The sequence below is a fragment of the Podarcis gaigeae genome, assembly GCF_964106915.1.
Source record: "Podarcis gaigeae genome assembly, chromosome: 11".
NCBI lineage: Eukaryota > Metazoa > Chordata > Lepidosauria > Squamata > Lacertidae > Podarcis > Podarcis gaigeae.
The window spans coordinates 14289016-14413338 of record NC_139687.1 but is presented as its reverse complement, the minus strand read 5'-3'; the positions used below and the strand labels follow the sequence as shown (position 1 = coordinate 14413338).

The 124323-nt window shown below is 43.6% G+C and overlaps 1 protein-coding gene and 1 long non-coding RNA gene across 9 annotated transcripts; one reads left to right on the top strand and one right to left on the bottom strand.

Moving 5' to 3' along the window:
* The first annotated feature begins 3827 nt into the window (after positions 1-3827).
* CDC42SE2 (CDC42 small effector 2) lies at positions 3828-118943 on the top strand. Of its 8 annotated transcripts, none has more exons than XM_083702507.1 (6): positions 3828-3846; positions 51178-51287; positions 82465-82768; positions 110308-110409; positions 115170-115286; positions 116559-118943. In XM_083702507.1, exons 3-5 carry the CDS (start codon positions 82715-82717, stop codon positions 115266-115268), a joined length of 255 nt encoding a protein of 84 aa, XP_083558633.1. In that variant the 5' UTR covers positions 3828-3846; positions 51178-51287; positions 82465-82714; the 3' UTR covers positions 115269-115286; positions 116559-118943. The 8 variants fall into 8 exon arrangements, with proteins under 8 accessions (XP_083558633.1, XP_083558634.1, XP_083558636.1 ...); XM_083702504.1 differs by lacking the exon at positions 3828-3846 and adding an exon at positions 25256-25737; XM_083702506.1 differs by lacking the exon at positions 3828-3846 and adding an exon at positions 25827-25848.
* LOC310827010 lies at positions 35968-38789 on the bottom strand. Its single transcript, XR_014556130.1, has 2 exons — positions 37699-38789; positions 35968-37039 (listed from the first exon to the last, which is right to left on the bottom strand). It is a non-coding gene; the product is annotated as an uncharacterized lncRNA (long non-coding RNA).
* Positions 118944-124323: the final 5380 nt, after the last annotated feature.

The window sequence follows — 124323 nt, the reverse complement described above, 5'->3', positions numbered from 1 at the left end:
CAAGAAACCCACAGCCAATGGCAACAGCTGAGGAGGCATCATCTTCATTGCTTTGAGCCTCACAATGGCGGGTGGACCTATCAGTGATTGTGTGCTTGTTTATTTGGGACATGAGTGGAGCTGTGGTCTAAACCACTGAGTTTCTTGGGCTTGCCGATCAGAAGCTCAGCAGTTTGAATCCCCGCAATGGGGTGAGCTCCTGTTGCTCTGTCCCAGCTCCTGCCAACCTAGCGGTTTGAAAGCACGCCAGTGCAAGTAGATAAATAGGTAGCACTCCGGCGGAAAGGTAAATGGCATTTCCGTGTGCTGCTGTGGTTCTTAGCTGTTCAGTGGCAAGCTACTTTTGAAGTTGTAGCCCTTAACTGTCATGAATAGTTCTGTCCTCAGAAATTGAGAAATCTACATTGCTCAAGTTAAGAGAGAGATTTTGTTGGAGTTGAGCAAGAGGGGAAGTAAAAAAGGTAAAAAGGTAAAGGACCACTAGATGCTTAAGTCCAGTCAAAGGCGACCATGGGGGTGAGGTGGTCATCTTTCTTTCAGGCTGAGGGAGTGGGTGTTTGTCCACAGACAGCTTTCTGGGTCATGTGGCCAGCATGACTAAGCCACTTCTGGTGCAACAGGACACCATGACAGAAGCCAGAGAGTACAGAAATGCCGTTTATCTTCCTGCCGCAGCGGTACCTATTTATCTACTTGCACTGGCATGCTTTCAAACTGCTAGGTTGCCAGGAGCTGGGACAGAGCAACGAGAGCTCACCCCGTCGTGGGGATTCGAACTGCCAACCTTCCGATCGGCAGGCCCCAGGGGCTCAGTAGTTTATACCACAGCGCCACCAATGTGCAAGAGGCAAAGTAATGTGTCTTCAGAATAAACATTCAGGCTGGCACTTCTCTTCTGCTGCTTAATGTTCTGAATTTCAATAGGTGTTTACCATGCTCTGTTTAACTTATATGAACAAATTTAAAGGTGTCTGTATTTTATGTGGCAGCAGGAGATTGTTGCCAGACCTTTTTGCAAACAGCTTCAAGGGCAGCAAACAATTTACTGCAAAATCAAATCCATCTATGACCACTGAAGCCAAAACAAAAAAAGCAAGAGAACTCATTGATTAATTCCAATTTGTAAGACTTTGCCCCCAAATTGAAAGTACTGTTCCTCTGTGTATCTGAGCCTTGCAAAAGCGAAGGAGATTGTTATTGTTGCCCTGTTAAATCTTAGCAATTTTTTTTGCATTGCATTTCTTAACATCTATTTGATCCTTGGGTGGGAGGGTGGATAAATTCAAATTTCCCTGATACAATTTATTTGGCTATAAAACATTCCTTTGTCTTCACTATTAATGGCAAGTCTTTGTTCTCACAGACTGCTGAGGGAGGGAAGCGTTGAATGAACTCAGTTCATCTTGAGGTAAAAATCCCACCCAATGCTATCTCACAAAAATTGCTTAATAATAGGGCGGGGGGGGGCTCAATCCCTTATTTAGTTTTATTTGCATCAAGTGGCTATTATTTCCCTTATTTTTGTTGTTGCTCCTTCCTGTGTCAGCACCACTCTTTCACAAAAAGGCCTGACTGCTGGACAGAAACATTTAGAAATAGATGCTTTGTGGGGGTGCTCCTCTTGTCACACTTTAACAAGAGCTGCCACGGTCATTTCACAAAGCCCTCCGTAGACACGCAGCAGCATGTTTAATGCTTAGACATATTGCTGGGGAGGAATTTGCCCATGGGGACAGCACACTGCTCTAATCTTTTTGCGGTCCACAGCAGGAACTTCAGATCTATAAATTGCTTGCTAAAAGCTGCTGCAATCAGATGCACAGCAAAAGCATTCATAAACACACACACACACAGAGTGAATTGTATAGAGATGCTATCAGTCTTGTGTTAGGAGTATACATGTATTTTAATTTATGATAAATATTTGATTGTATCTTTTTCCAGTGTGTGTTGTTGTTGTTGTTGTTGTTGTTGTTGTTGTTAAATCAAATACCTTTATTGGCATCACAGTATAAAACGTTTCAAGTAATTGGAATAATTAAAAAGACAAGGGTGAAGCTACCAAGGGTTATAAGGTCACGCTATAGTTGTGTGCATTTGGATGTTCTGCTACGCCCTATCTATTTCCCGAAGGGATAGTTCGTTGGGAGCCGTTTCGGGTAAAATTGTAACTAAAAAGGAAGCTACTAAAGCAGTAATAGCTCTGTCCCAATCTGCCAGGAGAAACATATTTGACTTCTTCTCGAAGTTATGAGCCGGAGATCCAACATTTTGCTCAGCATCAGTTGGCGAGGTCTGCTGTGTAAAGAGCACTCTAAGAGAATGTGATCCATTGTTATTATTTATTAAATCTGCCTATCGCCCTATATCCATAGAGCTCAGGGCAGTTCACAACCTAAAATCACAATATTAAAAAAACAGAAAAGACATAATAAAACAACTCAATAATCTTGGGTAGAATAGTGCATCAGGTATAATTTTAAGGGTAGTTCCAAGGTATGCACAGATGGTTTTGACTCCGGACTGATTAACGTAGATCACAGTGGTACAACAATCAACTTAAAAACAAAAATAAAATAGTATTGCCATTAGTTCTTTATCATTCGCTGTGCTATTGCTACCTTGCTCAGCATACATTAACAGATTCTGGAGGAGGTCAGTTTTAATCCACTGATGGATGACAACAAGAAAAGCCTTGGCTTGGACCTGTTTCTCACATTGGCTTTCAGATCGCTTGCCAGTGGCGTAGCGTGGGTTGTCAGCACCGGGGGCAAGGCAAGTAATTTGTGCCCCCTAACCCTGAGTGAGCCAGGTAGGGGCAGAGAGCTGTGAGTGCGAGCGCCAGTGGCATAGCGTGGGGGGTGCAGGGGGGGCTGGCTGCACCGGGCACAACATCTGGGGGTTAGGGTTAGGGGGCGCAAATCCACGGGTTAGGGGGCACAAATTACTTGCCTTGCCCCGGGTGCTGACAACCCACGCTACGCCACTGCCGAGCGCGCCCCCCAGGTGTTGCGCCCGGTGCGGCCGCCCCCCTGCACCCCCCACGCTACGCCACTGTCCCTTGCTCAGTGTGGCATGTCAGAAATTAAAATGAGCCAAGCTCTGGGTGTGCTGCTAATCTCGTGGCTTCCTCAATGTGAGCTACCATCTCAGGCTAACTGTGACTTTGAGAATCAGCAAGGCATCCTGGCTGTCCCCAACCCCCAATGCTCACCAGGCAAACATCACATCTCATACATCTTTGTGTGCATCTAGCCAACGTGCTGCATCTGTAGCTGGTTGAGACTGATGGAAGTCGAAATCCAGAAACACCTGGAAGAAACCATGTTGGTTATCCCTTCTAGCAACACCCTGCAAAATTCCTCAGATAACTCTGTTTGCTGCTGTGGTCAATACTTCTTCATTTCCACAGCAAAGTCACCTTGAGATCTGAAACCATCGTTCTTGTTTTGTTTTCCTCTAAGATGGGTTTTTCTGAGATCCTCCAGACCATCTCCCATCATCCCTGACTGAGGAAGATGGAAGTTGAAGTCCAACAACATCTGGAGAGATGCAAGTCCCCCATATCTGCTCTCAGTTCACAGCAGTAAATACAGATATCTAAGCGGCGCCATGCCGAAGCATGTCTATTGGCATTATGAAAAAATATTGCTTGGTAGCACCTCTATGTGGGCATCATTGCTTCATTTTTTTTAACATGCTCATTAAAGTTGCACCCACACGTTCTACAGTACTTGCATCGAGGGATTTTTCTGTGCAGTATTGATTATGACTCATTTTTGCACAGATGACAGCTCTGAATACAGCTTTCATGTACCCATGAAAGGCTCCTCATCGGGTGTGTGGGTGAGTATTTCATGTAAAGTTGTAATTTTTTAAGTGTGTGTTTTCACAGACTTTGTTATTAAGAGATTAAAGGGCTTTGTTACAGTACAGCCGCTGATGTAGGCAGAGTCAGCAGGCTGATTCCTGTAGGATGCTATGAAGACAAAGGCAGTTGGGGGTAGTACCAGGCAGGTTTGGTAGTGCAGGATCCACAGGTCTTTGCCCCATGTAAGCAGGGGCTACCAAACACATTGCTCCAGAAAAGGAGAAGAAGAAGATGCAGCTTAGGATCAGATTTGCTTATTATGTTGAATATCTGCAAATAACAATAGTTAAATGGAAATGCAATGCAGCCTATGAAGGGCTGGCTGAACAAAATCTGGGAATGTCTCTTTGAGAATGTTATCTTATCAAAATCAGGTGATAAGAGCAATTTCTTAAAAGTTTAACCCAATTAGGCCAGTGGCGTAGCATGGGTTGTCAGCACCCGGGGCAAGGCCAGTAATTTGCGCCCCCTAACCCGTAGATTTTGTGCCCCCTAACCCGGGGAGCGCACCCCCCCAGAAGTTGCGCCCAGTGCGGCCGGCCCTCCCTGCACCCCCCACGCTACGCCAATCTCCTTTCCCAATCTCCTTTTCCAAGTTATTTTGAACATCCTTTTCAATTCATTGTATATCATTTCCCAGTAAGCTTTAACCTTACTACAAGACCACCACGCATGATAAAAAGAACCTTCTTTCGCTTTACATTTCCAATACTTGTTAGATGTATATATTTTTGCCAGTTTACTCAGTATTAGATACCAACGATATATCATTTTCATATAATTTCCTCTTAAACCAGCCGTGGCCAACTCTGGACCACGCTCATCTTGCTTTATTGGCCGAGAGAGCCAGCGTACAACTTCCGGGTCATGTGGCCAGCATGACTAAGCTGCTTCTGGCAAACCAGAGCAGTGCACGGAAACGCCGTTTACCTTCCCGCCACAGCAGTACCTATTTATCTACTTGCACTTTGATGTGCTTTTGAACTGCTAGGTTGGCAGGAGCAGGGGAAAAGCAACAGGAGCTCACCCCATCACGGGGATTCAAACCACCGATCTTCTGATCGGCAAGTCCTAGGCTCTGTGGTTTAACCCACAGCGCCACCCGTGTCCCTTTATCACTACCTTAAGGAGTCTCAAAGCGGCTAACATTCTCCTTTCCCTTCCTCCCCCACAAAAAAACACTCTGTGAAGTGAGTGAGGCTGAGAGACTTCAGAGAAGTGTGACTGGCCCAAGGTCACCCAGCAGCTGCATGTGGAGGAGTGGGGAATCGAATCCGGTTCACCAGATTCCGAGACTCTTAACCACTACACCACACTGGCTCATGCCAAGAGCCTATGCCAAGACCCAACATTAAGAATGGATTTTCATGTTACGGCAACAAAGGATTTCCCCAGAGGAATGCTACAATTAATATTCACTCTTCAGCGTAATGATATAGAATAGTGAATATACTTTAGTCCTATGATACAAATGTTGGAGTGCTTTAGGCATGTATGTGATTAGCTGATTAGCTCCGACTCCTCCAAGCCAAGTTTGCTCAGTCAGCAACTGGCACAAATGATTAGCCACCGTGTTTCCGGATATGGGTTTATTTCCCCTAAGGCAGCCCTGAATGCATTCATATGATCAAACCTTACGACTGCAACATTAAAATTTGCTTTGTTAGCCTTTTATTGAACTATTTCAGATTATATGTGGTGGAGAAGGTATTTTTACATAATAAACGTTTCTGGCAAATGGCGAGATGTGAAGCATAGCTTATTCTTTTGACTCTCTACCCGTCTGACTTGCTCAACAGAGGCTCTGACATGGATTTATTTATTTGCTTCTTACTTTCTTCCTCAGGAAGCATCAGTCCTAAGACCAAACTTAGACATTATATGGGGAACATTCCACTGCTATTTCCATCTCGCACAGGGTTGGGTGGCATCTGTAGGGGAGAATCAGTGGGACAGGGTGTATAAACCTTCTCTTCGTAGTTTGACATTTCCTTTCCATTGAAATGAAAGTGAGTTATGTAAATAGCTATGTAAGTTGAGTGAGTTGCAAAACCTATGTTGAATAGCGGACAGTGAAATGAATAATATAGTACTTAGGGGAAACCAAACTGCAGCAGAATGGAAACAGGGCTGGTTGTGATGAATACAGGTCAGAACAGAAATCAATGCTGCCTTACACCCCTAGTTGTAAGCTGCTGCCTCCTTCACCTGCATTCCCTATTATCTCAGCAAATGTTGTCTTAGGGCTACATTTGTCAAGTTAACATCCAAGTACAGTGGTACCTCGGGTTACAGATGCTTCAGGTTACAGACGCTTCAGGTTACAGACATTTCAGGTTACGAACTCCGCTAACCCAGAAATAGTACCTTGGGTTAAGAACTTTGCTTCAGGATGAGAACAGAAAATCGTGCTCTGGTGGCGCAGCGGCAGCGGGAGGCCCCATTAGCTAAAGTGGTACCTCAGGTTAAGAACAGTTTCAGGTTAAGAACGGACCTCCAGAATGAATTAAGTTCTTAATCCGAGGTACCACTGTAGTGGCCTCCTTCAGTGTCAGACTACAGTGGTACCTTGAGTTACAAACACCTCGGGTTACAAACACTTCAGGTTACAGACTCCGCTAAACCAGAAATAGTACTTCGGGTTAAGAACTTTACCTCAGGATGAGAACAGAAATTGCACAGTGGTGGCATGGTGACAGCAGGAAGCCCCATTAGCTAAAGTGGTACCTCAGGTTAAGAGCAATTTCAGGTTAAGAATGGACCTCCGGAACAAATTAAGTTCGTAACCAAAGGTACCACTGTACTTCTCTGCCTCTGTCTGTCTATCTGTCTCTATCTATCTATCTAAACCAGCCTATCTATCTATCTATCTATCTATCTATCTATCTATCATCTTTCACAGTTCTACAGCAACAGCAATATTGTTGTTTATGGTCAGAGGCACCAATATCCACACAACATTGGGCAAGAGCTTGTCGTGTGCACATGATGTCACATGTGTTTTTCCTTTCAGATGTGTGACGAAATCAAAAGTGAGAAAAATAGATTTGACGTTAAATTTGTGGTCCACCAGGCATATGAAACCTTTGGCCCTCCATATATTGCTGAACTACAGCTCCCATCATCCCTACCCATTGGCCCTGTTTGCTGAGGTTGATGGGAGTTGTAGTACGGCGGCCCTTGAAGAGCCTAAGGTTTCCCACACCTGCTGAATGGAAATGTGTAAGCTGGTGTAAGGTTGATAGTAGAAGAAATAGTCTTTCTTACTAGCTGTGTCCACCCAGTATAAACGTATGTTTTGAAATAATAATAATAGCCTTGGCAATTTTCTGCACAATCTCCTACTAAAAATTGCATTGAACAGGAGGTGCAATCCACATCCATCCCATGACATAATGTCACTTATTGTTCCTATTTAGTGCTCTGAGTCCTTAACTCCTTAAAGTACAGCATAATTTCCTGTGATTGTTCTGGGCCAAAGTCCTGCGCTTTCATCCATTATCCTAGCTCTCCCTGCTTTGCTGCCTTTTCATTTATTTCTTGAGCTGTATTGCAAAAGTGGCCCATTCACCAAGACACCCGTTAGTTTCGTCAGCTAATTTTTGTTCCTTTTTTCAAGCCAGGAGTGGGGAACTTGTGGTTGCCCAGATGCAGACTTCTATCAGGCCCAGTGAGCATGGTCAATGGTTGGAGATAATGGCAGTCATAGCCTCCATTCATGCTCCAGCCATATTTGGAGGGTCTCAGTCTCCATTCATTCTTTAAGCGGAAGCCAAACAAGGCTACATCACCATCCTGCGAACTATCTACTTCACAGACCCCTTTCGGCCCCACCCCATTTGGGAGACACTTTTTGTTGTTGTTGCCATATTAGATTTCGTTTGTTGGGACAGATCTGTAATTGCATAAATTCCATTTTCAATAAAGGAAGCATTTTTTAATAGGAAACACAAGAAGCTTACTACTGGACCAATGAGAGACAAAATGGCTGGACACAACCAGATGGGACCTGGGAGACCCATGATCAAAATTTTCAAATATATATATCAATATATAATCCAAAACTGCTTTGAAGTCCGTATCGTGATATCGTTTTCATAATTTTGGACCTGGAAATATATTGTGAGTCATGATACGTGTGTGTGTTATGCAAAAATCCCAATGTGTGGGAAACCGTGAAGCCAGTCAATACCTCTACATAGCTCCATCCTTATTTCAGACATTGTGATCTATTGGTATATTGTGATGTTTAGCTGGTGATATATTGTGATGCTGAAAACCAGATATCGCCAAGCCTTAGTTACAAAGAGACCTAAAGTAGGTTAGGATTTTATTTATTGGTGGCAGGGAGACTTATTTATTTATTTATTGGTGGCAGGGAGGCTTCACCATTTTTTCTGATTTGAATCACTCCCCTTACCCTCAGGTTGCTCTTTCTCGCTTGGAAGGAGATATACAGGTTGGTGTCGTGTACGTTCAAGTATATGCAGTATAAAAAAATTGTTACACACCACCCCCAAGCGGTGCAAAATTCGCAGGGTTCCAGGTGCTTACCCAGGGTTCAGTTTCCTTGGAATGAGGGATAGTGGAGACACTGGATTCTTTATGATATATGGTTTATTTACACATATATGGCCCGAGTTTACAACAGAGGGGCTCACAGCATTAACACCCCATGAGGGTCTTGTTTTTCCCATAACCACAGCCTTGGATTCCAGCAGAAATCAGGCATGGCCCTGTCTCACAGGCTTCAGCCTGCAACCTTGCTTCCAACTTCTAATTTATACAGACCTCAGCTTTCAACGAGGGACGCGGGTGGCGCTGTGGGCTAAACCACAGAGCTAGGACTTGCCGATCAGAAGGTCGGCGGTTTGAATCCCCGTGACGGGGTGAGCGCCAGTTGCTCAGTCCCTGCTCCTGCCCACCTAGCAGTTCAAAAGCACGTCAAAGTGCAAGTAGATAAATAGGTACCGCTCTGGCGGGGAGGTAAACGGTGTTTCTGTGCACTGCTCTGGTTCGCCAGAAGCGGCTTAGTCATGCTGGCCACATGACCCGGAAGCTGTACGCCAGCTCCCTCAGCCAATAAAGCGAAATGAGTGCCGCAACTCCCAAGTCGGCCACGGCTGGACCTAATGGTCAGGGGTCCCTTTACCTTTACAGCTTTCAAATCTGACCTTAGTCTTCTAACTACTAGCAAGTTGAAGGAGGGGAGCCTGTCCATTTGTTGTCTGTCACAGAGCCACTTCCTTTCCTACCTTAATGGCCCATACCTAGAGGGACATTACAGTGGTGCCCCGCAAGACGAACGCCTCGCAAGACGGAAAACCCGCTAGATGAAAGGGTTTTCCGTTTTGGAGGCGCTTCGCAAAACGAATTTCCCTATGGGCTTGCTTCGCAAGACGAAAATGTCTTGCGAGTTCCTGCGGGGTTTTTTTCCTCCCCCCCTTTTTCTAAGCCGCTAAGCCGCTTATCAGCTGATCCGCTAAGCCACTAAGCCGCTAAAAGCCGCTAAGCCGCTAATAGCGCTAATCCGCTAAGGCGTCAATGGGCTTGCTTCGCAAGACGAAAAAACCGCTAGACGAAGAGAATCGCGGAACGGATTCTTTTCGTCTTGTGAGGCACCACTGTACTGCTCCAGGAAGCTAGCCTGGCTATTCCAGGAACTAAATCCATGAAATTAGAATCCAGGAATTAGAAAGGGGCTCAGGCATACAGCCTACCCCACCCCAAACTCCTAACAGTATGCTTAAGTGCTTTCTTTCATTAAAACAGGTTTGCGTGTTCTTTGGCAAACTCGCCGTCCGAAATCCTTGTTGCGATAAAACTCACCCACGAAAATAGCAGGCAAACAAACTTTGTGCTGGTCATATGCTTCTGTTGCAACGAAGAGGAAATGTGCCTCAGTTGTTGATCAATTGCACATGATAGCCGAAAGCAGTCCATGTTTATTCCAAGTGGATGCTTAATTTCCTTTCAAAGCCCTCTCTTCCACGGTTTGGGAAGTGGGAGAGCCCTGGGGTCATTGGACAAGAAGGATGAAACAATTGACTTGTTGCCATTGCTTCGGGGAAACTTGGAGACACAAACTATTCTCGGTCATTGCATAAGCAAGCAAGACTCTCTATTGGGGTAGCTAATGTGGTGTTCAGGACCATAGCTAGGGGGTGGTGAGGTGGGCCCCCGCCAGGGGCGCAGGTGTTCTTTTTTTGGGGGGGGACACAAAATTGGCTAAAAATATGTCCATAAATATAAATATTGATTATTGTCTCATAATAAATGGTTTTTAAGGGAGGGGGTTAGAGGAGAGGCAGAAAGAAGAGCTAATTTGTCCATAGCTAAGGGGTGCAATCTGAACACTTCTGCCAGGAGCGCAAGATCACCTAGCTACGGCTCTGGTGGTGTTCTCCAGATTGATTTTTTTTTTTAATGTCATAACATTTTTATTGTAATGAGAGATTAGTTTTCATTCACATTAACAGTCTGTAGGCTTTTGAAAGTGGTAACTGGCACATATGGGACCAGTGTATACACAGTTTATTAGGCGAATCCTCATCTTCGTTGCGTTTTCTGGATAAACACATATGGATATGGTAAGGAACATTTCTTATTCCTTTTGGCCAGACAGCCTTGTTCAAGCTGGTGTCAGTGTGTATATCAGGAGTCCCCCATCTCCTTCATTGCAAATTTACAGATCTCCTTGAAAGCACGAAGAGCCCACTTCTTGAAGCCCACGCCATGAATCCGTTTGTGAGGGCTTGTAGTATATTCTAGAGTAACCACCTCATTGATGGCTGATCATACAGATGTTGATGAATCTGCTCCCATTTGGCCTGCAATTGCTCAATACCACCACCCCACAAAAGGTGGGGTTCTCCGTTTTGTATTGTCCTCCTCAATTAAGGCCAAGGGTTGCTTCACATGACTACTCCAGAATACAGCATTTATGGGGAAAGTCTTGCCTGCCCTTGCTTCTAACTGCATCAGACTGGCAAGACTCTTTGCTTGGAAACCAGCCCTCTCTAATCTGATGCCCTCCAGATGCCTTGGTCTCTTCCTCCTCCCATTACCTGGTCCAAAAAATCTAGAAGCCAGCAGACTGGGGAGGGTATGCGCAGGGCCGGATTTAGGTTTTATGAGGCCCTAAGCTACTGAAGGTAATGGGGCCCTTTATATGTCCAGCTGTCCTTTGTCAACAACAAATTGTCGCTGTTTTTTGTGTACAAGCACTCTTTAATAACAGGCACAACAGCTTGGCCTACATTCAACTGTGCTGCACTGCAGTCTGCAGCTCCATGCTACGTGTTGCCCTGCAGCCAGTCCATGCAGAATGTAGGCACCCGATATATAGAAATGAGCAAACCAGTGATATTTTAGGGAGCAGGTGGGGCCCATTACTTACATCATAGGAGCCTACACAACACAAAACACGGTTGGTGTTTATATCTGAAGGAGCGTCTCCACCCCCATCGTTCTACCTGGACGCTGAGGTCCAGCACCAAGGGCCTTCTGGCGGTTCCAGCACTGAGAGAAGCCAAGTTACAGAGAACCAGGCAGAGGGCCTTCTCGGTAGTGGTGCGCTCCCTGTGGAACGCCCTCCCACCAGATGTCAAAGAGAACAACAACTACCAGACTTTTAGAAGACATCTGAAGGCAGCCCCATTTCGGGAAGCTTTTAATGTTTGATGTATTACGGTATTTTAATTTTTTTTGGAAGCCGCCCAGAGTGGCTGGGGAAGCCCAGCCAGATGGGCGGCGTATAAATAAATTATTATTATTATTATTATTATTATTATTATTATTATTATTATTATTATATCATCATTGGCTTTCATCATTTGTATGTAGGTTTTATTTTATTTGTTTTTTATCTTATATTTTGGAAGTATCCATCCAGTTTTTTTCCCTTTAAATTTTTTTGGGGCCCCCAAGAGAATAGGGCCCTAAGCTATAGTTTGTTTAGCTTATATGTAAGTCCGGCACTGAGTATGGGTAACTTGCATTTGCGAGTTTCGGTTTGGTGTTTGCAGCCAGAGCAAATCCCAATATTAGCAGATGGGGGAAGGAAGGCAAATATTCCATTTGTTCCAATGCCAGAGAGGTGGGCGTTGAATCTGAAATGGCACTCCCAAAGGGTGCATGAAATATGGGCCAGTTAGAGGGAGGAATCTCTAATAAGACACCTGATATGGATTTCCCATCTGTCTATGCAGTCCTGTTCAATTCAAGCATTCTATTGAAAGAACAATCCCGTTTTCACTCCATACTCATTACCTTTGATGTCTATGACATTTTTGGACATCTTTTATGCTGTGTGAGCATGACTGTACCTTTAAAACAGGCACCACTTTTGTTGGTAAAAAAGAAAACTATTTGTCAGCTGTCTCCTAGCACACCTGACTGCCAGCTGCAGGTAAACACTAGCAAGAAACAGGAAGGATATAGCACAGTTGCTTCTTCCTCCTTGTCAGTCTCCTTGTCAAGATAAGGGTGCCTAGGATTCTGCAATTTATTTTTTCCGTGGGCAAAAGAGGTCTGAAATGAAAGCAGGCTTTTGGAATGCACGGCCTTAAACCACCAGCAGCTTGTGGCCTTATAAAGACGGCGATCTCGCTAACACCCTCTTAGTTATGTCTCTCTCGATAGCAATGTTGGCTGTAAATCAAGTCTATACCAGGATTTGCAGCTTGCTCGCTGATACAATAAAGGGAGTGCAGTAAAAACAAAAGTGAATTTTCAAAATTAAATTTGCAGCCATGCTCACATAACCTGGAAGCTGTGGGAATCACAGTCATTTATTTCATATTCTAGATATAGCTAATTCAAAACTCTTCCTCCCCCCCCTTATTTTTTACTATATGCACCCCAAACCCAGTCATATGAAAGGCTTCAGTCCTAAACCCACTTGTTGTTGTTGTTTAGTGATTTAGTCGTGTCCGACTCTTCGTGACCCCATGGACCAGAGCACGCCAGGCATTTCTGTCTTCCACTGCCTCCCACAGTTTGGCAGACTCATGTTTGTAGCTTCGAGAACACTGTCCAGCCATCTCGTCCTTTGTCGTCACCTTCTCCTTGTGCCCTCCATCTTTCCCAACATCACGGTCTTTTCCAGGGAGTCTTCTCTTCTCATGAGCTGGCCAAAGTATTGGAGTCTCAGCTTCAGGATCTGTCCTTCCAGTGAGCACTCCGGGCTGATTTCCTTAAGAATGGATAGGTTTGATCTTCTTGCAATCCCTTATATTGCAACTGCAGTTTGAATGACTTCCATTCGTATCGACACATTAAATGATTTATACATCGACAGGTAAAGTATTCAAACTATATCCTTGTTCTGCCTGTGTGCGGCAATTATTCTGTCCATAATACACCTACTTCTGGTGCACCTAGGGTTGAATCTCTCAATCAGAATATAGCATCCAATTCATAGACATGCTTACTCAAAACATGGAAGCAAAGATCTTGCTTTCAACAGAACTTTTTTTTAAGGGCAGAACTGCACTCATTCTCAAAGTCAACTTTGCATAGCAATGGTTGGGAAGCATTTGCATGTAGGAAGCAGTGGGCAGAAGGGGATGTTTTAACTTCCTCCCTGCATGCTATTTTCCCTTCCATCTCCCACAAACTTTCCCCTGGCTACATTTCTTTGCTTGACCAGAAAATAAATGCTGGCATTTGCTGGTTGAAAAGGAAGAGTTACAGAAGAAAAGCAACTAATGCAAAAAATCACACTTTCTCTCACTTCCCTCCTACAAATTCAAGGGAAGCTCTGTGGTAAAGCGTCACCGTTGCATGCAGATGTTTCAAGGTGCAATCCGAAGCATCTCAAGGTAGACTAGGAATGCCCCCCATCTAAAACACTTGAGAGACACAGCCAGCCAGTGTAGATAATATCAAAACATGGTGGACCAATGGGCTGACTCAATATAAGGCAGCCTCCTAGCCCTCTCTACCTTGCAACAAGTTGGTTGGCAATACCATGAAGCTCAACATCAAAAAAACCAAGATCATGGCCACTGGGCCCATCACCTCCTGGCAAACAGAAGGAGAAGAAATGGAGGCAGCGAGAGATTTCACTTTCTTGGGCTCCATGATCACTGCAGATGGTGACAGCAGCCACGAAATTAAAAGACGCTTGCTTCTTGGGAGAAAAGCAATGACAAACCTAGACAGCATCTTAAAAAGCAGAGACATCACCTTGCCAACAAAGGTCCGTATAGTTAAAGCTATGGTTTACTCAGTAGTGATGTATGGAAGTGAGAGCTGGACCATAAAGAAGGCTGATCGCCAAATAATTTAAGGTTTTTGAATTATGGTGCTGAAGGAGACTCTTGAGAGTCCCATGGACTGCAAAAAGATCAAACCTATCCATTCTTAAGGAAATCAGCCCTGAGTGCTCACTGGAAGGACAGATTCTGAAGCTGAGGCTTCAGTACTTTGGCCACTTCATGAGAAGAGAAGTCTCCCTGGAAAAGACCCTGATGTTGGGAAAGATGGAGGGCACAAGGAGAAGGGGACCACAGAGGACGAGATGGCTAGACAGTGTTCTCAAAGCTACCAGCATGAGTTTGACCAAATTGCGGGAGGCAGTGGAAGACAAGAGTGCCTGGTGTGCTCTGGTCCATGGGGTCATGAAGAGTCGGGCATGACTAAACGACTAAACAACAAACCATGATTTCTACCAAACTTGTTGTTCCACCAAAAGGAAGCATGTTGTTTGAGACATGGTCTTTGTAGAGTGTTTAGCAACTCTCCATACCAGGCTACCAAACATGTTGTTCAGTTGCAAGCAATTGTGGTTTGACGCACAAGTCTTTCCAAAGTATATGGCAACTTTTTGCATAGGGCTGAATGTAGTTGTTTCGTTCTATCTGACTTAACTGGAAATGTGTGTGTGTGATTATTACATAACTGGAAAGGTTTGCTTATCTTCCTCTGTCCTTCTCCCATTTTCCATTTGAATAATGTCTTAACAGATAATAAGACAGAAGAAAGCCCAGGGCCTGTTATTTGTTTATTTATTTTAATAAAAATGTCATTGACCGCACCTAGACAATGAAAGGCACTTTATAAATAAAGCATCACTGAAGCACAGAGCATATATGTGATTACAAGATTATTTTCAGGTATTGAGAAAAATATTATTTAAAAGTGAAATTTGTACATTGTTCCAATCAATCCAAAGGTGATTTTCATTTCAGATTGTACTCTTCTTGCTTGAATGTTCAAAACATTTAATAAACTTTAAAGCTGTATTTCCATAGATTCAAACTTGTATGAGAGGCTTCACCTGTGTTGCAGTGACTGGGCTGCGGACACCTGAGGTCTGAGCATCACTGGTAAGCATTGCTTGGGGAAAAGAATATAGAAATTTCATCCAGACACATTTTCAGGTAATAAGACTGCGCTTCCAAAGGCTATACCCTTTTCAGAACAGACAGCTGCATTGAAGCTGCATTTCTATACAGTGATATATTATTTTAGGGGAGGGGCTTCTACTGACTTGCGAATATTGCCGCAAGTTATCAAGTTACACCCTAGAAGGAACTTTGCCCCGTGTCAAAGCAGCTGCCGTATAAAATGTGTTTATCGCTTGTTGGCTGAAATGGTTCACCGGGTTCTCAACCCCGTGTTCCTGTAAACGAAAGCAATGTATAGTTCAAGCTCTGGACTTGTTAGTTCCCTAAGCAGAAAGAGAGTTTGCAAAGGATGCAGGGTCTGCTACAGTATTTTGGAGCAGCTGTAAAAAACAAAAACAAAACAAATAGGAGTTCAATTAATCTGGCCTAGAAAAGTGATAGCTGATAGAGAGCCCTGCCCCACCCCATTGGCTGGGTTGTAATAGGGAGCTGTTGCCTGGGAGGCACTATTAAAGGGGGCGGGGAGAGAGGCAAGCTCTTCCACCTGGGCCCCATATAAAGAAGAGCTGTTCCCTATATATTTACTCTTGCTTTCTCTTGCATTTTTGCAGGGGCTGCCCTTTGCCTTTCTTGGCAGGAACATCAATGCGTTTGTTTGTTTGGTTGTTTGTTGTTGTTTTAAGTTAAGATTTTGCTATCTTTCCTAAGTCGTATGGGTGCATTTGAATTTTGTATTTGTGCATTATTCTGCAGGAAGCACCTTGGTGCCCTTTTTTTTGGCTGAAAGGCACAGATAAACAATAAATTAAATATATTCTAAATTCTAGAATATGTTATTTGTTTTGGAAAGGGCTAATATATCGCCCTCTCATAAAATATCAAACTGGCCTGCAGCAATATATATATATAAGCACTCCAGTACAAAACAATCATTAAAATGACTGGCAACTCAAGGACATTTCAAACAACTGCAAAGGCCTGTGGGTATTTTTAAAAAACTCTTCAAGATACACCTGAAAGTCAAAAGTAAGGTACGCCCATGCCATTCACACATGTGAATCTGCCACTTCAGTCTCTGGTATTGTCACTGAATTTTCTGATACCATCTCTCTCTGAGCCTTTGCACCAATGTAACACCCCTGCTGCTAAAAATAAGGAAAGGTGTTTCCCAAGACCGCTGCATGCCACCTGTTGAACATCCAGAATATATTGTTTCAACTGATAGCCAAAGCATTGTGGGTAGATATGGCAGCCTTGGGTGATATTGATCTTGCTCATAAAGCATATCAATAGTTATTTTCCCATATATGTAGGGCCAGATTTAAGTTTGTTGAGGCCCTAAGCTACTGAAGGTAATGGGGCCCTTTATATGTCCAGCTGTCCTTTGTCAACAACAAACTGTTGCTGTTTTTTGTGTTGAATATATGCTATATGGTAATTTATGGACCTAATAGATATCTAAAGCCATTTGCACATGCAGAATGTAGGCACCCTATATATAGAAATGAGCAAACTAATGATGTTTCAGGGAGCAGGCTAGCAGGCAGGGCCCATTACTTACATCCTAAGAGCCTACTCAACACAAAACACTGTTGCTTTATGTAGGTTTTATTTCATTTGCTCTTTATCTTATATTTTGTAAATGTACATCCAGGTTTTTTTCCTTTAAATTTTTTTGGGGCCTCCAAGAGAGAGTGGGGCCCTAAGCTATAGCTTGTTTAGCTTATACGTAAATCTGGCACTGCATATATGTCTCTGTCTCCTTTTTAAAAAAATTGTTTGTTCATAAGGGAAGCCATCACGTTTGGTAGCTGGGGGGGGGGGAGTATCAAAATTAGCCAGAAAATTGGCTGCAAGTCAAAAATGTCAACAATGCCTGAGTCACCATAAATTGTCAACGCAACTGGCAGTCCAATAATTAAGGAATGGGGTAACAGATTGCCTTCGCCAGGGCCAAAATATATTTCCCAGCCGGCTTGCAGTGCCACATATCCATTAGGTAAATTTAGTTTTGTTTGCGGGTCTATAAATTGAATATCTAGTTGAATCAGGTGGATAAAGTACAGCTCCAAGGGTGAATGGAAGAATGGAGAAAGCCAGTCCTGTGTAAGGGTTGGAGTGTAGGGCTGGAGAGGGGCTCACATTTTGCTGGCCATAAAGCCCCTGGGTGAACTTGGGCCAATCTCTCACCTTCCTCCTTACCTGCTTACCCGGGGGTAAGCCCCACTGAAGCCAACGGGATTTAGTTTTAAGTAGATGTGCTGCCAGATGCACTTTTTTAAGCATCCCCTGTGAAAACTATCTACGTATCAGAAAGTGCTGGTCTCTGGATCAAACAGGTGGTTAGCTTTACAGCTGTACCATGGGTCTCAAACTTAATCCATTCCAGAAGTCCGTTCCAAAACCAAAGCCTTCCAAAACCAAGGCACGCTTTCCCATAGAAAGTAATGCAAAACGGATGAATCCATTCCAGGCTTTAAAAACACACACCCTAAAACAGCAATTTAACATGAATTTTACCATCTAACGAGACCATTGATCCATACAATGAAAGTAATAATCAATGTGCTGTACTATAAAATAAATAAGACAGTATTGTAGAAGATAAAAATTAAAATTATTATTATTTTTCTTAACTGCACTGATGGTAGTCATTGTTTGGATGGGGGGCTTTTATCCATTTCCACAGTCACACAATCCATCAATCATAAAACGAAAAACAAGCCACAGACACAAAAATGAAAAATCCACACAAACAAAAACAAAAAAATAGCAAAAACAAAAGCACCAAATATCACCTCAGAACACTACAATTAGAAATAGAAGGCTTTAATTACTATGGGGGGCCTTTAATTTGCTGCTTAAGGGTAAAACAGGAGCAAATAAGCCTTAATTAGGATGAAGGGGACTTTAATTTGCTGCTTAAGGGTAAAAACGGGAGCAAATAAACCTTAATTACTATGCGGGGGACTCAAAATTGTTGCACAACTGTAAAAAACGGAAGCTCAGGATCACATTCAGCTTCCGGGGCAAAGTTCGAAAACCGGAACACCTACTTCCAGGTTTGCAGCGTTCGGGTTCCGAGTTGTTCGGGAACTAAGCTGCTCAAAAACCGAAGTACCACTGTAATAAGGCAAATTTATACAAGTAGTAAAATCAGATGAAAGACTGGTTAAACATTTACCATGCTTTAATAAAGCGGATGGGCATGGGACGCAGGTGGCGCTGTGGGTTAAAGCCTCAGCGCCTAGGACTTGCCGATCGAAAGGTCGGCGGTTCGAATCCCTGCGGCGGGGTGCGCTCCCGCTGCTCGGTCCCAGCGCCTGCCAACCTAGCAGTTCGAAAGCACCTCCGGGTGCAAGTAGATAAATAGGGACCGCTTACCAGCGGGAAGGTAAACGGCGTTTCCGTGTGCGGCTCTGGCTCACCAGAGCAGCGATGTCATGCTGGCCACGTGACCTGGAAGTGTCTCCGGACAGCGCTGGCCCCTGGCCTCTTGAGTGAGATGGGCGCACAACCCCAGAGTCTGTCAAGACTGGCCCGTACGGGCAGGGGTACCTTTACCTTTACCTTAATAAAGCGGATGGACCATTTTGTTTGTATATAATGAGTGTTAACAGGTAATCCCCCCAAATATTCCCAAAATATTAATCACTGTTGATTCTAGTGGAACTAGAAGAGCTCAAGAAACAGACTGCAGTGATTTTTAAAAATCTGTTAGTAATAGTCGATGACACCTAAGAAGTGGATGCAAAGATCTTAGTTTATTCCCACCAGGGATGTGAGAATGTCTTGGGCTACAAAGGCTCAAAAAGTTGTGAAAATATACCCAGAAACACTGCATTATAAAACTAGGATTGGGTTTTCATTTGAGTAGATGCCGGAAGTATTATAAATATGTTAAACATCAACCAACTTGATGGCTGTTTCTTATCTTTGAGGGTTAATTCTGCTTTGGAGGTCAAGAATATCAAACAAATATATATTTTTATATTAATTTACCCAGAATAAGAAGTAATATTTCTAGACCATATCCCTGAGGAGGAAGGTTTGGGGAAGTTGCATAGGTAAAATACAGATTTCTGTGGAGTCACTAATTTGGCCCCGATTCAAAATAACTTACTGTACTATACACTACATGTCTCTTCAGAAGCAAGTCCCATTATGATCAGCAAGGTTTACTTAGAGATAAATGTGGCAGTTCCATTGAACTTCAATAGTATGTACTTCTGAGAAGACATAGATAGAATTGCTTTATTATTTATAGTTTTTCTACCCACTTTAAACTACCATTTTCTCATTATTTATTTTATTCTAATAGTTTATGTTTGCAGCAGGGAGAGCATAATGCATCACTGATGGTTAGCACAGAACTAGATGGTTCTGCTATATTATTCATTTTCTCACATTTATATCCCGCGTTTTCCTTCTCCCGTGGAATCCGGCATTCATTCATGCGGTTCCCAAGAGGTCTCTTACCCAGACACTTACCAGATGCAAACTTGCTTTATTAATGTAAGGTGGCATGCTTTCATGTGCCTTTAAACCACAATTTGCTGTTTTGGGTGGTAGATGGGAATCCCATTCATAAACGAGTGCTTTTCTGTCTCTGGTGCCTGCTCACTGAAATTCTCTGAAACCACTCAAATGATTTGCAACACCAACAAAGTGTCAAGTTTAAAACCTGTGGCAATATTTATTCCGTTGAACTTAATGAAGGTTGCTGGTGGAGATTAACTTTTCAAGGTCTCAAGTCCATCTCTACATTATTAGTAGTTTCCTAACTATTACTGGTACTTACTCTACACCAGGGGTAGGCAACCTAAGGCCTGGGGGTTCGATGCGGCCCAATGGCCTTCTCAATCCGGCCCACGCATGGTCCGGGAATCAGCATGTTTTTACATGAGTAGAATGTGCCCTTTTATTTAAAATGCACCTCTGGTTTATTTGTGGGGCATAGAAATTCGTTCATCCCCCCCCCAAAAAAAAAAAAATATAGTCCAGCCCACCACATGGTCTGAGGGATGGTGGACTGGCCCACATCTGAAAAAGGTTGCTGACCCCTGCTCTACACCTCTATGATGTTAGAGAACCTAAGACTCAACAGGCCAGGGCCAGCTCTGCCATTAGGCAGAGTGAGGAAATTATCCACCCCAGCCACTCTTCCCAAGCTATTTCCTTGGGTTGGAGCACAGAGCTATGTGTGCTTCAGACCTCTCAGACACCTCATAAAGCAGCCTGCTTCTTTCAGATGCACTTGATTGGATGTACAGTGGTACCTCTGGTTAAGTACTTAATTCGTTCTGGAGGTCCGTACTTAACCTGAAACTGTTCTTAACCTGAAGCACCACTTTAGCTAATGGGGCCTCCTGCTGCTGCTGTGCCGCCAGAGCTCAATTTCTGTTCTCATCCTGAAGCAAAGTTCTTAACCTGAAGCACTATTTCTGGGTTAGCGGAGTCTGTAACCTGAAGCGTATGTAACCTGAAGTGTATGTAACCTGAGGTACCACTGTAATGTATTTTTATACTGCTTTCCATTCAAAAGGAAACCCAAAGCGGCTTACAACCAGAGGAAGAGGCCAATAATGGGAGGAGGCATACATCAAATCATAATGGCTATGACTGGGTCTGCACAACACAATCTTCTGCTCAATGTCATTATTTGTAGCACAGGAAGGGGGCTTTGGAGGATTCTGATAAAATAATGGAGTCTCTTTGATAGAACAATGAGAACACAGCCATTGCAAAAAACCACCACTTTCTCGAGCATCGGCAAGCCATTCTAAATATTGCTGAAATGACCCTTCCACACAAAACTCAAAAACACACTCAGGAAAATGAAACACAAGCCTTTTGGGCTGCTAAATAGTGAGTCTGAGAGCCATAAGCCTGGCCAGAAACAGCATGGAAGAGGAACGTCCCATCACCTCACCATGCCCTTGCGGAAGAACCCCAGGCTGCCAAGGTACGTAACAGACTCCCTATGGGTTGGCTGAACGAAACACCTCTTCAGACCCCTGAGCCTATGCCCAGCTCTGTGCAAAAGAAAAAGTGCAGTTTAAACCATTTGAGAAAAGGTGGAGAGAGGACCGCCCACTCTGGGAAGTTTGCACTTCAATGTGCCACAGGGGGGCACTTGGAGGCAGTACCAGCGTCAGATTATTTTGCGCTATAGACAAGACTAACAACTTGCACCCCACCCCAAATGGCTAACTTCAATTGTCCACACCACAACTGTCATTTCATTTAAAAAAATAATGAAATGCCGCGAACTTACACCTCTTGCTAGATTACAAACTTACAACTTGCTAGATTTATATTAAATTGCAAGAATAAGTAACACAAGAATCTTTGATTATCTTTCTCAAATACAAAAGAACATGTTTTCGCACACAAATCATTTCGAATAATATTGTGAATTGTGGTGTTAAAATTTAAGTCTCTTAAGTTTCAACTTCAGGCACATCAAAATCTCACTTTGCATGCCTTTTGCTTTGCAAATGTTGTTACCAACTCCTGCTGTTCAAGTGCAGATGCTTGGGACATGTTCAGTTGATATATCTGCCAAGCAAACTAGTCTCTTTTGCAACACTGTTGACCGTATGTAAGTTTTTATAAGTTTGAGCTTTGACAAACTGAGTTTACCACTTGCCACTGAAACAGTCTCTTCTTCTCTGGACTTAGTAGTTCTCTCACTTTTCTTGACATCCTCTTCTTTTCCTCTGTGTGTTTTCCAGAAATATCTCCAATTTGTGAAACTTCTGCCTAAGAGTTTACATCGTCTGTAGTAGGAGCACCACATTCAGAGCCAAGAGGTTAGGATGAAGAAAGGAAGTCCACCACAGGTTCATCTAGGGGCCGTCCCTGAAAGGCTTCCAATAATTTGTCTCTCTGTGGTTCTTATGCACAGTGTCACCCATTGCTGTGTTTTCAAAGTGGGCATGTGAATATTATAGTCAAATGCATTGATTGGTTTGATCTGCAGTCAATTTTCAGGTGCTTCTTCCTTTCTAGCCTTTGCTTTGCTCAATCCACCAACTCCCAGGAAAACTCTCCTTTGACATATTTCTATTTGACCTCCATGTAGCACCTATTTTGGGATGCAGGTGGCACTGTGGTCTAAACCACGGAGCCTAGGGCTTGCCAATCAGAAGGTCGGCGGTTCGAATCCCCGCGACGGGGTGAGTTCCCGTTGCTCAGTCCCTGCTTCTGCCAACCTAGCAGTTCGAAGCTCCGGCGGGAAGGTAAACGGTGTTTCCGTAAGCTGCTCTGGTTTGCCAGAAGCGGGTTAGTCATGCTGGCCACATGACCCGGAAGCTGTCTGCGGACAAACGCCGGCTCCCTCGGCCAGTAAAGCGAGATGAGCGTTGCAACCCGAGAGTCATCCATGACTGGACCTAATGGTCAGGGGTACCTTTACCTTTACCTAGCACCTATTTTAACTTACACAACTATATTGGATAACTATATAGCATTAGTTACAGGTAGTGAGCCGTGTTGGTCTGCTGTAGTTGAAACAAAATAAAATAAATAAAATAAAATAATAAAAAAAATTCCTTCCAGTAGCCCCTTAGAGACCAACAAAGTTAGGTATTGCCATGAGCTTTCGTGTGCATGCATACTTCTTCAGATACCTTATAAATATAGCACTGTATTTGTGGAAGTGAAGTCTCAAACACCTTCTTTTTTTTCTTCTTTGGTGATCACTCGTAGCCGAGTAAGATTGTCTCCCATGAACACGGTCTTAACAGTGAGTCTGTAAGTGACTGTGGAGGCCAATTCTGGATCGACACGCCCTTCCACAGTGGGGACATAGGTTTCTGGGTGGGAGTTTTCACAGTCCTGCCCCATTACCATTTGCCAATTGGCACACGACTTTTTTGGGGGTTGGGTTTGGGAGGGGTTTTTGGAAGACGCCTGTGCGTGAATTTGTTTTATGTGTGTAGATCAGTGCACACTGACCAACGCACAGTCTTTGTAATAAGACACCAACTGGCTGGTCTGTGTGGTGGGACAGAATGTTCATAGAATCATAGAATCTTAGAGTTGGAAAGGATCATCTAGTCCAACCCTCTCAATGCGGCAATCTCAGCTAAAGCCTCCATGACAGATGGCCATCCAACCTCCAAGGAAGGAGAATCCTTAAAATGTCTTCAGCTCAACTTCTGTGTGAAAAGGAAAAGCTGACTGGTTGGTATCCGAATCTCAAATGGGGGCAGGCAGACGGAGGACTAGGGAGATATCCTAGCATGGCTGAGTGGGGAGCCAGGTTTAAAAAAAAGAAATCTGAAGGAAGGGTAAGTTGCTTGAGGAAAAGGGGAGATGGGACAGGGATGCAAACAGAGAGAGAATTGTGGGGTGGGATGCGAGGGGGAACTATTCTAGCTATCATGGGTCAATGTATGGTATGGAGTATAGGGCTGGGCAATATATCAATACAGTGGACCCTCCGGATACGAACTTAATTCATTCTGGGGGTCTGTCCACAACCTGAAAAGTCTGTAGCCAGAGGCGCCACTTCTATGCACACACGCGGCACAATAGAACCCTTCTACACATGCTCGTGGTGCACAGAGTGCTTCTGCGCATAGGTGCAGGGCCAAACCCAGAAATATATACTTCTGGGTTTGCCGCGTTCGCAACCCAAATCCGGAGGGATACATAAGTAGAGGTACAATTGTATATCATCCACAACCACTTTGAAGTCCATATAATGATACCGATTTCATCGTTTTTTACCTGGCAATATATCATGCGTCACGATGTGCATGTGTGATGCAAAAAACAGAATGTGGGAAAAACCATGAAGCCACTCAATGCCTCTGCATATGTCCATCCTTTTTCCTCCAGACATCATGATATACAGTGGTACCTCGGGTTAAGAACTTAATTAGTTCTGGAGGTCCATTCTTAACCTGAAACTGTTCTTAACCTGAAGCACCACTTTAGCTAATGGGGCCTCCCGCTGCTGCCATGCCGCTGTTGTGCGATTTCTGTTCTCATCCTGAAGCAAAGTTCTTAACCCGAGGTACTATTTCTGGGTTAGTGGAGTCTGTAACCTGAAGCATCTGTAACCTGAGGTACAACTGTATTGGTATATTGAGATGTTGAGGTGGTGATATATCACAATGTCAAAACCAGATATCACCCAGCCCTAATGGAGGGTATAGCTGAAAGACATGCCAGGGAGGCTGGTCAACAGTTAGGATGGCTTAAGGAAGGGGTTGCCCAGTGTGTAGACCTGATGGCAGAAATATTGCCGGTTGCGGCTTCTGCTATCACTGGCATCTTTACCTGACAACCCAGAAAGCACTAAGTAAAGGGAGGACCAGGGCCATACAGGCTGAATTTCATCTACTGATTTAAAGTGATGCAGGTGGCGCTGTGGTCTAAACCACTGAGCCTCTTGGGCTTGCCAATCAGAAGGTTGGCAGTTCGAATCTCCATGACGGGGTGAGCTCCCATTGCTCTGTCCCAGCTCCTGCATGGAAACTTAGCAGTTTGAAAGCACACCAGTGCAAGTAGATAAATAGGTACAGCAGTGGCAGGAAACGGCATTTCTGTGCGCTCTGGTTTCCGTCAGTGTGTTCTGTGTGTTCTTATGCTGGCCACATGACCCAGAAAAGACGAGATGAGCGCCACAACCCCATAGTCGCCTTTGACTGGACCTAACCATCTGGGGATCCTTTACCTTCACCTATTGATTTAAACTAAAGCACCAGCTCGAGTGATATATCTGAAACGGCAGCGGGTAGGTTGTGACTGGCACCACAAGAAACTGGTTTGCCCCTATCCGAAAGCGCACCCACCCACACCATCTGCTACATTGCGTTTCCTGAGAGAACCCTTTCCCCCCAAACTACAATTCCCAGAGTCCTTTGGTGTGCGTGTGTGTCTGTGTGTGAGAGGGGGAAAGGCGAGGTTACAACAAGCATAAAACCGTTTCAGTTCGTGGTGCAGACGCCTCTTGCTGGTAGTTGGACAGCAGCCGCCTCCCCTCGTAGCCAGCCGGCCGGTCTTCCCCCTGCTTTGGCGCGCCTCCTCCCCGCCTCGGATCCCCCCAGGCCGCTCATGCGCGGTTCTCCTCGCAGTCCGCCGAAGCGCCTTCGCAGCCCCTCCGAGGCGCGTCTCTCGACCGGCACTCGCTCCGTGTCAGCGGGCTGGGTAGGAGGAGGAAGAAGAGGAGGAGGTCCTACCCATCTACCCTCCCGCTTGCCGGGGCTTGGGGAGAGTGAGCAGGAGCCGCCGCCTCATCCCTCCGCCACCCGGGCTGCGCGGGCTTCTCCCCTCAAGGCAGACCGAGGCCGAGCCGAGGGCGCAAAGCGAAAGGAAGCGAGCGGGGACGGCGACGCCTCCTTCCCCCCCGGCCGCCTGCCTCTTCGCCCGCGTCGGCTTCAGCGCAGCTTCCTCTCCGCCATCCCCGGAGCTGCGGGGAGGGGAGCCGAGACCAAACGCGACAGGACGCCGGTGCAGAAAGGGAGCTAGACAAAGGAGGCGGCCGGAGAGGGAGAGGTGAGTGGCAGGCGGAGAGAGCGAGGCGCCTTGTTAGGGACGCTTCCCCCCTTCCCTCCCCCGCATAGCCGGGCGTTCCATTGCTTAGGAGGGTGGTGTCGGAGAGACCAGGTAAGCCCCCCCCCGCCTTCCCCTCCCCTCCCCTCCCCTCCCCCGCAATCGCATCCCGCCTATCAAGCCTGCAGCGAGAAGGCACTGATGGAGCGGCGCGCTCGGGCTGCTGCGTAAAGGTGGCGGTGGCGCAGGGCAAGGATCGTGGCTGCAAGAATGCTCAGCCCTTGGCGATATAAGGTGCTCTTCTTGGGAAGCTGGGAGAGGGACGGGGGTGGGTGGGGTTTTTTTTCCCTTCCACCTTTGCATCTCTCCAGCGATGTGGAGTCCGAGGCCTCCCCAAACCCTGGCACCCTTGGCTGCAGCCCTATGATCCATACTGGGGGCTGGGTGGGGGTGAAAGTCTGGGTGTTTTGTTTTTTCCCCTAATCCCTCCTCGGCTCCACGGCGCTGCCCTTCCCTTCCCAGGGAAAGGAGGGGTGCCGAATGGGAAATAACATGGCAAGAAGGTGAAGTCTCAAATACCAAACACACGCACGCCCCGACAAGAATTCAGAGGCAATAGGGGGAAGCGTCAGAAAAAAAGGAAAGCGTTGGCTGATTTTTGTGTGCTTTCTGGTAATGGAGCTAGCCAGCCATGCTGCCAGGAGCTGGGTAGGTCTCGCGGTGCCATACCAATCGGCACCTCTGCCATTTTCAGGAAATGATACCCTATCGAGTCTTCTTCGTATATGCAGAGCTTGGAAAGAAAATGATGGTTTTCTGTTTTCTCTGAATTCTGCCATTGATTGGCTCAGTAAGCAAAGGGGCGAAAGAGTCTTCGCTCATTCCTCTCCCACTCAAATAGCTGAGAAGAATATGGACAGCATTTATGTGTTGCGTTTTCCTTATGGGGTTAAAGCGATAGAAGGTGCACCCACCCTCCCATTTATTTACAATGTCTCAAGATGCCAGGTTCGTTCTTGCAATAATTGCTGCCTGGGAAATCGGGAGCGTGTGATCTTTTAGTAGCCAGCGTGCACTTGACGGAAGTGGACAACATCAACAGTTGCAAATTTTTTAATTGCTGGTTCTGGGTGAAGGTAGTAGTCACGAGGGAGAAGGTGGTTTTGTACAGGTTGTTCAGTAGCAGTATTTCCTGGACTCAAGGACGAATGGAGGCTTCTTTACTTCTGTAGTTTGTTTGGTGTGTGTTTTTCCTTGGGAGAGAGGGTGTGGTGGCGATGCCTCTGTAATGCAGCACTGCTAAGCATTGCGTGGAAGCAGGAGGCTGCTGCTTGTGCCTGTGTAGTAGAAACAGATCTTGCAGGGCGGAGGGAAGAGATGTTACCTTAGGCTTAATTTCCAAAGCTCCCACTGTCAAAACAATATACTAAAATAAATGCGTAGAAGAGAGGAAGCTAGCTAACAGTATGTTCTAAACCTCCCCATAAAAATAGATTTGATTATATTATAATATTTTACCCACTGAAATTAATTAACCTAAGTTAGCCATTTTCATTAATTTCTATGAGCATTTTTACCAGTTGGCTTAAAACTCTCGACATTCAGCAACAGCTCAGTCCCATTCGTATTTACTCTGAAGATATCACTGTCTGAGATTCATGAGGCTTCATTCCACATAAGGCTGTAAGTCATATATCCATTTACCTGGAAGTAATCTCCACTAACTCACTGGGGCTTGCTTTTCAGTAGACACAGAGGTGTCTTTAGGATTTTGGCCTGAATTTATTGAGACTCCTTTTGTGTGATGAGTTTCCCCATCCACAGATGATTTCTCCAAGCTGCTGCAAAATGCATGGATCCTGGCTCCAGAGTGGCCAATCTGATGTAAATTAAAGGGAGATGCATGCTTTGAAGTGAATATGCTTTCAAATCAAATCCTGCCTTTCCTTAAAGAGACGCAGTTTAAATACAATGGCATAGGCATATCTACAGATAACTGAAATGTACCTGTTACTCTGAACTGAAACCTAGAAGCGGTAACTGTGATATAATGCTTAAGCTAGATATTTCTAAATGATGAGTTCATGTTTTAAGGATACTTTTTTTAAGAAATAATAATAATTAAGGAAACTGGAATATTTTGATTATACTCATTTTCAAGATTCATTCCTAGATCATGTTTATATATGGATTCATATTGTTTATGACACAGGTGTATTTGGAATGAACATGACTGTACAAGTGTGTGTTCTTCTTTCTCTCATTGTCCAGTATACTCATTATTTATTATTTATTGTACTTAAGCCCCATTCTTGCCCTCCGCCAAGGAATTCAAGGCAGCAGACAGGATTCTCTCCTTACTCATTCAATCCCCAGGTGCAACAACGCTACTGTATTAGATTAGTTAGGATGAGCAGCAGTTAATGGCCCAAGTTTAGTGAGCGACATGTCTGAGTGAGGATTTGAACCCACATCTCCTAGTCTGACACGCTAACCATTATACCACATTGGTTCCCATTGGGTAGACATTTCCAGCACTTGTATCAGGCACAATGAAGGGAATGCACTGGTGTGGCCATTCTCATGTTATAAATGCACATATTTGGCCTGGGCAAAAAGAAAACCTGGGAATCACTTCGGTTTGTGGTAACTCACTGGCTGGCAACAGTGTTATGTTGGAGCTGTAACAGGGCGCTTTAAAGTTTCTTATAGTTACAATGTGATGGCTGTTAAAGTTTACTCTTGCCTTCGGTGAGACGGATCCTTGGGGCAGAGAAAGGAAGAAAAACAAGAGAGGCAGAAAGACCTTCCCTGTCTAATGTAATTTTTTTTAAAAAAACTTGATTTTAACTATTATGTATTTGTTGTTGTTCTTATGCAAGTGACTCTGTCAGGTCTTCAGCTTGCCATTTTTGGTGAGTCATTTCCAGTTGTGTCCTCTTTTCACCTCTCTGGCCCCATGCTTTGTATAAAACTGCTACTCTGCATCTATTGCTGACATGGAAATATAAACCTGCGTTTTTTTCTGGTGGTGTTACATCCTGGTTTCCCTCATGAAAGGGCAAATCTGTCCCCCACCCTAGCTATAATGCTGCGTTGATTTAGGAGTCACGCCACCATCCTAAATGTCTGTTTTGTCAACGTGCTCCCTTTCAGTAACTGAGCTGATATAGTGTAGAATGTTAATCACTAACCGTAGGCTCTGGTTTGATTTCAGCTCAGAAGACGAGATGTTTTATCCTCCTGTTTTCGCACAGCCCTCTCACCTCTAGCCAGAGCTTTCCCAACAAAATAGAATCATAGAACTGGAGAGTTAGAAGGGACCCTGACAGTCATCTAGGCCGTAGCTGTCAACGTTTCCCTTTTTTAAAGGAAAATTCCCTTATTCCGAATAGGATTCCTCGCAAGAAAAGGGAAAAGTTGACAGCTATGATCTAGGCCAACCCCCTGCAATGCAGGAAACGTTTTCCCAATGTGGGGCTCAAACCCACAATCCTGAGTTTAGGAGCACCATACTCTACTGATTATGGGACACGGTTGGTGCTGTGAGTTAAACCACAGAGCCTAGGGCTTGCCGATCAGAAGGTTGGCGGTTCGAATCCCCACGACGGGGTGAGCTCCCATTGCTCGGTCCCTGCTCCTGCCAACCTAGCAGTTCAAAAGCATGTCAAAGTGCAAGTAGATAAATAGGTACTGCTCTGGCGGGAAGGTAAACGGCATTTCTGTGCGCTGCCCTGGTTCACCAGAAGCGGCTTAGTCATGCTGGCCACATGACCCGAAAGCTGTATGCCGGCTCCCTTGGCCGTAAAGCGAGATGGGCGCCGCAACCCCAGAGTCGGCCACGACTGGACCTAATGGTCAGGGGTCCCTTTACCTTTTACTCTACTGATTGAGCTATCCCACCTCCTAATAATTCACCTCTCTTGTCATTCAGGCCACAATAAAATCCCAGGCTCTCCTTAAATCCCTACACTGGTTTGCTATCTATGGGCATCCATAGCCCCCCCTCAATGAACCATAACCCCCAGATTGCCAGCTATCACCTTTTAAAAAAGGGTATGTTTTTAAGGATTTGCGGAATCTGTAGATTTGAAGATCCTGAGATATAGGGCCCAATGTACAGGTACTGTTTTTCTCACTTTTGTGCATGAGAAACTGCATTGTCAAAAAATCCTAGGAATCCCCTTGTTTCTATTTGTCTGGATGCAGCATAAAGTTTATGCCATAAACTCTTCCTCCTAGCCCTTAAACCCTTCTCTTGCCTTGCGCCTCTTAGCAATCTGCTCATATCCCAAAATATTCCTGCTCTGTGGCTTTCACTTTTCCAGATCCACCACCCTCGCCTGCCCAAAGATCTCCAGCTCCCTTAAATATTTTTTGCCCTTTCCTCACCAATTCCCAATTAAATGTGGACCCATCTTGCAGAGCACTTATGGTACCACCTCTCCTTAAAGCTACCTTTTCTGTGAAACCTTTGGCACGACCTCTTAGTCATCCCCTAGTGAAAGTAAACATAAATACATGTACTAGAAATGGGGAAATGTGGCGATTTCATTTCTTGTTTCGTTTTTCCAATCTTAAATCAGTTCTCCAAGTTTCTATATCTGTTTATAGTTCTTTTTTAAAAAAAACCTCATAAAAATCAACCAGCATCTTACTGCGAATTTCTTCTAATACACATGTTTTTGTGTGCAGTCTCCCTAATGTGCATGTTTTTGCAAAGGCAGTGTCCCTTAGCACAATGCATTTTGTATATTGTTTTCACTCATATATTCCTTCTATGCCCACCTTGCCCTAATATGTGCATGTTTTTTGTACACATAACATGGCTGGATAACTACACTGCAAAATTGAAAGTGTGCATTTCAAGGAATGGTTGTGTATTGCTTTGAAAGTGCACATTTTATGCTGTGAACTGCCCTGCAAATTAAACAAACAAATTAATTATTCAGATTCTCCTCCCCCCAACCCATTTCTACACATGTAACTAAAAATACATTTTTCATTTCCATTCATTGCTTACTTTCGCTTCCCTCCATTACTCACCTGTAGCAAATCTTAGATTGGCAGCTCCTTGGGTCAGGGACCTTTCTTTTGGCTCTTGTTCTGCAAAGTGCTGTGCACATTGTTGGCATGGTATACTAATACTATTAACAGGATGAGGCCATAAAGTTTCTTCTTGGACAATTTTGCCCATTCAATTTCCATTCACTTAATGGAGTTATGTAGGCCGATCAATATTTGATAACTGCCCATATATCCATAATGTCTCGTTTAATTTTTTATTATATAAACCCTTTTTGTTTGTTTGAGTCACCTTATTTTCAGTTGTTCTCTTCAGTGCAGTCCTAAAGTAAGCCTCATTGACTTCATTAGAACTGACTCCAAAGTAAATGGGTTTAGGATCGTGGCCTTAGCTATTATTGAAAGCCCTTCTCATACTGTATTTTCCCCATGTCTCAATTATTTTAAAGCCTTGCGTTTTGCTCTGTGTCTTCTTATTTCTTGGGTTTACACTGACATTTCCTTCTTTGCCTATGCATGCTGTGTTAGAGATAAGTATTGGGAGGGTGATAAGGCCTTAAGTCATTAAATGCTTCCAAAACTGAGTAGTCTTATCAATTTTCCTAGTCAGTTCAGTCATTTTATGTGGTCCTTGGATGAAGAGTGGTATATAAATTTAATTAATAATAATAATAATATTTTTTCAGTACAAGTTAAAGTATGTAAATAAATACTTTTGGGACTGGGTCCTTATATATATATCAGTAGGTTGTCTCCTTGATTGACAAGCATTAGATTCTCTGCTGGCAGCAATTATCTGTGTTGACTTCACTGCCAGAGCAGGGAGACCATAGTCCTCCAGATACTGCTAAACTAAAACTCCAGTTATCTCTGACCATTGCCCATGCGAACTTGGACTGATGGGAGTTAGATTTCAGTAGCACTGGGCTCCCCACTTTTGAGGGCCATGGATCCCCTACTCTTTCTTTGCCCTCATAAAACTTTCTTATAACATAATCATATGCATGTTTGCTCAGAGGTGGGCCCGGCTGGGTTCAGTGAGGCTCACTTCCGAGTGGATATGCTTAGGACTGCAGCCTTTAAGCCCTTTTGCAGTTAGACAACTCTGCCCACTTCATAACTGGCTTGCAGCTTGAACCGCTACTAATTCTGCTTCAGAAATTCCCAATAGTAGTTCCGTGATGGTAATTTGCATTGCCTTTACAGAATGCAGCAACTTCCATCTTGTTGTTGAAAGGAAGTAGAGAACAGCCAATTCTTAGCATAGAAAGAGAGAAATCGGAGTAAACAGATAATAATTTCATCTGGGAAAGTATAGAAGATACTAGTTACCTGTGGGAAGAGAATCTGTCTTCTATCAAAATAATACTAAATGTGAATGCGCCTTCTGAAATCCTGGCCCTCTACTAAGGAATAACTTTGTCAACTTCACAAGGTTTTTGTTACAACCAGTGCTGGCAATCCCTTATGCCCAGTGTTCGTTTTCTAAAAAAATGTTTAGGGGTACTCTCATTTTGACTCAAGAAAACCACCATTTTATAGTTCAAATTGGGAAAAATAAATACAGTAAATGGACAAAAGTACAAAGATTCACAAAACGTTTAGGGCAGGCATAGTCAAACTCGGCCCTCCAGATGTTTTGGGACTACAAATCCCATGATCCCTAGCTAACAGGACCAGTGGTCAGGGTTGATGGGAATTGTAGTCCCAAAACATCTGGTGGGCTGAGTTTGCCTATGCCTGATTTAGGGGTATGTGTACCTCTGTGTCCCCCCCAGAAAAGAAACACTGCTTATTCCAAACGTGTGTGTGTGAGGAATTCTATTTGTGTGGCAAGAAAACCCAAATGCAAAATTCATTTTGCATAGCTTCTTAGTTTGCCTGAGCTGTTTGCAGCACAATACCATTATTGAATTCTGTCGCAAGGACTTGTGGGGACAGAAATATGTGCTTGTCCAGGAAATCTAGCTCCCTTCCCCCCCCCTCCTTAAAAACTTAGGTCAAACTTTATTTTTGCTTTTTGAGGCTTCTGTTGTTATTGTCTACATACCCTCAAACTTCTCTTCACAGCCAAGGTGGTCTAGAAACTTTGGGTATGGCAACAGTTGTCTATTTTGGTAGATTTAATAAGCTTGAGTAGCTTGGCACAGGATTTCTGCCTTTAAAAGGAGAACAAAGAGAACGGGGGTTCTTGGGTCACTGCACATCTGTATCAGATGTCTGAAATCCAGTGCAAGCAACTTTGCTCTGGTACAAAGACTTATGAGCAGTTCCATACCAAATCCCTGCAGCAAGATAAAGCAATCTGCCTAGTGGCCTTTCAGTATCGCTGACCCCCATATTGCTCTCCTGCAGCCTGCTTCACTTGAACTGCCATTATATGAGCAAAGGCTCCTCATGTCTTGTCAGGACAGAAGGACAGCAGGAGTTTTTTCAACATCTTGTCATGGTATTCCTTGCCTGTGACAAGGGGGAGAAAATTTGACTGAATTCAGCAGAGAGGGAAGGGCAGTCTAAGTAACCAAAAGGCAGCAACAGCGTTCAGACTCAGAGGCCTGCTCAGAGTAGCACTAATTCAGATTCATTCATTTCAGTGGGTCTGCTTTGAGTTGGGCTTAGCCAAATGCAACCCAGTGTTGCAATCAGAGTAGACCTGTTAAAATCAGTGCTGTCTATTTTCCTGTTGTATCTCTTCAGGATGGCATGCATTCTTTCTTACTGCACATTTTTTTTAAAAGACAAATGATTTTGCGGTAAAGTGTAAGAAAAATAACATGTTGACGTGGTACAAATCGGTATAATTAGCATTTTCATGAGTGAATGCCATATTGTCCCCTAGAAGCATGTAATGGAAAATGGATTGCGGACATAAAATCAATTAACCTCTGCCTTGTAAATAAACCACTAATTGTGACCGAGGCTACTGGTTGTCACTCTTGTTGATAGTGTTTGGCTTTATTTTTAAAAAAATATATGATTTCCACCTGCTTCATCCTTCCCTTCCTTGGTTTGCTGTTGTTTGAATCCCAAATCAAGGATGACTTTATTTAATTGTTTGGAAGCTGGATCAATAATGTGGCGTCTTTACTACTCTATTAAGCTTATTTGTATTAGAATTTTAAATGAGGTTTGCATTGACATTTTAAGCGGTTATGGTCTCATTTCTTTAGAGGTGATTAACACATCAGGGTTAGAAATGAAGTATGGGGTTGATGAATTACTGATACACCTTAAATAAAACAATCTCTTGGATGTTGGTGTGCCCTAGAATTAGTTTTGGTTGTTTAATGGTAGCTTACTACTTCAATTTGTGCCATATTTATTTTGAGATGGATTTGGGACCACCATGGTGGCTAATAATAATAATAATAAAATTGTTTGCCACCCATCTGACTGTGTTGCCCCCAGCCACTCAACCAAAGTGGCTTGCGATAGAGAGAATATATACAAATTGAATATTGGCTGCTTGCCCGATATAAAAACTTACAACGTCTGGACCACTTCTGAAGTCGGCACCCAATTTCATGCTGAATCTTTGTATCAGTAGGAAAACTTTCCTTACAGGGCTTGTTCAGGGCTGTGAATAAGTGGCCACATCCCCACATCTGATTTCTTTCCGCAGGGCCTTTAAGACAGAGTTGTTCCGCCTGGCCTTTGGCTTGGAGCCAATTTGATTCCCTCCCCCTCTTTCTTTTTCCTTTTTCCTTTCTCCTCCTGTGATGAGGCTGCATTTTAATATTTTAATGTTTCAATATTTTAATGTATTTTAATCTTGTGTTTAAGTTGTATTCATTCAACTTGTTTTTATTATTGCTTGTTAGGCACCCTGAGCCCGGCCTTGGCTGGGGAGGGCGGGGTATAAATAATAAATAATAATAATAATAATAATAATAATAATAATAATAATAATTACTGCTTCTGCTGTTCACTGGAAAATGTTCTGCCTGCCACCAAGTAATTGTGACTGTGCTAGGGCCAGTCTGTGTTTCTTCCATTTAGCTGCATCCTCAGGCTGCTCCATGCTTTTTAATGTGTGTCATGCTAGTTAAATGTGTGTCATGCTAGTTAAATGAAAACTTAGAAGGGTAGTTGATGATATAGGGGGATTTAGAATCTGAATTAATTCATTAATTGCATCATTCTGGTCAGCTTTACAGTGTGTGTACGTAGCTATTGCATCCATGTGACACTCTGTGCTCTGGCAAGTGGGTTATAGTGGTTAAGAGTGATAGACTTGTAATCTGGAGAACCGGGTTTGCATCTCCGCTCCTCCACATGCAGCTGCTGAGTGACCTTGGGCTAGTCACACTTTTCTGAAGTCTCTCAGCCCCACTCACCTCACAGAGTGTTTGTTGTGGGGGAGGAAGGGAAAGGAGATGGTTAGCCGCTTTGAGACTCCTTCAGGTAGTGATAAAGCGGGATCTCAAATCCAAACTCTTCTTAAACTTCCACTTTTAAAACTTGATTTGTCAAAAGCTGCCCAGGTTGACATGGGTGGCGCTGTGGTCTAAACCTCTGAGCTTCTTGGGCAGGGGTCAGCAAACATTTCCAGCAGGGGGCCGGTCCACTGTCCCTCAGACCTTGTGGGGGGCCCGACTATATTTTTTTGGGGGAAATGAATTCCTCTGCCCCACAAATAACCCAGAGATGCATTTTAAATAAAAGGACATATTCTACTCATGTAAAAACACACTGATTCCCAGACCGTCTGCGGGCCGGCTTTAGAAGCCGATTGGGTCAGATCAGGCCCCCGGGCCTTAGTTTGCCTACCCATGCTCTTGGGCTTGCCAGTCAGAAGTTCGGCGGTTTGAATCCCCACGACGGAGTGAGCTCCCGTTGCTCTGTCCCAGCGCCTGCCAACCTAGCAGTTCAAAAGCATACCAGTGCAAGTAGATAAATAGGTACCACTGTAGTGGGAAGGTAAACAGCATTTCCATGCGCTCTGGTTTCCATCACGGTGTCCCGTTGCGCCAGAAGTGGTTTAGTCCTGCTGCCCACATGGTCTGTCGGTGGACAAAGCTGTCTGTGGACAAACGCTGGCTCCCTCGACCTGAAAGAAGGATGAGCGCCACAACCCCGTGGTCACCTTTGACTGGACTTAACCACCCAGGGATCCTTTACCTTTTACCTTTATGCCTATGATCTTGTCTGTCTGCTTAATGCATCTGATGAAGTAAGCTATTGACCAGCAAAAACTCAGCCCGCATATAAACCAGTTAGCCTCAAAGGTGCCACAACATTTTAATTATATATTTGTCATCTTGGTGCTACAGACTTAATGTGGCTCTTTTTCTTGAACATTTAGCTTAAGTGGTTCCTTAGATGTCAAGATGATTGATTTTTGCTTGCTCCAAATCTTATCTAATGTATCTTCACAGTAGAGTACTTGTACAATAGTAGTACTTTATGACACAAGTAGGGATAAAATATTTAATTCTCTGCAACTATTTTCGGGTTGAACAATGAGCCATTTGTTCTCTCTCTGTATAAAACAGGATCCAGAGACAGCAAGCCATTTGTTTGCAGAATAACTAGAGGTCACACGTGGCTTCTAAACATACTAATGTATTATAAGGTTATAATTAATTGTGTAATTCTTGCTTGCAGATGAATTTCTCTCTTCCACTCTTCCTCTCAGGTTCAGTTTTCATAGCAACCCAAATATGTGAAGTACACAATTCTTCAGATAGGGAAATTGTGGTGCTAGGCAGGTAGTATTTCATATTCCTGCACCCATTTTAATATAGGTATATGCCATGGCATATGTATATATTGAATGAAATAAGAAAATATTTAGCAAAACCCTTCCACCGATGTTTAGAAAACTGTTGTATAAAACAAACTATTGCGTGTGTGTTTTGGTTTTTTTCTTTCTTTCATTCGAGCACAATAATCTTTTGTACTTGTTTAGACAGCTTTGAAAACTAGCTTGTTCATAAGAATGTTGATGTTGTCGATCTTCATTAGTTGTAGAACGTTTTACTTTTTGTTTTACGGAAGGGGAGACATTATCTGACCCATAAGCCTTTGTCTCCTGTATTACCCAGCACCTTACAAAATCATGATTGATTGATTTATATATAGCCTTTACATTAGTGACAACCAGGAATGGTCAGGTAGATTGAGATCTGTTGCTAGATCTCTGGGTTAGTTGCAATAGATCTGCAAAGGCTTCTGTCCTCTGATACTTAACCAGTGCTAAGTGAACTTTAAAAGAAAATAAACCTCTGGGTAGACTTACCTTCTGCTAATCACTTCTGTCAGCTTTCACGTTCCTCACCTAAAATAGTATTAGTCTGATGCCTTTTACTTAGATAAGGAAAACTGTTGACTAAATAAACACTTTGCTACTTTCCCTCTGAAATATATTTACAGTACTGTAGACTTGAAGCTAAAATGACCAAATCTTAAGAGTGCTTTATGCTGTCTCATTTTTAAAAGTTTATTCCATCACTGAATTCGGATTCCCAGAAGTTAGAATGCAGTTACTAACTCTCTGAAAGGAACTTGATATTAAGTTGTTTACAAGGTACGTTCGTGAGAATTGTATAGTTCACATTCCCCTTTCCGTGTCTAAGGAGATTTCATGATCCCTGATGATCCCTGATGCCAGAAGGAATTTTGGTACAACAGTGGCAATTTGTCTAACCACTGTGATTGTAGATTCTTATGCAAAACACAGTGGTCAGAGACTTTCATTTGCTTCCATGCCTTATGCTTGGCAATGCAATAAGTACTGTGCATTAATCATATTAAGTGATGATTTCCCCCTAATTCCTTTGCAATCTTTTGTGTGCCCGTCTTCATCCTCATGCAATTGCATGAAGCCACTGTGGCTCAAATGATGATTCTTTGCTTTTACAAATTGTTTTTCAGAACCAGTTTACCATGTGGCCATTCAAAAATACAGTAAGGCAACTTTGTAAAGATACAACTAACCTTCAAAAACCACCTGCAGATTTCTTTTTCTCTGGTGAATAAGAGATTTGTCCCAGTAGGGTGCAGACTCAGGTGTTACGCTTAGTAGATCCTGTGGGAATGCTCGAGGACAGAACAGTAGAGACATTGACATTTAAGACTAGAATGGAAAGTTTAAACATAATTATTTGTTTAGGTTGCCTAATGTAAGTTATGTAATTGCATGTAGGTATAATGTTTGGAAAACTACTAGTTGCGTTACTCAAAGCATTCATTATTCTCTCTGCCCAGTACAGTACTTTGAAATTAAAGATCTCTATAGAGAAGACATTAAGTCTCCTACACCCAAAATATAATGTTGCTGGGCAAAGGACCTTTTTAACCGCATATACTGGAATGTTGTAACTTCTAGGGAAACATCTCCATTAGTATCAAAAATAATTATGTGTTAGTGCAAAAGTTCAGGGGATGCACACCTGATCTGACTTTGTGTCTGGTCTGGAATACTTTGTTGTGTCTGTTGTATATTATTTTAGCAAGCTGTGGGTTTTTAAAATAAAAAAATATGCCTCTTGTCCTGTCTGAAATAACGGACCTTTTCCCCAACCCCCTTGTATGCCTTTTCCTCACCATAATTCAAGGTAAGGGTGGTATTGTGGGCAGTGCCTTCTGGGGGAGGGCACTAAAACTTATTTTTCTAGCATTTCCTCCCCCTTGCTCCTGCTCTCAAGTTAGGGAGTGTGTGCTAGGGAGAGGGGTCCATTGGAAAAGAGAGTTTTTAGAAGGACTGGATTCAAGTTCTACTTGCGTTATTAATTCACTGTGTGGGCAAGTCGCTCTCTCTGAGTTTCAGTTCTCCACAAACAAAATCATGTCCTCATTGTGATGTTTCGAGGGCGAAGTACAATAAAGGCTGTGAGGTTCTTTGCAAAAATAAAATTTCCATGTATATGTTAAAAAAGAAACGAAAGAGGTAAAGGACCCCGGAACGGTTAAGTTATTTAAAAGCAACGCCCTAGCTCAGTACTTTCTGCAGTACTTACACTGACAGCGACATCACAATGTCTTCAGAAAAGGCCTTTCTCAGCTCGCCTCCTTCAGATTATTTGAACCAGGGACAAATAGACATTATTGCTAAGCTGCTTCTGCTTCTCCTGCTGTTTGTGCTTTGGCCAAAGATAAAGGTAAAGTACCGCTGGACAGTTAAGTGCAGTTGAAATTGACTATGGGGCGTGGCACTCATCTCTGCATTCAGGCCAAGAAAGCCAGTGTTTGTTCACCCAGTGTTTCCGGGTCATGTGGGACTAAACTGCTTCTGGCACGACGGGACACCATGACGGAAACCAGGGCACACGGAAACGCCGTTTACCTTCCTGCCACAGCGGTACCTATTTATCTACTTGCACTGGTGTGCTTTTGAACTGCTAGGTTGGCAGGAGCTGGGAGAGAGCAATGGGAGCTCACCTTCTCATGGAGATTCAAACTGCTGACCTTCTGATTGGCAAGCCCAAGAGGCTCAGTGGTTTAGACCACAGCACCACCCATGTCCCAAATAAACAAGCACACAATCACTGATAGGTCCACCCACCACTGTGAGGCTCAAAGCAATGAAGATGATGCCTCCACAGCTGTTGCCATTGGCTGTGGGTTTCTTGTGATGTCACAAAAGCACTTGGCAACTGAGTGGATATAAAGGCAGGCCAAGGGGAAAGCCGTTTTCTGTTTCCAGCAGGACACACCTGGCAATGGATGTGACATTCAGCACTGCCCAGGTTTCACTTGGAGGAGGCAAAGCGGTGACTGGAAGGAGGCAATCCTCTGGCAGTGGGATGCTAGAGAGCGATAATAAGGCAAGTTTGCTTGCTTGAGGGCTGCTGGTATCTCTGATTAGAAGCTGGCAGACATCTCATGATGGACCTAACAGTAGCTTCTGGCACAATGGAACACCATGACGGAAACCAGAGCACATGGAAACACAGTTTCCCTTCCCATTGCAGAGGTATTTATTTATCTACTTGCACTGGCGTGCTTTCGAACTGCTGGGTTTCCAGGAGCTGGGACAGAGTGACGGGAGCTCACCCCGTCGCACAGATTTGAACTGCCAACCTTCCAATTGGCAATCCCAAGAGGCTCAGTGGTTTAGACCGCAGCGCCATCTGCATCCCTTTACCTTTGCCATGTATATGATAAATTCCATGGAGGTGATGGCAATAAGTAGCTTGCAGCTTTGCTAGACCCATTGCTCAGGTTCTATGGCTCCCAGTAAGTCCATGTAGGTAAGTGTGAGAGGGTGTTTTGGGGGTTTGTTTGTTTTTTGGAACATTACTAGCTTATTTTTCAAATTTCAAATTTTCATTTATTGTGCCCATGGGTCTAGAGCAGGGATGGCTAACTTTTTTTTTTGGGCCCAGCCACATTGAGGGTTGGTCACCCCTATGAGGACTGCATGCCATCGTTTGTGCATGCATGTCATACATGTGCAAACTGACACAGCACATGCACACAGTGGAGGGAACATCGAGACTCGGTAGCATGCATAAACACTCACTCTCAGCAAGCACGCTATCTCTCCCTACCCCAACAGCACCAAGCAGAGGAAAAGCACAGCAGATTTGCTCTCCAGGGTACTGCTGGGGTCATCATCATCATTATTAATTTAATTTATTTACTGTCCTATACCCCCAGGTCTCAGGGTGGTTTACAGAATAAAATCAAAATATAATACCACAAAATCCATAATCAAAACAACAACAACAACCCAATAACCCTCTCCCCCCAAACCCCCACATTTTAAAAGGGCATAGGATGTCAATCAGATCAACCAAAGACCTGGTTAAAAAGGAATGATTTTGCTCGGCACCAAAAGGTGTATAATGAAGGTGCCAGGCGAAGTTCCTTGGGGACAGAATTCCACAGACGGGGAGCCACTGCAGAGAAGGCCCTGTTCTCATGTTGCCACCCTCTGGACCTCTCGAGGAGGAGGCACGCAAAGAAGGGCCTCAGAAAATGATCTCAGCTGCCGTGTGGAGGAAAAAAAACTGCTCCAGTTGGCAGTCATTGAAGGCTGCCAAAAAGATACGGTGGCTTGCAATTGTCTTTGAGAGCAGGTGTTTTGGCTGCTCTCAGTAATAATTGTGACAGATCATCTCTCTTTAGAAGTCAACCACAGAAATTCACGTGGAAGCAAAGACACAGCCTTCTTGTGAACATGGGTCACAATAAGCAGTTTTGGAGTGCAGTTTGGACAGTAAAATATCCCAGAACCAGAGCAGACACAGCAGACAGCTCTGAAACTATATGGTCAATGCAAAAATGAATCAAGTCTCTCTAGCAGGAAGCTCCAAGCATTTTACACCTGTTGCTCAAGATTTGGAACATGGCCTATCTCATAATAGCCAAATTTGCAGTGCTCAGCAAGCATGCGGTCATTTCTATTCCTGAACCAGCTTCTGGGGAGAAGAAGTGAGACCTACAGTGACAGTCACGAAGTTATCTATGCATGCAAAATGCAGCTGTGTTTACAACTGTCTGATTACCTAGGTAGAGGGCTAAATTGCAAGCCAATTACAATAATAAGTACAAAGTGTTATAAATTGCATTTGGATAGCATAGCTCTTCAGTGTCTCAGATATGGACTAGGTTTGTGGGTGTGTTTTAAAAATCTCATTTTATACAATAAGGCACTTAATTTTGTGATTGAAAAGCAGCCGCAGCTTTTCTCATTGATAAGAAAAGTGTTCGTTTGTGAATGCCACTTCATATTTACTTCAGCAATGTATCTGATACCGGATGTAACTGAATTTTGTGTGTAGGTGTGAAACTTAAACATAGCACCTGGAAGATATTGGTTGTACTCTTTTAGCTGCAATGTGAATTAACTGAGTTTCATTCATGCCATGGGGAGAGGCATGGCTTTTAAGGGACTTCTATAATTCTCACTCCTGCCTGTTTTCATAACGCTCATAGCTAGTTAGAATAGTTATCTCAGCCCGTGGAATTTGTGGAAGTCACTTTCATTTAGATAATGTGCTGTTCGGTTTTTTATTTAATTTGGCACTTCTTGTCAAAGCACTTCTGAGCCCGAGTCCATGTGGGACACTCAAGTTTAATAGCACTTCTCATAATAGAGGTTCTGGCAAAGCTTTGTTTAAAACCTGCAATTCATCACTTGCAAAATTATGCTTACACTGACTTTGGAAAGCAAAGGTCAGCTTCGTGAATTTTTGTATCCACAAGCACAGTTCTGCAATATGAGGACTCCTTGGGGGACATTACTGTGTTTGTCTTTAGGTGCCACAGGCCTCGCATACGCTCACCTCAATTGACCTCTCATCTATTCCCCCTACTCCATAAATTTTTTAAAAAATTGAACAAGGTAACAGATTAGATATGCCCAGCCAATACTTGTGTATGGCAAGCAATGTAAGTTTTATCGAGGCTTCTCTTTGAGATTGGAAAGTGTCTTCGAGAAAAACAAGCATCTTTCCCTATGAGGCAGGGCTTCCCAAACTTGGGTCTCCAGCTGCTTCTGGACTACAATTCCCATCATTCCTAGCCACTGGTCTTGCTAGCTAGGAATGATGGGAGTCGTAGTCCAAAAACAACTGGAGACCCAGGTTTGGGAAACACTGTTTCTGAGGCAATCCACAGGGTGAATTGGGGGAGCCAGCTGTGGAGATAGCTACTGCTTGTGTGGGCTTTGCTGAAATTGTTGACATCTCTTGGTAGTGGTGGCGCTGTGGTCTAAACCACTTAGCCTCTTGGGCTTGCCAATCAGAAGGTCGGCGGTTTGAATACCCGTGACAGAGTGAGCTCCCCTTGCTCTGTTCCAGGTCCTGCCAATCTAGCACTTTGAAAGCACACCAGTGTATGTAGATAAATAGATACCACTGTAGCAGGAAGTTAAACAGTGTTTCTATGTGCTCTGGTTTCCATCACAGTGTGCAGTTTTGCCTGAAGCGGTTTAGTCCTGCTGGCCACATGACCCGGAAAGCTGTCTGTGGGCAAATGCTGGCTCCCTCAACCTGAAAGCGAGATGAGCGTTGCAACCCCATAGTTGCCTTTGACTGGACTTAACTGTCCAGGGGTCCTTTACCTTTACATTTTTACCAGTGTTGAAGGAAGAGTTGTCTTAGTAATAGCTATGTAGTGGCTTAGAAAATGCATATTATGCTGTTTGGAAGTATGTGTCATTGCTGTTGAACAATTCTGTTTGCAAAACAGGTTCTGTTTACCTTCCTTAAGCCCTCCAGGTGACTTAGCCTACAACTCCCATCAGCTTCAGCTAGCATGGCCAATGGCCAAAGATGATGAGAGTTATAGTCCAACAGTGACTGGTGGGTACCATGCCTAATAAAGGTAAAGGGACCCCTGACCATTAGGTCCAGTCGTGACCGAATCTGGGGTTGCGGTGCTCATCTTGCTTTATTGGCCGAGGGAGCTGGCATACAGCTTCCAGGTCATGTGGCCAGCATGACTAAGCCGCTTCTGGCAAACCAGAGCAGCACATGGGAACGCCGTTTAGCTTCCCTCTGAAGTGGTACCTATTTATCTACTTGCACTTTGACATGCTTTCGAACTGCTAGGTTGGCAGGAGCAGGGACTCAGCAACGGGAGCTCACCCCGTCGCGGGGATTCGAACTGTCAACCTTCTGATCAGCAAGCCCTAGGCTCTGTGGTTTAGACCACAGCGCCACCTGCGTCCCACTATGCCTAATACTCCTGCTTTATTTGTGAGTAGGTGAATCTGCAAAGAATTGCAGTTCTTTCTTTCTTTCTTTCTTTCTTTCATTTCAAGGAGAGGAAAATATGAAGAGAATCACTCATTCGGTCCAACCAAACATAGGGATGCCTTTATCAATGTGGAGTTCTTGGAAGGAGTACGTGATAAAGTATAAATGCAGTTTAAACACTTCAAACAGCGAAATAAAAGTCGGCTGAAGTGCAGAGATTGCCTGAGAATTGCTATTAAAAAATTGTATACCTTCAGTCAGAAACCGGTTAACTGGAGTGTTAATAAAAGAGATGAGCTAAATCGCTCGTTACAGATGAAGCAGAGTTCATGGATTACAGCAAATGTAGGTTAGGTAGGTGTTTAGTTTAATTAGAGAAAAAATGTTTTAAGGCAGAGGAATCAGAAGTTAATGGGGGGGGGGGAGTCCTAGGTATTGCAAGGTATGAGGGAGTTCTCCCTAGAAATGTTTTGGGGGTTGTTAGAGTATGTGTGAGATAACAGAATCCTGACATAGTGTGAATGATAAAAACAAATGCATACTTTGTGTTCAATGGCTGTAAAAGAGAGTGGTGGATTTACCAAGGATCAGTTATCTCTCTTGTTAATTAACTGCCATCTTCTGAAACAAAACAAAACAAAAAAATCACCTCCCTTCCCTTCACAACATTTACACACCATTTGACTGGAATAAAGCACCAAAGCAGTTCACCAAAAGAGCAAAACAATCAAATTATTGGTAAAGAACAATTGAAACAACTATTATGAAACATTAAATGATAATACAATTATTTATAATTGAAGAATTACCATACATCATCGGAGAAGACTTGCTTCTGTGTCTGAAAGAAAGCTTCATTTTTGCAGAACCACAAGCCTTATTCTACCATTGTTAGTATCCATCCAAGTTTGTCTTTAATTCTGACATTTTCAGAATTACTCATACCACTGTTTGAAAAACTTCCTGAATCACACATACTTGGATGAAAACACCCATTTGTCCTTGCATACAGTTCATCTCCTTTAACAAACAGACCCCTTTGTTAAAAGATACAGCCCATTTATCTAAGCTCTAGCTGAGCTAATATAGCTGTTATTTCTTCCCGGAGAATAAATTTGATAGGAAACAGCTATGGGTGGGCTTATCTCATGCAACCAGGTTGTTGTCCCTAGAAAGGTGGCGACAGTGGGAACTTTGTAAGGTCCTGATTCATTAAACACTCTGCAGTCGATTTGTTGAGGTATGAGACTGCTTTGCTAGCATTTGAAATGTTTGCCAAGACTTTTTAAAGGACATGTAAAATTTCAAAGCTTTTGTGGTGTCAGCTTTGAATAATAGGACACTCTGCTAAGTCAAGGCTCTCACTTGCCCCAAATATGTGGGGAATGCTTGCCCCAACTACGCAACTCCAGTTTGAACATGTACAGAATCTGTGATAGGAATTGAGCAGAGAGCCTTGTTTTGAGACGAAGTGCTCAGTTTTTCGGAGAAGTGCTCCTACTCATGAATGATAGGATATGGCAGCACCTAACACTAAAGCTTTTCCCCACAAGCCTTGATAAACTGTCTTTTATGAATTGCTGCTTGTGGAAAGGATCCGGCCGAGAGTATCTACGAGCTGTGAGTTGCTGCACTGCATAAACCAAGAGGGTCACTCAGGATTTCTTTTAGTGTTGTAGGGGATGCTGAGATGAAAATCTCTCATCATGCTCACTTACCCACAATGCAGCATTTCTGATTCAGCATCCTTTGTGACATTAAACAGGACCTGTAGGTGGACCTCTCTGACTGTGCGCTCCTTCACTCATGTCCTAAAAGTTGCTGTTTTAAATCAACTAGGTTCCATCCACAGTTGGGCCAGTACTGGATAAGGAAGAAGGATCCACTCTATGTTCAGTGGTGCTGGGTTGGGTCCTGGCTAAGTTAGTTGTGCTTAGCTCCTATCAAAATCACCAGGCCGTAAATTAAGCCTGTTGAAGGAAAGTGATAAATTGGTTAATTCTCCATGAGTCAGCAGAGACGACTCATTCCCCACAAGGCAGCTGCAGACATCTTGTAACTGCCTTATCGGTATTGCTGGGCAGAATTGGCGCATGAGGCTAGGTAGATAAGGCACTCAGGCTACAGCATTTATTGTGGTAGGACATTGGGAGACTCTGTGTGAGACTGTGGGGAACAGAAAAAGGAAGAGGAAGAATTGGGATTCTGGACAAGACTGAAGAGTTGCAGGACTTTGAAAGCAGCTGAATTTAGGACTTGGCAGCAAGGACTTTGAAGCAAGGAACCCTCTCTGGGCTCAGAGAGAGAAGACTGCTTGTAGCATCTGTAAATAGTGTGTGTATGCATAGTGGTGTTTGTTGGTGTCTGCCTAGTAAAGACAACTCTGCTAAATGGCTGTTTTATGCAGTGAGCTTGACTGAACTCCCATGGTAAAGGTAAAGGGACCCCTGACCATTAGGTCCAGTCGTGGCTGACTCTGGGGTTGCGGTGCTCATCTCGCTTTATTAGCCGAGGGAGCCGGCGTACAGCTTCTGGGTCATGTGGCCAGCATGACTAAGCCACTTCTGACGAAACCAGAGCAGTGCACAGAAATGCTGTTTACCTTCCCGCCGGTGTGGTACCTATTTATCTACTTGCACTTTGACGTGCTTTCGGACTGCTAGGTTGGCAGCAACGGGAGCTCACCCTGTCATAGGGATTCGAACCGCCAACCTTCTGATCAACAAGTCCTAGGCTCTGTGGTTTAACTCACAGCACCACCCGCATCCCCAACTCCCATGGTACATACACCCAAACCCAAACTCTCTGCTATCTAGATTATTTTGGCAAAATATTTCGTAAGTCACAACCTGCTTCTTTTCAGTCTCATCAGATGCCCGAGATGTGTAAGATGACAGGGAAGGTATCTTCTGATTCTGTACATACACACTATAGCATTGGTTGTAGAGCGGTGAGTCAAGACCCTCTTGGTCACAGCCTAATTCAGGCTTCCTCAACCTTGGCCCTCCAGATGTTTTGAGACTACAGTTCTCATCATCCCTGACCACTGGTCCTGCTCGCTAGGGATCATGGGAGTTGTAGGCCAAAAACATCTGGAGGGCCAAGTTTGAGGAAGCTTGGCCTAATCCAAGGTGGGTCACAACAGGAGCACTAAAAGGTAAAGGTAAAGGGACCCCTGACCATTAAGTCCAGTCGTGACCGAATCTGGGGTTGTGGCGCTCATCTCGCTTTATTGGCCGAGGGAGCCAGCGTACAGCTTCCAGGTCATGTGGCCAGCATGACTAAGCCACTTCTGGTGAACTAGAGCAGCGCACGGAAACGCCGTTTACCTTCCCGCTGGAGTGGTATCTATTTATCTACTTGCACTGGTGTGCTTTCGAACTGTTAGGTTGGCAGGAGCTAGGATGGAGCAACGGGAGCTCACCCCATAGTGGGGATTCAAACCACTGACCTTCTGATTGGCAAGCCCTAGGCTCTGTGGTTTACACCACAGCGCCACCCGTGTCCCTATGAGCCCATGTAAAAGGTAAATGTAAAGGGACCCCTGACCATTAGGTCCAGTCGTGGCCAACTCTGGGGTTGTGGTGCTCATCTCGCTTTATTGGCCGGGGAGCCGGCATACAGCTTCCGGGTCATGTGGCCAGCATGACTAAGCTGTTTCTGGCGAACCAGAGCAGCGCACAGAAACACCGTTTACCTTCTCGCTGGAGCGGTACCTATTTATCTACTTGCACTTCGTCCTTTCGAACTGCTAGGTTGGCAGGAGCAGGGACCGAGCAATGGGGGGGGATTCGAACCGCCGGCCTTCTGATCTGTTTAACCCACAGTGACACCCGCATCCCTATGAGCCCATCTAGAAGGCCTTATATTCCATCCCATTTGGGGAAGAGATTCCTGCCTGTTGCAGATGTAGCACAGTACTTAGCAACATAAAACATAAAGGGTCTTCTGGGAAGCCTGAGGCTGGATGGTAGCAAACATCCCTCCATCGCAGCAGGAAGGAGCCATTTGGCAGCACCCTTGGAGTGCATATTTGAGACCACTCAAAGTGGATTATGTTAATCAGATGCCTACTTTCCTGACAGCCCTGTTTCAGTTTCATTCCCACCATTCCATTCCAGAAAGCTTTGGTACTCACAGTAGTGAAAATACTGGTATCTGCACCTTGTGTACACAGAGACCATGATTCCACTCACATCTTGCATGATAAACTGAAGGTCACAGGAGTAGATACCTTCCTGCCTCTCATCCCCTGGCTGCAGTTCTCAGTCTACCCCTTTGTCACTCTAACCACCCTGAAAGAGATTAAGATAAAGTGGCTAAGCTTTTCTCAGTCTAGATTAATTTAACTACCTTCTTTTAATCCAATCACAGTTCTTTAAAGGAGTGGTAAAGGGATGGGTTTTCACATTGTCTATTATTGACAAAAGTGACTCTCCGTGAGAGAATATGAGTAGGAGACCTAGGAATTGTTGTCAAACTAAAGAAGAATGGCAACTTCAACTGATGGAATATTTGCAGCTTCAGACTTAACGTATAGAATAAGAGAACAAGAAGAACAAAGGTTTAAAGAAGAGTGGAAAATGCTTATTGAAAATATTGGGGGGGGGATTGTGTACATTCGGAAATGTTGGCAGCATTAAAATAAATTCAACAGTGTAAGTAAGTTTTGATGGATGTGATAATGGAATGCTGAATGTTTTAGTTTCTGTAAAATATGCAGGGATTTATGTTATGCAAAATGAACCATGGAAAGAGAAGAAGGGAAGTCATTGATATTTTAAGGTTGTTTAAATTAATATTCTACAAAGTAAAACAGAAAAACATAATAAAAATGCTACCAAAAACAGGAAGGAATTGTTGTCATAAAGTTGCCATCTTCACTGAAACAGCATTACTCAGAAGTAAAGTTCCTCTATGTTACTTTACAGCAAGTCTAAGTACTTATATCTGACATATCAGCAAAATATACTCAAGTCAGCTGTCCAGCTCAGTCTTGGAGCCAGCATGACATAGTGGATTGTGAATGGTCTTAAGAGACCAAGGAGAAACCCCGCTTGGCTACGAAACTCTGTGGGTAACTTTCAATCTAATTTGCCGCACAGGAATGTGAGGATTAAAGCTGGGGAGGGGGAGAGGGGGAACCTTGAACTGCTGGCAGCTTTCTTCTGAGCACAAACAGTGCTTTCAGGAAATGGGAATACTGATCAGGAAGACAGTGTAGGAGGGGAGGAGTTCAGGATGCCTCATCCGCCAATCATAGCACTCCCAATCACAGGAATATATAGGAAAGTGGCCTACTCTTGCCTAAGTCATAGAATTGTAGAGTTGGAAGGGACTCTGAGGGTCATCTAGTCCAACCATAGTCATACCATTGGTCCATCTAGGACATGGGAGGCAGGTGGCACTGTGGACTACACCACTGAGCCTCTTGGGCTTGCCAATCAGAAGGTCAGCAGTTCAAATCCCCGTGACGGGGTGAGCTCCCGTTGCTGAGTCCCAGCTCCTGCCAACCTAGCAGTTCAAAAGCACACCAGTGCAAGTAGATAAATAGGTACCGCTGCGGCGGGAAGGTAAACGGCATTTCCGTGCGCTCTGATTTCCATCACGGTGTTCTGTTGCACCAGAAGCGGTTTAGTCATGCTGGCCACATGAACTGGAAAGCTGTCTGCGGACAAACGCCAGCTCCCTCGGCCTGAAAGCAAGATGAGCACTGTAACCCCACAGTCACCTTTGGCTGGACTTTACCACCCAGGGGTCCATTACCTTTACCATCTATCTCAGTGGTAGGCAAACTAAGGCCCGGGGGCCAGATCCGGCCCAATTGCCTTCTAAATCCCTCACGCGGATGGTCTGGGAATCAGCATGCTTTCACATGAGTAGAATGTGTGCTTTTATTTAAAATGCATCTCTGGGTTATTTGTGGGGCATAGGAATTTGTTCTTTTGGTTTATCCCAAAATATAGCCCCCCCCCAGCTCTGAGGGACAGTGGACTGGCCCCCTGCTGAAAAAGTTTGCTGACCCCTGATCTAGCTCATTTTTGTTTACACAGACAGGCATCAGCTCTCCAGGGTTGCAGGCAGGAATCTTTTACCAGACTTACTTGAAGATGCTAGAGATTGAACCAGGCATTTTATTTTTGCATACAAAACATATGCTCTACCACTGAGTGACTCCAGGAGTCCCCTGTGATGCTTTTCAAACACACACGTGCAAATGCACAACACATTAAAAATGGCATGTAGCTTGAGCTTTGTTCTTTCTGCAGTTAAACAACCTGCTTAATCCTGTGGTTACTCTTGAACTTCCAGCTCTTGTGCCCTTGCCACAAAAAGGACTCTTTGGATAATGGTCCTTCCTTATCTTCCTAACTGCAGTATTTCCTTGTTCCTTCAAAAGTGAAAGCAACTTAAGCTTCCAGAAGCAACATAGTTCCTAATCTCAGTGGAGTTGTATCTGTATTGGCAATGACAACTGTTTACAACATTTCACTCAAGTCACACCTAAGCCCCACCCCCAAAAATGTTGGTGTGTATAATGGAGGATAAACACTAAGATCCAGATTATAAACACGTAAAATAAACACTACTTTATAAATATGCAATAAATGCACCATTTAATATGCCAGCAAGGGTGTTATGCTCCAGAAGTGGTACAAACTATGTGGGAAGTCACAGATTCCCTTAGGGTTGCAACAATTTGCCAGTTTGTGGTATGCTGCAGCAGCAGAAAACAATTTAGAGAACTGGAAATAGGAACTTTGCACTGACACACTGTAATCTCTACAAAACTACCCATATGAGCAGCTCTGTCAGTGATTTCAGTATTTAAGTTCAGGAAAAAACAGTTTGCTACTTGAAGAGAACATCCTAAAAGACAGGCTGACAGGTTCTAAGCAGGCTTCCCTTTTTACCTAAATCATTTATATCAAAGTATTGCTCCTGTTGGACGTGGGTGGCACTGTGGATTAAACCACAGAGCCTAGGACTTGCCGATCAGAAGGTCAGTGGTTTGAATCCCGGCGATGGGGTGAGCTCCCGTTGCTCCATCCCAGCTCCTGCCAACCTAGCAGTTCGAAAGCACACCAGTGCAAGTAGATAAATAGGTACCACTCTGGCGGGAAGGTAAACGGCGTTTCCGTGCGCTGCTCTAGTTCGCCAGAAGCGGCTTAGTCATGCTGGCCGCATGACCCGGAAGCTGTTCACCAGTAAAGCGAGATGAGCGCTGCAACCCCAGAGTCATCCGCGACTGGACCTAATGGTCAGGGGTCCCTTTACCTTTACATGGGCTCATGCAGACCTGGCAATTGGAAAGAGCAGTCTGTGCTGCTTATTTTGGTTATTGTTTTTAATTTCCATTTGCAAGAGGGTTTTTTTCTCCTTCAAATTACACACCCACCCACACAAATAAGTGACAGGTGTCATTTGCGGATATTGTTGTGTATTCAGTACCTTTGACTTTATTTGTTAGGTAATATCCTTCACCAGAGGATCCCAAAGTGGATTATGCAATAGTAAAACAAGGCCATGCATAAAGTCAAAATGGCTATAAAATTGCCATTTGTCACAAGCAATGTGAAATCCCTAACATGCAGGGTGAACAACTAACTAATCAAACATTGTCCATGATTTGCGTAAGAAGGTACTCAAGGTGCCAATCCATTAGCCACTGACAGATGATTACCACCTCTGCTCAGAAATTGCTCATATTGCACTAAATCGTTAGCAATAACATAGTGTTCTCTGTCTCTGGGTGTTCTACAAACAGTGTTTTCATGAATAGAACTGACACAAAGAGGGTGCTCCACAAGAGGTTTATACAAGATTTTGTGGCCTGGTTACTCTGATGCTGGACACATCCTAGAATATCTTCAGCCTGTGAGTAAGAGATTCCCTCCCCCTCTTCTTTTTACCTTTCTCCTCCTGTGATGGAACTCCTATTTGGGGACTTCCCTGGCTTTTTCCTGTCCCATGTGGGACCAGTCTGGAAAGTTAGCCTTGGTGAAGACTTGACGCTTTCATCCCCCAAAAAAGTTTTTGATTTGAGTTTCCATTTAAATGAGGCTGTATTTTAATGTTTTAATGCTGTATTTTAATCTTGTTTTTAAGTTGTATTTCAACCAATTTGTTTTTATATCGGGTGTTAGCCACCCTGAGCCCGGTCTTGGCTGGGGAGGGCGGGGTATAAACAGAATATTATTATTATTATTATTATTATTATTAGCTGTAGGCAAGGTTTATTCTTCACCATGAGTCCCAGTTTAGCCAAACCTTTGCGTAGCTCAGGGTAGAAACAAAAAGGACTGGGGAGGGTCAAAGTGCACCTTTCCAGCAATCCACATGTACATGTGACCCCCCCCTTAAGCCATAGTTTCTATTGTTTGTGTGATTCCAGGAAGCCACAAAACCAAGCCATTTGTGTTTCATGCATGTTGTATCAGAACTGGCTAAGGATCCGTGTTTCAAACACTTTCAGACTAAACTGCTTGGCACAGGGGTTTTTCTTCCTTTTGAATATTTCTGGTTGTAATGGCCAAACAACTGCAAGAACCAAATAACCAAAGACTGTGTTTTTAACAATGTGCTGCTTAATAATTGTGTGTGTGTGTGTTGATTTTCTTGGGCCCGTTGAGTAACTGCTCTCTTTGAACAACTGTAGAGTGATTCTAATTAGGGATGAAAACTAGATGTTCATATGCATCTGTGTAGTCTGTTTTGATTTCCCCCTTGTATGTGCTCACAAAGAGTCAAAGCAGCTATGAATACATTACGTCTCCTTATTTCTGCATGCTACAGATGTCAACCTAAAGGGCAATGTTTCTGAAATGAGCACATTTTCTCCTGCGCCAGCTGTAGCCTTGGAGACTCTGGACAACCTTTATTTGCCATCAAGCTCAGTAATGCACTGCTATTTTAATTTTAAAAAAAAAAATCAAATCATTGTGCATGTTACATATATGCACGGTTGTCTTTTGAGTGTAACTGGTGCAAATTCTGCCTTCCATTTCAGATTCAGAAGGTTTGTATGCATGCAATTTCTCTTTCCGGATTTGCTTTTTGCCTGAGATCTTACCCCTTCAGGGGTTTACCAGTACTATGCTATACAGCTGGCTCGGATTCAGTTTACAGCACTGTAATCCAACTGTGAGTATAGCAATGCACGCACAATTCCAGCTGTTAAGCTACCCAATGCAGGAATGGCTCATAGTCTTACCAACCGAAAATGGTAAAAGGCACGCCTAGCGACTGAGGGGTTCACAAATTAAGAGAGGCAGGTAGCCTTGGAGGTGTTTGCTGACGTTGACAATTTGCCAGAATTATGTTTAAACACTTAACTCATATCTAATTCTTGTTTTGATACTGCATGATCTTGCTGACCCCCATCCTGCTGATATAGAAAGGTAAAATAAAGCCATACTGACAGTCCATAATTTAACTGTGTGTACAACACAGCATGATTTAAAATAAAAAAATACTGTACTTGTTTTGCGGTGAATGTAGTTGTGAGCTACCAGAATTCAGCCTTCATTTCTATTTACGGCATCTCATTTGCATGCCCCTCCCCCTTTTTCTTTCTGCTGTCCCTGCCATTAAAGACCTTCAGGCATATCTCCATAAATCAATTTAGTGCTGAGACGATTTAGTGCTGAGACAAACATGCATTAGAGTTGGAAAGGATCTAGCAATGTGCAATTTAGCCCAACTCTCTGCATGGAAGATGATACATTCTGTACCTAAAGGCACTCTCAGCAAATGCCAGTTCAGCCATGAAAACTTCTGTGGCAGAAACAGAGAGCATCGTAATGTGAAAATTAGGATTTAAGTTTTCGCTTTTAGTATTTTGCCCACCAGAAAAAGCTCTGTATAAAAAGCAATCTACGTATATGTCATCTGAGCTGGTGACTTCATGTCTAAAAAACTTAAGATTTGCTCACATTTTCTCTGTACAATTGATAGCTATCGTCACTTGAATATTATGTTTTTTCTTTTTTTATAATTTTTTATTGGTTTTACATAATTTTTTACACAATAACTGTAACCATTCCAAAACATAAAAAATAAAAAGGTTCTTTCAAATCTACAGACCTCCTCCCCTCCCTCCATGGGTTCCATTTACAAAGATTTTTTCTTTTTTTCTGCATCTTTTACCGTTATCCATCTGTTACATAATCATAGTAACCAAAATTCATTTCTCATTACAAGTGTCATTGTCTCCCTGCCAATGATTTTAACTGTCTACAGTGGCCCTTTAAGTACTGTATGTTAAAAAATTATTCCAATATTTTAGGAATACTTGATCTTCCTGGTTTCTGATCTTTCCCATCAGCCTCATCATATTCCATCAGCTTGGTCTGCCATTCCTCTCTGGTCCTCACTTCTCCTTCCTTCCATCTCTGGGCTAGAAGCATTCTCGTTGCCGTCGTTGCATACATAGTATTTATTTTCTGTTGGTAGTACCTCAGAATGTTATGTTTTTTCAAACCTAGCCCTGGTGTTTGTTGATTTTGTCCAATTGTCTGTGGATATAGGAGTATAGGCATCCAATATCCTTGCTTCTATTACCCTTTTTAAGTATTTGAAAAACATTGGAAATACATATAGTTAATGAGTGTGAACTGGGAGCCATATGGTTTGAGGCTGGAACTTAACCTAGTGAACATCTTGGCTTTGAGCATGCTCAGGATTTGGTGCCCTCTTAGGGACAGGTCAGAATAGAGATGTGAAAGATGTTTGGCATGGGTGGCACTGTGGTTGCATACTGAGCCTCTTGGGCTCCCTTATCGCTCCCTAGCATCCCACTGACAGAGGATTGCCTCCTTCCAATCACCACTTTGCCTCCTCCAAGTGGAAGAAACCTGGGCAGTGCTGAATGTCACATCCACTGCCAGGTGTGTCCTGCTGGAATCAGAAAAGGGCTTTCCCCTTGGCCTGCCTTTATATCCACTCAGTTGCCAAGTGCTTTTGTGACATCACAAGAAACCCACAGCCAATAGCAACAGCTGGGGAGGCATCATCTTCATTGCTTTGAGCCTCACAATGACGAGTGGACCTATCAGTGATTGTGTGCTTGTTTATTTGGGACACGGGTGGAGCTGTGGTCTAAAGCCCTGAGCCTCTTGGACTTGCTGATCAGAAGGTCAGTGGTTCAAATCCCTGCAACGGGGTGAGCTCATGTTGCTCTGTCCCAGCTCCTGCCAACCTGGCACTTCAAAAGCACGCTAGTGCAAGTAGATAAATAGATACCACTGCAGTGGGAAGGTAAATGGTGTTTCCGTGGGCTCTGGCACTCGTCGAGGTCATCCGTGCGCTAGTAGCGGTTTAGTCATGCTGGTCACATGACCTGGAAAACTGTCTGTGGACAAATGCTGGCTCCCTTGGCCTGAAAGCGAGATGAGCGCTGCAACCTAGAGTCACCTTTGACTGAACTTAACCATCCAGGGGTCCTTTACCTTTACCTTTTACGTTATGTTTGGCAGACCTGGTATGAATAGGAATGCCCTCCTAATCTTGCCTGGTCAACAAAGTAGTGCTTTCTGTATACCATTCTGCATCTCTTTAACTTGCAACTGAGCATGACACAATCTCAGCCCTGTATTTGGGTAAAGCCATTGGGACTTCAATCCTGTGCTGAAGTTTCCAGCCACACTTCCCACCATCTCTCTCCTCTTGTAACTCTACAGTTGTGGTCTTGCAAGTGCTGTTTCATTATGCTAGCTTGTTGTTTTTCTGCAGCACTTCTTCAGAGTAGCCTCTGCAATGAAGAAGAAGATGAAGAAGCATCATTTCCATTTACTAAACATTGCTGCCTGTGCTGGGTGTTTGGAGGTGCAAGAGAGCCTGATTATGAAACCAGGCAGTCAGAAATCTATCTGTTTGCTTTTAACCCTCCAAATGGTTAGGCTAAATAGCAAGAACAGATGGGGAAGCAAATTCATCATGGTACTGTGCTCAGCAAAGCATGACAGGGCATTTAACCTCAAATAGATTTGATCTGGTTTCATAGCGTTCTTTCATGAATTTCTAAACAGCATTTGAAGTACCTCTCTGGTAATGAGCCTCTGAAGAGCAGTACGTTGGAATGATGATATGCAAATATCTTTTGTTTCCACAATAGAAACAGACTTATTAATATTCATATATAATACAAACTAACTTTGACCAAAGGTGCCGGTGCTTTATGACCCTCAGTTAATTGAGTGAATTATTTTTGACAGTAATTATTTCTCCTGTTACCCCTACTGGAATTAGTAGTGTTTATGGCATCCAGTCTACCTTTAATTTAGAAGTAGACTAATTTTCTGCTTCTTTCTTTTCTGGCATGGTTGGAACAATTCACTAGTCAATATGAGGATGAAGGCCATTGTTCTCATCAAAATTCAAAGGGGAATTGTTCCATTGGAAAAATACTTATATGTTGAAACAAGTTAGATGTTTGCAATGGACAAAATGTCTAGGTTATTCTAGATTAGAGCTTTTATTGTATCGTAGAACATGATCTTCCATCTAGAATATTTTTTTTTATTCCTGCAATACGCTACATTTCTGTCATTTTTGAGTACCATCTTGGGGGCGGGGACTGCAACCCTTTTTGTAAGCTTCTTTGTAACAACAGGCACCTGTGATTGGCAATTATGTTTGAGTCTTCTTTTATGAATACTGCTTGAGCATTGATTTCCCCTAGCTTTTAATGTGGCACACTCAGATTAAATTGAATGTGTATAGTTTGTTTGAACTTCAAGGAGGTGGTGGCTGAGGAATTATGCCCATGTTTTAAATTCAATTAAGACCACTACAGTGGTACCTCGGGTTACATACGCTTCAGGTTACATATGCCTCAGGTTACAGACTCCGCTAACCCAGAAATAGTGCTTCGGGTTAAGAACTTTGCTTCAGGATGAGAACAGAAATCACGCTCTGGCGGCGTGGCAGCAGCAGGAGGCCCCATTAGCTAAAGTGGTGCTTCAGGTTAAGAACAGTTTCAGGTTAAGTACGGACCTCCGGAATGAATTAAGTACTTAACCCAAGGTACCACTGTATTTTCATTCAATCCAGAATCCCCCCCCCCAAAAAAAAACATGACTTCATATATAAGGCTATAGATTTTGGTGAGATTTTCCCTACAGCCCAAATAGCCAGATGTGCCTCCATTCACCTGCTGAAGTTCTTATCTTTTCCTTAAAGTCTCTAGCCCTCATTGTTAGGCAATATGAGAGGCATAGCTGTCAACGTTTCCCATTTTTTAAGGGAAATTCCCTTATTCCGAATAGGATTCCTCGCAAGAAAAGGGAAAAGTTGACAGCTATGATGAGAGGAAATATGTGAGCACATTTCCTAAAATGAATGTGTGAAGTAGACCCTTATTCCACCTAAGAGTTGAAATAAAATTTGCATGTAAATGCATCTTTCATTATCTTTGTTCATGTGTCTAAGTCCAAGATGCAAATACAATAGTGTTTACAAAGACCATTGGGTTTTAGTTGCATACCTCTATACACTGCTGTAATGCTGAATGCGGGTGGCGCTGTGGTCTAAACCACAGAGCCTAGGGCTTGCCGATCAGAAGGTTGGCGGTTCGAATCCCCGCGATGGGGTGAACTTCCATTGCTCAGTCCCTGCTCCTGCCCACCTAGCAGTTTGAAAGCATGTCAAAGTGCAAGTAGATAAATAGGTACCACTCTGACGGGAAGGTAAATGGCGTTTCCGTGCACTGCTCTGGTTCGCCAGAAGCGGCTTAGTCATGCTGGCCACATGTACGCTGGCTCCCTCAGCCAATAAAGCGAGATGAGCGTGAAACCCCAGAGTCGTCTGTGACTGGACCTAATCGTCAGGGGTCCCTTTACCTTTATCTTTAAGGCTTTGTACTTAACCACATAGTTTGACACACAGTGGGACTTAACTTTCACATAAATTGGTTCAGTGTAAGGACACACAGTTGTCCAAGGGGCCAGGAAAAATAACTAACACTATTAAGGGGTAAGGTTTAAAGCAAAACAAATTAAGTTTTCAGGGAGTTTCAGAGGTGTAAATGCAATTAGATTTGTTAATGTAGAAAGTCCATTTATTTCAGCTCTGTTTAATGGTAGTTGTTTGGACGGCTAATTGATTTTTTTTAAGGCCCATTAGATTGCTAATAACTTGCAACATCTGCAACACAATCCACGGGGGTGTTTATTTACAACCATCTTTGCACATGTTTTTAGCAGGACTGTTGCACCTACTAATCAATCAATCATTCATTATTTATAGGGTTCAATATTTTACCTTTCTTGCCAAAAGAAAGTGATAAAATAAATTGCCTGCACAGTTACCTACATTTAGTACCCTATGCATATATAACAAGGTGGCTTTTATTTTATTTTTAAACTGTAATTCTGTTAAAACATATTGTAGCACATTCTTTTTATAATTATTGGAAGCATGTCAAACTTCGCTGTTAGGTTTCTTCCTACTCTACTTGCAAGTAGGTAGAAAAACTTTGTCATAGTATCTTGATTCCCTTGGGTGTGTCGTAAATGGTGCTCATAATGAAACAGAAATTTCTCAGAGGTTTTCTGGTTTTGGTGTACTGCTAAATAATATTCATTGGTCCTTCAGGCACATCTCTGTGTCACTCTTCTTCCAACCAAAGTTTGTTTTTGTTATTGACACAGCCAAATATTAAATACTTATGTATGGTAGAAGCACAGATAATCTTTATGCAGATAGCTGTTCTGAAAACCAATGATGATGATGATATAATAATAATAATAATAATAATAATAATAATAATAATAATAATGTACCCTGCCCATCTAGCAGGGCTTCCCCAGCCACTCTGGGCAGCTTCCAACAAAATATTAAAATACAGTAATCCATCAAACAATAAAAGCTTCCCTAAACAGGACTGCCTTCAGATGTCTTCCAAAAGTCTGGTAGTTGTTGTTCTCTTTGACATCTGGTGGGATTGCTGCTACAGGTCACCTTTGAAAGAAGGCACTGTGGACTGTGGCCTGTCATTTGTTGCTGCAGCATTTAAGTTCATCTTGTTAGTGCTTCTACAATGCCAAATTGCAACATATTTAAAAACTAGTAGCCTAGATCGAACACAATTGTTTAAGTGAGCTGAATTTTAACGGTAGACGTGGTCTTCTTGAACTTTGCCAAAAATGCTCAACAACTTTGGTTTCTGGAATTTCACTTTTTGAAATATGGCAACCCTATTCTTCAAGAAGTTCTTTGTTGAAGTTCTCAATTTATCCTGGTTTAAAATGACAGAGAAACTTCCATCATCAGTGTTTTTCTCTAATTATGAGGTGAGGAAATTGTCTTCTAATCTTCTAAGGGTCATTTCCTTAGTTTCAGTTAGCTTTTATAATGACACTTCAGATAATAATATTTGAAAAGTTTAGAAGCTGTCACACCTAACTGGATACTTGCTTTGAACCAACTATAGCCAAAGGTGACCCTCTTATTGTCCGTAACGGTTCTGGGTTAATACAGCTACAAGATGCAGTCATTTGTTCCAGTAAAAAAAGATAGTCCCGTCAAGCATTTAAGATTATATCAGCAAGACAATGAACCATTGTTACGCGGTACTAAATGAATTAATATGAGATCTATGTTTTCACAGCTGAGTATTCTACCAATCTGTGCGGCTTTGCCATCACCCTGTTTTTCCTACTCTTCTTCTGCCCGCTTTCTCAAAATTTGCCCCGTGCAGTTGCCTCTGATACTTGTTACTACATTTGAAAGTTTGCTGGTGCTACTGCAGACTAGTTAAAATGTTCAGTTCATGGTAGAAAACATGATTCTACTTCCTTTTGATTGTGTTTTGACACAAAGCAAAAATTTGCAGGGAATTCAATTAAACCAACCAGTATTCTTGTGAAAGTGCGTGATTTTGTTACCCAGGACTGAATTCCCAGATCATTCCATTTCATTGTCTCCTGTTACATTCCACAAATGACTTTTTTTGACGCAGTGTTTTCGCACGTATACCATTTTGACAACTATTTTGCCTTGTTGGGTGAAGAGCACTGCAGTCTTCAGGCCTCCAAATCCCAAGATGTGGTTTGAAAAGTTAGTATGTGTGTGTGTTTTTAAAATAAAAATAATAATCATCTACCTAATTTGATTATTTAGAGTAAAGCCATTTTAAAAAAGTTACTGGATTCCAAATAAATGGTCTTGAAGAGCGTTTTGCTTCTTGGAACAACTTCTGGCAGACACATGTGACTTGTGAAACTTGGGCCGTATTCCCCGCATGACTCTTCATATGAAAATAGTCATGATTGAGTGGCTGGGATTGTTCAAGTGGGAGGGGACAGCAAGGGCTCTATTCTCTCTGTGTTTGTGCACTGAAAAAAAGATAATGAAGGCCTTTGTACCCCCTCCAAAGACCTGCATTTCAGCAGGAATTGGCTGTGCAGCTGCAACCCTGGCAACAAGACCTGGCAGAAAAGAATTAGGGCAGTCTTCCAAAATGCAAGGCAGAGAGAGAGAGAGAGATTTGGAGATGCATGAAATGCCAAGCTTCTGCGATAAGCAAGAGAAGCACCTTCCTGAGGCATAAGGGTACATTTTTGTTTTCTTTGTTTGTTTTGAAACAGCTAAATAGCAGCTTCCAGACTGTTGCTGCTACGTGTGTAATCTATTTATTATGTATGGTGAGCTGGAGCCTCAGAACCTGTATGACTGCATGAAAAGGATTTGCATGCATGCGAAAGTTTTAAAAACCTAAGCCAGTTTCAGATTCCCCCTTTCTCACCCTCCATTTCACTAGGTAGCCTAAAACATCCATGTATTATTTTGTGTGTGTGTGTCAGGGCCGGATTTAGGTTTGATGAGGCCCTAAGCTATTGAAGGTAATGGGGCCCTTTATATGTCCAGCTGTACTTTGTCAACAACAAATTGTTGCTGTTTTTTGTGTTGAATATATGCTATATGGTAATTTATGGACCTAATAGGTATCTAAAGCCATTTGCACATGCAGAATGTAGGCATCCTATATATAGAAATGAGCAAACCAGTGATATTTTAGGGACCAGGCTAGCAGGTAGGGCCCATTACTTACATCATAAACGTAAAGGGACCCCTGACCATTAGGTCCAGTTGTGGCTGACTCTGGGGTTGCGGCGCTCATCTCGCTTTATTGGCCGAGGGAGCCGGCGTACAGCTTCTGGGTCATGTGGCCAGCACGACTAAGCCGCTTCTGGCGAACCAGAGCAGTGCACGGAAACGCCGTTTACCTTCCCGCCGGAGCAGTACCTATTTATCTACCTGCACTTTGACATGCTTTTGAACTGCTAGGTGGGCAGGAGCTGGGACCGAGCAACGGGAGCTCATCCCGTCCCAGGGATTTGAACCACCAACCACTGATCAGCAAGTCCTAGGCTCTGTGGTTTAACCCACAGCGCCACCCTTACCTCATAGGAGCCTACAAAACACGGTTGCTGTATGTAGGCTTTATTTTATTTGTTTTTTATCTTATATTTTGGAAGTGTTACATCCAGGTTTTTTTCCTTTAATTTTTTTGGGGGCCCAAAGCTATAGCTTGTTCAGCTTATACGTAATTCCAGCACTGGTGTGTGTGTGTGTGTGTGTGTGTGAGAGAGAGAGAGAGAGAGAGAGAGATGCAATGATTAAAAAACACAACGACCCTCATTCTTGATACTTTAAAACCTCAATGTAATACTTTTAATTTCTCATTCTATCCATCTGTCTGTTGATGCAACTTTTAGAAGGTTAGGGGTAGATGGTGTAAACTCTTGCTGATGAGCAGTACCTATTGTTGCATAATCCTTTTGACGGCATTAACTCAAAATCTTTCATTGGGAATAAGATATGTGTGTCTTCAGCCGTGTGATTTGCTGTTTGCGTAAGCGCGGGTTTAATAAGGATAACAGTGCTGATGTGAATACAATAGGCTTCATTAATTACCCAGCTGTTTAATGTGATTCCATGAGCAGAACTGGCTTGGCAGGAGATGGGAGTGCGACTTCCCTCCAAAAGCAAGTCAAATAGTGATACTTTGTGCCAATGATCTGAGTCTGAGCAACACAAATAAGAGTTTTGGTGAACTAGCCCCTGATTGTTCATGAAAGGGTAGAATGAATCTCTAGAGCACAAGAAAATGACATTACCCATCCTAGTTACAAACAGGGAGTTATGAATCTGGCTATGCATTGCAAAGCAAGGTTGAAAGCATACTTCACCTCTGTATATTAAACTGTGAAAAACTTTCAGAAATTTGGGTTAATGCAAATTACCTTTTTGGTTTCTCTTGTCGTCGTTCCCAGCAAAACCAATAGTAAACATCAGTGGAGGTCTGTCTTTTTCTGAATAGTAAAAATAAAATAAAAATCCAGTGCAAAGTAGGTTAAGTGCTGGGGGTTTTGTCTGTTGGCCATAATAAGTTGGTGGCAATGATAAATACTGTCAGTCCTCTGTACAGATAGGTAGCCGTGTTGGTCTGCCGTAGTTAAAATAAAATAAAATCCTTCCAGTAGCACCTTAGAGACCAACTAAGTTAGTTATTGGTATGAGCTTTCATGTGCATGAAGAAGTGTGCATGCACATGAGAGCTCATACCAATAACTAACTTAGTTGGTCTCTAAGGTGCTACTGGAAGGAATTTTTATTATTATTATTTGTTTTGTTTTGTCAGTCCTCTTGTTCTTCTCCATACTTTTAATAGGAATGCTTTCATGCACATCCACACAAAAAGCAGCAAGGCTGTGGGGAAGGGACAGAGGGCCTGGCTTAGAGGCAGAGGACACGCTGCAAAGGTCCAAAACTCAATTCCTGGCATCTGTCCATTCCTGGACTGGGAAGACAGGCCCTTGCCCGAAAGCTTGTAGGGCTGCTGCCAGTCTGGGTCAACAGTACTAGGGTGGATGGACCAATGATCAGACTCAGTGCAAGGTATCTATCTTCCTGTGTACTGTGCAATCAGAGCATTTTTGCAAGACCTCGTGGAACTCATAGGATTGGGACAGATCTAGAAATGGATTTTAATGCAAAACTAGGGAGTGCAAAAGCAATTTAATGCTCCAAGATGCAACTGCCAGGCTTAAATGATCATCATGATACTGTCTAGAGCTGTCGTTCCCAACATGGGGCACACAGGGGGGGCAATTTGATTTTTAAGGGGGGCAATTTGAGAATGAGTTATAAACAGTGAATGGCCTTTTAGGCCTCCTCCATGTGAGTGGGAGTTCACTTTTTGAATAATAAGAATTATATGCCAAGAATTGATGCTTTTGAATTATGGTGCTGGAGGAGACTCTTGAGAGTTCCATGGACTGCAAGAAGATCAAACCTATCCATTCTGAAGGAAATCAGCCCTGAGTGCTCACTGGAAGGACAGATCCTGAAGCTGAGGCTCCAATACTTTGGCCACCTCATGAGAAGAGAAGACTCCCTGGAAAAGACCCTGATGTTGGGAAAGATGGAGGGCACAAGGAGAAGGGAATGACAGAGGATGAGATGGTTGGACAGTGTTCTCGAAGCTACCAGCATGAGTTTGACCAAGCTGTGGGAGGCAGTGGAAGACAGGAGTGCCTGGCGTGCTCAGGTCCATGGGGTCACGAAGAGTCAGACACGACTAAACAGCAACAACAAGGTGGGGCATGGCCAAAAAATGGTTGGGAACCACCGAGCTAGATGGTTATTATATAAGGCCATGATCCATAGGGCGTCCATGAGAAGCAAAAATGCCACTCATGCAGATATAAACATAGCCTTGTGCAACCTATGTGTATGATTGACTGAGGCTTCGGTCAGCAAAGGAACTTGTCGAGATGCAGCTTAATTTCCCCCCTGCAAGCAACAGAGTTTGGAACCTGCTTTTGCTTATAGAAAGACTCCTGCCTAAAACCTTGTTCAGTTATTCTTGGTCAGTTTCAACAGCCCTGTGCTTGATGGACCGTTGATCTGATCTTGTACAGTGGTACCTCCGGTTAAGTTCTTAATTCGTTCCGGAGGTCCGTACTTAACCTGAAACTGTTCTTAACCTGAAGCACCACTTTAGCTAATGGGGCCTCCCGCTGCTGCCATGCCGCCAGAGCACAATTTCTGTTCTCATCCTGAAGCAAAGTGCTTAACCTGAAGCACTATTTCTGGGTTAGCAGAGTCTGTAACCTGAAGCGTATGTAACCCGAGGTACCACTGTATAAGACAGCATTTCTCTTTCCTTTAGCTTAGTTGGTGTACCTGTGTGCAGTGCTGATAAATAGCAGCCCATGTCCTTTACACGTCAGTTGCAGATGTACTAAGTCTGATTCTTGGAGTTTTTGATGGGGGCCCTTCAGCCAATGTCTGCCTACAGCGTCATCCTGTTTCCCTTTTATCTCTTGTCAACCCACACCAGGCCGGGGCTCTCGCAGAAGCCCACTTGAACTGTACTGTCTGCAAAAGGGAATGTGTGCTTTGAGTCCACGATAAGAGACCTGCCTTTGAATGGCATCTATTCAGCTTCCTTTATAGATCTCTTTATCTTAAAGAAGCTGTTATCTGAACACGCTCCTGCAGCCTTCCATATGCATAGCATTCTAACTAGTACAACTCCCCTTTCAGCAGCTGTAATGTGATTTCACATGTAATGGAGGCAAGGCAAGACACAGCCTTCCCACAAGGCTACAGTTGTGCTACTGTTGCTGTTCACACTATTTAAAACCTGATTAAAATGTGTGCTTTCATGCAGATTGGACAGAGCTGCTATAAGTGAGCCAACAGTAGTAGCAGTTATTTATTGAATTTATATACCACCCTCTATGGGACGCAAGTGGCGCTGTGGTCTAAACCACTGAACCTAGGGCTTGCCGATTGGAAGGTCGGTGGTTTGAATCCCCACGACGGGGCTCCATTGCTTGGTCCCAGCTCCTGCCAACCTAGCAGTTCAAAAGCACGTCAAAGTGCAAGTAGATAAATAAGTACTGCTCTGGCAGGAAGGTAAATGGTGTTTCCGTGTGCTGCTCTGGTTTCGCCAGAAGCGGCTTAGTCATGCTGGCCACATGACCCGGAAAAACTTCTCTTCGGACAAACGCCGGCTCCCTCGGCCGGTAAAGTGAGATGAACGCCGCAACCCCAGAGTCAGGGGTCCTTTACCTTTTTTACTGCCCTATACCCTGAGGTCTCAGGGCAGTTCACAGAATAAAATCAAAACATAAAACCAAAAAATACATAATAAAAATAAAACCAACAACCCAATAACTCCCTGCCACAACCCCCCCCCCACATTTTTAAGGGGCATAGAATGTCAATCAAATCAACCTGGTTGAGTTCGCCTGCTTAAAAAGGAACGTTTTTGCCTGGCAGCTAAAGGTGTATCATGAAGGTGCCAGGCGAACTTCTCTGGGGAGAGTATTCCACAGATGGGGAGCCACTGCAGAGAAGGCCCTTTTTTTGTGTTGTCACCCTCCTGACCTCTCGAGGAGGAGGCACATGAAGAAGGGCCTCAGAAGATGATCTCAGGGACTGGGTAGGTTCATATGGAAAGAGGTGGTCCTTGAGGTATTGCGGTCCTGAGAACAGTTCTCCCTAGAAAAAGTGTAATGCCATAGAATCATAGAATTGTACAGTTGGAAGGGACACTAAGGGTCCAACCCTCTGCAATAGGAAGAATATGCAGCTGTCCTATACAGGGATCGAACCTGCAAACTTGGCACTATCATCACCATCCTCTAACCAACTGAGCTATCTAGATACATATTTAAAAGTTGCATGCAGTGTCATTGAGTCAAATACTTATCCGTGGTTTGATGCTTTAGCCTTGAAATCATATACATTTAACATCCCGTTATTATGGATCTCGTTTAGCTGCTGTTGTTTGCTTCGCTATAGCAGCAAATCCCTGAACAGTTCTGCTATGGTAACTCTGAAACCATATATAGGCGAGAGCAGGGATTTCCCCCCAGCTGGAATTCACTGGAACTCTGTTTCGGCACCTCTCAGGTGGGCGCCGTTGCCATTATAAGAGAACACAGGAGGCATTCATGGTGAGTTTTGGCACTTCTTTTTCTATCAAAAAAAAAGCACTGGGTTGAGAGCAGATTGAGATTTTAGCCACTGGGATTCCACACTGTAGACACCCACTGTCCTTTGTTTTCTTTATGACCTGGAATAATAATAATAATAATAATAATAATAATAATAATAATAATAATAATAATAATATTTATAATTATTTATTTAGACCCCCCTCCCTGGGCAGGGCTGGGCTCAGGGCAGCTAACACCAAATATAAAACGTAATAGGGAACCCCCCCAAAAAAAAACCACAACAGTTACCGGTAATTAAAATGCGGCTTAAAATACAGCTTAAAATATAGCCTCATTTTAGTAGTAGCCCATAGATCAAGACCATAAAGGGAGGAAACATCAGATATTCACCTGGGCCAGCTATCCATGCTGGTCCTACATGGGCCAGCAAAAAAAGTCAAGGGAAAATTTACCAAATCTCATATAAGGGGTCAGAGTGATTCTAAGCCAAAGACCAGGCAGAACAGCTCCATCTTGCAGGCCCTGTGGAAAGATGTCAAATTCCGCAGGGCCCTGGTCTCTTGTGACAGAGCATTCCACCAAATTGGGGCCAGTGCTGAAAAGGCCCTGGCCCTAGTTGAGACCAATCTAACCTCCTCGAGGTTCGGGACCTCCAAAGTGTTGTTATTTATGGACCTCTTCAGAGTGATGCTGCCCATATATCTGAATACATATTATAGACAGCTCAAACTGAAACTTCAGCTGTCCACTCTTGTTGAAGGTTGTCTGTGTGCCTGTCTAAGAGGATTTCTCTCTCTCCTTTTATTTATTAGATTGTTGACATCATCGTAGCATTTTACTAAAACACCTGCATGCTGCTGGTGGTGCTTCATGTAGGCCAGGAATAATTTTGCCGGAAGCCATGCTAACAGGTCTGATCTCACTGAGATCAGATTACTTTATATCTGTTCAGCTATAATCAGGGGCATTATAGCCCTAATGGATGTATTGAGTGATTGGTACCCAGATATATATATGCTGACTAAGCACCAGGACCTATACTTGGAATGTTATATTTAATATATTAACTCAACTTGAGGCACAGGATGAAAGTTATAATACGAGCTGCTTGGTTAACAAGCAAATTGTGGAGTTACAGTAGAGGCAATAAAAATGTCATGTTTAAATCTTCTTTACTGCCCTCATACATGCACACACAGCAGATTTACAATCGTACTCTGCCCTTCCCCGCCGGAGAATGGTTTGTGGTGTATGGTGCTGAATTCTTATATGTAATGTCAGCCAATTCTCAAAGCAATACTTATCTCATGTCCTCCAGAACTGGGAAACAGTAGGCACGTTGTTGGGTCCTCTATCTAGGTCCACAGCATGGTGAGATACTACCTTTGTTTTCAACATGAGGTAAGCGAATGAAGTGTTATTCTCCTTAGATGTAGATCTAGTTGTAAACACGCCCCCCCCCCATTAGACAAGAATCAAAAGCTTAAGCCTGCCAGTTATTGTTTGTTTTGAAGCATATTGCAGTCTGGATTTAGTTGTGCTATTGTCCAGCTTTGATATGCATTCTGAACTTCCTGTGCTATTTCTGCAGTTTACTAAGACTGTTATTTTGGTTACAAATAACACACAAGCCTTAAAAACAAATTTGCAGAAGACACGAAGCTTGGAGGGATAGCTAACACTATGGAAGACTCAAGATTCAATTGATCTAGACCAGAGTTTCCCAAACTTGAGTCTCCAACTGTTTTTGGACTACAACTTCCATCAACTCTAGCTGGCAGGAGCAGTGGTCAGGGATGATGGGAGTTGTAGTTCAAAAACTACAAGAGACCCAAGTTTGGGAAACCCTGATCTAGACAGATTTGGAACACTGGGCCAAAACCAATAGGATGATATTCAAGAGAGATAAATGATAAAACCCTGCATAGGTGCCAAAAAAAAAAAAAAGCTAACACATGTACAGAATGAGGATTATTCGCAGGGCCGTCTTACCCATAGGCACTAGGGGTGTGGGGCACCCGGGCGCTGGGCTCTCAGGGGTGCCAGGCCAAGAGTCTGGGGCCTGAGATTTGAGTCCGGGGAAGAGCCCACCCATCAGTCGGAGCATAGCAGCAGGCTCTTCTGCCGTGGGCGGCTTTGCGCCGCGAGATCAGGGGCGACCGAGCCAGTGAGACGCTGAGGTGGCTGGCTGGCTCCACCCTCCTGCACGCCTGGGACTGGGCAACCGGGGGGGGGGCTGGGGCTGGGTGGATCTTTGTACCCCGGCGCCGCATATGCTTAAGACAGCCCTGGTTATTTTTGAAACTTTACTTGTGCAAGCTAGGCGGTATGCATTTAAAAGATAAATATTTCATTATGATACTTGGTGCCTGTCATCGCTGGATAAATACTTTACAATAGATGGAAATGTGGCTTGATTGTATTACTCATAGGCAAACCAGCGCTCAGTTTAGGTCTACCACTCTCAGCTGCTGAAAAGTTTTCTTGTTTTGTAAATCAGATTATGTTTCTTGGGAACTGAATTTCTGTGTCCATGATGAGGTCAAATGACTGCGTTTTGTCAACAGTGCTGTGCTTGAAAATGGGAGTTGTGCGTGCACTTCTTCACTAGATTTCAGCAATTTTGTATGTTAGAATTTTGCCTATTGTTCCCTTAGCAGACTGTCTGTTGTGATAAGAGAAGTGGAGCAAAAATCTTTGCAAAATGGGGGGAGATATTGCTGGTGTGTTCTGCTCTCTTTCTCTCAGCTTTTCTTTGGAGCAGTGCTTAACTGAGAGGGGCTGTGTTTCATCCCTACCTGGAATTCATGCTGACTGACTTAGATGCTCTTCATCTGATGAGTGGCTGATGGATGAGATTAGAGACCATGAGAATAGGAGGAGGCCAAGTCCTGCACATTTTATTTATGGTGATCAGAGCATATGGGGAGGAACATAAAATTGGCTTTCCTGATCTCTTAAATACTTTTCCTACTCCTCAAACAATACAAATTTGATCATATAGTTGACTTATTGCCTCTCACCTAAGTGTTAACCTCATTTTAAAATGAATATTGTGGTTATTATTTGGCAAGCCAGGTGTAGGTGTGTCATGTGTTGGACTACTTGGGTAAACAAAGTTCATGAGGCGGCACTGACGTGTGTTATCTTTAATCCAAGTAAGCTATGCATAATAACCAGTAAGGGGAACTTATTTTTGGAAAATTATAGGGTAGAGATGAAAAATTCAGAGTTATAAATTCAGCTCAGAGGCTGTATTAACGAATGTCTGTTTCCAAAGCATTCACATTTTCTTTAATTACTTCACTGATGCTATCTGTTGTGTTGAGATAAATGGTTTGCATCATTTTAAAGCAGGCCAAGAGGATGGAGAAGACTTAAAATCTTTTTCAGGTTCTGCAGATCTGGCAAAAATCTCCTTCTAGTCGAGCTTTGTCTAGTACTGTACTGTAATGCTCACAAAGCAGCGAAAATCCAAAAATAACCACATTACTTACAAGACCTTAAATAGTCATAGGCCCCATTAGCTGCAAGAGGAAGTGGTGTGGGAGTAACTGCAACATGATGTACTGTGTGAAAGAGAATGGTAATGGGTAACTTTAAAATACACAAACTTTTAGATTATGATTAATGTGGGGAAGACATGCATTCATTTTGCTTTCGAGTGCAGGGGCCAATCTAATTCAGGCATTAGTTTTAATATCTAATTCAGTGCAATATAGTTTTAATAACTGACTGTGCACAGAACTATTTATAACCTGTTTTATACTAAAGAATGGTGTGGGTGGAGAGACCTGTCAGGAGAAAGCATGGACCAATGGTACCAAATAGTATGGGAAACAGCCCTACTAGAAAAAATAACCAATAAACTGAAACTAACATGGAGACAAATAGAAGAAGATACCACAGAATAGAAGATACCACAGAGCCTAGGACTTGCTGATCAGAAGGTTGGCAGTTCGAATCCCCGTGACGGGGTGAGCTCCCGTTGCTCGGTCCCTGCTCCTGCCACAATGGGACACCGTGATGGAAACCAGAGCAAACGGAAACAACGTTTACCTTCCTGCTGCAGTGGTACCTATTTGTCTACTTGCACTGGTGTGTTTTCGAACTGCTAGGCTGGCAGGAGCTGGGACAGAGCAACGAGAGTTCACCCCGTCGCAGGGATTCGAACCACCGACCTTCCGATCAGCAAGCCCAAGAGGCACAGTGGTTTAGACCACAGCGCCACCCATGTCCCGAATAAACAAGCACAAAAACACTGATAGGTCCACCCACCATTGTGAGGCTCAAACCAATGAAAACAATGCCTCCCCAGCTGTTGCCATTGGCTGTGGGTTTCTTGTGATGTCACAAAAGCACTTGGCAACTGAGTGGATATAAAGGCAGGCCAAGGGGAAAGCCCCTTTTAATTTCCAACAGGACACACCTGGCAGTGGATGTGACATTCAGCTTCTGGCACAATGGGACACCGTGATGGAAACCAGAGCAAACAGAAACACCGTTTACCTTCCCGCCGCAGCGGTACCTATTTATCTACTTTCACTGGCGTGCTTTCGAACTGCTAGGTTGGCAGGAGCTGGGACAGAGCAATGGGAGCTCACTCCGTTGCAGGGATTCGAACCACCGACCACCTGATCGGCAAGCCCAAGAGGCTCAGTGAAGCATCACCTGCTTTATTTCAGCTGGAAATGGCTGGAGTGAATTACATGACTCCCACACTAGCATCTTTTGGCCCCTTGGGAAAATAATAGTTGTAGAAGAGACTTTTTGACGTTAAGAGTTTTCTGATGGAGCTGTCAGGCCCCATGAGGTCCAAAAGCAAGGGTCCAGTACAAAAGCTATATCCATCCATTCTTACTATTCCTGCACAACTGTGTAATGTCTGTACGTGATCTTGGAACTCAGTCTAGGCTACAACTGTGCCATGGTCAGAAAGCAAAACAAAAACAAAAAAACTAACTTCCTTGCAAAGCAGGTAGCTAAAGGAAGTCCACCGAGTTGCAGACCTCTCAGTAAGGGGGCACACATGCCCCATATGATCAGAAGAGTTAAGCACGTAGGAAACATTTGAAGTCCCATTTCCCTGTTTTTGACATCAGACACACCTGTCCATTCAAATACAAGAAGTAGAAATAGTCATGCATTCACTGGCAGACAAGAAACAAAAATAGTCCATTGTACGCACAACTCAAGACAATGGTGGCCCTGGACTGTGACTTGTTATTTCCATTACTACCAGAGTATGGCATCAAGGCAGGCGCTAGCTAACAGACCCTGAACTACTAAATGTGCCCCAGCAGCTCTGCCTCCACCCTAGTGGGGTAGGAAAACTGAAAAAGAATCGGATCTGGCAACCAATGCACCCCTTGGGTTACAGATAGTAGATGTGTAGACGAGTCTAAGAAGCCAGGGACACAAATTTTCAAGGCTCTCTAATGGCTATGGTGGCTCATTTGCTGGAAGTAACATATTTAGCGTAACTCTGGGAGTGTATACTTGATGTTGACCAAAGGAAGCCTCTTTGAGCAAAGGCCTAGGAAGAACTCAGTACAGTGGTATTTCAGGTTAAGAACTTATTTCGTTCTGGAGGTCCGTTCTTAACCTGAAGTACCACTTTAGCTAATGGGGCCTCCTGTTGCTGCCACAGTGCGATTTCTGTTCTCATCCTGAAGCAAAGTTCTTAACCTGAGGTACTATTTCTGGGTTAGCAGAGTCTGTAACCTGAAGCTTCTGTAACCCGAGGTATCACTGTATAAAGGTAAAGGTACTCCTGCCCGTACAGGCCAGTCATGTCCGACTCTAGGGTTGCATGCTCATCTCGCTCTAGAGGCCGTGAGCCGGCACCGTCTGAAGACACTTTCCAGGTCACATGGCCAGCATGACGAAGCTGCAGCTGGTGAGCCAGCACCAGCGCAGCACACGGAACGCCATTTACTTTGCCACTATAAAGCAATACCTATTTATCTACTTGCACTGGTGTGCTTTCGAACTGCTAGGTGGGCAGGAGCTGGGACCAAACGACAGGAGCTCACCCCGCCACGGAGATTTGAACCGCCGACCATACGATCAGCAAGTCCTAGGCACTGAGGTTTTACCCACAGTGCCACCCACGTCCCTATACCACTGTATACACTTATATAAACTAAGCCTAGGAGTCTTAGTTTGGTCAGAATCGACCATAACCCAGTTGGCAGTGTTGCACATACTGCCACCCCCCCTCTCTCTCACACAAACACATACACAGAGTGTGTATTTGAAGCCCAGACAAGCGATAGTAGACAAAATCCTCATGATGTGTTAACACCTGCAGTCGTCCTTCTTCCTCTGGTTTTCTGTACTCTTTATCTCTTCCTCCCAATACTGAAGCAGCTGCATTACCACATTTCCTGTCTGAAGTTGCAGCAAAGAAGCAAGGCAGCCAGAAAGAAAGAAAAGAAGGGTTGATCCTTAAAAGTGAGCCTCTTAAATATTTAAAAATTGTGCGAGGGGTTTCTGCTCTTGAATGGTAATAACTTAGCAATTTCATTTGGATGTTGCCTTTATATTCAGATAGAGGGGGAGGGGCCTGCAGCCTGACAAAAGCTATATTTTTTCTTATGCCGCGTTGTGAGAGTTTATTAACATTAAACTTCTGCTGCCGCTCTGAAATCATCCTGCTTCCAGTCTGTTCGCTCTGAGCAACGCTTTTACCTTTCCCTGCTTCAGAGTTACAACTATGTAACCTCCCCGCTCTCAGTTAGTAACTTCATGTTCTCTGTTGTTACTCATTAAGAGGTTTGATTAAGGACTGAAAAAATGCTGCTTTGAGAGAGAGAAGATCCCTCTTGTTCATTAGAACGATGAGGGTACATGCAGCTCAAAAGTGCTTTTGGAATTATTAGGCATATTTGCTGCCAGCTCCTTGGCAGGCTTTGAGATGCATCCAAGTAGGGACTGTATAGAGGTGCTGTTAGTCTTTGGGGCCGTATATACAGTGCCGGATTTATGTATAAGCTAAACAAGCTATAGCTTAGGGCCCCACTATCTTGCCCCCCCCAAAAAAGAAAAAAACTGGATGTACATTTCCAAAATACAAGATAAAAACAAATAAAATAAAACCTACATACAGCAACAGTGTTTTGTGTTGTGTATGGACCTATTAGGTCCATAAATTACCATATAGCATATATTCAACACAAAAAAGAGTGACAATTTGTTGTTGACAAAGGACAGCTGGACATATAAAGGGACCCATTACCTTCAGTAGCTTAGGGCAGGCACCCCTAAACTCAGCCGTCCAGGTCCCTAGCTAACAGGACCCTCCACTGGTCCTGTTAGCCAGGGATGATGGGAGTTGTAGTCCCAAAACATCTGGAGGGCAGAGTTTGGGGGTTCCTGGCTTAGGGCCTCATCAAACCTAAATCCGGCCCTGCATATATGCAGCGAGTGGGATTTGCATGCTCATGGCAGCGCTTTGCAAAGCCATCACGACTGCAGAAATTGCAATGGCCACGAAGGTAGCCACCATAAGGAAGCACCATTTCAAAGAAACAAGGGCGTGTCGCAAACTGGACAGCAACCCTTTGTGCCCTGATGCGCTCCCCTATGGACTGAATTGGCACTTGTATACATTATAGTCCCCAGCTAATACCATAACCCTGCCCATGAATTGAAAGGGGCTGGAGAGGCATCTAAGCTCAATTAGTTGATATGTATCTCCTCCTTCATATGTGTCCGTTGCCTTAATTTTGTTGAGAATTTGCCCTGCCGAGTTGTGCGTGGCACATGCTCCCTATCATTTCTGACGGAGGTCTTTATTTGCTGCCCTGGTGGCATTGTTTAAGGTTTAAGGTTGGTTGGTTTCTTTTTAATTTCTATAAGGTTGCCTTGGATTGATTGATTGACTGATTGAGTGATACATACCGTATTTTTCGCCCTATAGGACGCACTTTTTCCCCTCCAAAAATGAAGGGGAAATCTGGGTGCGTCCTATGGGGCGAATGCAGGCTTTCGCTGAAGCTTGGAGAGTGAGAGGGGTCGGTGCGCACCGACCCCTCTCGCTCTCCGGGCTTCAGGAAGACATCCGCAGCCTAGGCAGCCCTGTGGGAGGTCCCGCAGGGATGTGTAGGCTGCGGATAGCAGCCTGCTTCCCGGAGCGTCGGGCACCCTGAAAGCAGAGCGCCGGGTGCTTCGGAAACACATCCGCAGCCTAGGCAGCCCTGCGGGAGTTCCCCGCAAGGCTCCCCACGCTGCAGATAGCAGCTTGCCGCCCGGCACGCGGGGCGCCCTGAGTTCCCAGCAGGGCTCCCCACACTGTGGATAGCAGCTTGCCGCCCGGCACGCGGGGCGCCCTGAAGCAGAGCGCCCCTCGCGTCGGGCATACATCCGCAGCGTGGGGAGCCCTGCAGGAGTTCCCCACAAGGCTCCCCATGCTGCAGATAGCAGTCTGCCGCCCGGCGGCCGGGGCGCCCTGAAGCAGAGCGCCCCGCGTGCCCGACAGACATCCGCAGCGTGGGGAGCCCTGCAGGAGTTCCCCGCAGGGCTCCCCACACTGTGGATAGCAGCCTGCCGCCTGGCATGCGGGGCGCCCTGAAGCAGAGCACCCCTCGCGCCGGGCAGACATCGGCCAGCCCCACAAGCTCGGGGGACAGCAGGGAGGCGCAGCGCCGTCATCCCGCTGTTCCTCGACCTGGTTCAGTTTCCCCGACCTGCTTTTGGGGGGGAAATAAAGGGGGGGAAATTCCCTTTATTTCCCCCCCAAAAAACTAGGTGCGTCCTATGGGACGGAGCGTCCTATGGGACGAAAAATACGGTACATACATACATATATACATACCCCGCCCATCTAGCTGGGTTTGCCCAGCCACTCTGGGCAGTGCCCAACAGAATATTAAAAACACGATAAAACATCCTTAAACAGGGCTCACCATCAGATGTCTTCTAAAAGTCAGATAGTTACTTATCTCCTTGACATCTGAGGGGAGGGCATTCCACAGGGCGGGCGCCACCACCGAGAAGGCCCTCTGCCTTGTTCCCTGTAACCTCACTTCTCGCCATGAGGGAACCACCAGAAGGCCCTCAGAGCTGGACCTCAGTGTCTGGGCTGAACGATGGGGGTGGAGACACTACTTCATTTATGGGCCGAGGCCATTTAGGGCTTGAAGGGTCAGCACCAACACTTTGAATTGTGCTCGGAAAAGTTAGTTGTGCTTATTTTCATTGAAATAAATGAGAAGTCAATAATTTGATGGGACCTAAGTACAGCTAGGGACGCAGGTGGCGCTGTGGGTTAAAGCCTCAGTGCCTAGGACTTGCCGATCGAAAGGTCGGCGGTTCGAATCCCTGCGGCGGGGTGCGCTCCCGCTGCTCGGTCCCAGTGCCTGCCAACCTAGCAGTTCGAAAGCACCCCCGGGTGCAAGTAGATAAATAGGGACCGCTTACCAGCGGGAAGGTAAACGGCGTTTCCGTGTGCGGCTCTGGCTCACCAGAGCAGCGATGTCACGCTGGCCACGTGACCCGGAAGTGTCTGCGGACAGCGCTGGCCCCTGGCCTCTTAAGTGAGATGGGCGCACAACCCCAGAGTCTGTCAAGACTGGCCCGTACGGGCAGGGGTACCTTTACCTTTACCTTTAAGTACAGCTAGCATACCTGTTACTTTGGTTGTAATTTTATTATGTGTACTAGTAATATTATTAGTTTCCTTAATGTAAGAACTTTTGCCTGCAATTCCATGCCTTGTTTCCCATGTTCAACAACTAGATTCCTTTGGGAAGGCTACAAACATGAGGGCAATGGCTCTACCCTACTGTTGTTCCTCAGCAAGTTGTATTCAGAGACGTGCTACTTGTGATCCTGAAGCTAGAATACAACCATGATGACTAGTAGCCATTCTTAGTCCTTGATAGCCTTATCCTCCAACAATTTGTCAAAATCACTTTCAATTGGTAGCCATCAATAGGGCTGGGCGATATCTGGTTTTCAACATCACGATATATCACCAGCTAAACATCACAATATATTGCTATATCACAATGTCTGAAATAAGGTTGGAACTATGTAGAGGCAAATAGGAGGGCTAGGTGATACCTGGTTCTCAACATCATGATATATCACCAGCTCAACATCACGATATACAGTGGTACCTTGGTTTAAGAACAGCCCTGTTTACGAACTATTTGGTTTACAAACTCCACAAAACCGGAAGTAGTGTCCCGGTTTATAAACTTTACCTCGGTCTACGAACAGAAACCGAACTGTGGAAGGGCACCTGCGGCGGGAGGCCTCATTAGGGAAAGTGCGCCTCGGTTTACGCACCGTTTCAGTTTAAGAACAGACTTCCGGAACGGATTAAGTTCATAAACCGAGATACCACTGTACTGATAGATCATGATGTCTGAAATATGGATGGAGCTATGTAGAGGCATTGGATGGCCTCACGTTTTCCCCCACATTGTGATTTTTGCATACACACACACACACACACACGATTTGCGATATACTGCCAGGTTAAAATTTATGAAACTGATATCACAATGTGGACTTCAAACCGGTTTTGGACAATATTTTGCCCAGCCCTAACACATTTCATGATTCACGATCTATTGCTAGGTCAAAAATTATGAAACCGATAGCACCAATTTTGGACAATATATTGATATATAGCCCAGCCCTAGCTGTCACTACATCTTGTGGTAGAGAATTTTGGAGGGTTGTGTGAAGAAATATGCAAGTAATGGGTGTCAAAAGCCTCAGTCTGAAAGCATAGGCATATTTGGCTTAGGAACCCATGTAAAGTTAATAAACCTGGGATTAGGTCCTTACATATTGCCTCACAGAGGAAAAGGTTTTGGAAGTTCCCCTCTGAAAACCTCTCTCCTCTTTCACCTGTAAGTTTACAGGAACCAGGTGATGTTGTTAAAGGAAGGCAGTAGCACAGTTTCAGTGGGGAAAACAGCAAGCTCTTCAGCCTTGGTTAGTCATCTATGAAATGAGAATAATGGTCCTGTTTCTCACACCAAATACAGTTGTGGGTGAAGAAGCCTCTCCAATTCTGAGCTTTAGTGCTAGCTGTAAATCTAAGTTCTTAATAAATTCATCACTCTAGCTAATAAGATTAGGGATATAAAGTGATTAGGAGTGCATTGCAAGAGTCTCCTTTACCTAGAATGCCGTTGCTGAATTATGCAACGCTACAATTTTAGCCAATTAAAAATATTGGTTGTCTGCAACTATACTTCAATCTTGTTTAAGGGGATAATCTCATGGGCCTTCATTAATCTGAGAAACCTAGACAGGCAAGAATGGTACTACATGTAATAATTTGGTTTGTCTGTCAGAGTGCAGCCTTTAGGTCCTGAACTTTCCTCACATTACGCTGCGTTTTCCAAAGATCAGTATTAATAAAAAATTATATTTAGAATGCTTGGTATCTTCTTATACTTATGCACAGATAAATGTATTTTTAAAATGTCATATAATCCCCTGGGATGGCCACATGTCCTGTTTTACAGAGGGCAGTCCTCTGTTTGAAGGGCCTTCTGGTCCAAGTGTTGTTTAAAGATAATGAACATCAGGAAGAAGGGAGAGCAGCAGGCCCCTTGATGTAATTTTTATTTGTTTGTTTGTTTGTTTGTTAATTCAATTTATATACAGTGGTACCTTGTTTTGAGTCCGGGATCCGTTCCGGAGCCCCAGACACTTGATGAAAAGGGTGCTCGACAAAGCACCGCTGCGCATATGCGAAGCGTGATTTAGCTTTTTTGCGCTTGCGCGAGCGGCAAAACCAGAAGTAACCCATTCCGGGTTTGCCAGAGATGTCTGCCAAAATGGATGCTGGACAGGGCAGACTTATATGGAGGTATGACTGTACCACTCTTTATCAGAAGATCCCAGGGCAGAGTACAACACTTCAGAACATCACTGCTAAAAATGAAATAAAAACTTAATAAAAAGCATACTGACAGACAGCCTAATAATAAAATAGTCATCATAATAACAGTCCTTTCCCCCACACTTTCCCAGGCCATAGATAATTTAATAGCCATTGGCCTGAGGAATGTTTTTGCCTAGTGACTAAAGACATGTAGTGATGGCGCCAGGCAAGCCTCTCTGGGGAGAGAATTCCACAATCGGGGAGCATTATTATCAATTTACAGTGAGGCTATGAAGGACTTGTTCACAATTTTTTTTGACAGTTGCATGCATTATTCTAGCCAGGAAGTGGAAGGGGCAAGCAGAATATAAAATGGAAGAATGGTATAAAGATAAATTAACATGTGCCATTAAGGTAAGATGGGGAATATGCAGGAGAAATGATTTTGTGGACATATGGAAGGTGTTTGTAGAATTTGTGCTGTTGAAACGGAAAGGGGTCAAACCATGGCAAAAGGCATTGAAATTTTGGGAGGTTGGATAGTTACAGTGGAATGGTCTCTGTGATGGGGTGCACATTTTTTATTCTTATTTATTTATGGTTATTACTTTGTCAAAATGAAATAAAAAATTAAAAGGAGAGAGAGAAAAGAAAAATAGAAAGGCTATGAACTCGATTCAGCTCTGGTACTCCAAATAAATTATTGTGCTCATTGTTAAAAAATAAAATAATTGGGGAGCCACTACAGAAAAGGCCCCTTCTCTTGATCCTCATAAACAGTTAGCACCTGGATAATACACAAGCACACTGTCTTCCCCACTATGTTTTTGAGCAATGCAAAGTTTGTCCCGAATGTTTGATCCCCTTCTTCCTCAAATCCACCAAGAGTGTAGCCACCTTCACTTCACTTGCTCAGAACCAGAATGTTTCAAACTACTTTTTCTCCCCACGAACAGCTTAATAACTCCATTTCCGAAAAACAATAAAGATTAATTTTTTACCTAGAGGAACTAGTTGTACTGTCGCAAAATTCCTTGCTTAAAAATCCAGTAATAATTATACGCCTGACTTAGCTTAATTATACTACATGTAATAAACCTGTGCTTTCATGCCAGTATTTATACAGGAAGTTCTAGGAATTAATTGGAGTGCCTGATCTGCAGGTGTTGGAACCGGCAGATGGAAACACACATTTAGAGGTAGATTTTCCGTCTCTCGCATGAGTCGTCGAAAGCTTTGATCCATTCACCAGAAGCAACATGCAATCTGGGCCAAGAAGGAAAAGTAGCTGGCCACACATTCAGCAGTTGTGTGCGTTGGCCCTCAGCCTACCAAACTGTGACTGGCAGACTGGCTCAGGCTTTCTCTATAGCATCCGATGTCAACAGACTGGACCTGGTTCTTGCAGTCATGGAGGAAAGAAAGAAGAATCGTCTTTTCTTTTCAAAAAATATTTTTATTAAACAATTTCAACATAACAAATTATCAGTCCAAATAAACAATGTACATATCCTTGCCTTATCTATCGTGTGTTCTACTAATAAATTTGTGGATGTTTATTCAAAACCTGCCAAGGAGTCCAGTTCATTTTGTTGTCTTTTTAGGTAATTTGTAAAAAGTTCCTATTCTTCCATGAAGTCACAATTGCCCTTATCACACAGTTTGTATGTCAATTTGGCCAATTCCACATAGCTCATCAGTTTTTCTTGCCACTCTTCTTTCGTTGGGATTTCCTCATTCTTCCATCCTTCTGCTAACAAGACTCTTGCCACTGTTGTAGCGTACATAAATAAGTTCTTTATATTTCTTGGCAGGTCTTATCCTATAATCCCTAACAAAAATACTTCTGGTTTCTTTACAAATGTCATTTTAAACATTTTTTTCAATTCATTATATATCATTTCCCAATTTTTTTTAACTTCTCTACATTCCCACCACATATGATAAAAAGTAGCTTCTTTTTCTTTACATTTCCAACGTATGTTTGATCTGGTTTTTACATTTTTGAGAAGCACAGTCTTTTCTTAAAAAGGTAAAAGACCCCTGACAGTTAAGTCCAGTCGCAAACGACTCTGGGGTTGCGGCGCTCATCTCGCTTTACTGGCCAAGGGAGCCAACGTTTGTCCGCAGACAGTTTTTCCGGGTCATGTGGCCAGCTTAACTAAGCTGCTTCTGGTGAAACCAGAGCAGCACACGGAAACACCATTTACCTTCCCGCTGGAATGGTACTTATTTATCTACTTGCACTGTGTGCTTTCAAACTGCTAGGTTGGCAGGAGCTGGGACCAAGCAATGGGAGCTCACCCCGTTGCAGGGATTCGAACCGCCGACCTGTCAATCGGCAAGCCCAAGCAGCACAGTGGTTTAACCACAAATTGCCCTTGCGCTTGTCACTTTAAACTATGGATGAGAACACTACTATTCCTGCTACAGGCCACCGGCACCCCATTTGACCAACCGATGCTCTACAGTCACTATCAATCTCATGCCTTCAGAAAAAGAATCAATGTGAAAAGAACCAGCTAGATCAAAAATCTCAGTCGAGATCACATTCTAGATCTAGATTAAAATCCAGTTCCAAAAAAGTCCACTTTGTTAAATGTCATGGGCAGCTGCCGACGTCCTTGTGGTGTTTCTATGTATATATTTTTGTAAAAGACTTGCATTTTTATGCTTCAAATATCAATGGTACATTGATTATGACAGTAGTTTACAGCAGGGGTCAGCAAACTTTTTCAGCAGGGGGCCGGTCCACTCTCCCTCAGACCTTGTGGGGGGCTGGACTATATTTTGAAAAAAAATGAACGAATTCCTATGCCCCACAAATAACCCAGAGATGCATTTTAAATAAAAGCACACATTCTACTCATGTAAAAACACGCTGATTCCCAGACTGTCTGTGGGCCGGATTTAGAAGGCGATTGGGCCGGATCCAGCCCCCAGGCCTTAGTTTGCCTACCCATGGTTTACAGCTTGTCCTAATGAACTCACCCACAAGAGAGATTACACTTGTCCTTATTTATAACACCAGAATTCAAGAGGAGCTCCCCCAACAAAATGAGATTATCCCAATCTCTAATAGGAGCCTTGCAGCACTATTTAGATGCTTAGGGGGTGGGGAGAGAGGTTTTGGAAGTGGAAGGGGATACTTTTTTCATTCTTTCCCACCACCCTGAAACTTTCCACCACTGTGCTAAATAATAATAATAATAATAATAATAACAATAATAATAATAATAACAATAATAATAATAATAATAATAATAATAATAATAATAATAATAATAATTTATTTATACCCCGCCCATCTTGCTGGGCTTCCCCAGTCACTCTGGGCGGCTTCCAAAAAAAATTAAAATACCGTAATAAATCAAACATTAAAAGCTTCCCTAAACAGGGCTGCCTTCAGATGTCTTCTAAAAGTCTGGTAGTTGTTGTTCTCTTTGACATCTGGTGGGAGGGCGTTCCACAGGGAGGGCGCCACTACCAAGAAGACCCTCTGCCTGGTTCCCTGTAACGTGGCTTCTCGCAGTGAGGGAACTGTCAGAAGGCCCTCGGTGCTGGACCTGTGTCCAGATAAAACGATGCGGGTGGAGACGCTCCTTCAGATATACTAACCAAGGCCATTTAGGGCTTTAAAGGCCAACACTTTGAATTGTGCTTGGAAACGTACTGGGAGCCAATGTAGGTCTTTCAAGACCGGTGTTATATGGTCTCAGCGGCCGCTCCCAGTCACCAGTCTAGCTGCCGCATTCTGGATTAGTTGTAGTTTCTGGGTCACCTTCAAAGGTAGCCCCACGTAGAGTGCATTGCAGTAGTCCAAGTGAGAGATAACTAGAGCATGCACCACTCTGGTGAGGCAGTCTGCGGCAGGTAGGGTCTCAGCCTACGTACCAGATGGAGCTGGTAAACAGCTGCCCTGGACACGGATTTGACCTGTGCCTCCATGAACAGCTATGAGTCCAAAATGACTCCCAGGCTGCGCACCTGGTCCTTCAGGGGTACAGTTACCCTATTCAGGACCAGGGATTCCTCCACATCTGCCCGCCTCCTGTCCCCCAAAAACAGTACTTCTGTCTTGTCGGGATTCAATCTCAATATAATGCTAAAGGACTAATAGCCACAAAATTTCATAGGTCAGCTGTTCTCAGCAGGTGCTGGAAGGCAAGGAACATAGGTCTTGATCAGGCTATCCCCCCCCCCCCATTTCTTTCATTTTTAATTTGCAAACTAATATACTTCTGCATACCTGGGGAGCTCACTTTGTATGCAGAATGGGTTATCTCTGTTTTTTTATGGCCCATTTTGTTCCAAACTGATAAGTATAGAACCACCCAAAATCAGCATTAAGAGGAAGCACGAGATTATATGAATTTCACAAAGGGCTCAGAATGGTGCATTTGGCGTTCTCTGCCTTCTGCGTAATATATTTTGACCTTGATTTACAAGGCAAGGCTGGGAAAATAGGTAATATGCCAAATGACCAAAGTAATGCTTCATTGCCCTTTCAAAGTGTAACAGCTATATAGTTTCAGGTTAGAGATTAACTAGCCCTTCAATTTCACAAAAGAATGGGTGGAATTTTGTGCGTCTCAGTTTTTCCGCTCCAGGAGCTTAAAACCTTTTAAGGTAACAGCTCATACTTCAAATATTATTTTCCGTTTTGAAAAACACTATTACGTGAAGCAGCAGGATAGCAGTAGTAAATTATGCCCGTCTGGCAGCATGTGGACACTAACCAGGTTGTTGAAACACACTTAAACAAGGCTGGGTTATTTAATGAGCTTGTGGTATGAACAAACAATGGTGGTGTGGAGGGGGCACTCTGTCAGTACCTTAATTGTGTTAAGAAAAAAAAAGGAATATTTTTAAAGCTGGAGGAGGATTTCATTGCCCTTGTCACATTGTAATACAATGTAGAAAGTATAGACTATTTGTGTGGGTTTGGTGGGGGTACTGTTAAGCCCTTAATACTCATGGGAGAGGAAGAAAGGTAATATAGTGTTTGTGCTATGATTCTCTGCATTTTGAGATTTATTTTCTACTGAGTAAAAATGGATTATTTTTTATATTGAATGATGTCTGGTGCATAATGTTGTAGAACCTAGAATGTTCTCGAACCTAGTGGGTTCTAAGTGCCGAGCAACAGATTTTAAACCAGTTGCTTTAGAAACCATGTAACAAGCACTGTGAATTTTATTTTTACTTCTTCTTTTCCTAGGTTACCATTTGGAAGCTGGAGTAGAACATCGTTTTCTGTAATGCCGGGCCCGATATCTTGAGAGGGAAGAGAAAGAGAAAGCAGCTACTCTGGTGCCAACTCAAACTGCAGGGGAAAGTTTAAAAGACGGATTTTATTTACCCTCTGTGGGACCTGTGCACATTGACTAAAAGGAGATACTATCTCACAGATTTGGAGCTTTATCTCTCGCTCCTAACCTCTGTATTTGCACTTTGAACTGCTAGCAAAAATGAGCGAGTTCTGGTTGTGTTTCAACTGCTGTATTGCAGAACAGCCTCAGCCCGTAAGTATGAATTTTGCTTTGCTTTCCATTGTTCGGTAATGTTGGTTCCATTCACTTTTTCTTGTGCATTTTCGTACGTGGGCTATTGTGATGTCTCTGCTGCATTGTAGAAGCAGTTAAACTTGCTGGCTTTTGTCCAATATAGTGTTGACAATGGCTATTCCTAAGTTCCATTAGTGCTGTGGAACAAGTCCTTTTTGATGCATCTGGTTGGACTCAAATCAGCAGGGCCGTCTTACCCATAGGTGCTAGGGGTGTGGGGCACCCGGGCACTGGGCTCTCAGGGGTGCCAGGCCGAGAGTCCGGGGCCCGAGTCCGGGGAAGAGCCCGTCCGTCGGTCGGAGCGCCGTGGTGGGCTCTTCTGCGGGTGGATTTGAGCCACAAGTTCGGGGTTGACCGAACCAGCGAGACACTGAGGCGGCTGGCTGGCTCCGCTCTCCTGTGTGCCTGGGGGGGGGGAGGGACGCCAGGAGAATCTTTACACCCTGGCACCGTATACAGTGGTACCTTGGGTTACATACACTTCAGGTTACATACGCTTCAGCTTACAGACTCTGCTAACTCAGAAATAGTGCTTCAGGTTAAGAACTTTGCTTCAGGATGAGAAGAGAAGTCGTGCTTCGGCAGAGCGGCAGCAGCAGGAGGCCCCATTAGCTAAAGTGATGCTTCCGGTTAAGAACAGCTTCAGGTTAAGTATGGACCTCTGGAATGAATTAAGTACTTAACCCGAGGTACCACTGTATTCTTAAGACAGCCCTGCAAATCAGTCCTCTGATGTGACAAGTGACAAACTTACAGCAGCCGCACCTCTTTCCATTCATACTGTAGTTCTGATTTGAAAATATCGTTTAGTGCATGTAGATAGAAACACACACCCCATATATAATCTGAATGTTATATATAAACAAGTACCCCTCGACTTTACCTATTTTCCCTTTATGCCTCCTGGATGCTGGCTTGTAATAATTTGTACCTAAGAATAGGAGTACATATTACAAATATGCCTCTCAGGCAAAGGCATGTTTCATCTCTTGCTCTAATGCCAGGTACGAAGTTCTAAATACTATTATATTACATATACCAGATTTGTGTAGAGCATATTGTGCTACTACACTAGTCCATATCAAGCTTGACAGTGGCTGTATACTCATCTGACATAGCAACAGCAGGAGGGAGGGAGAAACATGCAGGCTTACATATCTCAGTGCCAGAACAGAGGTGGTTGCTATGTGATTCACAAACTAAATGTTATTTCTAATATTTATACTTTGCTCTTTAAAAGACACACAGAGTTCCCTTGGAAGAAAGTTAAAATACATGGGCTGTGTGCAACTAAGTTGTTATGTAGACAGAACAACTTCTGTGAGCACAGTGGAATATCTTTTCATCCTGTGGCCCCCCAAATCTACTTCCCCCCCCCCAACCCTTTGCAACAGATTGGGGGACAGCAGTTCTGTTGTGCATGGGGAATTTGTTCTGCTTGCACAGTGATTTAGTTGAATTACAACCCCATGACAATCAGGCAATAAAATAATAATAAACATGGACGAAAAATGCAGCAAAGAACACTTATCAGCAAAGAGCAGAGTTAAAATCAACTGATTTAACAGGTGTGGTAGAAATTGAAAGGTTTTTTTAAAAAAATAAAAAATAAAATAATCAGTGCTCACCCAGGGGTACGCATACCCCTAAACATTTTGTGAATCTTTGTACTTTTGTCCATTTACTGTATTTATTTTTCCCTATTTGAACTATAAAATGGTGAATTTCTTGACTCAAAATGAGAGGGCGTTCCACAGGGCGGGCATCACCACCAAGAAGGCCCTCTGCCTGGTTCCCTGTAACCTTCCTTCTTGCAGGGAGGGAACCGCCAGAAGACCCTCGGAGCTGGATCTCAGTGGCTGGGCTGAACAATGGGGGTGGAGACGCTCCTTCAGGAAACTTAGGTGTGTGGGTACTATGCCTTGGATGAAAACATACAGAAGGCAAAATAGGGACTGTAAAGTACTTGAAATCATAATGTGAATGGTTACATTCAGACACTATCTAGACAGATTTCAGTTTTTTTGAAAATTTCAAACCTTTGCAAAAACAGAAACCTCAGCTGCACTGCTGCTGAGATTGTCAGAGAATGCAATTTTGAAGAGCCTGACAAAGGAATATTCTGAAAATGATGCTAATATTTGACTGTGAGCAAGTTACTCCTCCACCGTTCACACTATAAAAATGACCAAATGCCAGCTTTAATGAGCAGAATTTGGGAGGACTTCATGCCTTAGATGCCAGAATGGGGAGTTACTAGATCTTTAAAAGTAAAGTGACAATTTTGAACTCTTCAGGCTGATCTAAATGTGTTGTCCTTCTTGGGCTGTATTACTTGATAATGCTATTGGACAGCCACATAACTGAACACAAACAGATCTCCAACATAAAATCTTCTATTGAATTCTGGAGGTGTTACGTTCCAGAAGAGCTGTGCAAACTACTTTCAGGAAAGTGCAGATTAACTCTTAGGCACATTGTCTTCTATTAACATCTAATGTTTCGAAACAGAGTGCTTGATTATGAGTAAATGTGCATATGTAATTTATGAAAGCTTTCTGAGAAAAAAATCCAAAATCATTTGCACATTTTTTAATTGTGGGAGCTACAAAAACATTGAAAGTTATTTTCCTTCTTTTTTTAAAAAAAATAAATAAATTTAAAATTAATTTTCAATAACAATAATCCAATATATGCCTCATTGTATCAATACCAAATTATAATATCAATTCCAGTATCAATCAAATACCCAATTGCATAATTTAGGTGCCCCCCTGCATGCTAGAATCGAAGGTTTGATAATTTACTTTAATTCTGCTTCCAAACTCTTATTTAAACCAATTACATTCCAATCATAATAATAATCCCTTATACAACAGCTGCAATATTTTAAACTTCTATTCGTGTTAACACATTTAAAAATTTATAAGTCTGCCAGTGAAGATCAGTATTCTTATTTTCCTGTGTGTGGTGTTTATTCTGTCCATATTTTCTTTTTGTCCTTGATGGATTTTATGTCTATTTTTGGTTGTTGCTGCTCTGCACCATGGAAAATTATTTTCTTTCTTGGGCTACGTATAACTTAATGAGACAAAGGTCTTGGTTGGTAACGCAAGACATACCGTAATTGTTGTAAAAGTGATATTACACAGAATGGCAGCTTTTTTCCCAGATGATCATGCAAAAGAGAGAATCTTCATGTGGACAGTAAGAAAGTATTAGAACTCAAGCTTCTTCACCTGTTCACCCCCCATCTTCTCTCTCCTAATTTAATGACTCGGGGCCAGTGGCGTAGCGTGGGTTGTCAGCACCCGGGGCAAGGCAAGTAATTTGCACCCCCTAACCCATGGATTTGCGCCCCCTAACCCGTGGATTTGTGCCCCCTAACCCTAACCCCCAGATTTTGCGCCCGGTGTGGCCGCCCCCCCCCTGCACCCCCCATGCTACGCCACTGCTCGGGGCAGTGAGCATTATTCAGCTATCTTGTTGGCAGAGGCAGATTTAGGGCAATGCAAACAGTGCACTGGGTGATCAGCTGAGGAGGACGTCTTCCAAAGCCCTGTAGGTCATGGGTAGGCAAACTAAGGCCCGGGGGCTGGATCTGGCCCAATCGCCTTCTAAATCTGGCCCGCAGATGGTCCGGGAATCAGTGTGTTTTTACGTGAGTAGAATGTGTGCTTTTATTTAAAATGCATCTCTTGGTTATTTGTGGAGCATAGGAATTTGTTCAATTCCCCCCCCCCCCAAAAAAAATATATAGTCCGGGCCCCCCACAAGGTCTGAGGGAGAGTGAACCGGCCCCCTGCTGAAAAAGTTTGCTGATCCCTGCTGTAGATGCTTGGCCAGCTTTGGCAAGGAGGTCTGAGGACTTTGACAGGTCCTCCTTTCCAGAGTCAGGCAACTACTTTTAGGAAGGAGATAGGATGGCCAGTGGCGTAGCAACGTGCAACACACGTTGGCTGGGGCTCCACTTTGTTCTGGGGCGATGCCGGGAGCTCCGAAACTTTGTGGCCCCTCCCACGTGGCCACGCCCCCCGCAGCGGCTGCTCTCGCTGCTGCTGTTGAGGTTGCAGGGAGCCCAGGACGACGAGGTTGCAGGAGGCTGAAGGGGCAGAGCCGCACGCAGCCCTTACTGCAATTGACTGGACGGGGCAGGGCTCAGATTTTTGCCATTTTGTCACCTCCCTCATTGATGACACCCAGGGCAGACCGCACCCCCACCCCTTCCTACGTCCCTGAGGATGGCTCTAGGACCCTGCTAAAGCCTTGCACCTTCTTCCCAAAACCCGGCTTAAGCAGCCTTAGGGGAGGGGATCAAATGACCTTGCACAGGTTGTATATTACCATGGTATGCCCCTGTTGTTAGAAGGCCGGAGGAATGGAAAGGGACAGCTGGACGGAATCTGATCGTTATTTTTTGTCTTTTCCCTGCCAAGTGCCGGGCACTGTCAAAGCTGACAGCATTAGCAATGTCTTGGCAATCCACGTGCCCATACAGGATGTACCCATTTTCATGAGAGATCAGCAAAGAGCATCACCCTTGCTGGAAATGAACATACATTTTGTGTTCGCCTTTGTGTGTGTTTACAGCTTAGCATTTCTAGAACTCTGTAGTGTTCAAAGCACACAGGCTAAGGATCATTTTGCTAAATCTTGGCAGAAACTAGGGACTTTCAGTCACTGCAACACACCCCATGCCTATTCTGGTTTCACCTTCCCAGTGAAATATGTGTCATGTATCTTTTTACAGTCATACCTTGGTTCCCGAACGCCTTGGTACTCATACATTTTGGCTCCTGAATGTTGCAAGCCCAGAAGTGAGTGTTCCGGTTTGCAAACGTTTTTTGGAAGCCAAACGTCCGACACGGCTTCCACGGCTTCTGATTTTGTGCAGGAAGCTCCTGCAGCCAATTGGAAGTTGCGCCTTGGTTTGCAAAGATTTTTGGAAGTCGAACGGACTTCCAGAATGGATTACAGGTATGACTGTACCTATGGAACAGGCTTCCTCAACCTCGGCCCTCCAGATGTTTTTGGCCTACAACTCCCATGATCCCTAGCTAGCAGGACCAGTCGTCAGGGAAGATGGGAATTGTAGTCTCAAAACATCTGGAGGGCCGAGGTTGAGGAAGCCTGCTTTAGAATACTTGACACTATCCAGTAAAATAATTTAGTTTAAGCGGCTTGGACACACTAAGGTTAAAATGCCTCACATTTATTTTAGAAACATCTAGTGGGTGTGTGGGTGTTTGTATGTATGCATATAGAGAGGGACACATACATATTCTCAGTCTTTTTACTTAAAATTGCATTGGCAGTTAATGAAATGACATAAAGATCATATATCGACCGCTGGGTGTTTGTGATAAACGGAAACTTTGGGGAAGAGGATTGGGCTGCTACTTAGGCAAAAAAACATTCATGGAATATTTTAATGTATGCAATACATCTGTAGCACAATTGGCCATTGTTCTCTTTTGGATACACTTCCAGAGCTTGACATTTCTATAGCAATTCAAACTCTCTCGCAAGAAGTGGGCTTCTGTGATTTATTTCTAAGTGATTTGCTTGGACTTAGGATATACTTTATGCACTTGTAAAATCAATACTGCAGAATCTTATCTGTTGTTGGTACCATGCTTCAATTCTAAGAATTTATGTGGAAAATAATGTGAAGTGGCTGCTGCCTCTGAAAACAAGTCAATTCCACCAGCAATGAAGAATAACCAATTCGATTGGTAGCTACCGTATTTTTCGCCCTATAGGACGCACCGTCCCATAAGGCGCACCTAGTTTTTTTGGGGGGGAAATAAAGGGGGGAAATTATTTTTCCCCCAGGCGCGGGGCTGGGGCGGGGGCGGCCCGAGCTTCCCCCGACCCCAGCCCCCAAACAGGCAGCTTCCTGCAAGCCGTGGGAGCCCAGCGCTGGCTCCCGCTGCTTGCGGAGAGGTCCGCGAAGCCTGCATTCACCTCATAGGATGCACACACATTTCCCCTTCATTTTTGGAGGGGGAAAAGTGCGTCCTATAGGGCAAAAAATACGGTATATCTTGCACAGTGGTCAGATGTAGCATAAAACTCTGAATTTGTCAGTACTATATTTTGGAATTTTTTACTTGTAGAAAAATTCTGTATCATCTGCAAACACATTCTTTAATTGAAAGGTGAGGTATATAAAAATATTTCCAAATAATATTAAATAGCTCTCTCAGCCAGACATCTTTCTCATGTGGTTTGTAGAACTTTTTCCTGTCTAAAGTTAGCAGTATTTCAGTTTAGCTAATGATTTATTTTGTTTCTAACTTTTAAACCATTTGAAAGCATTTATTCTGTGAGCATGTATGGGCACTGGAATTTAGTATACACAGAGCTCAGATGGAAGTGGCTCCCTATTCAAATGAATAGGACAAAACTATTCCTGCAGCATTCTCTCCCTGGTACTTATTTACAAGTTTGGAAGCATTCTCCATAATTCAGAAAACTATAATGTCAGTACAGGTGTACCTTGGCTCCTGAATGCATTGGGAGTTGAACGTTCTGGTTCCCGAACAATCGAAAACAGGAAGTGGCTGTTCTGGTTTCTGAACGTTTTTTTGGAAGCCAAATGGCTTCCACGGCTTCTGTTTGGCTGCAGGAGCTTCCTGCATCCAATCAGAAGCTGTGCTTTGAAAGTCAAATGTTTTGGAAGTCGAACTGACTTCTGGAACAGATTCTGTTCGACTTCCGAGGTACAACTGTACTGCAGTCCATCATTTAGGACCAAACTGGATATGATGTTAACTGTATGCTCATTATTAATGAGTCTGTCTATTTATTTTTAAATGGGAATAGTAGCTGCAGGTAGGACATTAGGATTGGGAATATGGCTTAATCTCCGCAACCATAGTCCCATTGAAAATCAGGCCTGTCCCAAAACTGATATTCACCTAGTGACAGAAATTTGCATTGGTGTAGATCCTGGTTTGCCCCCACCTGCCCTGCAGTTCTAATTAGAATTTAAAACTGGATGTGTCAATTACAGTTAAGGGCATTGACTGTTAATTTATTTCAAAACTCAGATGTGGCTTATTAGGCTAATGGTCTCCTTGCTAATCTCCCCACATGAATTCTGCTGTATTATCTCTCTTTAAAGCAGTGTTTCCTAAGCTTGGGTTTCTAACAGTTTTTGGACTACAATTCCCATCATCCCTAGCTAGCAGAACCAGTGGTCAGGGATGATGGGAACTGTAGTCCAAAAATAAGCTAGAGACCCAAGTTTGGGAAACACTCATTTAAAGGGCCTCGTACTTTTTTTTTTTTTTAATGATCTGAGATTACTTCAGCCAGTTAAAGCTCCACTTCCAGTGATTCAAACTTGGCTGTTTAGTGAGATCACCAAAAGGGCATGTTTGTGCATGCAGCGTCACTCCTTTTGGACTGCGATCTTATTCAGCTTTGTATTGGTATAAACAAAGCCGGCATTAGATGCCATTGGTGGGACTGCCAACTGATTAAAGGTGTTTGATTGCTCAAATATCTTACATTCTAGCAAATTATTAATGGATGAATGCTGACCAGCATGTAAATACAGATGGAATCTGTGGGTTCCCTCCACCACCACCCCCTGTTGAAACAAAGCAAGTTTGTCTTGGTTTTAATTTAACTATTAAAATGTTGTGTGTATAAAATTATCTTTAAATGCATGGTCTAAATAAATATTTCAGTACACTGTTTTTGCAGTCTTCAAAATCTCCACAATTCAGGGTTGCTGGCTTCTTAAAATAAGTGCTTGCAAAGCAAGGGGGGCTTGCTATTTTTTGAAAAAAAAAACCCTCCACTTAACCAGTCTCTAATTACCCAAAGTATTTCTAGGTGTCATGCCAATAGGATCTCCTCAAAGGCTACATGGTACGTCCCACCCAGAGCCGTCTTTCCCATAGGACTTAGTGGTGCGTTGCGCCAGGGCACCAGCCTCTCAGGGGCACCCCAACAAGTGGGGGAGCTGTGTGGCTTTCCCAGCGGCCTCCCCTTTCCCTGCACGCCCACCAGCCGCGCCCCGCCAACTATAAGGCTGGCGGGCGCGCAACTTCACTCCCAAGCCTCTGCGGGGATCACTCTCCCGCAGCGGCATGGGGGAGAGTTGCGCCCCGCCTGAATGGCTGACAGTGCACAGCTATGGCCGCCCCAGCACTATCCGTGGTATTTGGGGGCGCTGGGCAGATATTTGCACCCCGGCGCCACATCTGCTAAAGACCTGGTCCCACCCATCCCAGAGTAAAAAATGCCATGGCACAGTGATTTGGTGCCACTGATGCCAACATAAGAACATCCTGATACACATCCTCTGAGACTGCAAAGGCTGCCTAGGGAGAGAACCTGTGCTTACTTTGGTAGCACGTATAATACTACTAAAACAGGGCGAGAACCCATAGGAGAAAGGGGCACTGGCAGATCTGGGCAATATTAGCAGACAAGCCAGTGCAACCCAACCACTTACTAGCAGGATATCCGGTTTCCATAGGAGCAGCTGGGAATGGGGAAAGTCCCAAATTATTTTATTATGACAGCCGGGGTGTGGGAGAATCTTGCCACTTTCTCCACATGTCCTTTTATATACAGTGGTACCTTGCAAGACGAAATTAATTCGTTCTGCGAGTTTTTTTGTCTTGCGAATTTTTCGTCTTGCGAAGCACGGATTTTGGAAAAGCTTCAAAAATCACCAAAGGCTTCAAAAACCTCAAAAAAAGGCTACCACACTGTGTGCTATGAGTTGCTCCTCGAAGTCAAGTCACAACTGCACCCCCTGAATGCACCCTGGGTATTAACGGTTTTAAGAAAAAGGAAACAAACTTGCAAGACGTTTTCGTCTTGCGAAGCATGCCCATAGGGAAATTCGTCTTGCGAAGCAACTCAAAAAACGAAAAACTCTTTCGTCTTGCGAGTTTTCCGTCTTACGAGGCATTCGTCTTGCGAGGTACCACTGTATTTCCATCATGCACTTCCAGCCTCTGATCATCTTGGCTCTATTTTCTGCTCATCCTAAGATAAGAGCACTTCATTTTCTGATTAGTTTGACATCATCTAACAAACTGGGGGGGGGGGAACCATTCACAAAAATAATGGAGTAATACGAGGATTTTAATTGGACTCTGATTACACTGGAGATAAGCAGTATATTATAGTATGATCATTATAGATAGCATCTTTGCGGTCTCTGTTGTCAGCGGTAATTAGGATGGTAAGGGATGAAACAGGATTACCATGCTGAGGTCCTTGCTTGGCCAAAAATATTTCACTTGAGAGCAAAACAAGAGAAGTGATAGAAGGCCACGTATTAGTTCTGAATTCAGCATGCTCTATTTGAAGTGTTGCTTCTGCAGAAATGACCATCGGGAAAAGCCTGTGGTTGCTTAAAAGCACCAGTTGCTTAAATGGGTGAGGACCATTTTCAGGGTGTGTCTACTTAGGTAGTACAAAATGTTGTGAGGGGCATCAATTAGAATTTGTCTGCATATCAGCAGTATGGAATGACAATCTCTTGCCCTGTACAAGTTTCCAGTTGCAACTAGAATTGCTGTTTTGTATACACCTTGCTGTGGTTGGGAAAAGCAACAGAACTTCCCCGCCTTAGACTCAGATGCTACGCTTCAAATTTCTTTGTGTTCTTTAGTCAGTAATATGTACCAGTGATGGCACTAGCACTTTAAGACCTCTAGATGTGTTCTTCAAGGACTGCAGATGTTTGAAAGCTTGAGAGCAACATGTAGGTCAAAGACTCTCTCGGCCCTCATTGTATCTGCACACTTTGCTGTTTAGAGTCCATTCCCCTCGATGTTAAATACTCACCACAGACTCAGTTGCTGCAGAGATCAGAGCAATGTGACTTTGTGCAAGGAAAACCGCTGCACAGATGTGCTTGTGGCTGCACCACGTCTTACAAAGCTGTTCTTTCTGACTCGCAGCCTTCCCCTGGGACTGGTGGGGGGAGATATTTCTGCAAAGTGAACAATGTTTTCATAGCCCTTCTGTAAAATTGAAATGGACAAGTAGATGTCATCTGGCTAGTCGCTCTGAACAAATCTTGTTCTGAACGTGTTGCACCCCTTCGTAGTGAATTAAAGCAATTCAATTCCTTGTCTGCTAAAATGAAACGAGTGATCAACCAGTTCTAAAGTAGGGCATTAAATTCCCTTTAGGCACACACAGCAAAACAAATCTGTAAGAGTGCTCTAGATATGCTACACTTTCTGAGTCTTACTGAGCTGCTGACACCAGTATATGGCCATTTTCCTGGCATTGAATAAATATATGTTTATCTACTGTATATCTTTTTCATATATTCATCTAGTTGCATGCCCACAGGAGATGTTCATCTAAAATGAGTCATGTTCCTGTCAGTGTTAGAATGCATTTGTGCTGGAACACCTCAATGTTTGAACTGGACATCCACAGCTTGAATCAGATCTTACATGGTGCCTTTCGCTCCAAAAAACCATGAGCAAAATTTTAAAGATCTGTTTGAGCTGTTCCACAAACTCAGGGGCAAGCTAGTGCAACACTTATTGCCTTGCAATGTCACCATGTATTACAGTATGAGAAACCTGGTGAATAAGTAAGATGCAAGCTTTATAATACAAGGTGTGACTGGAAGGTTTGATGAAATCAAACAGAAATCGGATAGCGAGAAATAGTCGAACATACAATCAACATTGGAAACCCACAAAATGTTCACAATTGTGTATGGAGATGAAGCTGTAACTTGAAAGACAGTGTATGAGTGGTTGAAGCGTTTCCATGAAGGGTGGCAAACCATCAAAGATGACCCTTAGTCTGGAAGATCATTGACGAGCAGAACAGCAGCAAATGTCGGCAGAGTTCATGAGTTATTGATGTGGAATCGGCATTTGTCTGTCTGAAGGATAGCGGAAGAAATGCATATTCCACGTGAAATTGTTACTGAGGTTACTGAGTTGTCCCACCCTCCATATTCTCCTGATCTGGCCCTACCAGATTTCTTTCTTTTTCCAAAAACTGAAATCTGCACTGAAAGGGCACAGATTTTCCAACATTTCACATGTCCAAGCTGCTGTGATGAGGGAACTGAAAGCAGTACGAAAAGAGGACTTCTCCGGAAGTTTCCAACAGTTCTACGAACCATTGTTGATCCATTTGACAGTTTCCGTCTGGGTGACTCTCTCTGTGCCTGGCAGTAAATTCCCTTGAGCTGACCCTGCTGAGGAGAAAGAGATGTGTCTCTTACTGCAATGGAGTGTTAAGGCCTGAGAGAGAACACTCTCTGGGGAACTGTTACATAAGGAAAAACTGACAGATAAACTGAAAGGAGCCCAGGACAGAGAGAGCCACCCAGAAGGAAACTGCCAAATGGATCAACAGTGGTTCAGATCTGATTCACCTTTATTCAGTCTACAACTTGGCAGAAGTTCAACAGCTGTAGTTCAAGTGACTGAAACCAAGAGGCCTGCAATTTAGGAGGTCATGAATTGAGTTTAAGAGAAAAGTGTTTAAGAGTTTGAAAATAAATCTGAAATCATGTTAAACCACCAAAAAAACCCTCTCCAAGCTGTGTATGCACATATAGATATAAACACAGCTAAAATCCACAAACCAGTTGGAAAACAAATATACATAAAACTATCCCCATAAAATATAAAAAAAACCTTATAAAACAGATATAGGAAACTAAATTATATGTCCAGGTACATGTGTGTGTGTAACTCATTACACAGTAAATTTCCAGCCAATTAACCTATTACTGCTGGGAGCTCCCATCATTTTATGAGATCATCACAGTCATGAACCCTAAATTTTTCTTGGTTTGCTTTGTTGCTGGATACAAGACTGAATACAGCTTACAAAGAGCTGCTTCCACTTCACTTATCTTGGGTCATAAGTGGCTCAAATGAGTGTAAATATATATATAGCTTGCCTGTTTAACATTGTGTTCTGGACAACAGAGCTATGTAAAAATTAGTAGCTTCAAACACAGTGAGGTTGTTTCCCTCCGCTCCCCTTTCGATTCACTATCTTACATTGATGTCCACCAAGCCTCTTGGGCTTGCTGATCGGAAGGTCGGCGGTTCAAATCTGCATGGCGGGGTGAGCGACATTTCTGTGCGCTCTGGTCTCCATCACAGTGTCCCGTTATGCCAGAAGCTACTGCTAGGTCCATCATGAGACGTCCGCCAGCTTCCAAACATGGATACCAGCAGCCTTCAAGGAAGCAAACTTGCCTTATTATCGCTCCCTAGCATCCCACTACCGGAGGCTTGCCTCCTTCCATTCACCAGTTTGCCTCCTCCAAGTGGAAGAAACCTGGGCAGTGCTGAATGTCACATCCATTGCCAGGTGTTTCCTGCTGGAAATAAAAAAGGGCTTTCCCCTTGGCCTGCCTTTATATCCACTCAGTTGCCAAGTGCTTTTGTGACATCACAAGAAACCCACAGCCAATGGCAACAGCTGGGGAGGCATCATTTTCATTGCTTTGAGCGTCACAATGGCTGGTGGACCTATCAGTGATTGTGTGCTTGTTTATTCAGGACACGGGTGGCACTGTGGTTTATACCACTGAGCCTCTTGGGCTTGCCAATCAGAAGGTCAATGGTTCAAATCCCTGCGACGGGGTGAGCTTATGTTGCTCTGTCCCAGCTCCTGCCATCCTAGCACTTCGAAAGCACGCCAGTGCAAGTAGATAAATAGGTACCACTGCAGCGGGAAGGTAAACGGTGTTTCCATGCGCTCTGGTTTCTGTCATGGTGTTCCGTTGTGCCAGAAGTGGTTTAGTCATGCTGGCTACATGACCCAGAAAGCTGTCTTTGGACAAACGCCAGCTCCCTTGGCCCGCTAGCGAGATGAGCGCCACAACCCCATAGTCGCCTTGGACTGGACTTAACCTTTCAGGGGTGCTTTACTCCAGAGAGAGGAAGGGGCATGTCTTCACCCAGTGCTCAACCCCTGATTTGTTTCCTCATACTGAACTCCAATTCGCCAATGCTGACATCTGCACATGCGCATGGACAATGTTTGCCTGACGTTTACACACCTTAGCTTCTTCTGATCGGAAATAAGCTGGTTTGAGGGGAAAGCTCAGCAAACAGGAATATTTCTCAAGAAGCTACTGATTGCAGATATCAGTAACTTACCATATCTTATGGACTTCTTTCTTCTTCTGTGCAGTTCACACTTAAAGTCACATATATTTTTCCAGGGAATTTTGTGGATACTAGAGTGCTTCAAAGCTGGGGGTGGGCAGGGGAAGACAGGGAAAACCTGTCTGCCCCTTGTAGTAGCTTTGTTGTGGTCTAGGAGAAGCAGCTCTTTCTAAAAAACAGCTTTCTACTTCTAAGTACTGTAACTTGTTTCTTTTTTTCCAGTGCTTCAATCAGATGAAACAGCCACAATAACTTGTGAAGTCTCAGATCACAGTAAAGAATGACTGTGGTTGTCTGTCTGAGAAAACAATTTATTTTGATTGTTTGAAGGAGAAACACATCTGTGTTTCATAGCTATTACGTGAGGCTATTAGGGAACCATCCGTTTTCCCTAGTAAATCTGTTGCCTAGTATCTTCCTGTGAAATATGGCCACTGTTTTGTTGTTTAGAATACGCATAAAGGTATTACTGTTCTGTCTGGTGAGAAGATTAAACAAGCACCGTTCTTAAGATAAGGGCTTAAAGTACTAGCCGGCAAGTTCACAAGGAGAAAAGGGAAGTTTCAACAGAGATAGTCAGGTTGGTGCCTTTGAGATATTTTTGACAACTCCCATCAGCTCAACCAACATAGGCAATACAGTTGTACCTTGGTTGTTGCATGCCTTGCTACTCATATGTTTCAGCTCGCGAACGATTGAAACCCGGAAGTGAGTGTTCCGGTTTCCGAAAGTCAACTTACAGATTTGAAAATAAGCTGTCAACTTACAGATTTGAAAATAAGGGACCAGCAGCCTCAAAAATAAGGGATCAGCAGCCAAAATAAGGGATTTTCCGGTCACAGGTATGTTCAACTTCTGAGCCCCTCCGAGCCAAAGGCAGAAAGCCCAGCCAGCAGCCAAATGAAGCCTCAAGCTGTGGTTCCCACAGTGCAGCAACCCAGCAAAGGGGATGCAGCAAGGAAAACCACCGTCACCTCTCCGCTGGGAAGCGCTGAGCAAAGGCGAGTCCCCAGGCAACGCGGCCGATTTGATCGGCACAAGGCATGCAAGCTCCACCCCCCAGTTGTTCTTAGACTCCTTATTGGGTGAGCAACACAGCCAAGCAACACAGTTGGAGCCTCCCTCCTCCCTGGCCGGCAGGGAGGGAGGGAGAGGAGCTGCTTCCTTTGAAACCTGGGAAATTTAAGGGACATCATCAATAAGGGACAGCAGCGGGACACGGCACTGGGATAAGGGACTTTCCTGCCAAATAAGGGACGGTTGACAGCTATGCCGAATGCCCGATGCAGCTTCCACAGCTTCCGATTGGCTGCAGGAGTTTCAGAAGCCGCGCTTTGGTTTCCGAACATTTGGAAGTCAAACGGACTTCCAGAACGGATTACATTCAGTTTCCAAGGTACGACTGTAATGTCATTTGCAGTATCTGGAGAGCACCCCATTGGCTATCCCTGCATGTTTCTAACAGCCTAGGGGTTAAAAGTAAGTACTAATTCTGATTACAACCCACCTCCCCATTTGGAGGGCTCTGGGAAGGAGAGTCAGAGCCCTCTTACTCTATTTCACTGGGCTGTAAGCAGGTTTCTCCCAGTTACATTGCCATGCTAATTTCATTTCCCAAGCATTCACTTCATGTAAAAACAGACCTTTCACCCCAACTGTATTATATATAAATAGGACACGTGCATGAATAAAATCCATTGGGCCTGAGCACCACATCTAGTGTGTCCCTAAAATGTCTGTTTTCTTTTTTAAGAAGTACAATACAAAATATATTTGATTACATTTTGAGTATTTGCCTGCAAAAGGGTACGTCCCCATATTCTACACATCTATATTTGATGGCTGAATTATTCTTACTTTAAGGAGCACCTGAGTTGTCCATAAATCAACTGAACTACAAAATGACATGAAATCTAGAAGGAAGTTTATTCTCTTTAATAGGCTGTGGGTTCCTGCAGAGATACTTGTTCTCTATAATGTTGTTGTTTTTTTCTGAACGCCAACTCTCTGCTTTTTTCCTTCTCAATTGGAAGTGACATTTATTTGGTTGAATAGGAAGGGTTTTCATGTTGTAACTACTGACACACATCCTGTCGTGGAGCTGTAGCGTTTCATCATGTTGGTTGACCTCTCTCTAAATATTTCCTGTGCAAGTTTCAAGAGACTCAGCAAGTGAAAATTAAACTCCCCCCTCCCTTGTTACTACTCTTCGTTTATAAGCAGCTATCACTTTATTAACTGCCAGTGTAGCCTTTACGTATTATATTTAATTTTCAGATTTCTTTTTAAAAAGTAGATATTAGGAATGTTCTTTTAGCCACAGTGACTTCTGCCCTGGTTTATTTATTACTTGGGTTGAGGGCAGACCTAAAGCTTTTTTTGCCAAGTTCTTGCAAGATCCGACATTCAAATAAACACAGGATCTTGAAATTCAGCTGTTAGATCCTTTATTTGCATCAGCCACTAGCCATAGCAATAAAATAAAATAAATTGTACTGAACATAGAGGTAAAAACAGCAATAGAAAATACATTATGCGGGTTTACATCAATCAAATAATAGATCTTATTCTGATTGCCCCTGCTAAAAACCTTGCAGTTTTTGCTGTCACCTGATCATCTTGATCTGCTAAAAGAAAGGACACAGTAGCAATGGCTGAGTGACCTGGCATGGATAATAATAGAGAAATAATAACCTCACTCCTCAAATCTTTATAAAGAGTGCAAGCCAGAAGCACATGAGCCACTGACTCAATACTGCCATCTCCACAGGGGCATAACCGTTTTTCCTGCAGAATTTTTAAAAATCAACCCTCAAGTACAGCCAAAGGCAGTATATTCTGTCTTGTGACAGTGAAAGCGCGTCTGTATTTTGGAATTGTTAAGTTTTGCAAATACAGTCAAACCTTGGTTTTCCAATGCTTTGGGCGTCAAACGTTTTGGCTCCTGAACGATCAAAAACCGGAAGTGATGGTTCCAGTTTCCGAACGTTCTTTGGAACCTGAACATCCGTCGTGACTTTGGTGGCTTTTGATTGGCTGCAGGAGCTTCCTGCAGCCAATTGGAAGCTGCGCCTTGGTTCCTGAATGTATTAGAAGTCGAACGGACTTCCAGAATGGATTCCATTCGACTTCCAAGATACCACTGTTGTTCCTTCCTTTGGTGATGGAAGGGAGGAGTGACTTGGGCCCGGTATCAACTAAAGGGGCCCTCATTCAATTAACTCAGTTCTGCATGATCATATTACATGAATTTTTATCCCAGGAAAAGGCTATAGAAAAACTGCCATGTGCTAAGAGAAGTTTTAAAAATAAATAAACAAATAAAGACGGCCTCCAGAGAACAGCCTCCATTTTTGCCATGATAAATTGCGAGGGACCCGAAAGTATTCAGAAAGATTAGCATAAACCACCCCCACTGGAAACAGTTTCCAGGTTATGGTCTAGTACAAGGGTCAGCAAACTTTTTCAGCAGGGGGCTGGTCCCCTGTTCCTCAGACCTTGGGGGGCTGGACTATATTTTTTTTGGCGGGGGAGGAATGAACAAATTCCTATGCCCCACTAATAACCCAGAGGTGCATTTTAAATAAAAGCACACATTCTACTCTTGTAAAAACACACTGATTCCCAGACCATCCGTGGGCCGGATTTAGAAGGCAATTGGGCCAGATCTGGCCCCCGGGCCTTAGTTTGCCTAACCATAGTCTAGTAGGACAATCAGTTTGAAAGGAAATCTGCAACACAAATATCATTGAGCCCTTTTAATTCCTTCTTCAGGGGGCCAGTGTTTTCAGTATGGCAACCATTTAGCGCTAGTCTGAAAGGCAGCTTTCCCCTCAAAGCCAGACACTTTGTATGTGTAGTGGAATTGCAGCCTTAAAAGCTTTATGATGGTTGCATTCAGAAATAAAAATAGGTGCCTCGTCTGAACTCTGTGTTACTGTGTTCATAAACCAAAATTAGTTTGACGTAGTTTATTTATATTTATGATTTAAAGATTAAACAATTGCCCATAGATTCAGGTTTTTACAAATTACATAGGTTATTGCACGTACAGTAGACCTTGGGCAAAGAGGTCTTAAAAAAATCATCTGCTTCCCCATTTTATAAGAAATCAATTCAACATTAAGTGTAGAAAGTACACAGGAACGTCTTTTCCAATGGGCAATTGCTGCATACAGAAGCTAAGTTTTGTGCAAATCGCAGCTAGTTACAGAAAGGTTAAAACCCCATTCTCAGGACTACTTAGGTCCTGATGAAAAACTGGGTTTCAGTATTGACTCCCCCTCCCAAAAAAAGAGCAGACAACATTGCATGCCACATATTTAACGTAATGTATACTTAGGCCCTTAGAATTGCAGAAAACTATTAGCTGTTTTTTTAAATGGAACTGAGTTATTAACAGTAACTTTTTGTTGCATGAGGATCTGATAAATTGAAGTTCTAGTTTGTCTTCCTGTTGCAAAGCACTTTTATCAATGTTCATTTTATCAGAAGTAAAAGACTTGTATTAAAGGACATTATTTACCAAAGATACTTAATGGAGCTTGAGCAGAGCTTTAGAATGACAGATGAATTCTTTCCCCCTGCCATCCAGTCTAAACATGCTTCTTGAAAGAACTATTATTTTTCAGGAATCATCTGACAAATGTTTCTGTTTGTTTAAGAAGCATGCCCCAAAATTGCTAGTTTATCATGTGATGACTAAGACCACCACAACATAATGGCATACTGGGTAAACAGTTTAGAGGCTGCATTCTTCACTTTAAAAGATTGCTAAGGTGACGGTGTGCTGAGCCAGCTAAAAAGAAAAGGAACTTTGTGATTCAGCAGAGCAACATCATTGTGTGAGGTCTTTGCTTTCAAAGTATGATGATTAGTTTTGTACAAAATCAGGATCTGTTTAAAGAATGACAACAAAATCCCCAACAAAAACCCAGACATCTGGCTGTAAAAGACTAGACTGCAGATTGACAATATTTGGAACAAGAGAAGTACAACAGATTTCCGCCTCACCTTTAGACTAGTGGGTCAGTGACATGTTTGATCTTTGATGCTTAAAAATATAATGCTAGTAATAAAAATGATACTCCTCAAAACCTCACTTCCCTTTATATATGCATTTTGAACTGTGCTGGATCTTCTGCATTCATTGTCATATTACTCAGGTTCCTCTGTTGCTAACTTCTCTTCCTTTTTTCCTTTCATTTTCTTTCGACTATTGGCTGCTTCTTGGTTTTTCTGCCTCTTTTATAAGTGGGTTGGGCGTAGAGACGGGCTATGGGTTAGTTTTGTAATTTTTTTGTAACTTGTTTTTCAACAAAGTGATTTTCTTTATCCCTGCCAAAAGTTTTCCTGACATAACTAAACTTTCTCCCACCCACTGCCTGTGTGAGTGAAATTATATATAGGATGACAAATTTAGACTGAAGTGTGAAATCAACGTAGCTGCCATCTTACCTGGGAGTGATCCCCACTGAATTCAACAGAACTTACAAGCCTAGGTTTAAAGACATACATGGCTTTGTGGTGGGTCCTTACTTAGTCAAAAAAGGTAAAGGACCCCCGGACGGTTAAGTCCAGTCAAAGGTGACTATGGGGTTGCAGTGCTCATCTCGCTTTCAGGCCAAGGGAGCCAGCGTTTGTCCACAGACAGCTTTCCAGGTCATGTGGCCAGCAGGAGTAAACCGCTTCTGGTGCAATGGAACACCATGACGGAAACCAGAGAGCACAGAAACACCATTTACAATTTAAAAGGGATGCAGGTGGCAGTGTGGTCTAAATCACTGAGCCTCTTGGGCTTGCCGATCAGAAAGTCGGCGGTTTGAGTCCCTGTGATGGAGTTAGCTGCCATTGCTCTCTCCCGGCTCCTGCCAACTTAGCAGTTTGGAAGCATGCCAGTGGGTTTGAGCCCCACATTTGGGAAAAGATTCCTGCATTGTAAAGGGTTGGGCTAGATGACCCTCATGGTCCCTCCCAAACTCGATTCCCTGATTATCTGATTCCATGAAACCAATATCCCCCCTCCCATGGGTTCCATCTACCTACCTTCCACACATCACATTTGTGCACATGCAAACACCATTCTGCCTCAACCACATTTGAAACCTCCCATTTACTCACACAAACATATACCAGCTGACATCCAAAAAGATGACATGCAAGCACGTTCATGCCCTGACTTCGATCCATAAATATCCACTGGCTTCTGTTGACTGTCTTCCAAAGGTGAACTTCCATCAGCCGACATCCACAAACACCAGTCTGCTTTAGCCTTATGGCCTCCACCAACTTCCTAATCCAAAAGCCACTGGCTTCCATCCACCAATATTTGCCAGCTTCTCTAAGGTCCATCATGAGACGTCTACCAGTTTCCAACCATGGATACCAGCAGCCTTCAAGCAAGCAAACTAGCCTTATTATCGCTCCCCAGCATCCCACTGTCAGAGGATCACCTCCTTCCATTTACCAGTTTGCCTCCTTCAAGTGGAAGAAACCTGGGCAGTGCTGAATGTCCCATCCATTGCCAGGTGTGTCCTGCTGGAAACAGAAAAGGGCTTTCCCCTTGGCCTGCCTTTATATCCACTCAGTTGCCAAGTGCTTTTGTGACATCACAAGAAACCCACAGCCTATGGCAGCAGCTGGGGAGGCATCATCTTCATTGCTTTGAGCTTCACAATGGTGGGTGGACCTATCAGTGATTGTGTGCTTGTTTTTTGGGATGTGGGTGGCACTGTGGTCTAAAGCACTGAGCCTCTTGGGCTTGCCAATCAGAAGGTCAGCAATTCGAATCCCCATGATGGGGTGAGCTGTTCTGTCCCAGCTCCTTCTAACCTAGCACTTTGAAATGGGTACCGCTTTGGTGGGAAGGTAAATGGTGTTTCCGTACACTCTGGTTTCTGTCATGGTGTTCCATTCCGCCAGAAGCGGTTAAGTCCTGCTGCCTACATGACCCGGAAAGCTGTCTGTGGACAAACGCCAGCTCCCTTGGCCTGAAAACAAGATGAGCCCTGCAAAGCCAAATCATCTTTGACTGGACTTAACCATCCAGGGGTCTTTTTCCTTTTACCTTTATCTTTACCTTTTACTTAGTCACTTCATTGACTTTGTCTGAAGGATTTGCAAGACTCTTCATTGCAAAAGACTTCCCCTCTGTAAATTCATTAACTTTGAAATGGAACATTCAGGGAATGTAATAGATTTCTAAATATCTGTTGATGGCTGAGATATGCACATCTTTTGTGTGCTGTGTAAAGTATATTTTCGTGTCAGTGGACATGAAAATGAACTGCGATCAACTTCAGTGGACCATCAAAGTGACAGTGAATATTGAAACAGAAGGTGACATAGTTTATGCATCCCACTCCTATTCGCGTTTGATTATTATGGCTTTCTCCAAAGAATCCTGAAACATGGTTTGGTGATCTCAGTTAGATATCCTAACACTCCAACCTACATCTCCCAGGGTTCCCCATGGAAGCAGGAATGGCTATTAGTTTGTCTGTAGCATAAAATGCTCTAAGCATGGTATAGAAAGGATGAGTGCAGTGCATGTGTTCTCTGCAGAAGTTATTTTCCACCTGAATACCTCTGCTTAATGTGCTTCACCTAGTGGGTCATTGGCATCAGTTTTCTAGGTAGCAATTACACTGTTGATGCTCCTGCACGTTATCCTTTGGCAGGAGATAAGGGAGGTAAACCAGAAATGTAATAAGAAGAGTTGTCTGCTGAAAGACACAGAAATAACTGAGAAATAGAAAAAGGGTTGATGAAAATGAGCGAGGCAAGTAAAAGCATGAAGAAAAGTTCATGCTGAGGTTATACAGAAGATTTGATACTGCTAATTAAATAAATAATCCAGCCGCCCATCATAATCCTTTGAAAGTTAGATGCATCTATAATTGAACCATGTCTGTATTTGCAGCAGTCAGTGATTAAAATGCTGAAAACAAGCTTTCGAATCCTTCATGACTCTTTTCCCCATTGGATGTTTGGAAGAAAGGGTGGGGTGAGATAGATATAGCTTTGACAGGACAGTGTTTACCTGGCTCATGCGATGGACTGTAGAACATACTTAATTTTTCGTCAAAGCTGCAATTTGGCAAGTACAGGGCTTAGTGGGGTTTCCCTGCAAACTTTCTCAGACTGACTTAATCCAGGTATTTGAAATGTTAAAATCTATAAAGGGGTTAGGCAGGTAAGTAGGTAAGTAATTACATTAAGAGCTGCATCTCACATATTGAATTCCCAACACAGGTATTGCTTGTGGGTAGAAAATGTGAGGCTGTACATGTATTCCCCACAGAGGAAAATGGTCTTGTTTTAAGTGATGCTGAAAGAAAGGGAAAGAGTGGGAGTGAAAAGGATACAGAAGCACATTTGATATCTATATGTGTGTGTGTGTGTGTGTGTGTGTGTGTGTGTACACATACATACACACACACACTAGATCCTATGCATATTCTAGCAGTGCTCTGTGGGGGTGTGACGTTTGTGTTTAGCAGCTTTAAAACGGAACAACTTCAATTAGTGCCTCGGTTGCCATAGTAACTGGGGGTCTGTATTTTCAAAGGTTCACTCCATGTATGGGTAGAGAAATTGTAAAAAAAAAAGAGAAGCGATGACTTGCAATATGGCATGACTCCATGTTTTGAAAAGAAATTTCACTGGGAAGACATCTCACCTCCCACCCTCAATTTTGATCCCAAACAAGTGTCTGAATTAACAGTTTTTGCACGGGATCATGCAGGTTGGGGTTACACAGCATGGCCAGTTGCCCCCCCCCAAAAAAGAGGACATGAATCACACATACATAAAAGGGAATCAAAGAGAACATCGGGGGGGGGGGTAAGTGGTAGTAGCTATAAACCACTGTATCATGTAGAGGTAATAACAGGAATAGGTTCTCACATTAAGCCTACTAGGTTCTGTAGCATCTAGACTCAGAACCTGGTTGAAGGCCATAGCTCAGTGGCCCAGGTTGAGCCCTTGATGTCTTCAGGTAGAGCTGGGAAAGACGGCTGCTGAAACCCTCAAGAACCACTGCCAGTCAGTGTACAGTATTGAACTAGATGGTCTGACTTGATATAAGTAGCTTCCTGTTTTCATAATATAGCCAGTGAGGGGGTGGAGACAGGTTATGAAACTCTTATTTCCGAGATGATTGTTGGCAGTGGGATGCCCAGGGGATTCTTCTTCTTCATTGGCGATAACTCTTAGCCGAGTAAGATTGTCTTCCATGAACACAATCTTAACAGTGAGTCCGTAAGTGACTGTGGAGGCCAATTCTGGATCCACACGTCCTTCCACAGTGGGGACATTGGTTTCCGGGTGTGAGTTGATCATGGTGAGGGTTTGCCAAACATGCCTTCCTCTTAGCACATTTCTCATCCTGAGTTTGAGCGTCTTCAAAGCCCATGGCACCTTTGGTTAAGGCTGTTCTTCAACTGGAGCGCTCGCAGGCCAGTGATTCCCAGTTGTCTGTGTGTATACTACATTTTAAAATGTAGTCTTTAAACCTCTTTTGTTGACCTCCAGCTTTCCATTCTTAAGTTTTGAATAGAGTTGTTGCTTTGGAAAACGATAATCAGGCATCTGAACAACATGACCAGTCCAACAAAGTTGATGTTGAAGAATCATTGCTTTGACACTGGCGATCTCTGCTTCTTCAGTGTCTATGGCACAGACCAAACTTCAATTCAGAGAACTGCCTGCTTTTGTGATCTCAGTGTTCATTTGAATCTTAGCCAAAACCACACAAAAACCTGTGAATGATAGATACGTGTAGATGCTTAAATGCCTTTAGTGGTGAGAAACATATGCATCTTCATTAACAATCCTACTTTCAGGTTGCTTAGGGGGAGTCTCTTCAGTCTGACTCATCAGTGCAGACTGAGGGCAGATGGGAGAGGGGGTTATAAGTGACTGTGAAGGGCAATTCTGGATCCACACGTCCTTCCAAGGTATTATGACTGTCCTATCTAGAGCATAGGGACATGGGTGGTGCTGTGGGTTAAACCACATAACCTAGGGCTTGCCTATCAGGTCGGCTGTTCAAATCCCCGCAACGGGGTGAGCTCCCGTTGCTCGGTCCCTGCTGCTGCCAACCTAGCAGTTCGAAAGCACATCAAGTGTAAGTAGATTAATAGGCACCACTCTGGTGGCAAGGTAAATGGCATTTCCATACGCTGCTGTGGTTCGCCAGAAGTGGCTTAGTCATGCTGGTCACATGACCCGGAAGCTGTACGCCGGCTCCCTCGGCCAATAAAGCGAGATGAGCGCCGCAACCCCAGAGTCATCTGCGACTGGACCTAATGGTCAGGGGTCCCTTTACCTTTACCTGTATCTAGAGAATAAGTATACATGCTACGCTAGCAAGATAATTGTGTTTGCGAAATTCGCCCCCACGAGAGAGTGTTGGCCACCAGTCAGTCACAGGTGAGCCGAGTGTTCTTGGGCTTCCTGTTCTGCTTCTGGGCTTCCTGTAGGCATCTGGTTCATCAGTGTGGCAACAGGATGCTGGACTAATTGGGCTTTGGCCTAAACCAGGAGGACCCTTTGGTTATTTGAGCCTCTTGGGCTTGCCAATCAGAAGGTCAGCGGTTCGAATCCCCGTGGTGGGGTGAGCTCCCGTTGTTCGGTCCCAGCTCCCACCCACATAGTAGTTTGAAAATACGTCAAGTGCAAGTAGATAAATAGGTACCGCTCTGGCGGGAAGGTAAATGGTGTTTCTGTGTGCTGCTCTGGTTCATGCTGGCCACATGACCTGGAAGCTCTCTATGGACAAACGCCGGCTCCCTCGGCCAGTAAAGCAAGCTGAGCACCACAACCCCAGTCTATGACTGGACCTAACGGTCAGGGGGTACCTTTACCTTTTGATTTTCCTCTGGGTCAGCAAGGGGAAATGTCTGGGAGACACCTCTAACTGTGTGCTAGAAGTACCGTATTTTTCGCTCTATAAGACACACTTTTCCCCTCCTAAAAAGTAAGGGGAAATGTGTGTGTCTCTTATGGAGCGAATGCAGGCTGCGCAGCTATCCCTGAAGCCAGGAGAGCAAGAGCAATTGGTGCGCACTGATCCCTCTGGCTCTCCTGGCTTCAGGGATAGCCGCCTGAAGCCTCCTGAGTGCAGCGGGAGTGCTCCTGCTGCGCTCAGGAGGCTTCGCGTTGCTTTCATTGAAGCCAGGAGAACAAGAGGGATTGATCACTCTTGCTCTCCTGGCTTCACTTCACAGGAGAGCCGCTGCACAGCTTTCCCTCTCTCTGTAGTGCCCCTTCAGCGAAGCAGCAGGAGGAACGGAGCCTCTTCCATTTCTCCTGCCGCTTCACTGAAGGGGCGCTGCGCAGAGACGGAAAGCTGCAAAGTGTCCCCTCAGCGAAGCGGGAGGAGAAACGGAGCCCCTTCCATTTCTCCTCCCGCTTTCCTGGAGAGGCGCTGAGCAGAGAGGGAGAGAACATTTTTTTTTCTTGTTCTCCTCTAGAACCAGGTGCCTCTTATGGTTGGGTGCGTCTTATAGAGCGAAAAATACGGTACTCTCTTGACATTAGAGCTGGACAATATATGGTTTTCAGCATTGTGATATATTTCCAGCTAAACATGGTGATATACTGATATATCATGATATCTGAATTAAGGATGGAGCTATGTAGAGGCATTGGCTGGCTGCATGGTTTTCCCTGCATTGCATTTTTTGCACACACACACAAAACAGTGATTTGCAATATACTGCCAGGTCAAAATTATGAAACTGATATCACGATAGGGGCTTGAAAACGGTTTTGGATTATATATTGATATATCGCCCGACCCTACTTGGCATTAGCTTCAATAGCATAATATTGTGTGGATTGTTATTTTTTAAGCCGCTCTCCTTTGTCCTCTCCCATTTGACAGGTTCCTCGATAACATTCTCTTGAAGTGGCTAAAATGGAGAATAGGATGGGGGTGCAATCTTAAGCCCTGAAAAAAAGTAAATTCCATTGACATTGATGGGGTCTGCATACAACTACATGTGTTTAGGATTATAGGGCCAGCAGTTTTGTTTTTGTTTTGTAGATGTGGCATGTTTTGAGATGCTTAACATTCATGTTAAGGAGTCCAGAAATCCTGGTGTGTTAGTTATCCGGAATAAGTGGGGGGCCTGGGAGAAGGGCATGCGTGTTGTGGGCTCGAGTTCATTCCAAACATATTTTGCTTTTATGGGCTATGGCCCATGATGTATTCTCAGCTGTGGCTTTGATTTGCAGTGATTCAACTGGGGCAGTGTTTGGACAGCAAAAAAATCCTGCTGATGAGACGTGTAAACTCCCACTCAGAGCTCTAGGTGGTCTTGCCATCTCATCACATACCAAGACTAGGAGGATACTGACCCCTTTAAATATGTGATGGAGAGCAGGTTTATAGGGCCAGCAGTGAAGGGCTCAAGAAAACTCTCCAGGGCAATTGCATAATGTTAATTTTTTTTGGCTCTTAAAAAAAGAAATACATGCCTAGAATTACCTATTTCATTCTGCTTCATGGATAGATATGAGAATATTTTGTATTAGATGTTGGAATGAAGATTACTAAACTGAGATTTCAATTCCATCTTGCTAAACAGATTTCAAAACAAAAACAAAACTTAGAGGGCAAATCCAGTGTTAAGTTGTTAGAAAACAACTTAATTCTGTGCTGACACTGTAGGGTGACCTCACCACACAGCATAAGAATGCCGCATTTGCTTGATATTAGGAATAACATGATATTTGGCTCCATCTTAGAAAAAATGGAAGTCACGGGAGATTAAAGTTTAATACACTATTCTTTCTCAAAGACAGCAAGCTGTTCAAATAGGTGTGTTAAGTGGTAATTAAACAAAGAAATTAGCTGTGATCCTTTAGCTAAAAACATGATGATGATGTACCAGTACTCTTCTTACCTTGATGAAAGTGCCATGGGTGCAAACATAAAATGACTACCAATGGCAGCAACCCCCCTCCCACAAAAAAAACCCTACTCCATACCAGTGAGTGCAATCACAAAAAGTCCTAGTAAATATCTAGTTCAGACAAGGAATTATCATGCATCAAGTGAAAGCAGATTAAACACATACACGCAACAGGTTTTCCCCCAGACACATGATAATGATGATGATGATGATGATGATGATGATGATGATGATGATTTATTTGTACCCCACCCATCTGACTGGGTTGTCCCAGCCACTCTGGGTGGCTTCCAACATACATAAAAACATAATAAAACATTAAATCTTAAAAAGTATAAGATTCCTGTTTTTCTTTTTAAACTCTCCTCTATGCTCAACAGTTGAGGACCTCTTTTCGTCAGCCCTTTGGCAAGTTACAGATTTGTATAGAATATGTATAGAAGGAGAAAGGAACGGAGCCAGGCACAAGAGGAACATTTGATCTACATTGTAAACAGAGTACAGAGGGATGCGGGTGGCGCTGTGGGTTAAACCACAGAGCCTCTTGGGCTTGCCAATCAGAAGGTTGGCGGTTCGAATCCCTGTGACGGGATGAGCTCCCGTTGCTCGGTCCCTGCTCCTGCCAACCTAGCAGTTCGAAAGCACATCAAAGTGTAAATAGATAAATAGGTACCGCTCCGGCAGGAAGGCAAACGGCGTTTCCGTGTGCTGCTCTGGTTCGCCAGAAGCAGCTTAGTCATGCTGGCCACATGTACGCCGGCTCCCTCGGCCAATAAAGCGAGATGAGCGCTGCAACCCACAAGTCAGCCACAACTGGACCTAATGATCAGGGGTCTCTTTACTTTTATAAACAGAGTTAGAATTGACTCCTTTACTGACTTCTGTCTTGCACACGCATCTTATACTTGCACTTATAAACAATTACAAAGAAATTAAGTTATGAAATATGGACCTCAGAGAAGTCAGCTACCCAAATGTGATACAAAGAATGAGGACACCAAGAGTGTGCCTCATCTCTGGAAAAGTATATGAATTGACCTAGATGGCTTATAGAGGCAATGTGAGCCGTTTAAAAACACACCATGGATTGTGCTTTCAAGCAAGAAGATGAGTTCTGAAATAAAATGCATTAAACTCTTTGCAAGCAGTTAAAAGCAGTGCTTTTTTTCTGGGGGTACGCAGGGGTACGCATGCCCCTAAACATTTTGTGAATCTTTGTACTTTTGTGTATTTATTTTCCCCGATTTGAACTTAAAAATGGTGATTTTCTTGAGTCAAAAAGAGAGTCCCCCTGAACATTTTTTTTTTAGAAGAAAAAAAAGCACTGGTTAAGAGTAAGTTTCCAGTTGCATTTATTATTTGGCTCATGCTTCATATTTAAACCTTATTTGCCTTTGAATGAAACTGGTGTCTTTTTCTCCCCTTTCAGAAAAGACGGCGGCGAATCGATCGGAGTATGATTGGTGAGCCCACAAACTTTGTTCACACAGCTCATGTAGGTTCAGGAGATCTCTTTAGCGGAATGAATTCGGTAAGTTTTTGCCAGGAATCCTGCAACATTTTATTTTATTTTTCCAGCTTTTTTCTTTTCTTTATATTTTATACATTTTTTTTACATTTTATACATTTTTTGACAAAGTAATAACCATAAATAAATAAAGAAGAAAAATGTGCACCCCACCGCCGAGACCATTCCATGGTAACTATCCAACCTCCCCAAATTTCAACACCTTGCGATGGTTTGACCCCTTTCCCTTTTAAAAGTACAAATTCTACAAACACCCTCCATATCTCCTCAAAATAATTTCTCCCACATATTCCCTGTCTTGCCTTAATGGCACATGTTAATTTATCATTAATAGCTATATCCCACACCTCTTTATACCATTCTTCCATTTTATATTCCGCTTGGCCCTTCCAAGTAGAAAGGAAAACTCAAAGGTGCAAAGGAATTGGTTAACTTATTCAAGCATCAACATTTCTAATTAGTTAAAGAAGTCTTCTTCACGGGCAGCTAGAAAACAAATACAGTGGTACCTCGGTTTTCGAACAAGACCATTCGACTTCCAAAACATTCGAAAACCGAAGCATTTGTTTCTGGATGCATTTACTTATGGAAAACTCAATATGGAAGCCACTTGGCACGTTCAACTTCCAAAAAGCATTCGAAAACCAAAGCAGTTACTTCCGGGTTTTCGGCGTTTGAAAACTGAAACGTTCAACTTCTGAGACGTTCAAAAACCGAGGTACCAAACGATATATTTACAGTGTAATCGTGCTTGTTTTCAAGTAAGTGCATATATATAGGACTGTAGCCTTGGTGTATCCTATTAAGAAAATTATGGCTTCATTTATACCTTTAACACACCAGCATATCAAATATAAGAGTATTGTAGCTGATTCACTCAAATGAATAATATCAGAAAGCCTGTAACATGGACAACCTAAATGGTATATTATAGATTGTTTCAAAGTAAGGGGGGTAAACAGTGTTAGAAGCATAGTATTACTTCTCTTTTCAGAACATTTGTAGTGTTGTCTAGTAAACAGAAAAAGTTGTACTTTCTCCCCAAGAAGATGTCAGTCTGTAATAAAAAATGCATGTTAGAACACAGACAGCTTCAGCTTCCTTCTTCCAACCCAAAATGCTCTTTCCTATATCCCTTTTATTGTACAAGAAACTCTTGTTATCATTTTTTTAATAGGCTCAAATCTGCTATGTAAAAATGTATGCTAACTAGTTTCTTCAAAGGAAAGACTGAAACTGTTTCTCGAAAGGCCAAAATGTGTGTTTGCCTGCAGCTAGCTATCTAACCATACAAGAAATAAACCTAGGAACTGCTAATGAAGGAAAATAACGCACACCACTGATGAAATTAACAAATCAGCTGTTCTAGAATTTTTTGATTGGCATGACCTTTGAAATATCCTGGAGAAATCTTGGATAGCCCTAGGTAGAAATCCCTAAAGTCACACATTCCTATGTTAGCATAGTTCACTAGAAGCAAGAAGAAATGAAGAACTCACATCTTCACTGAAGAGGGCCAGAGATGGTGTTTGCAAACCTAGAATTGAGATGAATAATTGAGGTCATAGGCGCCGACTCCATGGGGCCTGAGGGGGCCCGAGCCCCCTCAAAAATTCGTTTGGGGGGGCTCCGCCCCCCCCAATAATTTAAGAAAATTATTAGTTATATTATGCTTTGTAAAATCACAAAATTATGTTGGTATTTTTTATTTTCCTTGTTTGACGATAGTTACCTTTTAAAATACACTCAGTAATGAGTTAAAACAAAGCCACTCCCGATCTAGAGAGGGGGTGGGGTTGCGGGCTCTCGACCCATCAACAATCTCGCGGGGCTGGCGTCAGCCCCGCGAGAAGCGGGGATTCCCCCTAGCTCATTAATATTCACCGCCCACGGCAGCAGCCAATCGGCTGCCGCAAAGGGCGGGCCCTCACAGGTTCACTTAAGGTCGGGGCAGCCCGGGGCTCGCCCCTTTCGTTCCCCCAGCAGCAGTGGTTTGGAGGTCTTGGGCCCCCCCAATATTTTTTATAAGTCGGTATGGGCCCCCGCCCCCCCAATATTTTTTATAAGTTGGCGCCCCTGATTGAGGTTTAGGCTGCACATATTGGAGAGCAGGTTTGGCTGTTAACTTGCTGCACAATCACAGAGGGAACAAACTCCCTGTGTTTTTTGTTCCGCCAGCACAGCACTATATTTAAAATGCATTAAAGGTGTTTACAAGGTTGTCCATTCCTTATATGGATTTGGAGTTTCTGTGAAGGCATGGGGAATGAGCTGCATTGAAGTTACAGATCCAAATGCTTTTAAATCCGTGTTCTCTTTATCATCTCTTCATTTCATGCTGCTTGGGGATCTGAGCTCCCAGAATACATATTTCAATTTTAAAAATTGCAAAAATAAAGAGAATTTTATATTTCACCTTACAAAAAAGGGGCATACTAATATCTGATTTTACATTCTTGAATTTTTAAAATAAATTATGCATGTACAATATTATTATTGTAGCAAAGTGACTTCATGCTCAGCTGTTTTGCATATTTATTGCACACATAACTTTCCCCCCCCAATTTCCCCAAATAAGTTTGTTCTCCCTAAAGTCTGTTTTGATTCATGGCTTACAAATCACAGTAATAAATGCCATTTTCTTATATTTTTATGGATAAGCGTTTCAAAACATTTTTGTCTCTGTCTATTTCATCCTAGAAGAATTTATTTCATCTAACAGAATTGATATGTTAACATTCCGCTTAAATAAATCTCCTATTAAAAGAGTAAGAGATGAATCAGTTGGAAGAAAACATGGATCTCTTTTGCATAGCTATGTAGACATCTATTTTTAAGACATCTGTTGCTATGCATACATCCTGTGCAAGACATTTTGGACTCTTATGGTTAAAGCCTCAGCACCTAGGACTTGCCGATCGAAAGGTCGGCGGTTCGAATCCCTGCGGCGGGGTGCGCTCCCGCTGCTCGGTCCCAGCGCCTGCCAACCTAGCAGTTCGAAAGCACCTCCGGGTGCAAGTAGATAAATAGGGACCGCTTACCAGCGGGAAGGTAAACGGCGTTTCCGTGTGCGGCTTTGGCTCGCCAGAGCAGCGATGTCACGCTGGCCACGTGACCCGGAAGTGTCTCCGGACAGCGCTGGCCCCTGGCCTCTTAAGTGAGATGGGCGCACAACCCCAGAGTCTGTCAAGACTGGCCCGTACGGGCAGGGGTACCTTTACCTTTACCTTTTTTATATGATATTCACGATTCTATTTGTCTCTCCTAAAAACATTTTCTGTTTCTAAGCCATGTTTATAACTCAAGATCACACATGTATATCAGCTGCAACATCAAATGATGTACAAAACACTGATCCCATGCTGCAGCTATGAGGGACTGAAGGTTCCCTCGTATGTTACTCCCACAAAGTTGTCATCATGTGATCACACAGCTCACCCTGGCCCTGATGTCCAGGCATTAGGCATGAGAATCCCCATGACAGGGTGAGCTCCTGTCACTCTGTCCCAGCTCCTGCCAGCCTAGCAGTTCAAAAGAATGCCAGTGCAAGTAGATAAACAGGTACCGCTGCGGCAGGAAGGTAAATGGCATTTCCGTGAACTCTGGTTTCTGTCACAGTTCCTGTTGCACCAGAAGAGGTTCAGTCCTGCTAGCCACTTGACCTGGAAAACTGTCTGTGAACACAGGCTCCCTCAGCCTGAAAGCGAGATGAGCGCCGCAACCCCATAGTCGCCTTTGACTGGACTTGACTGTCCAGGGGTCCTTTAGGGACAACATTGGTTTAGTAAAGAGATGTTATTCTCCTTATGGAAACTAAACAACTAGGAAAAGTGCTATCCATGTCAAATGTGTTCAAATGCCAGTAAACCTACCTTCTAGGAATGAACTTGTGCTAAATCAGTTCCTCCCTTAAAGAGGGCACGTATTGCAGTGAGACCTGGAAAACCGACACCCTGTGTTGTGGGTGGGTACATTTGGTCAGCCACAACACCCGATTGGTAGGTCCCTCAAAGCTGGGTACAATCTGGGCAATGGGATGCAGTCCAAATGGTTCGAGGGACCTATTTATGCCCATGCATGTGACCCAGAGCTTTCTCTTTCAGCATGTGCATTTGGAACACCAACCTCTCTCTACTTTTAGGGCTTGTTGTGCTTGACCTTGCTATGCCGTCGTGTGTCATCTGTCATTGGGACAGGGGCACGGCAGGAATTTTCCCCACTTGGCTGATTGGCTGTTGCCATTTGGGTTTCGCCTGCCGCGTAGCAAATTGTCACAACTTGTAAGGTTGCGGATAGGCTCTGGTTCAGGTGATAGGGATAGGAGAACGCTCTCGCCATCCCTATGTGAAGGGAATTCCGTTAAAGGAATCCGGGGACTCGATGGTTTGGTCAACCCCTGTGAGGGCGTTGTGCCCGTGCCTGAGTCCAGGGAGACATTTGGGTGGTGGAGTTAGCCCGTTCTCGGCTTTCCACTTTATCCAGGTGTTCAACCCTTGGCTGACCTGTGCTGGTGCCCTGAGTGAGGGCTACCTGCATGGCAGGGAGCTAGTCAAACCAGAGCCTATGCAACCAGTCACTTTCTGTAATCAATAAAGTTGTGGCCTAAATTCTGCCAAAAAAACAAACCAAAATTTGAGTCAAGTGTGAATTTATTTTAGGGGGGAGGTTTCTGGGTCTGAACATGCAATGTAATGAACTTGAGAGGCCAACAGTTCATGGCTGACTGTGCCACTTTCTTTCCTACCCTTTCCCTGTATGTCTAGGTGAGTTCAATTCAGAACCAAATGCAGTCCAAAGGAGGCTATGGAGGAGGAATGTCTGCAAATGTTCAAATGCAGCTTGTAGATACAAAGGCGGGATAGCCGTGGGACATACTTTGAGTGAGTATTACAGAATTTGCAAGCGCTGTTGCCGACTTTTCTCCACTAGTAACAGAAAAGAAGCTGCTGTGCTCCTTTTAAGCAATTCTCTGTAAATAGCTTGTTCATTATATTTGCTGCTAGCCCAGGAGCCGAATGCAAGAAATATGTGCATGGAAATGTTTGTTGGGTATTATGCATGGAGCGATAAGATCAAGTACTTCCAGTACCAATTATGAGAAAGAGATTTTGTTTGACTGATTTCGCACACTCGTCCGTCAGGAATTAGCTTTAGGCCTTTGGCGCTCATCTTTGTAGGAAATATTGGCCCCTGAAGTTCTCAGTGGTACCAAAATGAGAGCAGTTAAATTGCAGAGAAGGGGGAACATCACAGTTAAAGTACGATTGCATAAATAGAGCATGCGAGCATTTTTTTTATTTCTGATAGCAGTAGGTGGTTTCATCAAACAATCTCTTAAGTTCCTTAGTTGCCTGCTCCCACACATGGTTTCCTACTGCTGCTAGAGGTTAGGAAACACACATTGTAATGATGTCTCAACGTGAGATGAAATTTGCGCTATGTGTCACAGTTTGAGAGAACACAGCCTATGGCTGCCATGTTCAGTAGTAGCTGCTTGCAAGCTACATATCTTTCTTATCCTACTTTTCATTCATTATTTTATTTCTATTTTATACATTTATTTACATTTTATACGCTCTTATTTTTTTACAAAGTAATAATAATAAATAAATAAGAATAAAAATGTGCACCCCACCACCGAGACCATTCTAACATAACTATCCAACCTCCCAAAATTTCAGCACCTCTTGCAATGATGGTTTGACCCCTTTCCCTTTTAAAAGTACAAATTCTACAAACAATATCTCCTCAAAGTCATTTCCCCTGCATATTCCCCATCTTACCTTAATGGCACATGCTAATTTAGCATTAATAGCTATATCTCACACCTCTTTATACCATTCTTCCATTTTATATTCCGCTTGCCCCTTCCACTTCCCGGCTATCATCATTCGTGCGGCTGTCAATAAGTTTGTGAGCAAGTCCTTCATAGCCTGCGAATTTTCCACCCCATCATAGATTGATAATAATGCTGCCTCTGGAACTTTGGTCAACTTTAACCCAGTGATTTCTGTTATCTCCTTATATTTTTTTTTACATATTTACACCACCACCACATGTGAACATAATTCCACAAGCTACATTTCTGCCCTCATTCTGAGAATGCCTTGTTTGTCTTCTTACTCATTCATTGCTCTGTTTTTTCCCCACAGATCCTTGTGAATATCTGTACCTTCTTTCCTGTGTTCCTCTCTGCCTTGGTGACTGCTTCCTGTGCTCATGAGAGAAGTTGATGGTTCATCACCCACCCCTTGTGATTACGCCGTTGAAACATTCCTTTTCTGCTGTGAGGGTGACATTTATCAGACTGGTCTTGTCATGCTTTTCAAGTGGCAAGCTTACATCTCACTGCTACCAAAACATCTGTGGACATGTATTGGTTGGTTGAGTTGTTCTTTGGGGGACATTTTTAGTCTATTCTCAGCATTTTAAAACAACATTTTAAAGCGATCTAAACATGTAGTTTGGTGTTGGGTTGACCTCTTTATTTGTACTCCCTCTGCAAGGCCTCGTTTATGGCATTCTCATCGGTTGGTTTTTTTTTTTTTAATCCTTATTTCCTTTTTTGTGATTAGAAGCAAGCAAGTTCCTATTAATATGTTGAACCTGTCATTGTTAATATAATTTTATTATTTTTTAGGGAAAAGGTCTGGGACCTGCAAGCACAATGATCATTTCACACAGTCAGAAATCAGCAGAGTATATGAGCGCATGCTTTGTGAATTTGCTTGGTATGGTGGCCTGTTGGGTGCCAAAAACATTTTTTTTAATGCTTGTTCTTTCAGATGGATGATATTATTGCTGATTAAAAAGTTTTGCAATGTCACCGGATCATGCTAATCTCTCTGGGGGAAAAGGTCTTGTATCTTTTAGCTGCTTTGGAAATACATCGTCTTAGGTTTTGATCCAGCTGATCTTGAAATAATAAAGAGAGCTTGCATTCATAAGGCATCTTGTTGTAAATGTTCAGTATATTTATTTGAAAGAGCTGACCTCAAGATTGTAACCCGGTGTAGTAACGTACATACTAAATGTTGTGGTTGCGCTTTTGTCTGGTTAAAGAGGCGTTGTTATGTTGGCTGCTTTTTTCTTTTCTCTCCCCCCCACCCCACTTTTTTTTTTTAAAAAAAAAGCTTAATTTTAGGCCATTCCGGCATTGCCAGTAGCAGCATGTTGAACTGCCTGCAATATTATAGCTGGAATTTAGTTGACCTCTCTAAGTAGTTGGCAGTTTCTGCATACTAAATATTTAGGGGCCATGTAAGTTGCTGAAAGCAACATAGTAACCTGGCAGAAACTGGTGCCAGCGAAAACAACATACAGGGTGGCTTTTTGCTATATTGGTCAAGAAGCCTTTTGCTCAGGTTCCAAAGCATGTTCCTCTTTCACAAAGTGTGAAAATTGTGTTTTTTAATATTGCACTGTTCTTGAAATATTTCTGTAAGTGGTCCTCTTTTCTTTTTTTCATCTTCCCTACCCTCATGCCCCCTTGGTCATAAGAAGCTGAAGTCAGTTGATTAAACACTAGCAAAATATTTTTTGAAAAACCACATTTAGAATGCTCCTCATACATTTTTAACATCTTAACTGGCAAGTGGCATTACTGAGCCTAATTGGGAAAGTTCTTGAAAGTGACAAGCACAGATAGACACAACACAAAAGAGAGAGAGCAAGAAAAGAGAATTTGCTGTATAAAATCCATTCATTTCCACATGGTTCATGCAGAAACGTCATGAAACTAGCATTGCTTTGTAGTTAATGCCGAAATATTTCTCTCTGCTCCCATTGATAATTTGTAATGGGAAGACACTAGAATGAAAGGTAATCAAAAAACAGTTTTAAATTTCTTTTCCTGGTACTACTGAAAGTATTAATATTTTTCAAAAGCTAATAAAACAACATCAATTGGATAAGGATCCAAGACCACTGTTAAAGGCCCAGTCTACCAAGGAAGTCATATGTCTAAACATCTCTGAAATGAGTAGAAGCAGTGGCTGAGCACATCTGTGCAAGATACTGCTCCACATTCATTTCAATGAGCTAAGTCCAGAAGATGTTCCTGTTGCATCGATCCCATAGACTTTCTGAGGACAGCAAGGCTATAGGACCGTAATACGATTTTGTGGGGCAAAGATCCAATTTAGATGTCCCATCAAATCATCTTCACTGACTGGAAGTGCTGATTTATGAGGTTGCACCTCTCTGTGGCTGTTTGGGTCAAATAAATGGCAACTTAATGATAGTTATCTTAGTTCAATTGTGTACATTCTCAAAAATGCTCTTCAAAATATAGGATTTCAGAATTATTTTCACTTTTGTCCTTGCTGACGGAAAATAAAATTTTTGGAGCATTTGTTTTGTCTGGGGGGAAAAGTAATAATCTTCAGCTCAGTCGCCAGAAAAGAGAGACATATTTTTATAACAAACATACTTTTTTTTGTACATTATGTTCATTCTTAAATAATGTAAGTTCAATGTTGTCTTGTAGATATTAAAAGGAGAATATTGACTTTTGATTCAATAAATGTTTTCTTTCAGCTGCTGGCTTACCTAATTCTTTATCATAACCACTACCTATTGGTTTGGAGAGATCAGAGCCCGCAGGCCTTCAAAACACAGTTTCACCTTTTCAGTTTTAGTGCTTTACTGGAAGGTAAAGGTGGGGACCATATGAAAGCAGCTTTGTAGATTCTTTTTTAGATCACTATTTAACAAAATATTAAAGCCTGGAGCATTGCTATGGAAGATTTCACCCACTTTTCTCAAATCAGATTCTGTAGAAATAATTATATATACACCCTGCCCATCTGGCTGGGTGTCTGGGCGGCTCGCAACAGAACACCAATAACAATAATAAAAAAGGAGCAACATCAAACATTTAAAACTTCCCTAAACAGGGCTGCCTTCAGATGTCTTCTAAAAGTCAGATAGTTGCTTATTTCCTTGACATCTGATGGGAGGGCATTTCAGAGGGCAGGCGCCACCACCGAGAAGACCCCACAGCAATGCATCATATTTGAGACTGCCTAGATCAATGACCAAGGAATTGCAACAGGTGGTTCACAAATAATCTTGTGGACGGATTATTAACTGCTACCCACCATGTTGATTCTGTTTCACAGGTATTGAAAGATAGCCATTGGCTTCCAGTTTGTATGTGGGTGCCATTCAAAGGGCTGATTTGGACTTATAACACCCTAATATCTCGAGAATTTAACATCACTACTTCAGATGTCTTCTAAAAGTCAGATAGTTGTTTATTTCCTTGATATCTGATGGGAGGGCATTCCACAGGGCGGGCACCACTACTGAGAAGGCCCTCTGCCTGGTTCCCTGTAACCTCACTTCTCGCAGTGAGGGAACCGCCAGAAGGCCCTCGGAGCTGGACCTCAGTGTCCGGGCTGAATCATGGGGGTGGAGAAGCTCCTTCAGGTCTACTGTGCCGAGACCGTTTAGGTCACTATAGGGATGGGGAACCCACACCTATAGGACGGCATGGATGAATCATACACCAATGGGAGCATGTGAGTAGTTCCATATATTTATGTTAGTCTCTGAGTGTCATTGCTTATGTAGTCCAAATTGCTCCACACCTGCCCAAGAGTGAGGTATCTACAGGCTCGGGGGAGGTAAATCTAAGGAGGGAAGGAGCCCCCCAAAACAACCCAATGCAGACAGAGTATACTCAGTGGCCATGGGATGTTGACATAGTGTTGGGGGTGGAGGGATGGAAAACTGGGTGGTGCTTGCAGCTGCTGTTGAAATTGTAAAGCAATGAACGGGGCGGAGCAATGGAGAACTTCTGAAACCACAATGGGATATTAGCTCTGCCCAAGGCATGATGGAAAGCAGCAACGGCTGGGAAAAGATAAGACGTAACATTTTACAAGGACAGGAAGATACAACATGGGACAGAATAATTGCCACACACAGGAGGAATATGAAAATAGTTTCAATGCCTCACCTATAGCTTTATAAATCATTTAATGTGTCAAGACGAATGGATGTCGTCAATATTGCAGTTGTGTAAGGGATTGTTATTTTGGCTGGAATGTAATTGAGTTGAATAAGATTTTGGAACGCAGAAACAAAGTAAACCATCAAACCATCAATTCTAGCACACAGGAGGCCACCTAAATTATACAATTTGGCATCTGAAAGATTGGGATGAGAAACTGTATTATAAATGGGCATTGTTATAATGAGGCTACCATTGGATTATTGTAATTGAAAACTAATAAAAATTATTGGGGGACTGGACGGAAAATTGAGCGAGGGGAGTAAGAATAGAATCCTCTCCAGGGCTGTCAGATCAACCCAAGGGTTACCAATAAATTAGCATGTATTCAGAGACATGGACTCCGTTGGGAAGATGGGTGGGATATAAATCTAATAATAATGGAGCCCGGAGAGCCCCGTGGTTTTCCACGGATCTGAGGGCAATGAAACAATTGTTGAGATGGCTAGAGCGCCGGTGGTGGATAACTCATTCTGAATCTGACCGGACACAGGTTAGAGCTCAACATCGAGCCTACCAAGCGACTTTCTTCACCGCCTCTATTGCATCTGCAGAAAACAGCAGCAGGAGACTTTTTCAGGTGGTTCACAATTTAGCGGAACCACCTGCAACATCGGGGCCCAGTACGGGCCACATGTTCTGCAATGATTTTGCAAGGTTTTTTGCAGATAAAATCACTCAGATTCGGGAAGAAGTAGACTCCACCTTGGGAGCAGGGCCGGGGCGGGAGAGTGCTAGAGTTCTGTCTAGTCAAGTTGAGTGGGATCAATTCCAATCTGTTACCTCCGAGGATGTGGACAGGCTGCTTGGACGAGTGAAACCAACCACCTGTCTCCTGGATCCTTGCCCATCCTGGCTTATAAAAGCTAGCCGGGAAGGACTGGGCGATGGGCTTCGTGGGGTGGTGAATGCTTCCCTCCGTGAGGGAGCCTTCCCAGACCCGCTGAAAGAGGCGGTTATTAAACTGCTTCTTAAAAAACCATCTTTAGATGTGGCCACAATGGCCAACTATCGCCCAGTCTCAAATCTTCCATTCTTGGGCAAGGTGATTGAGCGAGCGGTTGCCGAACAACTCCAGGCACACCTGGAAGAAGCGGACCATTTGGATCCCTTCCAGTCGGGATTCAGGCCCCATCATGGGACTGAAACTGCCTTGGTCGCACTGGTTGATGATCTCCGGCGGGCTAGGGACAAAGGTGAGAGCTGTTTCCTAGTTCTGCTGGATCTCTCAGTGGCGTTTGATACCATCGACCATAACATCCTTCTGGACTGTCTTGAGGGGCTGGGAGCTGGGGGCACTGTCCTACAGTGGTTCCGCTCCTTCCTCCTGGGCCATGTTCAGAAAGTGGTGGTGGGGGATGAGTGTTCAGACCCCTGGGCTCTCACTTGTGGGGTGCCTCAGGGTTCTGTCCTCTCCCCCATGCTTTTCAACATTTACATGCAGCCGCTGGGAGAGATCATCAGGAGGTTTGGGCTGGGTGTTCATCAGTATGCGGATGATACCCAGCTCTACCTCTCTTTTAAATCAGAAACAGTGAGGGCAGTGAAGGTCCTGTGTGAGTGTCTGGAGGTGGTTGGAGGATGGATGGTGGCTAACAGATTGAGGTTGAATCCTGACAAGACAGAAGTACTGTTTCTGGGGGACCGGAGGCGGGCAGGTGTGGAGGATTCCCTGGTCCTGAATGGGGTAACTGTGCCCCTGAAGGACCAGGTGCGCAGCCTGGGAGTCATTTTGGACTCACAGCTGTCCATGGAGGCACAGGTCAAATCTGTGTCCAGGGCAGCTGTTTACCAGCTCCATCTGGTACGTAGGCTGAGACCCTATCTGCCTGCGGACTGTCTCGCCAGAGTGGTGCATGCTCTGGTTATCTCCCGCTTGGACTACTGCAATGCACTCTACGTGGGGCTACCTTTGAAGGTGACTCGGAAACTACAACTAATCCAGAATGCGGCTCCATGCAATCGGAGAGGGCGCTTCGGAGCCAAACAGTCAATAGCCCTGGTTAACTCCACATTTCAGCGGGCCACCAGGGAATCAGCTGAAAGGCCATCAACATGGGATAAAGCATCCCCTACCACTCTCTGGAAACCATTTGGATCCATTAAGTGGCTGGGGCGGACCAACCGAATTGGTCCCACCTCCCTGCAGAGGGAGTGTCAGATCTTAGTGTCAGATCACCAACATCCATAGAGGTAAACACCAGGTCCAAGGCATGTCCGCGGCTATGGGTTGGGCCAGACTTATTCAGGGACAGCCCCATGGAGGCCATGCTTTCCACGAAGTCCACGAAGTCCCGAGCTGCCCCTTGTAAGGTCGTGTCGGCATGGATGTTGAAATCCCCTAGGATGACCAAGCTAGGTGTCTCCAGGAGAACATCCGCCACGACCTGAAGCAGCTCGGGCAGGGAATCCTTGGTGCAGCGGGGAGGTCGGTACACCAAAAGGAATCCTGTACTGCCCCTATTGCCCAACTTCCAGAACATGCACTCGGAAAACTGGGTCTTCCCAATAGGACGCCTGGTGCAAACTAATGATTTTCTAAAAATCACTGCAACCCCCCTCCCCGCCCACATGACCTGGGTTGCTGTGCGTAAGAGAAACCTGGTGGACAAGCAGCGGCAAGGACAGGCCCATCTGCTTCATCCAACCAAGTCTCTGTTACACATGCCAGGTCAAGTCCTCCATCCATGATCAAGTCATGGATGGCAGTGGTCTTATGAATCATTGACCTGGCATTGCACAGCAGCACCTTCAGGTCATGTGGGTATCCCTTGCTGATTCTAGTATCCATCCGGTCAGGACCAGACCCGGAGGCAGGAATAGTCCTCAGATAACGACTAAACCTGCCCCCTCTGTAATGACATGGTCTAGTCTTAGCGTAACTCCTCCTCCTACCCGTGATCACTGAGATCGGTAGTCCCAGTGCATCCCCCCCTGTGGAACATGCCCCAGCCATTTTGTGGGCTGGGGCCCACTCCCCGGCAGCTCTGACCCCCCCTAAGAACAAAATAACAACTTAAACAAACAAACAAAACCAATAAAACAATGCAAACAAAAAATGTAAAAATTACAAAAACATCAAAATAAAAAATAATAATTCCCCAAACCCAAACAAACATCCATCCCACCCCCCACATACAAAAAATCCAAAAGAAAATTTTAAAAAACATTTTAAAAACACTCTGTGCCCTTCCTGCAGTAACAACTGTCCTAGTGAGGCCTGTCAGGCCCCGCCCTGGGCCAGGTGGTAAGTGGCAAGAGCAGGGCCCTCAAGCACTCACTCAGGGGAGTCCTCCTGGGCTCCCTGTATTATTTATTATAATTATGTATTATAATAAATAATACATAAATAAATTTTGGTCCTCAAAATGTTGCAGAAGATGCTGCATCTTCCTTGGCTTTTTCCAATAATTCTTCAAAGCTTGGGGACACCAACCCCAGGAGAACTTCTCCATCACAAGCAACCTCCTTACCAGTATCCCTCCTTTTAATGCTTAACTCATTATTTATATGGTCTTTATTATTTCTCTCTTCTATTTGATATGTCTCAGCTAAGCAGCTAGAATAAATAAAAAGTTTTAAAATAAACCAAAAAAAGAACCAAAACAAAAGTAGTTTTTAAATTAATATTTAATTTGGAATACTCGTTGATAATTCCATGTCAGGATCTTGTTGATATATTTAACACTGCGTAAAACATATTCTCGGCCTAGTTGCGTGTGAAGACCCTCAAAACCACCCCCAAATGAAGACACAATAGACACAGATTTTAGTTTAAGGTTTTTGGCATTAAATTTTGGGCACAGCTTTATTGATTGCAGCATGTGAGTGGTTGCTTAGGCATTGGTTCCAGACGACCTAAACCTGCACGGTGGCAGGAACAGGACTGACACTGGGCA

What these genes read in the sequence shown, in the direction of transcription:
- CDC42SE2 (XM_083702507.1), top strand. Translation starts at nt 82,715, where the DNA reads ATGAGCGAGTTCTGGTTGTGTTTCAACTGCTGTATTGCAGAACAGCCT. An exon ending in TTGCAGAACAGCCTCAGCCC is followed by an intron (nt 82,769 to 110,307) that starts GTAAGTATGAAT and finishes CTCCCCTTTCAG; the next exon opens with AAAAGACGGCGGCGAATCGA. An exon ending in TCTTTAGCGGAATGAATTCG is followed by an intron (nt 110,410 to 115,169) that starts GTAAGTTTTTGC and finishes CTGTATGTCTAG; the next exon opens with GTGAGTTCAATTCAGAACCA.